At 38.6% G+C, this 130,926-nt stretch overlaps 8 protein-coding genes across 11 annotated transcripts in view; 3 read left to right on the forward strand and 5 right to left on the reverse strand.

Annotated features, from left to right (window-relative positions):
- Nucleotides 1-4,736: 4,736 nt before the first annotated feature.
- Nucleotides 4,737-6,885, forward strand: LOC149109957 (uncharacterized). Its single transcript, XM_089291512.1, has 5 exons — nucleotides 4,737-4,891; nucleotides 4,974-5,084; nucleotides 5,321-5,422; nucleotides 5,516-5,572; nucleotides 5,960-6,885. The coding sequence occupies exons 1-5, from the start codon at nucleotides 4,823-4,825 to the stop codon at nucleotides 6,503-6,505; spliced, it is 885 nt and encodes a 294-aa protein (XP_089147638.1). The 5' UTR covers nucleotides 4,737-4,822; the 3' UTR covers nucleotides 6,506-6,885.
- LOC110045818 (uncharacterized) lies at nucleotides 6,886-12,813 on the reverse strand. Its single transcript, XM_020751442.2, has 4 exons — nucleotides 12,606-12,813; nucleotides 11,425-11,744; nucleotides 9,043-9,388; nucleotides 6,886-8,107 (listed from the first exon to the last, which is right to left on the reverse strand). Exons 1-4 carry the CDS (start codon nucleotides 12,696-12,698, stop codon nucleotides 7,907-7,909), a joined length of 960 nt encoding a protein of 319 aa, XP_020607101.2. The 5' UTR covers nucleotides 12,699-12,813; the 3' UTR covers nucleotides 6,886-7,906.
- Nucleotides 12,814-14,278: 1,465 nt separating this feature from the next.
- Nucleotides 14,279-20,769, forward strand: LOC110045819 (synaptotagmin-16-like). Of its 3 annotated transcripts, XM_089290953.1 has the most exons (3): nucleotides 14,279-14,551; nucleotides 14,798-14,875; nucleotides 19,678-20,769. In XM_089290953.1, exon 3 carries the CDS (start codon nucleotides 19,782-19,784, stop codon nucleotides 20,424-20,426), a length of 645 nt encoding a protein of 214 aa, XP_089147079.1. In that variant the 5' UTR covers nucleotides 14,279-14,551; nucleotides 14,798-14,875; nucleotides 19,678-19,781; the 3' UTR covers nucleotides 20,427-20,769. The 3 variants fall into 3 exon arrangements, with proteins under 3 accessions (XP_089147079.1, XP_020607103.1, XP_020607102.1); XM_020751444.2 differs by lacking the exon at nucleotides 14,798-14,875; XM_020751443.2 differs by lacking the exons at nucleotides 14,279-14,551; nucleotides 14,798-14,875 and adding an exon at nucleotides 14,885-18,066.
- Nucleotides 20,770-23,532: 2,763 nt separating this feature from the next.
- Nucleotides 23,533-25,567, forward strand: LOC110045816 (uncharacterized). Its single transcript, XM_020751440.2, has one exon. It carries the CDS (start codon nucleotides 23,605-23,607, stop codon nucleotides 24,790-24,792), a length of 1,188 nt encoding a protein of 395 aa, XP_020607099.2. The 5' UTR covers nucleotides 23,533-23,604; the 3' UTR covers nucleotides 24,793-25,567.
- Nucleotides 25,568-25,762: 195 nt separating this feature from the next.
- Nucleotides 25,763-48,897, reverse strand: LOC110045815 (phosphofurin acidic cluster sorting protein 2-like). The gene is made up of 25 exons (XM_020751439.2): nucleotides 48,580-48,897; nucleotides 45,676-45,763; nucleotides 43,856-43,945; nucleotides 39,821-39,946; nucleotides 38,969-39,060; nucleotides 38,451-38,500; nucleotides 37,923-38,005; nucleotides 37,579-37,647; nucleotides 37,385-37,447; nucleotides 36,599-36,771; nucleotides 35,562-35,613; nucleotides 34,360-34,437; nucleotides 34,089-34,274; nucleotides 33,510-33,614; nucleotides 33,086-33,192; nucleotides 32,607-32,761; nucleotides 32,168-32,275; nucleotides 31,713-31,815; nucleotides 30,916-30,958; nucleotides 30,266-30,299; nucleotides 29,546-29,684; nucleotides 28,748-28,844; nucleotides 28,529-28,637; nucleotides 27,095-27,217; nucleotides 25,763-26,936 (listed from the first exon to the last, which is right to left on the reverse strand). The coding sequence occupies exons 1-25, from the start codon at nucleotides 48,699-48,701 to the stop codon at nucleotides 26,818-26,820; spliced, it is 2,514 nt and encodes an 837-aa protein (XP_020607098.2). The 5' UTR covers nucleotides 48,702-48,897; the 3' UTR covers nucleotides 25,763-26,817.
- Nucleotides 48,898-56,538: 7,641 nt separating this feature from the next.
- LOC110045824 (transmembrane protein 145-like) lies at nucleotides 56,539-58,946 on the reverse strand. Its single transcript, XM_020751449.2, has one exon. It carries the CDS (start codon nucleotides 57,970-57,972, stop codon nucleotides 56,539-56,541), a length of 1,434 nt encoding a protein of 477 aa, XP_020607108.1. The 5' UTR covers nucleotides 57,973-58,946.
- An 87-nt stretch (nucleotides 58,947-59,033) lies between these two features.
- LOC110045825 (sodium channel protein 1 brain-like) lies at nucleotides 59,034-78,863 on the reverse strand. The gene is made up of 23 exons (XM_089291940.1): nucleotides 78,679-78,863; nucleotides 75,759-75,886; nucleotides 75,199-75,279; nucleotides 74,555-74,683; nucleotides 73,066-73,157; nucleotides 72,383-72,577; nucleotides 72,036-72,096; nucleotides 71,575-71,719; nucleotides 70,875-71,009; nucleotides 70,209-70,706; nucleotides 69,400-69,588; nucleotides 68,834-69,175; nucleotides 68,399-68,597; nucleotides 67,358-67,641; nucleotides 65,953-66,126; nucleotides 65,412-65,522; nucleotides 64,515-64,778; nucleotides 64,096-64,149; nucleotides 63,105-63,242; nucleotides 62,798-62,911; nucleotides 62,522-62,660; nucleotides 61,738-61,869; nucleotides 59,034-60,645 (listed from the first exon to the last, which is right to left on the reverse strand). The coding sequence occupies exons 1-23, from the start codon at nucleotides 78,733-78,735 to the stop codon at nucleotides 59,327-59,329; spliced, it is 4,980 nt and encodes a 1,659-aa protein (XP_089148066.1). The 5' UTR covers nucleotides 78,736-78,863; the 3' UTR covers nucleotides 59,034-59,326.
- Nucleotides 78,864-88,955: 10,092 nt separating this feature from the next.
- LOC110045832 (sodium channel protein 1 brain-like) overlaps nucleotides 88,956-130,926 on the reverse strand; it is a 47,851-nt gene continuing 5,880 nt past the window's right edge. The window contains exons 4-25 of one of the 2 annotated variants that reach the window (XM_089291065.1): nucleotides 115,690-115,811; nucleotides 108,842-108,973; nucleotides 108,228-108,304; nucleotides 105,815-105,943; nucleotides 105,018-105,109; nucleotides 104,412-104,615; nucleotides 103,751-103,814; nucleotides 103,502-103,646; nucleotides 102,792-102,938; nucleotides 101,207-101,569; nucleotides 100,230-100,418; nucleotides 99,087-99,846; nucleotides 98,085-98,659; nucleotides 97,097-97,270; nucleotides 96,577-96,678; nucleotides 96,114-96,383; nucleotides 94,981-95,034; nucleotides 94,722-94,859; nucleotides 94,272-94,385; nucleotides 93,788-93,926; nucleotides 93,198-93,329; nucleotides 88,956-92,445 (exon numbers count right to left, since the gene is read on the reverse strand). In XM_089291065.1, the coding sequence (XP_089147191.1) occupies nucleotides 91,205-92,445; nucleotides 93,198-93,329; nucleotides 93,788-93,926; nucleotides 94,272-94,385; nucleotides 94,722-94,859; nucleotides 94,981-95,034; nucleotides 96,114-96,383; nucleotides 96,577-96,678; nucleotides 97,097-97,270; nucleotides 98,085-98,659; nucleotides 99,087-99,846; nucleotides 100,230-100,418; nucleotides 101,207-101,569; nucleotides 102,792-102,938; nucleotides 103,502-103,646; nucleotides 103,751-103,814; nucleotides 104,412-104,615; nucleotides 105,018-105,109; nucleotides 105,815-105,943; nucleotides 108,228-108,304; nucleotides 108,842-108,973; nucleotides 115,690-115,811 (5,363 nt within the window). In that variant the 3' untranslated portion in view covers nucleotides 88,956-91,204. Of the gene's footprint in view, nucleotides 92,446-93,197; nucleotides 93,330-93,787; nucleotides 93,927-94,271; nucleotides 94,386-94,721; nucleotides 94,860-94,980; nucleotides 95,035-96,113; nucleotides 96,384-96,576; nucleotides 96,679-97,096; nucleotides 97,271-98,084; nucleotides 98,660-99,086; nucleotides 99,847-100,229; nucleotides 100,419-101,206; nucleotides 101,570-102,791; nucleotides 102,939-103,501; nucleotides 103,647-103,750; nucleotides 103,815-104,411; nucleotides 104,616-105,017; nucleotides 105,110-105,814; nucleotides 105,944-108,227; nucleotides 108,305-108,841; nucleotides 108,974-113,597; nucleotides 114,664-115,689; nucleotides 115,812-130,926 lie in introns of those variants that run through there. The other variant, XM_089291064.1, reaches the window with a different exon arrangement.

The raw sequence follows: 130,926 nt of genomic DNA on the forward strand, positions 1-130,926 counted from the left end.
CGTCGGAGAACGACTAAATCATTGAGCCATTGAAAATTTTCCGAATGCTCTAGTACTGTGCTCTGTATTTTGAAATATAATCCTGTTTAGTTTCACTGAAGGGTCTGGCACGGAGGGAGAAGTAAATACATCCCAAACTTGAAGAAACAATCACAAACTTGCTGTGACACCAAACTTTGTAAATAGACCAATATGTCATCAACCCATATAAATTTTTATTTATCACAATTTAATGGCCAGTGATAACACAAAGACCAGATAAAATACTATGCAATTAAAAGAAAAAATGCCACAAGGATGGTCGGCAAGAAATGTTAATCCCCATGCAAAGCAGACCACGTGATGAAATAAAAGCATCCTACAACAGCTAAATCAAACATTTCTTGAAGTTAAGTAGTCCCTTACTCCGTTTTTAAAACCAGAAATACTTGACGCCTAACGAACTGATAGTGGCAACACACTCCACATGTCATCATCAATCCTATTACATGTAAAAAAAGTCATACTTAAAAGCATAAGTCCTAGCATAATTCTGCTTCAGTGTGAGTTGATCTCTTCCCCTCAAGGGCTATCCTTCAAAACGTGAATAAAATTTGATAAAAGAGGATATGTCTATATCAATATACCAGTTGAGGATTTTATGTGTCCAACCATGCATTGGGAGCGCTCATAGCAAATGCGTGGCGTTTTAATACTACTATTTTGAAAATATTTGGTTTGTAACCAGACGTGGTTAAACCCGGGGGTTAAACTCACCTCTGGCGCGTTATTGACTTCTCTTCCGACATACTCCTTGCACAATCGTCTCGTCAGTTTGTTAAAATTTAACTGGAAAAAAAAGGCGAAACCACACGCTGAACAATTATCTGCTTTTTTATCATTTTTTTGAGTTTCTAATCCTAGGAAAACAAATCCTCTCTTTTCTTTATGGTTACCTTATTCTCACTAAATTTCGCGAAAGGTCAAGCGCCATATTTCCGGGTACTAAATTTCGCGATTTTGAGAGGAAATTAGAATTGGAACGTATTAAATTTGGCGATTTTTTTCTATTCTTTAATATGTAGCTTTGACCTGAGAACTGTAACAACATAATTAACATGATCGTCACCGTAAACAATAGCAAACATAACAAAGCATAAGGTACACACGATATTCCACAATAGGTATACATCTATATTTACACTCTGATCCCGGTGTCACAGTGATATGTGTATCCCCGTGATATGTGTATCCCCGCACACATATCACTAGTGATATGTGTATCCCCTCCAAAATGGCGACCAGTGATATGTGTATCCCCCACCCCCCTCCCCTCTACTTTAAACATAGGCACGCAAGACGTGCAAGAGTTATTTTTTTCTGTGAAGTTTTGTAGATAGAAGCATTCATGGTACAGTAATGATTTGGTTAATTTGACAAGTTTTTTTGGTTGCGATGTTACATCGGTCATGGTAAGATAGCTAAATAGTAAGCCATAAAATGTTTGACTGAACAAACTACAGTAATCTGACATGTCTCCAGATCAATGTAGTTATCATCTTATTTTCTAACGGGCAATTTGATTCGCTCTTTGATACAACCCGCACTGTGATTGGTGTGACACCCGTACATGCATAACTCCCTCGCTCACCGATCACATAACCCTTCCAACCCCCAAGAGAAATTTTTGCTCAAAAATACTCAAGTTAATTTAGAGACTTTTTCGCATTTTACACAAGTCGTAAGTTTACCTTTTTACACAACACAACACAACACAACACAACACAACTTCACCGAAAATAGAAAGAAAGAGAAAAAAAAATCTCTGACACGTTGAAAGTCTGATTTAATTAAATGCACTTTAACTTGGTGCCACGCAGTCTTCAAAGAACATTTGAACAGTTTTCATACTTTTTCCCTTAAAAAATATCGGGCTGAAATGAATGTCATCAAATAAAACTATTAAACCGCTACTGCAGAGACGTAAAAACCGTCCAGAAACAAAACCTTCTTTTTTGTTTAATATCCTGGAAACAGTAGCCGATAACTTGTCAGCTCTAATTGAATTTACTCCCATATAAAAAACAAAAGTGTTAAGTTACCATTTGTTACTAAAGATAGCAAACATCTCGTGGGAAAGAGTGATGACGATTCGTCCGCTCTAATTGAATTTACTCCCTTGTGAAAAACAAGAGTGTCACATTACACTTTGCAACTAAAAACCAAAAATGTCTCGTTATATTTGCATGCAACAAGAACAAAACAATTGTTACCCGCACTTACTATTGTAAACGTTAGAACTGTTTCAAATCTAAAGTCTCGTCCCCTCTAAAGCAAGTCCTGAGAACTAGACGCGACGATTCGTGACCTCTAATTGAATTTACTCCTTGTGAAAAACAAAAGTATCAAGTTACCTTTGTAACTAAAAATAAAGATATCTCGTTGCATTTGCATACTACTAACTCACGAACTGTTTCAAACCTCAAGGCTCATCTCGTTCATTTAACTAAAATCCTCAGCCTAACCCACAGAAAATGTCGAAGTAAACCCAATATATGAATACTTCCTCCTCTTTTATAGAAGAATAAATATGGCCGTTCTGAACTCTATCGGGATCAAATCTTCTCACATACCATTTACCTTTACAACAAGAAATTTGATTGGCTGTTTATAGTAGATCCAATCTGATTGGTGTGACATACATACATCTCTCACTCACTCACTTACTCACTCACTCACTCACTCACTCACTCACCCATTGACCCGTCCATAACATACCCGACGCGCCGACTAAGAGGTATTTTTTTTACAAAAAAATAACTCAAAAAGCAATATCCTCCTTGAAAGCGCTCTCGTCGTCCGGTCGCTTACTGGACGAACGACTAACCCAAACAGGCTTCAGTAAAACACAAATCTCAATTTTTGTAGTTGAAAAGGTTTACGTATCTGCTGCTGGAATTGTGTTCTTGATCCTAACTGGTTTTCTGCGAGCAGGATATAATGATTTAAAGTTGAACACCAAATGGATCTAGATATATTTCAATTTGAGTTTCACGGCACCGGATTTCTAGGACGATATTAATTGCGCGGTGCATTCTCACCCCTCGAGTAACGCATATTCTCCACTGTTCATCGCCTTGTTTGCACCTGAATTATTGGTGGAGTGAAACACATATCACGGCTTCGACCCGATCGCCATAAAATGATTAGTGGCACTCGTGTATCCCCTGCACCCGCTTTTCAGTTCGACTTTTTGTAAGATATGTTAAGTCTCAAGCTGTATACATTGCTATACTGCGAATATTGCTAGCACGTTTCACAATATTCGACGTTTATTCTTCGGCAGTTAGCCTAGATTACGGCTGTCTTCAGGGGATACACATATCACTGCGCCATGTAATAATTAGTGATATGTGTATCCCCTGCATGCGGTAGGCGACGGTGTACAACCGAGGTCAGTGAAACTCCAGAAATCCCAAGCTATGAATAAATGCCTGGTGTGAATATTTCTAGCAAGCCAGTTTTGACAATGCAAATGTTATGGGCATTTTTCTTCTTGGGTAGAAAGCCAATATAACAGCTGTGTCCATGGGGATACACATATCACTAGTTCATGAAATAATCAGTGATATGTGTATCCCTTATTATCCCGTGCACGCGTGCACGCGTTTTTAGTGGAATTATCGAGTTTCAAACTTCAGTGAACCCAAGCCGTGTAAAAACGTCGGGTGCTAATATTGCCTGCAGTTTTGACAAGGTTGATGCGCTATATTATAACAGTTGTGTTTCTGGGGATACACATATCACTGCGCCATAAAATAATTAGTGATATGTGTATCCCCTGCACGCGATTTCAATTTAGATATTTAGACATTCGAGTTGCAAACTCCGCAAACCTCAACCTGGGTATAAACGTCGTAGCGAGTAAGCAGCCAGCACGTTTCGGCAATAATTGGCCATTTTCTTCGATCTGGTAGATAGCCAATCTAACGGCTGTGTTTAGGGGATACACACTGAGGTCACTGCGCCATAAATAATTAGTGATATGCGTATCCGCTGTTCGAAGTTTTAGTCAGGTATACAATCGAGTCGGTTGGAACTCAACCAAACTCAAGAAATCCTAATCTGCTCCGTTGGGCGCGAATTCATTTCTGGTTTCTTCTACTCTTTACAGCGCTCGTCGGAACCTCGCAACCGAGTCGCCATTTTGTTCGTTGAATGTCCAGGCGCGTATCAGTGTTTTGTGTATCCCCACGGGGGATACACATATCACTAGTGATATGTGTGCGGGGATACACATATCACGGGGATACACATATCACTGTGACACCGGCCCCGGGACTCTGATAAACTTTTTTCTTATCATGTTCTGTTTGACGACTGCACAAGCGAGCTTTTGAAGAACTTACCGCCAGAGGACAGTTCTGACAGCGAGAGTGATAGAGCGGAAGAAAACTGATGGACAAAATCAAAAAAAAACATGAAGCCGAGACATGTTGGAATAACAGTCATAAAACAACAGCTTGAATTTCATCATTGATATTATATGGGTATTAAATTTCGCGATTTTAATCTTCGCATGTCCTATATTTCGCGAGTATTAAATTTCACGAATCGCTAAATTTAGTGAGAATAAGTAAGTAGTTATTGCAATCAGGAACTCCGCTTTTAAGCTTGGATAAATCTATATCCAACCGAATCTGCGCGTAAGACAGGGCGGAAAAAGGCCGGGCTACATACAAGAGCCCTGCGTAAGACGTACATTCCCGCCAAAAATACTGCGGACAAACTCTGCGCACATTGAACTGGCGGGTCCGGCGAGAAACCTCTGAGAGAGTGTAAAATGTCTAATAACAAATCAGATCGTGACAAACAAAAACAATTGACTGAAACTGTAGAGCGGCAAGAAAAGGTAAGAACATGACCAGTAACAAAACGTTTCGTTGAAGTTTCAGATCAAGCTTATTTGAAGCATTTCGTTTATTACTTACCAGAAACACGGCTTGGTGAGAAAGGCAATTCCAAATATTGCAAGTGCCATTAAAACGGTGGTTAGTCTCAGCAACAACGAGAATTTTAAAGCAGAATGCCTTAAACTAGTCAAGGTAGGCTGACAGTTAACAAATCAGTAGAAATGAGAGAAAAACTTGAATATTATGCGTGACCATCATGACGATAAACTCACTGTTATTAGGCTGAAAAAGCTCTTTATAGCTAACGTTAGGTAAGATCAGAAGCATATCAGCGGTAGGTGATATGCTTCTGGTAAGGTATATTACTGAAATTCGTCGAAACACTTTCTACCTGCTTTCCAACAACTCCGTTCTTGCTACATTTGTAGGTGAAAGATGAGAATGAATTTTACAAAGCCCTAAAGAAGAGATTGTGGAATATTGCGACTTCCAAACTGAATGTAAAACAATGTGTTGATGGCGAAAGCCAAGTATGCTTCAGTTGTTTAATTCTTTGATTTTCAACATTTTTTCTTGTGGTTTCATTTTTTTCCTCGTGTGGTTTTATTTTATTACGACCACAGATCGCCCCTGGTGTAAATGTCTCGGTAGGTGAAGCAAAGGAAAAAACGATTATCGAGGTAAGATTAAGTTTAAGCATGATTAAACATTTATGTGAACGCTATTTTGTATTACAGTGAATGTATATGTATGGACAAATTGCACATAATTGCTAATCTTTCGACAATTGTTGATCCAAACCAAACACAAATATTTTCTTATTACCAGTCATACATTACAGAAATACTTTCCAACAAACGTCAGCTCGAATGATCTAAATAATGCTGTACGAATTAGTCCTTTAATAAATTGCTTATTTTATTTTATTTTATTTATAGATCTTGTTTGTGCAATCATTTATTGATCTATTTTCTCAGAGTAATACAGCCAAAGTTCAAAAGATGACTATGGCAACAGATAAGCTTAAATTTAGTAATGTCCTTTTTGGCTATCGTGTTTCTTGACAGGCATTTCAGAATGACGAGCCCAACAGTGGGGCAGGTGGAGCTGAGGACTATTTTGATGATCTGGCTGCAGGAGATATATCTTTTTATGAAGATTCATCCAGTCAAGAAAACTGTCGGTTTGATCATGAAGCAAAAGATGCAGTAGACCCAGGCACTTGTGCCAGATCACTTCTTCTGTCAGAGGTACAGGAAGTGAGAGAACAAAGATCTTCAGCTATTGTACAAGAACGACCATGCTTTATGGAACAGGTCGAGAAAGGCACACCACTCCCTACTACCGAAGTAATGCCAGATATTACAGGCCCAAAGGCCAAACTCAGGTGTTGTGAAAGTGCATTGATAACAAATAGAAAAGCCACAAGTTCAAAAGACTGGCCAGAAGATTTAACTCAGGATGTTTTTTGGATGGAAAATGACAAAACACCATTCCCACAGACACTGAAGGACATTCATACACTGGATTGTTATGCAGAAGAACAAGCAGATGACATAGTACCTGTCTGCAGACTGCAAAGTGCATTCCAGGTTTGTGTCAAACACTACTAGAAAGTACTGACAGGACTAGCACACAGTTTAATACTGTAGACATGATATAACATTACCATTGCAACATGACTATAAATTACATCAGTTCCTGACACTGGGTTTTTTTTTGTGTACTAGGGGGTAACAGATCAAGATGATGATACATTTCTTGGACGTGCAAAGAAGTCTCAATCACTATCAGTGAATGAGTCCACCATAAGTAAAGAATGAAATCAATGAAAAGAACAAGAACAATTCAACGTTAAATGCTGGACCTGGTACTCATCATTCAAAGCAGCAGGACAGAATGTCTGTTGACGCTCAATCACAGTGTGTGCCTTCACACAATTACTTTGCTGCTTGGCACAACTCTAAATACAAAATCACTATGAACAAAGATATTTCTGTTAGCTCTTTTATTCTACTTTTCAATAAAGTTTATTTCAGTATATCTATCTATGATAAGAAAAAAACTTAAATCAAACAGAAATAAAAGATTGAATATTAAATTTAACTTCATCCATGGGAATTTACCATTGATGATGAATAATGATGATGATGATGATGATGATGATGAATGAATTATTTTGCTGCCAAAAAATACCCTGAAATGCCATTTTCTATTTACTGTAAGCTGCTGTTAAAACTAGTGTTAATAGGGGACTTAAGATTTTAGTGCGAGTACGAGATCGAGTAAAAGGATGACTTTTCAATTCTAGTTTTCAGGCTTCACATTATCACAACACACACCCATCTCATCCCATGAGCTACCCTCTCTGCATAAAACCAGCATGAACAGCAAGGACTCTGGAAACGTCACTGATTTGAAAATTGAAAATCGTACTCGTACTCAGTCTCGTACTCATAGTCCAATCTAAAGCTCCCCAATATAAATGCCATCTTGACAGAGGTATTTTTTACACAAACCGTGGAGCCACATTAAAAGGAAGTTTAACTGTCTTGAAAGAGATAAGAACTTTTTTCATTGATGTCCTTTGAGTGACAACAATTTTGTATATCATAAAAACGTAGGACTACTGGAATGTCATGGCATGCATGTATTTTCAATGTTGAGGCTTATAAATTGACTTTTTAAATTGACATTACCATAACAAAACCACAAGCAAGGTGTTCGGCTTTCTGCCAATGGTTTGAAACTTTTAACTTTTAGCCAAGAGGATCAAAACAGGAATCATTTGTGAAATAAATAAGAGAAAAAAAGAAATAAATTTGACAGTTTATACAAGAAATCTCATGAGCAATATGAGCACCTTTTGCTTTCTTTATGAACCACACATACAATTTTGGTGACATAAGAAACAGTGCCACATGAAAAATATATTTAATTAAACTAACTGAAAATGCTAGAATTAGCAATAGTTCCATTTACTAATATGATAAAGTTAAAATTATATTAGAAATTTAAAGCACTTGACCTACTCCTGTTAGTTTTGATATTATGCCAAGGGATATGCCAACAGCACAACCTAGTAGAATCAAAAGATTTAAATGGCTATACATAATTTCTCTTATTAATAGCTCTACTCTTTCAGAGGACACTTCATCTTTTTTCCTTGTTGTGTATCTTTTAACTTCCTGTTGTAGTCTTTTTATGCCTTCACCCTGTAATTCAAAAGGAGACATTTTTCTTTACAATATGAAAGTTAAATATGTCCAAAAAATGTTGCCATGCATCTATCAGCCCCAAGTCTGTAAAAAAATTGTTTAAAATGAACAAAATACCCTGATAGTCATCTGGCCTGTCTTACTGATGATGAAATGGGGAACAGGGATGGCAGTGGTGTGATGGCTTGCCTTCCACCAATGTGGCCCAGGTTCTATTCTGGCCCGGTGCAATATGTGGCTTGCATTTGTTGTTGGTTCTCATCCTTACTGCAAAGGTTTTTCTCTGGATACTCTGGTTTTCCTTCCTCCCTCCCAAAAACCCGACACTCCAAATTTAAATTCAACCAGGAGAGAGGACCTGCATGAAAACCAGCTAAGGCTGATGTGGCTTCCTCTCTAAATATTGAAATTTCTTTCCTTTTTATTGTGCAGCTCCAGAAAGTATACAAACCTCCCCCATGAAAGGGATTTTTTCTAAGACCCCCCCCCCCCCCACCCCACTCTTCTGGAAATTCAAATTAAGTGTCATGCATTTCTTTACATTTTTTTTTTTTTTTTTGGTCATACAGAATCTTCCACCCCCAGGAAATTCCAATCCCTTCTGTGTTGGGCAGGGGGGGGGGGGGGGGGTGGGGAGTATGGATATTTTCTGGAACTGCATATTTATTTAACCACACATCAATAACCAACCACAATGCAAATTGATCATAATCAAAGTGCAATAATTAACATTTATTCTTGAAGAAAGTATTGCCAGGTGGAGAAGAAGATTCTGAGACTTTCAACTTCATATGTTTCAGCAAACAAAAACAAGATGACACAATTTGGCCAGACTTGATCTAAACAACCTAAGACTGGAGCCATATGATGAACCTAATGCCAACATATGCCATGATACAGCAGTACAAGTAATGTTATTCTAATTTGCCTACCTGAGCATAGGAGGACAATTGCTCCATAATAACAGGAACTACATCAGTCAATAGTTCAACTACATAGGGTTTAACCAATGGCCTAAGAGATGAAAGTTTAATGCCAGCACTAGACAGAAGCTGTCCTTCTGGGGACGTTGCCAAATTATGAAGCTCGGTACCAATAAGTTTATCAACTGCCTCTGACTGTAATATTCTCTGCAGATGGCCTTCAACATTCAGTTGCACTATTTGTTGGTTTAATCTCTTTGTGCTGTACAATTCTAAAAATGTCTCATCAAAGAGGGTATTGATAACTGAGGTCCTCACACTTTCACAAATATCTTGATAGCGATTGTAAACAATCCTGGAGAGAGAAAACATGACTGCTTTAACCATGAGAGCATAAATTATGCATCAATACTCAAGATGAGAGAATTTGATCACACAATAGAAGTGATCAAGAATGCTCTTTCACTACTTTGATCAGTCAATGCAGGATCTCAAAAATGTAATCAAAACATGTAGCAGTCACCAGAGAAGTTTCATAAAATGACAAAAATATTGCATTATAGTGTCATAAACAGTGTCAAAACACTACACGTGTGTAAGTTGGGTTTTCAATGCAAAAAAAATAAATTGCAAAACTAGCACTTTCTAGCTATGAGATTGTAAATATATCAATACTCTTCAGTTTTGACTGTCCATATTTTGTCATGAGTATGCTACTTTTTTCCTGTTTCCCATGCACAAACTACCAAATAATTTCAAATTTTACAACAGGACTTGCACATTAGTTAGAGCAGTTTAAGAGCGGTTTTATCATTAGTGTTGAAAGTAATCCTGTAATGCTTTTATTTTCCTAACTTAGTTTGATAATTGGTTTAAAACATTTATACCAACTGCTCCACAAAGCAGAGACCAAAACAGAATCATTCATGACTTGGTCACTCAGGTTTTGCTGTGATTGGAAGTGGTTCTCAGTTTCTACTTATAGAGATAGACACAGAAATAGACAGAGCCATAGCCACAGACATACAAATAGACAAAGCCATAGCTATAGACACTGACAGGGGCAGGGACAAGGACACAGACACGGACATAAACATATAAATAGATATCAACATAGACTACTTCAGGTTCTCATTGGATCATTGTGGTGTGTGTTTGTTGTGACTGTCTATTGAAATATTTTTGCTTTTGTGAAAGCAGGTTGATAAAATCCTTTAAAGCCATTGTAAATTGTTCAACTACGTTGATTACAAGGGATATATCATTTCTAGTTGTAAAAAATTGACATAACACGAGATAGAGAGAAAGAGTGAATGAGCAAACGTCAGAAGTGGTTGAATATCCTGATAACATTTAAACCATGGGAGTAGTTAGTGAATGACTCTTCTAACTTAGTGTTCTTCCTGCTACAAAGTCAGTTGGTATACAACATAATTTCCATGTTTTCCCCTTGTGGATTATCATAGAAAAAATCAACATAACTATCATGTAGACATTACACTGTACTTAGTCTCTGACTAACTTTCTATGCCTTTCAAAACATGCTATTTACTATGAAGTTGAAAACCTAACTAATGATTGCATTTTCATCAATCATAATAATTACCATAACAATCAACAGACTTTGAGAACACGAAACAAAATGAGCTAAATCTACCGATGACAACCAACAGACGTGACCTTTTGAATCCATTAAAGGGAATTTCTATCTTCTGTGTGGTCCATCGAGACCATTGACAGCAGTGAAAATTCATGTGTAATAGCCAGCCCTGTAATTTGCAGTTTCAAGAAACATCCATACCCACCCAAGGAAGGTTGTCGTAAAGTCTGAAATAAGAAATAATATCTACTGACCAGAAACTATCTGGAATGAGGACTTATGAAAAAGAGCATAACAATTTCCAGTTGATGAAGAGATTCTCCAAAGAAGGTAGAGATGGCTGGGTCACATGCTAGGGAAACCAGCAAGTAGCATTAGGGTTTACAGGGTTAATGGAAGAGAGGATCTTGGAAAGGGTTTAAAGATGATCAGGTATGCCTGGATGCTGCAGGAGAGGAAAGCTCAGGTCAAGTGAAGCTGGAAAAGCATCACTGGTGGCCTATTCTCATTTGTTAGCATATTTAGTTGTTTAGGTAGTTAGTTATTTCGTTTATTACATTGAAGTAACTTGTTTATTGTGATCAGTTATTAACGTAGTTAGCTTGAAGATATTAGCATCTGGGTGCTACTCCGTAAATTCAAGACTAAATAAAGTTCACATATGTAAGCTACACTGTAATTTCCAGAAGCATAGGTGGTTCAAACCAGCAAACCTTCTGTGGCAGAGATATGGATATTTTCTGAAGTAATCCAAAAATTAATCATTAAAATTAACCTGCTACATCTCATACCCGCTTCCACAAAGACCAGGAATTCTTTTAAAAAATAAGGTCACCGCTAAATGGTTCACACAGCCTCCAGTGAATCCAAATGTACCACAAGAGAAAAGATACTGAGCTATGGAATGCCAAGTTGCAGAGCCTTCATATGATGTCAGTGATAGTGTAAATAACCCAATTATACTTAAATGGAGACAGATCAAGATACAAGTTACTCCAAGGCTTGATTTCCAGTGTACAAATGTATGGCAGAGAAGAGGAAGTCTGTTTTGCATCATCACATCTTGCTTTGGGAACACTGGGTAAAAGGGCTGGGTAACACTGATGTTCATCTGTTGAGAAACATTGAAAAAGACATTCAACCTAGCCTCCTACATGAGACATTATTTTGGCTCATCACACTCTCCTTCCCAACAAACGGCAGTCATGTGCACTAAAGGCATCTGCAGTCGAGTGTCGATCGATACTCTCAATCGATAGCCTCGATTGACATCTCAATCAATACTCAATTAACATCTTGGCTGACACTCTATTGACACTTGATCAACAGTCAGTCGAAAGTCGGCCGAGTGTCGATTGACTCATATGAATCGATTGAAAATTAGTTGACTCTCAACTGACTGTTGACCGAGCCGTTGATGGAGTGTCGATTGAGTGTCAACCGAGGTGTTGATGGAGCGTTGTCCAAGAATCGATCGAGGGTCGATCGAGGGTCGATCAAGGGTATCGATCGACACTCAACCGTGGATGCCTTTAGTACACATGATCCCCAATGGCTTTAAAGAACAATAATATTATTACCAATGAACACCAACAGCTCAGTCAGGAATTGTAGTTGAAAATCTTAAGACATACATGGAATTCATCCAGGTCTACTTTAAAGTCATTCTATGCGAAAATATTCAAATCTAATAGCTATTTCTATCCTCAGCCCAACAGAGAACCTTTAAGAGTCATTTGTGGTCATCGCCCACAGGAATCATTTGCAGTCATCCTTATGGCGGATGACTGCAAATAAGCTGTTAAAGATGTTTAAAAAGCTAATAAGCCTATGTTCATGACTAATCACAACACGAAATAGTGAAATGGCAAATAAATAAAGCAGAATAGGAACAATGACAAAAACCGCAAACAAAAGGAATACGATTAGTTTAATTTCACCAAGTGTGGATCTCGTTTGAATATTTCGTTACCTGGTCTGCTCCAGTTGCCTCACCAATCGATCTGAGCTCTGTTTTGTCTGAGCTGAGACTATTCAAAAACGTTCCATAACTTTTTCTCGACATCACATACTAACAGAAACTTGAACTATCACAATTATCTTTCTCTTTCCGCGTTAGAAACTAAGAAACTCGACGCACTTCTTGTTGTTTTGGCCCAGTCCTAAACCGTGAGATTCCCAGTGCCCAGGACCAACTAATCGCTTGCGGCGTTGCTTGCGGCAAAATTATGTTGCTCCTCTCCCAGTTCATCCTTCAAAGACTTGATATAGGCTCACTCACTAACTAGTGATATCCCGCCTTTTATTTGCCCCCTTTTCCCGATTCTAGAACCTGATTCGTTGGACATTGTTGCATTTGAATGGTATCATTCACGTCAAATCTTCGTCGGGCTTATCCCGGTTTCTGCAGCATTAACTGAGCGACTAGGAGTATGTCTTTCTCCCCCCGCCCCCCCCCCCCCCCCCCCGCTTATGGCCTGCTAATCCATCGCGGGGTTTAATACCGATCAACATTAATTCTAACGTCTCATGGGCTGGAAAGAGACGTAATGAAAGTTAAGTTTCTTGGCCAGGAACATTGCGCAATGACGCCGGCCAGGACTAGAACCTAGACCGCTCGCTAAAATAATCTCTGGTTTACGGCTTGGTTACATGATGTTACTTTGTACCTCCCTTATAAAAAGTTTTCCTTTTTCTTCTTCTTCTTCTTCTTCTTCTTCTTCTTCTTCTTCTTCTTCTTCTTCTTCTTCTTCTTCTTCTTCTTCTTCTTCTTCTTCTTCTTCTTCTTCTTCTTATCGTTTTCTTCAAACTGTTACTGACTAACCGTCAGTTTCATTGTTCTAGGCTCCGTCCACGCTACGTGCGCCGGAGAAAATTGAAAACGCAGCTTTATTTCTACGGTTAGAACTACCCTCCACAGCTTTTTGGAAAAGCTCTTGAAACCGGAGAAATTTGAAAACGCCAGCTTTACGTTTTAGTGTCAGTGGACGGAAAACATTTTGAAAATAGAGCTTTTCGAAACGGATGTCATCACAATAATCCAAAAGGACCGGTTATTGTTGTCAGTATGTTCAAATTTCTTCGGCGTAGAGTGGTCGGAAAACATTTGATGTGCTTTCAGAGTGAAAACGCCATTTTCACATTTCGCCGCTGTAGTGTCGACGAGGCCTAAGCAGGAGCCTACGTTCCTGGCCTAAGTTATCAGTTGTTGAATCAATTTCAGCTGTTACATGTATAAAGGTCTGTAAACTGATGATCATCTTGATAGAAGTTGCCTTTTTAAAAATTCTATCCTTTTCTATCAGGAATTTAGAAGATATAATAAAAGGAAACTGGAAAAATGACGATAAAAGTAGTGGTTTGTGGGCATAATTACGCCGCTGCCGGCAGAGAGACCAGGTTAGAGAACAGATTAGGTCACGGAACTGTCTGTGGACATACCCGGATATGATGTGAGTTGTGTCTTTTTGATTTGATATGAATGAATACAGACGTATTCGCTTGCGATGTCCCCAGTGACGCTCAATACGTGCTTTGAGAGGTCTGTTCAGGGCGCCTTGTGTCTTATCTAAACCTCTCTTTGTTATGCAAAACACCTTAAGTCACCGATATAAAAGACGTTCTGTAATGAATGCAGAATTGACTTTCAAGTGTTTCTCACGCATAAAAGATACTCATTGAAATTCCATTCCAAAGTGATCAGTCGCTGTCATTTCACTTGGTCAATACATTCAGTTACCCTCGTTTCGTATCCTTTTTTCCATTTTATGCGGCTGCTGTTTGACCCACTTTTCTGGCTGCCACTAAAAAGTTTTCTGGAGTCAGAAAACTTCCTCGGGATGTGTTGGAATTATTTGCCTCTTGGAGCGTGAAACCTTTAGTTTATCAAAGAAGATTCTCGTCAACTCGACATGGATTGTAAGTAGTGCTGCAATTTTTAACTACTGAGTGCTGACCATTTATAACTTAAGTGTAATTAACTCGTTCATCATGTGAAACCATGCTAGCTTGAACACATACTAGAGAGAAGTCTGCTTGTTTCAGTGCGCGCTTTCTCGGTGTCGGTTGGATTAGTCGATACGTGCATTAACGAATTCCGAATCAACGAGTAGCCAACGAACTGTTACAGCCCTGGTTTGTATATGTTCTGAGATATCTTTCTAGCATTCAGTTCCTCAGGAATGAAAAATGATGAACCACCCGGCTGAGATATCATTGAAAGGACTGGTGGCCAAACTTAAAGTAAGAGTGATCCTGGCGTAAAATAGTTTATCAATTACTAGAAAACAAACAATTACGGTAGGAGTCTCAGAGTAAAGCTCCACCAGCTGTGGAGGGTTTAACCGATCAAGACAAACTGTTATTCTCTGAGGGGAAGAAGACTTCGTTGACTTCTACATGGAGAATACCCCAGTTAGCTTGCGTGCATTTTACGCCTGTTTGTTAATTGTTAATTAAGCAAAATAAGAACCTGTTGAATGTCAAGAATAGAGTTTGTAGCACAAAGAGCACAGCTCGCTTTTCCCGAAATAAATAATTTTTTTGGTGGTCAGGAAGGAAGAGCATAAGTCAAGAATATCTTCTGAAGTTCGATGCAGCTGAATGCATTTTACCTCAAATGACTAATAATCAGAAATTAACATTAGGGCTCAGTGCAATGGGTCTTTTCATCTCAAGTTCATGTCATTGCTCTGTAATACCTCAGACAAAGATAAACCATCGAGATAAAACTCGCAAACCACAATTGCAGTTACTGTAGTGACTGATAAATTTTCAAAACTTTGTTTGAATTCTTACATGCATTGGCCAGTTGCACTAATTATTCAGACTATTGTTTCGTTCAACTTATTTCTATTCATGATTTTAAGCCGGGAACGGAACAACAAAGGCATGCACCAAAGTTTAAAGTAAAACATTTGGTATCTCTAGCTTCCTCTTGTTTGTAAGCGCTCACGAGTAAACTAACATATAGGCCTATGCCTTTTTTACGGTTGTCCTCGATCCCAGGGCCTCGATCTGCTCGTGCATCAGGTAGTTTGACATAATTTAGTTCACAGTTAGCTCAGCGCGCGCGATTCATCCGCAACGCTCTGACAGTTAGCAAGTTGAATAAACACGGCGGCTTTACGTTTGACATCAAAGCGTGATTATATAATACTGCGGCGCTGTCTGAGATCTAATTACAAATATCCCAAAGCAGTACTAGTTAATTAAACTGAGATCGGTATATCTGCCGGTCGATTAATTAAAAACCCGCGCATTTCACCCAAAAGCAGAATACATTTACATGCAATGTTTAATAACTAGATAGATAGCCGTTTACTTTAAAACGATGGAATCAAAAGCTAAGAAGCTTGTGGGTTCGTTTGTACCGAAACTAAATATTTATAAAACAATAACATTTGGAAATATACAATAAGAATCTAAAATCATGTATATATCTAGTCTATCTTTTTTTTTTATTATTAAGGATTGTTCCTTGAGTCCTCGGGAGTGAGTCATTTGATAAACTATTCAGATTGTTCTTGAACACATCAGTATACCGATCGCGTGACCAGCAGTCAATGCACAGCCATCAGTCAAGTCGGTTATCATGATAAATATTGAACATAAACATCCAGCTACATCTTGTGTATGTTACGATATTCATATTTGCTCTCGAACTGGAATACATGAGTACATTTGGAATTCTGTTTTTGTGATCCTTTGATCAAAGATTTCACAACGGTATTCTACAATACAGTAAAGTTGTGAAAGTGACGACACTTGTTACTTCGGATTTGGCAGCCTTTCCAGTCACGTCTTTTGAGGGGAGGGGGAAAGAAGCGTTGCAAAAACGGGTACCACGTGTAAGCTGATCCATCTTGGTACACTTAAGTAATGTTTTCAGTTCTATTTACAACTATATTCGTTTCTCGATTTATAGTGTTCCCAATTAGCCCAGCAGTTTGGAGGGCTATATTCTTCACACAGGGTAGAGACATAACTAAGCCGGTCAGTTGGGAGGGTCATATTTTCCACAGAGGGAAAACACATAAGTAAGTCAGTTGGGAGGGCGATATTCTCCACAGAGGAAAAAGTGACGATACGGTAAGAGTTAGTTCGGAAGGCCGTATTCTCCACAGAGGGAAAAATTACAGGTAATTCAGTTGGGAGGGTCATATTCTCCACAAAAAGAAAAGTTACGAGTAAGTCAGTTGAGAGGGTCATATTCTCTGCAGAGGGAAAAGGTATGAGTAAATCAGCTGGGAGGGTCGTATTCTCCACAGAGGGAAAAGTTATGAGTAAATCAGTTGGGAGGGCCGTATTCTCCACAGAGGGAGAAGTTATAAGTAAGTCAGTGTCGAGGGTCATATTCTCAACAGAGGGAAAAGTTATGAGTAAGTCAGTTGGGAGGGTCTTATTCTCCACAGAGGGAAAAGTTATAAGTAAGTCAGTTGGGAGGGTCATATTCTCCACAGAGGGAGAAGTTATAAGTAAGTCAGTTGAGAGGGTCATACTTTCCACAAAGGGAAAAGACATAAGTAAGTCAGTTGAGAGGGTCATACTTTCCACAAAGGGAAAAGACATAAGTAAGTCAGTTGAGAGGGTCATATTCTCCACAGAGGGAGAAGTTATAAGTAAGTCAGTTGGGAGGGTCATATTCTCCGCAGAGGGAAAAGTTATAAGTAAGTCAATTGGGAGGGTCATATTCTCCACAAAGGGAAAAGACATAACTAAGTCAGTTGGGAGGGTCATATTCTCCGCAGAGGGAAAAGTTGTAAGTAAGTCAGTTGCGAGGGTCATATTCTCCACAAAGGGAAAAGACATAATTTAGTCATTTCGGAGGGTCGTTACATTTGGTAGAAGGAGCTGGAGGTGAGCTTGTACTCAAGGAATGGACTGTTGCGAGACTGAACTATTACATTTCCGCAACCTTTTAAATAGGTTTGTAAATTTTCTTACAAAACTTTTTGACAAAACTTTTAAAACTTCGGCTGTGTTGGCATGACAACGTTTTAGGGCGTTGTGAAAGGAGAAAACAGTTGTTAATCACTCTTAGAGATAAAAGTGTTGACATATGATAAACACACCACTTTACCCAAAGTGCGCCTCTTTTGTGACATGAAAGTCTAAATTTGAACTAAGTAAATACAATAAGCAAACTTTTGAATGTTCGACGACGGTAACCGCAGTAACAGAATGATCGCGTTAAACATCCATACATTAAAACGTCAAAAACTTGTGAACGCACTGTCCATCACGACTCAAGCCGAATTATAATGAAAAACACAGAATTTTCGCAGGCTTTCCAAGCGATGTACAGAGAACGTTTACTGGAGAGTAACAGAAGTGAACAGCCAGTGCTTTGAACTGGTATAAAAACCTAAAAACATTCTTGAAACTGAAGACACAGGCGGGAAGATAAATGGAGTGGAGTCTTATTCCATCCGGTAAGCGAAGCTGCTTTGATTCACGCAGGGCAAAGGCCCGCTATTTTCTTTCTGGATTTGTCATCTTCTGTTCTAAGGAATAGTGGAGATGATGGATCACAGATGAGACAGATGACAGTTTGAACAAAAGAGAAAATTTCGAAAAGGGGTCAACATTTCTCAGAACAGTTTTCTATACATTTCGCTAGTATAACTCGGCCCAAATTTCGGAGAGCGTATTTCGGTCTCATGTAGTTTGATGCTTTCTTCTTCTAAGAAAGTGAAAATTTAAGAAATTTAATACAATGCTATAAGTTTGAGATGTCTGAAGACAGGACAATAGCTCATTCCTGACCTTAACAAACAAGATGTTCAATACGAACTACAGAGAACTGAAGAAGAATGGGTAAGCTGTTTCAAGGGAAGTGACATGGAAATTAAAGGGGACATTCGTCTTAATTAAAAGCTTTTATAAGTGTTAAGTTGATGACTATACAACAGTTATTTCCGAAGCCTGGATGCATGTTTTTAATTCTTGGAGAAGTGAGGTTTCACTCAGTTATGCTGAATTCCGTGCAGGTTGATAGACTGAAATTCCGTTTTTTAGAGTTGAATTTAATTTAATTCAATGCCTTGTTTAATCTAAATAGCTTTTTACACACCATATATTGACGTCATTTAAGAGCAAACTTGTCAAAAACTGTCAATCATTTACATGTAAAACTTAAATAACAAGTCACTGTTTTTACTCCCTGTTAAAATCCCGCCGTTTTGGTTGAAGTCGTTGTATCGATATTTACTACGTCTTCTGTGGTTTGTTTTTTCAGTCGGGCGGAAACATCGCTAAATTAGAATAATCTGGGAGGGAGGGCGGCCAGATGACACTTGCAGATTATGTTCAGTGAAACACTTTTAATATGGTATCATGAGCAAATCTTTAACTTCAAACTTTTATGATAATTACTGTTTCTCTGAAGCTAAATCCATCGGTACTTAAATAAAGTTTTTACCTACCAACTAACCTACTTACTTGTTTACTAGATGAGCTATGTTCTAGTATGTGCTAGTATTTTTTCAGAAGATCATTCAGGGATGCAGCTTAATTATAAGCGGACTACTTTGCCCATTCCTCAGTGGATGCTGAGATCAATCAACCAAGCAACCAACCATGCATGCATTCATTCAGTCAGTCAGTCTCTAAGTCTCTAAGTCACTCAGTCACTCAGTCACTCAGTCACTCAGTCACTCAGTCACTCAGTCACTCAGTCACTCAGTCACTCAGTCACTCAGTCACTCGGTCACTCGGTCACTCGGTCACTCGGTCACTCGGTCACTCGGTCACTCGGTCACTCGGTCACTCAGTCAGTCAGTCAGTCAGTCTGTCAGTTAGTCAGTCAGTCAGATAGTGAGTGAGTGAGTCAGTCAGTCAGTCAGTCAGTCAGTCAATCAATCATTTCGTACACTTAGCTTGTCCCACATAATGCAAATCTGGTTTCCTAGTACACCACTAAAACGTAATAGTTGTTAACAGAAAGATATTTTTAAAAAGCTTTTGTACACAGCAGGTACCAAAGATAGTAAGTAGTGGAAATGATGATGTTTAATGATATGCCTTTACATTTTTTCCTTCAGGGTATGTTCCAGCTGTCATTTTCTTGGTGTTTATTGTATTTATTTTAATCGGTCTCCTGGCCACATATTACTGCCTAAAGAAAGAGCTATGCCCCTGTTCCAAGATGGAGCCTCCCCAGAAGAACAAGGGAGCCGGGTACGAAGAGCTTGGGGAGGAGCCCACAGACACTTCTGAAGAGGAAGAGAACCCTGAGGAAGAAAAAGGTGGAGCACCGCCTGGGGACGAATCCCCTGAGAAGTTGCCAATTTTTGAAGTGGATAAGGGAGACGATGTTCAAAAAATTGTGTCTGCATACGGGGACATTCAAGTAGATACAGGACTTAAAGAAGTCGATCACGTGCCAGTGTTTGGCAGTGTTCATTTTCAAGCCGAATATTCAGCTAAAGTAGGCCGTGTGGCTGTAACCATCTTGGAAGCCAGGGAGCTTCCTTCTAAAAGTCGAGGAGGCAGTTCACACTGTCGATTTCATCTTCTACTGCTTCCTTCAAGAAGGCAGCGCTTCAAAAGCAAGTCGCGGTCGACGTCACGTCCTAAATTCGACGAAAAGTTTGTGTTTGACCGCATTTTACAGCAGGACTTGTTTAGAATGGCAATTCGAATCAGGCTCTATGGACACGACAAACTCGGAAAAGAGAAAATAATCGGAGAACACATACTGCAGCTAGCAGATGTGGCTCAATCACGAGAGATGAAGATGGATGTCTGGAGAGATCTTAAAGCTAACCTCACTGGCACAGACACCCCTTGACTTGGCTCAAGCCTGATTTATTTTACAATTGTAACCACACAAAGCATTTCGAAGACTAACAAAAGAAGCGCAATCCGGCTTCAACCTTAAACAGCAAGCCAGGGTCGTTTCTCAGGCATTATCAGAAAAAAGTGTATTTCTTTCATGTCTGCTGATTTTTGATTAACGCATAGCCTGTTACAAGATCCTGAATTTAAAAGAGTAACGTCAAAAAATTTTGCTTCGGTTGGTCTGTTACCAGCTGCGGACCTGCAAGCTTGTTGATCGCGTGTTCGTGACTTTTCCTCACAGTTATTCTTGTCTGTAACATAATTCTGACGTAGTAAATGGTTTGAACCCAGGAGTATCAGTAATTCATTTTGAGTGATTGTCCGGATGATATTAGTTATGAAAAGAACTGCTCGTGAAATTAAGTCGGTATCATGGTAAATGCTTTGAACCCACGGGTATCAGTAGTTCATATAGTTTGATCGTCCGGGTGAGGGTAGTTCTGAAAAGAACTGTTGTTGGTGACTGATGTGTCAGCAACCTGAGCGGAAGTCATCTTCAGAGTCAAGTGAATCGCGTTTGTCAATCGATGGAATTATAAGGCGTGGCTGAATGATCAGTTTAGCCGTGATGGTATTGACTGAAAGACTCGTGTAAAGTTTGGCCGGTTCGTGGAGGCAGCCTGGCCGAGTGGTTAGAGCGCCGGATTTGAAATCCGTAGGTGTCGGGTTCAAGTCTCGTTCTGACCACTAGCTGATGTTGTTCTCGGTAGCCCCGAGTTCAACTTCTCGGCTGCGCTTGTAAATAGTCAACTGGTCTGTCGCCCGCCAGTTGGGATTCTTAACCTAGTTATGTTTATTTGAATATTCATTTATCATTGCTGGTTCGCATTGGTCCTGAAAAGCCCCAATAATGGGGAGTGGCCAATTAAGTATATATTTTTTTACATTTTGTTCTAGTAATTTTCGATCCGTTTATTGTTAGTCAAATTAAGTCGGTGTGTTTGAGGTTCGTTTGTCGGTTTTCTTTATGTCGTGGGTAAGTCGTTTGTACGAACTTTATTTCTCATAACACAATATCAAGAATAGTAGCCTGAAAGTCACTTCTCATTGGTCACATGCAGTCGCTGTTCACGAAACAGATGCTTAGTCTCGCAAAAAAGCAGACACTTCAATATTATGGTTTTGCCCGACTAGTTCTACAATCATCAATACAAGCAGCTAAAATTTTGCGAACGATAAACTTCCTCTATTTTTGTTACATCTTGACTATATCTATACAGTTTTGATTTTATTCGTTTGTTTCAGAGCGATATCCTTGATTTAGTTTCTTCAGTTGTTTTTCAACAAGAGACGAGATCATCTTTTGATCCCCATTTAATATTCTTCCCATAACCAACATCAAGGCCCCACCCACACAATATACCCCCGTGAAAACGCGTCCAATGTTCTCCGTTCACACTACGCTGGGAAATGTGAAAACCGTATTTTTACAATAACTTTCTACTTCCTCGCGCGCTGATTGGCTCATTTTTATCATCAATAAGAGTACAGATGGATAAAATTTTAATTGTTGCAAGCTTTCAAGTTCAACTTTCAGCTTTCAAACTGTCAACTTTTTAACCAATGAGATTTTATGGACTTTTTTAAGTAACCAACCAAAAAGCGAGAAAAGTTATTGACAATGTTCGCGTCATTTTGAATAAAATTCACTTATTTTTGTTTACGGCAAGTTTACGGCGTCTTTTACCCTCATTTATCGCTGGTTTTCAGTGTCACGCAATTCAAAATAGATCAAAATAAAAATCAAAACCGGTCAATAGATAAAGTCCAGAATCTGGGAAATGAAAGAAGGTAAATATGCAAAGACTCTCGCCAAAATTCTGGTCACAGCAATTTTTCTTATGCGAGATATGCGGAGAAATTTTTTACCCAAATTTATAGAGATTTGTATGGAGACGCCATGCTGGTGCCCATCCGTATGGGCACCAACATGGCGGCCGGAAACCAACAGAAACATCTGTCACTGAGTTTTGCTACAAAAGAGTGAATTTATCCCTCGAGGAACTCAAAACATTAAAACGATACTTTTAATTTTCCAAGACATGAACTGTTGAGATAGCCAAGTTACCCTAAATATGTCACTTTTTTAACCATCATGACAGCTCTCTAGGCCGTCATGTAAATGCCGCGTCACGCAATAGTTTAGAAATTTAAGCGTAGTGTATCACAAAACCAAGAACCCATTCGGAGCGACAATTTGTATGAATATTAGTTTTCAACAGCTCTTATACATCATTTAAGTAAAATCTCAGGAAGATCAATAGTTTTGTAGTTCGAATTTTAGTGACGTCATGTGAAAACCAGCTATTCCGGGCATTTGACCATTTTGGGGTCTCGTTTTTTTAAGTGCCTGTCCTCTTACTGATGATAAATTTCGTCGTAACATTGTCAAAGTTTACTGCGGAACCACTCGCCTGCGGCCCGTGGTTCCACAGCCACTTTGAAAATGTTATGATGCAATTTATCATCAATAAGAGGACAGACGCATAAAAAAACTAACGTCAATTTGCTAAATAGAAGTCGTAGAAATAAAGCTGCGTTCTCAAATTACAGTAATTTCTCTGGCGTAGAGTGGACGGGGCCTAAATCCTTCATCTTTGGGGAGCTAGTAGTCTCCTCCGCAGCCGTTTTTTGGCATGTCACGCAACGCTCTTTGGGGGGAGCGTTGCGTGACATCCCAAAAAACGGCTGCGGAGGAGACTAGGGAGCTAGCGGTGGGTGCAAATTTCAACATAATAAAGAGAGATTACTGCAAGCCTTATGGTACAAAAATTTAAAGACAAATAGCGACACGATATTTTAATATCGTGTCGCTATGTGTCAATAACGTTTTCTTTCACTGCGAACCTAAACCTCCGGGATGAATTGTGGCGTTTCGTGATTATTCTATTTTTAGTGTGTTATGATTGGAAGTTATTTTTGGTATGTGTCGGCTTATTAACTCATGACACATCCAATGCTTTCTGAGAAACCTGCAAACATTTCCTAGAATTCTCAGGAGCGATCTGATTGGCCTGTCAAATTAAAAATAGTCAATTGCATCGTTAATAGGCCCAGGCACGTCATCAAAACAAATTTTCCACCCGCTGGTTCTTCCGTGTTGCTCTCACTTTGAAAGTAAATTCGAAATGGCGACGAATCTAAGAGAAAGCTACGAACTTCTCGGCCTTCCAACTAACGCTACTGAAGAAGAAGTGAGAAAAGCGTACAAACAGAAGGCGCGCGAATGTCATCCCGACAAGAATCCTGATGATCCACGAGCGACGGAGAAATTTCAAGCGCTCAGACAGGGATACGAGAGAATTGTGTCGAGCGAAGAAACCGATGAGGATGTTGAATATTTCAGTGGATTTGATAACTTCTTTCATTTTGTAATGTTGCGGGAGATGATGAGGAGGAGGATGAGAGAAGAAATGATGGCCAGAATGTTTCAAGGTTTATTTGCGGACGACAGTGACCCTGACGAAGGCGATGACTTCCTGTTTGGAAGGCCTTTCTTTCACCAGCGTTCAAGGCATCAAGGATCTTCTACCAGGTCACATAATTTTCGGTTTCGAGATCAGGGAGATACTCAGAATGGAAGATCGTCATATGAATGTGGGTCTTCAGCAAAACCACCAAAGAAACAGAAAGGTCGGAAGAAAAACTTTCGAAACAGTGACGGGGCAAAACAAGCACAAAGACCGAGATCCAGTAAACAGGAAACCACGTTTGATTCAGATCGAGATGTAACTACAAATTACAAATATGGCTGGGACGATTTTAACGGAGAAAGAGAAACATGCGGTGAAGAGAGAGCAAAACCAAATATGTTTTCCAAGTCAAAGCAAAGAAACAAGAACAAAAGCCAAATGACAGCATCCGAGTGGCAAAAAGGACGAAAAACCAAGAAACATCACAAGAAGAAGCAAACTGCGAAATCCTCCAACTCGCCTCAAGCTTCTGAAGAAAAATCAGACTGGGATAACAGAAGTAAAGCACCCAGAAACAGCAATGGACGACAGGACGAGGAGGAGCATTGTTGTAGTTCAGCCCCATCGTCTCCAAACAGTAAATGCTGGGAAGTTGGAGACGCAAAGAATGCCGCTGAAGGTAAAAGCCAGCTCAACTCCGGCCAGTTTGGTAATGAAATGAATGCAATGGAATATGATGAGAAGATTAAAGATACATGTACTAGCGAAAGAGGAAATCCTGGTGATAGTAGCAGCGAGACGATCCCAGAAAGCCTGAAATGTGAAAAGGATGGAGCCAGGGGAGATACTGTTGATAAAGAGGAAGAGCTTAGAAGTAATCTAAACACGGAGAAACAAGACTAAACAGAAGGACAGAAAATTTCCTGATGACAACAAACTTGATCCGTATTACGCGTTGCTGGTCTCTGTTTCTGTTTTACTGATATATCTTGATTGTCTTACATACAGTTTATATGCTAAAACAAGCATTTTTTAAATGTTGTTCCCCCGAAAAAAAAAGCTTCTTATTACACCCCTACTTGCCCATACCGACCACCTCTCTACAACAGCCACTTTCCACTGTCCCCAAGGTGGCCGTTGTGAAGAGGTTCGACTACATTTTATTGTGTTACATCAGGCAATTCAAAGGGTTTCAAACATGTCGATCACGCGTATAGAAGGTACATCACGCGCACAACAGTTTTCTATCAGCAGAAACAAAACGGAAATAGGGCCAATCAACTTCACGGATTCAAAACAGACTACGATAAATTTACACTAGGTGGTGATAGTTGATGAGGAAGAAGGCCGAATCAACTCATCCGCTCGCTCTGTCCCTTTAAAACGGCGGGATTCGTGACCAGTCTATTGCAAAGTCCGCCCGGTAACCATTAGCTGGTGAACAGTTATATATTCCTGGTAGGTGTTTAATTAGGTTGCTTTGTATTAGTTCCCATTGGGATAATCAGACCAATATATACCACTCCTTGTGAATATGACACAACTTAACCGCCGACCAGTTAACTCGAGGCTGGGTTTTCCTTATTGTAAATTAACGTGTAACATTTTCTTTTATTCTCTAGCTTGAAACCCGTATTCAACATGCCTCAGATTCTTGATAATAAACTCGATTACTGCTGGCGGCTCCCTCCACTATTTTTTGTATTATTTGCCTCCTTTACTTACAATAGAAATGTTTTCTATTCGGCTGAGCGAAGCGAAAGAGAATAGAATGATATGTTAACTCAATTAGCGTGACAGCGTAACATGGCGTGACACAGCACCTACTGTCTCCAATTTCAAGGCGGACACAAGTAACACAAGTGCAACTGTCTGGTGTTTCGTAAATCGAGGAACATAAATTTATTATTTTTTCACTATCCGCATCAGAAACCAACTTAAAAGTCAGTCTTGAAATAATAAAAAAATACAGGTCGAATGCAAAAGCAAAATTATGTAAACAAACGTCGTCAACAGCTTGAAAAGCAAGCACGAGAATTCGCCGAGTACAAAACTAACTTCATTACATGTTATCGAGCCAGATATTTGAATCATTCAAGAACTTGAAATATACATGATTAACACGTCTTTGGAAAGATATTTGATAATCAGTATTTTAACTTTAATACTTTTGAAAGGAAAGAGTTCATTCTTTTTTAACAATAAATTTTCTATAATAAATTATAAACCTCTTAAATCGCTTTGCACATCTCAAAATACAACTTAAAAAATAAATTCGCACTTTGACTTGTTTTCATTACTGTCGAAATAAAGCTGGATAAGTTTTCAATCTTTGTACATTCAAGTAAATAAAATTTTGAAATCGATGTAGCTTTACCCCATACTTAGTTCTGGGAAAAAAAATTATGCACCTTTATGCGCCCTTGGCGCTTCTCAATGGCTATATCTCCAAATATCATAATTTTCTATTAACAATTTACACGAATTTAAGCTACTTGTTGATATATTTCATAAAGAATAGACCAATTTCGATGTATTAAAATTCAGCCTAACACAATAGACCTCAGCACGAGGCTCTGGGGAATAAACCCCACAAACTCTGTAGTAATTCCCCAGAGCCTCGTGCTGAGGTCTATTGCTTTAGGCTGAATTTTAATATATCGAAATTAGTCTATTCTGTGACTCTAACAGAGTATTTATGTCACACCACGTGACAATAGGTCATTTCCATGTTACCTGTTTTAAAATGACATCTGATTAGAAACGTTCAACATGAAATGACCTTCATTCGCGCATGAAGAAATCTTGAAAATTTGGAACAGGGTCTAATGGGTAACTCAGAAATTGTCCACTTGGTAACCAAAATAATCTCAACTTATAAACAGTGCTCGCGGGCAGGAAAAACAAAAGGTAAACTGGAAAGGAGAGTTAACACGTGGTCTCTACTCGCCCAAAAAGGCCAATGGGAAAGTATTTGATATGAGTGGGCCACTGTGACGATAATGAGAAGAACTTGACTCCGCTCCATGTCACGCCATCAATAACAACTGAAAGTGACAAGAAAAGAAAACATGAGTACATGTAAAATCTACTCAACACTTGCTTGGGATAATCCCTTGTTACAAAACACTCTGAAGATTGTAGCTGATTAACTAGGGATTTATGATAAGTCACTGAGTGATGAGCACATGTACTATTCACTAACCATTAAGTGTACTGCTTTGCCCTTTAGTAGTACAAATCAGCTTTGACACCACCATGGCCTGGTTTCTAGACTCCGTGTCTTTCTCTTTGGATTTCTTCATGGACCGCATCATCGCCTCAAGTCCTGTGCAAACAATAAACATAGATCTATAAACCACGATTGACCGTCGAAGTTGGGTTTTGCATCATTCATTTTATCTGAGTAAGAGTGGAAGTCCTAGTTCGAAATACAGCGATGTTTTTCGTGACGTCACGAGCTCTGTCACGATCACCGTAGTTTGCAAAAAGCAAAGAATAAGACTGAGAATTATAAATGCCAGTGTTCTTTAATCAACGCTCCCTTCGTGCTACAACTTGGCCACATCACTAATTTTGAGGTGCTCTTTTCATTCGCATCGATTACTTTTCGATAAAGTAAAAATAAAAAGTCAAACGACTGTATCGTAGATTCAGTGACTACAACTTCCCGGCAGCTGTGAACAATGATAACAGATTTTCGACGGAAAGCGTTATTTAGACCTCTCGAGAGTAGTCTGTTTCTTTGCAAATGCCACGCGATCCCTTGAGTCATTTTGGCTGTCTGGCTGACGAATTACCGGAGCTTGAGCTTACTATAAAATGGCCGACTTCGAAAATTTATGGCCAGATTGAAACTCGGAAAATGTTACAGAAGTTCGTCGGAAAGACTTGTTCAAATGTCCTGAGAGTACTTTGAACGATTCCGAATACTGTTTGGGCTTCGATGTGAACGAATCATCTCGGTTTGGCCACACTAACAGAACACTCAGCATGATCTACTGTACCCTGCCAGGTGAAGCTATGATCTCAACTGACTAAATTCCAGGCAGTGAGAAATTGCTTCAGAATTTCAACGATAACCAACCTCAATCCGTTAAGACGTTTTTCATGCTTAAAGATGTCAAGGACTATTTTAGTTTAGGGTTTACAAATTTTTCGTCCAGGTTTAAGCAGGCCACGACACTTCTTCGTCAAAATCGCGATTTTTATAGTATGCTTAGTCCCTGTATCTCGCTGGAGGCTTAAGCTCTCCGGGAAATTCGCCGACTAGAAAAGCAAACTGATTTTTGGAATCGGTTAGCATTTTCAGAGAAGTATAAAATACTGTCAAAAGGTTTGAAAAAGACTTTTGGTGGAAAATCTGTGAAACTTTTAGACTGCGGGGGCATTGAAGTTATGTTAACTTTAAAGTGAGAAGATTAGTGCTGCTTCTTAGAACTGTTTTCAATTGATTCGAGCCAATTTGCTCTTAATTTCACCGCGCAGTTTTAACCTTCCTTATAAGCTTCTTGTAAAAAAATATTGAACCCTTGGACTGTAAGTCATTTAGAAACGGATCTCTCACAACCCTTGTGCAAGCAAGGTCAAATTAAGAGTTCAAAAAAGGAAATTCAAAGAAGAAATAAGGAGCCCACACCTCTTTTATTGCGTTCTTTGGTCACAGCCGTCACTGACAGCGCAGACGGTTCCTCTGGAGTTGGGAGTCTGGTGACTACCAGGGTCTTAAAAGTTGTTTTTAATGACGACTGAAAGTCAAGAAAAATGATTTAGATAAAGCTACTAACTATGAACATGTACGACGTATGAGGAGATATGAATCTTGAGCTTTTTTCATAATTGCCTGAAGACTCTGTACCTTATTGATATCTCTTTTGTTTCCACCTACAAGCCAGTAGTCGACTTGAAGATCCATCTGCTCGCTCGACCATAGGCTTCCTCCGCTATCATGGGGACTAGGAATAACAAGCTTTAACAATAAATACTTAGAATTCTTAGCGAGTGAGCAAATACAGGAATGAAATGCACAACAAGGTGGGAGAACCCTACTTAATCCTAAACCGGCTAACTTGAAGACAGAAGTTCCTATTACGTTTCCAAACCGAAATATCATTTCGTCATGAGAGAAACGTCACCTTAGTACGCAGCAACCCTTCTTCAAAACACAGGCCCAATCAACTCAAGGAAATATCACTGTATGAACCTAACCATAACCTAAATCTTATTTTTGGCCGTGATGAGCTCTCCTCTACCATCTCAATAGTTTTTTGCGGGTTTCTATGTACAGAATGCAATCAACACTGCAGAGGCAAAAAGGGGCAAGAACAGAGAGACTTCTCGATATACATATATAAGCAAGAACGTGACGGATTTTAAGTTTTATTAATGCGAATGAATACGTATATGGTTATCTTTATTACTGTACACATTTCTGAATTTCTCAAACTTTTAGCTAGATACACGACCCACAAGCAAATCTGTTGCTTTAAACCAAATCGGGCTGGTTTAAATAGAACATTGTTGTTGTTGTCAGCTGTATCTGTGATCACGGTGGGTACTTGAGGTCTGATTGCACTAATAAACCAGCAACAGAAATTTCCACCAGCAAATGAGCAGGAATTACGTCCTGCTTGTTTAAAGTAAAAACCTTGCGCACCTTGTCAAAGGAGAGCCTGAAGATGGGGGCGTTTGTGAAGTTCCTAGAGAAGGCGGGTGAGTTTCACTCCTAAGAACGGTCCCTGTGCTTTTAGACCCAACACTGGTTGGAGTGCCACTAGTTGCTACAGGTTCTTCGTCTGTTTGAACGCAAAGAAAAACGAAAAGTTTAATAAACGCTAAATAATTAAGTACATAAAATGAAGTAAAATGGTGTATCATACGTGACACATACTAATGAATCATTAAATAATAACAAAATAATAATAATAATGATAACAATGATAATATTGATAATAATAATCATGATCATAATGATAATAATAATAATGATAATACTGATAATAATAATGATAATAATAATAATGATAATGACTATGATAATGATAATAGTAATAATGATAATAATGATAATAATGATAATGATAATAATAATGATAATACCGATAATAATGATAATAATGATAATAATGATAATAATAATAATAGCGATAATGACTATGATAATGATAATAATAATAATGATAATAATAATGATAATAATGATAATAACAATGATAACGATAATAATAATGATAATGATAATAATAATAATAATAATAGATTTATATAGCGCTAAAATTATAAAATATTCTAAAGCGCTTTAGAATGTAAGATTAAGATTATAGTAAAAATATCAATGAGCTTAATAAAAAAAATGAAATGAACTGAGTTGCATCACCTTGGAATTGGTCTGTTGAGCCAATCCTGACATCCTGCAATGAATACAAACATGCAACATGATCAATTAGCAGTAAAACCCGCGTAACTTCGATTTCCGATTCATATGGCCCCAAGATCCTCCCAGACAACTGGCCAGAGTCTCAGAAGTCGTAAAACATTCTTATGAAACCAACAACAACAACAACAGCTTTATTTATCCCTTTTTTATAGATTAAATTACATAGTAGTATAGTAATTAAATTAAAATAAGGGTAACTGACAACCTGAAATAACCTGAAATAGTTAAGATGCAGCGGCGGAAGAGAGAGAACAGACAGATGGAGAGGAGAGGGAGGAAAATGGAATAGAAGCAAGCTTGATGAAAGAAGCTGAGAAAAAAACAAGCTCTGGACAAAGCCAGGTCAAGGTAACCTGGCCAGGAACTACGCAGGAATGAGGCACGCTCAAACAAATACTTTTAAAACTCGGGCCAAGAGCGTCAGAATCCAAAACCGTAAAAACCTTGTAAAGAGTAAACACACTTTAAAGATTACAGATAATCAGTGAAATATAATCGCAAACTTCAACATATGTTTAAGTAGAAAGAATAACACCCCGAATTTTGAACAGCCAATATTTTAAATATTGTAAAACTAAAATATTACTTACGCAAACAAATGGTAAGAAGACTTGTGAGGATCCTTCTTCAGATCTATAAACATAAAGACAATGCACTCACTACTATCAAGTGTACGTATCACCACCGGAAATGAATCAAGGAAGTCACGGAGCACAAAACTTTCGTTTGAAACTGCTGGTTTGAAACTGGACGGAAGCTGCTGCTTCAGTTAGAGACACATTAACTCCCTTGGGTCAGACGAAAGTCAGACTATATAAATAAAGTAGTAGCAGTAGCAGTAGCAATGGCAGTGGCAGCGGCAGCGGCAGCAGTAGTAGTAGTAGTAGTAGTAGTAGTAGTAGTAGTAATAGTAGCAGTAGCAGTAGCAGTAGCAGTAGTAGCAGTAGTAGTAGTACTATCATTATTACTATTCTTCTTATTATTATTATTGTTGTTGTTGTTGTTGTTGTTGTTGTTGTTGTTATTATTATTATTATTATTATTATTATTGTTAAAACCACAGACACCTTCTTTAAGAGCTACAGCCGGCCCGGCTTAAACTGCAGGACGTTTAAAGTTATTAGATCATATGGGGTCAGTTATACGATCTATCTTTGTGCGAGTCTTCATACAGTTGGGAGAATTTGACGATGCGCTAACGCCAAGGAGTTAGACAGTCTCGTCATTGGTCTCGTTAAGTCTTTCACAGTACTGTTTACTTTTATTTGCATCTATTTATTTCACCGCACAAAGCATGAAAAAATTGAGAGAAGAAATTAACAGTACAGTAGGGCCCATGTAAGTCAGTTTACCTAGTGTTGCATGGCTTATACAGGAATTCACTCACCCCTTTGGTTTAGTGTTGACAAGTGCCTCGGCTATTGGCAAATTGTGAATTATCGTAGCCGCTGACAAGAAAGTTTTGACTCGGCTGCTCACTTCCTCAAAATCTATGGAAAACAAAATATTGAGAGGTGTTCAGACGCTACCTGTACTTTCAGACCTGCTCAACTTTTTTTGACATAACTTGACAACTGAATGATAAACTAGTGCCTTGGTCTGGTCCCGGAGGACAGCCCTCCCATATAAAAAGGACCCCCCAGGGTTCTCGTCTGGTCTTAACGATCAGCTTCTACAGCATAAGGAAATGAGTTCAGTTCCCACCGAGATCTCAGGGCAAGACTGTTTCTTTTAAATGAAATGTACAGTACAGAATGACTGGTCACATGTTAAACATTTACTTTGATAACAGCAGACTGTTAATCTTGTTCTTTGACAGATAGAGAAGCCAAAGCTACATACCGACGGCAGTGTCGGAGTGTTCAAACGCTTCTTTCCAAACGTTGTCCATAAAGAGCGAGTTGTATCTTGGGTCTAAGGCTGCAATGTATTTGGCTAAGGGTTGGACATCTTGAAACAAAAAAAATAAGACAATTTACAGACAGGATTGAAGAACATGCCACCTTGTGTACCTGTTCAATAAGGACGGCTTATCATCAACATCATCATTATTACTGTTTAAACTCTCAGTTGATAAAACTAAACACAAAGATCAGCACATAGGGACTGAATGCAAAATTGCCCAGTCACTGCGTTAACAAATAATCTGTTTGTTAAGGATTTTTCGCTATGTCGTTACATAAAAGTGAAAAATCTTCTCTTGTTTGGAAGAGAATTGTGCGTTACTGACTGTCTTAGGAGTGACGCGATATGCCACTGAATATAGATAGTCTTAACTTACCAAGAGGTATGAGGAGAAAGCGAAGAAATGTCTGCCAGTCTGATGGCTTGGAAGAGAACTGTTCCACGTATGGTTGAAGAACAGCACTGATGTATGACTCTGTGCCAGCAATTGCCACAGCAAGCTGAGGAGGTGAAGCTGAGTGCGTATTACAACTATGGGAAAGGAAACAGAGAAACCAAGTGATACATTAAACCACAATTTGATTAGGATTTAAGACATTTAACAGTGTATGGCCCTCAGCCTGCGGCCGCGAACCGTACTCAAGACTTCGGGCACAGCATTTCCCAGTACCAGAGTGTTCCAATACGGACCTCCCGGCCGGCAAATAACATTTATTTACTGAAGACTGAAATATTGAACTTGTTAAATTGATAAGTGAATATAAACGTTACGCTCTTCGCTCACCCTATAATCTACGAACAATATACAAAAACGAGAGAACGGTTAGCACTTAGGAGTTCTTAATGAATACTTACAATTTCTGGTATTTATTTACAATGGCCAGAAAAACAGCATGCACATCTGAGCTGGATCTTGTACAAATCATCTTCACAGCTTTGTCACAAAGCTTCAGTGCTAAAAGCTACGGAAAAGAGAAACGCATGTAAACTTTTCAACACAGTAAGATACAATAATACACAATTTTTAGTTCATTTCACGGTTCAGCTGCATCTTTATGCGAACGTGTAAAGTGCCGCCTCAGAAGTGGAGTCTCACGCTTACGTCGACTCCATAGGTTTGCGTCGACTCATAGGTTTTTAGGACAAAAATTAAACTACGCTTTTGGGATGATGCAGGTGCGGGAAGGGGAGAAGAAACAAGCTCTAATTAAAATCACGAATCAAATGGTGGTATTCATGTAGGAGTGTATCATTAACTTAGTTTTAGATGATACCTTACCTGGCCTTGCCACTCAGAAGTATTGATCAACAAGATACTCTCAGGAATTTCACTATCTCCTGTCAACACATTGCTAAGTTGTTCGTTTAAGGTAACTTCTGGCAGCTGAAACCAATTAAATCAAAATATTTTCACTTGCTAACAGACGAAAGACAACTAAATATTCAGATATAAGCACAACGCCTCAACAGAGCGGCCATTCTTATTGCGTGAAGGCAAAAAATGATATCAAGCTTCGCCGTTTGGTTTCTCTGCTCTGACGATAATTTCTGCCATTAAGACTAAAATTGCCAGCTAAAAAGGCCAGGAATGCACAATTAAATAAGCTTGCTTGTGGAAACAGACTACTTTGGGGAATTGACCAGAAACTGTGATACATTTTCTTATGAAAAATCTGAACGTTTTACGGTCCATTATGAGGTCTGCACCTAAAACGTAACCTCAAACCTCACACCTCTCCTTTACGATTCAAGTCAAGACTTTCCCTAAAATAGAACGCGATTTACATGTAGTCTCCCATTCTGAAATCTGAGCTACCAATACTACAATAAACAAAGGTATAGCATTGTTTTAACCTACCTGAAGGTCTATATCACTGTTTCTCCTTTTTGTTACAGTTTCCGACTCCGCCGCTTTTCTTCTTTCCTTAAATGACACACTGCGCCGCACAGAAGGCACTTCATCTAACCCTCCCCCTGACAAGGCGTCAGAAGTGTTTGTAGAGTCTGACAGGTTTTCTCCGTCAGAAGGTGGACTCAGAGCATCCTGGAAACCAAAAAAACCCCGGCGTTTAACAATCAATTCTTAACATCCTTTTAGAGACTATGGTCGACATTACATATGTGCTCACCATGTCGCGATCTGGTTGCATGTCTTCCTGTTCCACTTGAACAGATACTTGCGGGCTTCGAATGTCCTCCTCGTCAATCTATGAATTGTTTGAATATGAAAGCTTCAATTGAGATCTGTCAATAGGTGCCAGCTCAATGGAGAGAGAGGCTCATTGACTCACTCAAATTCCTCTTTAAGGAGTGACGTAAAGATTTAGTTTAATTCTTAGAGAAATTCTGGAAGACCAGCCACGGCTCCAAATTTCTTTTTCATGCCCCCCCTCCCCACCTCCCCCCAAATTGACCGTTAGGTTTCAGACAGACTATTATTTTTCATATTCTTGATATTGGACTGAAACTAGCTTGCAACTGAGGCTATTGCTGGAAGTCTGGTGTTCTAATTTGAACAAAAACTTAACTCTTGCATTACCTCTCTTCGCCTAGGAGTAAAATCAATTCTGGTGAATCGTTGCAAAACACACTAACCTCTTTTTAATGATATCCCCCCTCCCCTCGCTGCAAGGGCCTCCATTACAAGCTAGTTTCAGTCCATTGCCAAGAATAGGAATATGGCCTATTCTTCAGGATGATGTGGGTAAAAAATTAAAAGGCATATTTAATTGAAACAACAACTACAACACATAAAAATAATTTACTATGGGCGATAAGAAATATATCTGGTTATGAAGATGTCAGTGTACATAATACAGATTCGTCAACAAGATTTTAAAAAACTGGATTATTTGATAATGTAATTCAATCATGGTATAAGGGCAATAGACCTTGTTAGCTTAGGTGGTTTGTTTTCCCATTTCAGACCAAGCGATATTCTCTAGAGAATTTTTCTTTTATACATTTAAAAGTTATTCATTCATATACACATGAGTATTTGAAAATTTGAAAGCAAAAACTCCCAAGAGTATCATCACATGGTCTGAAATTGGGTAACAAACTGCCCAAGCTAGAGAGGTCCATTATACCATGCCCTAAAAGCATGATAAGCATATACATAATTTTGAGGGGCATTTTTATTTTAATTAGTTTTCTATGTTTTGAGGGTATTTTTAATGAAACAATTATTCTTCTTGTTGGATTTGAGATAGTTATGGTCAACTTGGCACTGTGCACTGTGTTGGCTTTCTATAAACTCATATCCAATGTGTGCTAGTGGAATAATTGTTGAATATTACTGAAATCTCTGGGCAGTCATTGTTTCACTCACCACAGTGTGACTTGGCACATTTTCAGTTGAGCTTCTGGGATCAAAGAAAGGTCTGAAAATAGATTATATTGATTAATGCAAATCAGATTTGCTTGTAAGTCATATTTGTTTGTCTATGAACAAGGCAACATGTTGACCAAGCCAAAACACTCAGCTGCAGTTAAGGTTAAGTCTGTATCAGGTTAAGTGGGCCATATCACTAGAGCTTATCCTGGATTTCAGCTTCACAACACAACAGACAGAAAACAATAATGAACTATTAAGTTTATTGTGCATATTTTGGCCAAGCACCAGAGTACAGCAAATAAGTAATCCAATACATCTTCTAAATTCCTCCAATAATCACCACCATGGTGTAATAAAGCTACATAAATAACGAGAGCTGGGCAACCACTAACAAGGCATTGTGGTTAGAACTGGGGCCAGAAAAAACCTACTGAAAAAAACCCATAGGGAAAAAATACAACAGGAAATCTGGGTCCAAGCTCCTACAGCCCATCCTACAAGGCCAAATACATTCAGAAAGAAACAAATTACAAATTGTAGTGAGTGGTGTCAGCCTACAGCCTACTGTAGAATGATTGCCCATGTGCAATCCCAAGCTTAAATACTCACACACCATTACCAACGATGCAACAACACTAAGGGAATCAGGCCCACAACCTTTTGCTCCCATGCAACAGAACTATTTAACTTCTGGCTATTTTGCAGCCACTCAATCACCAGAAATTCCATTTTCTGCAGCATCAAACAACTAGGTGTGTTTCTACTCCACACCCAGTGCGATGCTAAAACATTGCAGGGTTCCCCTTTAAGCACTACATTTGACGGTACCTATTATACACATGGGTGGAGAGAGGCAAGTTGTGAGGGTAGTGTCTTATCCCAAAACACAACACAATGTCCTCATTCAGCCAGGGCTCAAACCCAGGCCGCCTGATTCGGAGTCCAGTGCTCTAATCATTAGGTCACTGAGACTCTCACTTCATCAGCAGTACATTGCAGAATATCACTTGCTATAAAATGAGTGCAGTCACCTGAGAGAAGGTTTGGGTGTGGACACAATGCTGATGGTATCTTCAAGGAAGTCATTTTCAGCATCACTATCCAAGTCGTCCAGATCATCAGGGAAAAGGAAATCATCTGCTGCTTCATTCTCTGGAGGACTGATATCAATATCTCGATATGTTCCCATTTCATTTTCTAACTCCTGAGGAAAAAAATCACATCATTCATAGATCATCTGATTTCTTTGTAAGTCAAACAACAAGCTCAGCTATTACTGCTCTTACAACTTACGGGGCTCTCATTGGTGCAGGCTCTAGAGATACATGTAGATTCTAAAGAGGATGGGGGGATATTACGAACTCACAAAGTGACCAGCTCCCAGTTGGCTTGATAGCTCAGTTGGTAGAGCACTGCACTGGTATCACAGAGGGTCATGGGTTCAAACCCTGTTCAGGCCTGGATTTTTTTAGGGCTTAAATTTCACAACTGCAATGATCAATCATGTCTTCATATTTGTATTTTGTTAATATTATGTCAGTCAATTTTTGCTACTAGCATCACAGACAAATTCTAGAAAAGAGCCCCCTGAGAAAAATGAGTACGAAAGAGCTAGGACACATCAGAGGAAAAGCTTGGATAGGAAAACCTGGTACAGAAAAATATGAAAAGAACTTATTTGCAAGGACTCAACAGGTGACCAAGAGTTTATAAGTGAATCAATTAATATTCAACGAAGTTTTTGCTGTCTGTTAAATTTACTTATGAAGTTTTTGTTGAGTTTATATTTACTTATGAATGTCTATGTTTATACTCACCTCTTCTGGTACTTTGAACTTCTTTAGGAGTGCTATAAACTTTTGTTTAAAATTCTTTTGGTGCTAAATGAGAAAAAGAATAAACATCTCCACAAAATATTCACTAAAATCTAATGTTAAAAGATATAGTGTCAAGACCAGCATTGTTTAACACTAGACATTAACAATAACATGACTTGTTTACAAGTAGAAACCTTTGCAGGAATTGTTATTTTTCCATGTCTTATTTTCCCCCCTTGTCTCTGTTCTACATCAAGAATATCCTACAAAAGATACAGAAGAAACGAATGTTAATATTCCAGTAGTTTTTGTCACAGTACTGTGCAAGAACTGGCCTGTAGTATTAAAATGCGTCTGTCTTGATGCATACCAGGAGATCCCAAAGAGATGCATAGCACCACTAACCAGGAGGTCCAGACCCTGAGCAACAGCATGTAATGAAATGCAATTTAATCACCATGTGCAGTTGCTGACTTCCAAAGTGATTACTATTTAATGTTAGAAGATTTCCGCAATTATTGAACTAAATGGTACTTACCGCATCTCCACCACTATCACTTCCTTCCTGGTCAGACAGAGAAAAGTCATCATCATCATCACTGGAATTGTCATCACCATCGCCTGACGAAAAAGAGAGCAGTTATTAACTATTTGAAACTCAGAAATAAGATCAAGAGGAGGAAGGGGGGGGAGGGGGGGGGGGAGGAGAGGAGCAAGACAAACTGGTACCAACTTCATTTTCATCTAAAGTTATTGGCTGATCAATGGTTTATACTCTGGTTTATCATCTTCAAAAAATACAAAATATGCTGTGACAACCCATCACGCTGTGACAATCACCAAAGACAACTTTGAAAATTGGACCATCTATCCAGAAATCAAACTGCTGCACATGGGTGGAAGTATGCAACTGAGTCCCTTTAAGGAAAAACATTTCAACATAATTTTACAGCCCGGTATTGTGTATACTGTGCCTAAAGTACAACAATAAACACTTTCTATACCAGAGATACCCTAGAGAACTCTAATTTTAAGGGACATGCTTAGGTAAGATCACTCAAAATACCCCTAGCTGATGATCCAGTAAGCCTGTCTCCATCTGTTTCAACTGGCTGGCTATAAAAAAAAGAATATGCAAGTGTCAAAATATCAAATCTGTCACTAACATAATTTGTTTGGAATACTTTTAACACTCAAAAGGGGCAATTATTTGATGGGAAGAACAAAGTGAATAAAAAGAAAAATTATGAAATTGAAGAAGTACAATATTGTTGTTCATAGATTCAGGGCAAAAAGCTTTAAAATTTTTCATTTCACTCTTTCACCGGATGGGGAATTTCCAGCTTTGGGTCATCATTGTTCACATGTTTGCCTGAAAGTGTTTCTTCTAAAAACTTTTGTTTTCTCTGCAACCAAAAACTATCATGAACTGACTTATATGAATTTTCTTAAATAAATATTGAAGTCTTATGTAAATATTCACGCTACATGTAAGTCACTGGAACATGACAGGCACTGTATTTACGTTATTATAACTGATAACACACTAAGCAAAAGAAAATGTTGCATTGTAGTTTACTGAACCTGGTAAGGGAGTTAACAGTAACTTGGGCAACTGGAACAGGACTTCCCTTCATGTACAATTTAAGCTGGTTGTCTATGGAGTGCTGAAGAACCTGGGTTGAAATCATTGGAAAAATATCAATGCTGTCAAGTCATTAATAATAAAATTAATAAACAGAAGTCTTGCAAAGCCATGCATAAACATGTGTTTAGTTAGTGGAATCATGAACAAAAATTTCAACAAAAATTAAATTAAACAAAGAAAACAACTATCACAGGGTAGACAGATGCATGCACTCTATACGTCTAATTACATGTACAACCAAAAAATCTTTTCTCTCTCAGTGACCAAGAGAGATTTGTAAGCAAATGCTGGAAATAACAGTCACATATCAAACATTTTCCAGCCAAATTTGTGAAATTTTGCAATCAATTTTACTTTATGATCAGACATTGTGTCCAAGCACCAAAACGACTTAACTTTCCTTAGTTTTGTTTCATTAAGATCATGTTGTTAGACCATGTTTGCTCTGAAACATATTTAAAATCACAAATCAAACAAATCTGCAGTTTATTTTGCTCAAACGCACTTGCATAAAATGTGAAATGAATGCCTGCTTAAATATCACCTCATAATGCATTGCTAAGTATTCTTATTACTTTAAGTAGACCAATGGATTGAGTCATGAGATTTTTATGTGTTTAGCCAAACAAATTTATTGTATGTCTAACTGATGTAGAGATTTAAAGGACACATGTCCTGGTACTCAATGAAAATTATCTAGAACTAGTAAACAGTGTAGTCATAGAGAATATTCACACTGTCACTATGCACTTGACTGTCACTTTATGACAGTAATGTTTTCATCTCACCTGACCCATGTTCACAAGTCCTACTGCCAGTGTTTTAAAACCAAGAATGGTGCGATTCTTGTACTTCTTGCGCCTTTGAAGCATAATTTGAAGATTGTTTCCTGCTCTCTTCAAAAAGTGTGGGTACTGAACAAAAACAAAATTATTATCACTGAAGAAACATGAAAATGCATGTATACTTGTTACAACATGAAAGAAATTAAGGCAATAAAATTAATACTGCTAGTCCTGTAGAACATTATGTGGAATGTTGATGCCATGTACACTGAATATGTTTGGCAAGTTCTAAAAAACAAAATTAATATCTAATGGCTCCATAGTTAACAAGTATATCTGAGTCATCAGTAAGTTTGGAAGTCCATGGATGTTCAGATCCAAGATGAAGTAATGTGAAGTGTGGAAACCTCACCCACATAATGTAATGCAGCTGTATCCATACATGTACATGGATATTGAATTCAAAAGGTTTCATTAAATGAAGAAGCTAGTCATAAAAGGGGATAAGTGACGACTTTGGTTGCGTTTCTTTTTTTTTGCTCCAAATTAGCTGAATTTTTGCATGTGGTCTTCAATGTAATAGAAAAACGTGGTTCTGCATTTTTGTCGCTGGTTTTTGCTTTGTTTTCGAGTTAAAACGTATGCAAAAAACTTGGCTTTTCCTAGCCATGTCTTTAGCAGTTTATTTGTTGAACAGCAAACAGGCAGACTGTTTATAGTGTATGAAGTCAAAATCAAATCCCACAGCATATAGAGCAGAAATCTGGGAACAGATTGTTTACATTGGTTATTGTGACGTGAACACAACACATGAATCGATCGAGCGTCAAACGAAATGCCATCGAACAAAAAAGAGATGTGCCGGATTAGAGTTCTGTCAACTAATATCTTAGGCATTGTTTTAAAGTACCTTGTATGCCTGCCTGGTGGTTGAGAGGCATCATAAAGCCTCGATAAACCCGTAAGTCATCAGCAAGTTTTAAAGAATCAAAATGTGTTCTGAAACTTCGAAGGCAGCTGATATACCGTAACCGTGTTATCAGCGTTCAAAGTCAGATCGAGCCAGGTAGCAAAGTCCAAGAGCAGTTCTTGCCCAAGAAAAATACCCTCTGGTGAGTTGTGGCCCATTTGCCAGGCGTTGCTAGCGTCAAAGTTTGGAAAGCGAGAACTGGTTTTAGACTTATAAAATTTGTCTTGTATCCACCGCCATGTTTTCCCGCGAACGAGGTGTAAAGACCCTTCCCAGCATGCATTGCGATTATGTTCTGTGAATGTTTCTCGAACTGGTAACTAGATTTAAACATAATAATGGCCAACGAGTAGCGATCGATTGTAACAGATCTGTGATCCAGTTTGCGTTGATTTTATTTCAAATCGGCATGATTTGTAGTGTTTTGAGCTTCTGGGATCAGGGGACATGCAGATGTATGGAGACCCGTACGTTGCGTAGAAGGGTTAATCTGTTAATCTGTCAGCCCTATTTATAGAGCGTTTTCATGTGGAGTCATCAAATTCTTAAATCCAAAACTAAACAGCCACCAAAGTTGTTATCCTCATCAGGCGTAAGAGGTACCAGAACATTTTGAACTTGGAAGTTATGGCGGTGCGTGACATAAAGCTACAATCGCGTTTGTCGAAAACTATGTATTTATCTCGTGATTTTTTAGCCATTTAAGACGTAGCTGTATTTGGAAAAGTGCTCATTGAAATGTTTATTTGTTTTATTTTATTTTTATTTACACCTTTTTTGACTTGAAATCAACATCATTGAGCTTATACGTTGCGTGAAATTACCATTTTGCTGTTTTCTAAGTGAAATTAACATCCTTGCCGTCAAGCGTTAATGTGAAATCAACATTTTAACCTATTTAGACCTGAAATCAACATCATTGAGCTTATGCACTGCGTGAAATTGACATTTTGCTGGTTTCTAAGTGAAATCAACATCCTTGCTGTCATGCATTAACGTGAAATCAACATTTAAACCTTTTTTGACCTAAAATCAACATTTTTGAGCTTATATGTTGCGTGAAATTGACATTTTGCTGCTTTCTACGTGAAATCAAAGTCCTTGTGGTTGCGGCGGGCCGATCCTTTGTTATGATAAACCGAGGCGAGACTTCGACTTATAACAAAGGCTTGGCTTGGCTATTATAACAAAAGATCGGCTCTGTTTATCATAACAAAGGCCCGGCTTCATTTATTTGAAGGCCTTGGTGGGAAAAGGGCATCAGGTATTTTAATCAAAAGTGAACTTTGTCGAAAACGCTCCAAATTTCGCATGCAGTTTTGTTTAGGTATGTTTAGCAAGATTGTTGATTTAAGATAAATATGTCATCGAAGAAACGTAAAAGTTTGTACCCATTTGCAAGTACGAAGGTTTCAAAAACACTCGATCAGAATTGGGCTGATGCATTGGCTGCTAGCAACAAAGGTTCCTGCTTTGAGCAGGAGAAGTTGGTTGCACTGAACAAGGAAGACACTTGAAATTTTCTAAGCATTACTTCCTTAGTGCTTTCTCCATTCAAAGTGGTATAAACAGTAACATCTCAACCCAATGAGTATCTTGTGGGTTTCCTTCACGTTGTTTACAAGTGGGCTCTTTCATTGTCTACATCTAAGCTAAAGTGTCATAAAAATCGAAAGGAAGAAACAGGAGCAAAAATTATTTTGTTACTAACCTGGGTGCACAAGTGGTTGAATTCAGATCTTGCAAAGGATATTTCTCACTGGAGGCAATATTTGAGACTCCTTTGTAATTAATAGGAGCTCTATTGTTAATGTAAAATGAGCGTTCCCTTGGTCAATCAACACATCATTATTTTCACATATTTTGTGTAATTATATCATTACACCAGAAGAATGCCCCAAATTATATTTTTCTTCATATCTCGAAACGAAAATTTCAGTGAGTGAGGTGCACATTTTGAGTTTGTTTCTGGTGAGTTTTTCATGTTTTTCACTGAAATTTGGAGAGAATGCTGCCCAATAATCAGGCAAAAAAACAGACTTGGAGAATTCTTCTTAGTAGTGAAGAGAATGCATGTTTTATCAAAACTCAAAGTTTAACTAGATTGTATTTAAAAAAAAACCAGACAAGTAATCAAAATTTCCGGACACGGTTTTTTAGAGAAAGGTGTCAAGAAGACAGAGGGATGTTGATCGCATCCTATTGCTCAAATCAGACCAGAAACAAACTTGATTAGTAAACTTTAGTACTTTGGGAAATAGGGTGCTATAATCGGAAAATCTTAAATTTTTTTATTTTAGTAAATATACCTTCGAAATCTACAATTCTTAAGCTTTCAGAAAATGTACATGTATACTTTACTGGGGTTTGCGTGAAACATCCCACCGTAAAGTGACTGATACCTTACCTGTATGGAACACTCAATAGACCAGGTTTTAGATGCTGCCAATCTCATGCCTGCTCCCTCTGCAAGTTTTCCCTCCCTCCTACCCTCTACATTTATCAAATCCAAGATGGCGGCCTACTATGAAAATGTGCACTCACACACCAAATACACCTGTACTGTAGGCTAACATAAGACATAAGTTTTGACTCTTTTAATACTGGTACAAGATATGTTTGTTTTTGGCCAGATGTTTGATTTCACTTACTCGTTTGTTTTGGTCTCTGGGACATGAGCAGCATTTTAATAAACTAATTGAACCCTTTTGGTACACTTTGGTGGCATATCAGGCAAGTTTGGTTGAGCCATGGTTCATATTTTTGCTCAACTACCTCTCACCAAAATACTCATGGCTAAACAAAAGCAAGCCTGATATGTTGCAGAAACCAAAAAAAGTAAAATTAGGTATTTAGTGTAGCCACATCGGCAAAGTGACCATGATATCATAGCCTTGTCAGGTCAGTGACTTGATATCACAGCATCAGGATATCAGGACAGTAGACAAGGCTTCTTATTGGCTAATTGCAAATTTGCCTGCAGTAAGAGCTTATTATTTATCTCTCTTGTGTGATTTTCATGATAATTATGATCACAGGAAAAATCATTAAATCACTAAGATACCAACCTGAAGAGAAAAAGACAAATCTAATTCAGTGTCAATCAGTCCAGTGGATGGAAGAACTATTTCATTAGATCTGAGTATCCGACGGGAACTCTGTAATAAAACAGAATTTATTGCTAGGTATCAATAATCTATATTTGCCATTGATTAATACTGATTGTCAGTAATTATTATTGACTATCATTGATTATTATTGATTGCTGTCACATGGCGTTGAAGTGCCTTATTTCAACATGCCATGTGACAGGGTGTGAAAAAAAAACAAATTATGCTGAAATTTGCGGAGAGGAGGGGGGGAGAGGGGGTGGGGTTGGAAATGCAGAAAAATCCATCTATTATGCAGAAAACACAGGGGATTATGTGGAAATTTCAACAGTTAACAAAATTTCAGATAATAAAGCCTTTCCAATGCACCCACCAACAGTGAAACAAAAAGCACTTCAAACTCTTACCTACAGTTTTTAAAGCTCTTTAATAGAATAAATTTATTAAATATCATGCCTGCCAATTTTGATGTATGCTTGATCTGTTTCAAGTATTTGTTGACAGGTAATTCTTCATTTGACACTGGTTTTCTGTAGAACTTTGTTTGAAAACTTGTTCTTGGAACATTCATAACTTAGTAACCAGGCATTACATTGGATGATGAAAAAAACTAGTTTCCAGGCTCTTTGCCTAAAGTAGGTTGGAATGCCTGGAGGTTAAAAATTTGTCACTAATGAATCAAACAGTGTGTTTTTGTCGCTGTTTTAGGAGAAAAACCACTTCAAAACAATCAATCTCTTTGGAATTTTCACTTGTGGGGATGGTAAGCAGCTGCTTTATCACTAATAAGAAACACTTTTTTCTGTTTAAGGCAAAGAAAAGCTGATTATGCAGAGGATGCGGATCTTAGAAAATTATGCGGATTCGCCCCAGCACATCCTGTCAGATGTCCTGTTTTAACAGTTTTTGGCATGATAGACATTACTCTCCTAGAAAGTTGTATGATTCTGATACTTTTTGCCCCTGAAATGAAGGTTCAATATTTGGAGTGGAGCCATACCCAACCAAGTTGACGGAACACCTTATAATAGGGAGAACACACCAAGAAGGCATCCACTTAAAATAGAAAAAAGAAAATGTAAGACTTTGATGGGCCAAGCAGTTGCCTGGCAGAACAATCACATTGAAGAGGTGTTTTGTGAGCCTTTACGTATAAAATGGGAAACACTGACCAAAAATGCATATACCAAGTTGAACTCTTACACATCAAGGACAAAAGATTCAAAGAGGCTATATTAAGTCACTGAATTTGGAAAATGAGGAATAGGCCGCTTGGCTGAGAGTGTTAGGGTGGTGGTCTCGTAATCCAGAGGTCTCAGATTCAAGCCCCTCCCTTTCTATTGGTTGTATTTATTTGTGGTGCTCCTGAGTTTAACTCCTGGGGTACACTTTGTAAATATCCGCAACTGGTCTGCCTCCTGCCAGCTGGGATTGTTATCTATATTGTTATGCTTATAAGTTATGCTTATTTGTATAGTGTATAATTTGTATCAGAATTTGTTGATATTGGCCCTGATACTCCCATTAGGGAGCGGCCAATGAGGATATATTTTCATTTAATTACGAAAGAGTATTGAGGCCCACAAAACTCACTTTTAGTTCTTCCTTGTCCAGAGTGGCAATAACATTATTGTTTGGTGCACTAAATCAGTGATTCTTTAACATTAGGGCCAAAAGATCAGTTGAAAAACAATCCACTCTCTGATTTCAGGGCAATATTTCACCATAAATATTGTGTGTTCAGCTATAAGAAATATGTCAGTGATGTCTTTATTTACCTGCATAGAGACTGAAATAATAACTTCTGTTAAGCCTGGCTCCAGCGGCTTTAGTAGTTCCAATCGTGTCAGTGTCATAGTACAGAGCCTAAAGTAGAAGCACAATCAAGTCAATACATAGCTCTTGACTTTTGCAGGGGTAAACCACATAAAAAGTGTAGTTATTCCATGTAAAAAGATCATACTGTCAAGTTCCTATGATAACCCTTCATCTCAAGTTTGTTCATAAGGCTTTTTGGTGGGAAAAACTAACTATTGGACAAACTAACAAATAATTATACATTATATCTGGGTTTATGCTTGTGAGAAGTGATGTCACTCAAAAAAATTCTCAGCAACAAGCCAGGGCATTGCATACTACCTTGTCATTGTCACTTTGTACCTATGCTCCTCTTGAAACTGTCAAAGGTCAGGCAAGAATTTTTTTTGTTCAAGATTTCTGGTCCTGAGGGTGTGCATGTTTTAACAGAAAGTTAAGCTGCGAGAAGGATCATAATCTTTATCATATGGCTTGTGTTTGTAGTCGATATCATGGGTGCTCTAATTGGCTACTTTTAGGGTGTTATTCTCCTGTAATGCCCAAAGGTCGATTACAGGCCTACAAAACCAAAGCAAAAAGTTGTATAAATAACAACTTATTAACCTCAAATGTTCCATCTTTACAGGGAAAATCTAAAACCTCGACCTTGCTGTAATGACAGAGCGATTGGTTTAAGATTTACTTGTAAAGGTCTCACCCTTAGTTTATAAGTAGTTAGTAAATTTATGGCTTGCATTTACTTCCAATCCTATATTACCTCTTGCAGGAACAAACACATTTCAAATATACTATGTAGTTCAAATACCAAGCCATTGTCTTAATGTAAAGTAAAGCCAGCCAAGCACACAGAGGTCAGAGAATAACAAAACATGTCAAAATAGTTCACAGGTCCATTAACAGACAATGCTCATGTCCATCATATCCTGTTTCCTCTGCACAGAATGTGGCTCTGTTATATTTTCTATAGTTAAAGAGGACACAGTGATTATTTAAATAATTTCATAAGCAAGTATTTGGTGACATCAAGGAATTAATGTTACTTGAGCTTTCCACAAGACAAAAAAGTTCTTAATATATGCATTGGTTTATTTTTAAATTAATATCCATATATCAAAGTAACCCTTGGCATGTAAAGCGCTAAATTATACATGAGGAAAACTGATAAAATAATGAAAGCCTTCTTATTGTAAAGCTCAATTTCCTTACACAATAATTATTATTGATGTCAACTGTACTGAACATCTGCTTGTTAATTTCAATATTTATAACAATAACATTTGTTGTGTTTTTAAATCACACAAACCATACAATCTAGCTATTTTAGGCAGTAGTCAGATCACATCATTATCATATAAAATCATGTTCCTTTTTTAAAACTGGAAATTTTGAAGGTTTGACATTTTCAACTTTAAAACGCAAAAGGACTTTATATTTAAAAGCTTGAACGTGAAAAGATTATTATAAATAATTTCAAGCAAGAAAGGTTTCAAATCACTGTATTTGAAAACAAACCCTAATAGTTTTTAGTGATATTAAAATAAGCTTTATAAAAAGCCAGATCTTTCGGTTTCCTTCAAAGACCCAAAATATAATTCAATCACCTATGGTGCTAAATCCCGAAAGAGGATTAAGGAAATCAAAAACTCCTTTCTTAAAACTCTGCCAGATGTCTAACCTCAACAAAACCATTATTAGCTGGAGACGTAATTTGCATACAAACAGATCCGCTCTCAGGTTTGTGTAATTTTTTCCAACAATTTGAGTACTTTAAAATCAACAAATCTTATGGATAGAACCAGAGCCCTGTGTCTAAAACGTAAATTAAAAAAAAAAAACTTAAACGCTTTTGTGCAATGGCTACATTTGATGATATTTACAGCAGCATGCAAAGCAAGAATTAATAAATCCTAATCGGCCATTTTCTCCACTTTGTCCAAAACAAATGTGAAATTTTATTATTTCAAAAAACTTTATCGTTTTCGTTTGAACCTTTCTTCGCTTGACTCGTATGTCAGAAAACGACCTCGCTTTAATAGTCACGCTCCAAGTTTTAAAAGCGTGCCATACCTTTGAATGTGTCAACAACATAAATTTGCATTTTTGCTCTTGAACCACATCTTACGTTTAGCGAAATTCTGAACCACAGCAGAAAGATTCTCTGTTTGCTCAAGGTCGAACACAAAGCGAAAAGCTATAACGCTTATCTGATTTTAATTTGAAGGCGATGAAGGCGAAAATTAACGCTTGATCTTTCTTATTCGCTTTGTCGTGATCTTTGTTCCTTGATGAACTTCGATCCAAATCAAATTTCGCATGAGCTGTTGCGTGGAAAGACATAGCAAAAATAATTTCATAACTGTGGATAACTCCAATGCAAATAAATTTGTTAATCAAAGGATTAAAGATAAGATGTGCAAGTTTCACGACCGCATAGTTTACTTTAAAAATGTCACTACCTCCTTTGAAAAACCTCCAAACGCAAAGTGAAAAAAATTGTCATATTGGAGACGTAAGATTGCAAACTTCCAGAATGCCTTCACAACGGCACGTGCTCCGATATAACTATGTGCACTATAAACGCGAATGTTTTCACTGACAAATAAAGATTAAAGATTGAAGCATACACTCATTTCTTTGACTCCACTCTGTGGTATTAAAAAAAACTTCGCATTTTAATTTGTGTGGAGACTTAGAAAAATCTAATGATTAGAGGATTACAGTGCATGCTATATGAGAAGCATTTCAACAGAATACTACAAACTAACCTTCGGGAAACAACCATGCATTACTGTCAACTGAACATGCTGTCTTAACAATATTTGCAAGTGCTTTGAAACCCACCAATACGTTTAAAACTCACTCACCGCGGTACACAATTGGGCGATGTTCTTTCTACTTCCCAAGTGGCAAATAATTTCATTGGAACTGGTCTTTGGGGTGTAGATGCTATCGAAACATCTCGACGAATTCCCCCGACGTCCGCCATCTTGAGCAGATCTCATATTGTTTTGGTAAACTACGCGTGCGCATTGGTCGGTAACTTCCGGTAAAGTTATTTTCATCACTGACAATCACTGACAATCACTGACAATCACTGACAATCACTGACAGTGCAATTTAAATTTTTACCAAATTGAAGTCAGCTGTCCTGTTATTGACAATGAATTGTCAAAGTAGTTTGCGGATCCACTTCCCCATCGCCTGGTGGATCCACAGCTTCTTTGACAATGTTATGACGAAATTCATGACGTCGATTTGTTGCAGTGCGACTACTCAAAGCGGCCCACTTAGACAAGAGTTAACCAATCAGAACGTTACTTGAGAACAAAGGATAGCGATCCTTTACTCAAAGTAAACCAATAACATTGAAGAATACGAACAATAGATCTTAACAAAAACTTAAAACGCAACAAAGTGGGAATTGTTGCGAACCGCTCAGGAAACTTTGCTTTTTTTCGATTGGTTAATTTCGATTCTAAATTTTGTACGTTTTTCAACGGTTTCGGTTTAGTTGCCGCAATATAAGGGTGCGTTCCTTTGGGGTTATCCGGATCCAGATCAGTGATCCAAGATCACTCGGATCATGGTGCATCAAAGGAACCGACGAATCCACTCTGGTCACGGATTCATCGGTTCCTTTGATGCGTCATGATCCGGGTTATCTTGGATCACTGATCCTGATCCAGATCATCCCAAAGGAACGCACCCTAAGTTTTCAAGCCAGGCTAAATTTCTCGAGCGGAGATTTATAATTATGCTAATTCGCTGTCAAGGACTGAATCTCGAAGAGTTTCCATAACGCAGAGGAGTCGATGGTGTTTCTGTTTTTACGCTAGCTAAAACAACGGTCCGCTCCAGTGCTGGTATGTTAACTGACATCAGATATCAAAATCCAGACTAGCAAAAGACACGGATCAAGAGATCGCACCATGGTGGTTTTAAAATACTATAAGTACATCATAATAAGGTATATTACAGCACGGAACCGTGTTTTTAAATAAAGATGATGATGACGATGATTATTCACCGCCTTGGAGGGGGGGTCCAGAGGATTTTCGGTTAAAGAGAGTGACATTTGGCTGATCCCTCTTTAAATGTCATTTCATTGAAGTGACCCCCCCTCATAACTATTGATAAATTCGTGATCCCCCCCCCACTTCTTCGTACGCACATTCACCTTTCGACGTGAATAGTTAGTGCTTTTAACGTTCATATGCAAATAATATATCCTGAATATATCTAATGTACTTATAGTATATTAAAGCCGCCATGGTGCGATCTCTTGATCCGTGTCTTTTGCTAGTCTGGATGCCGATATCTGATGTCGGTTAACATACCAGCACTGGGGCGGATACAGGATTTTAGAGAAGGGCATTCGAGATATGGATAGCGCTTCCTGTAGGGGGGTCCTCGGAAATGGGATTTCCGGCATTCTGAGGCGAGGTCAGTGTGCTATAATGTCTCAATTCAGGGGACTCGACCCCCACTGGATCCGCCCCAGCAGCAATCTAACCATTCCAAGTGCGTGGAAACTGCAAAGTTACTTGTTTGAGTGCCAAATAACGTTAAACGTCCACCTAGTCCGTATGGACATGTGACATTTAACAGTAATTCGGCTATTTGATGCCCCCCTCTTTTGACCTCTCAGTTATGACTGATCCCCCCTTCTGTTATCCTAAAAATGAAATGATCCCCGCCCCAAATCCTCCGGATCCCCTTACCCCCGGCAATTAAACAATGACCGGTCCCTAATTATTTTCCAGTCACACCTGCATAGCGCTTCCAGCGAATATTTTCTTGTAGGTTTTCTAGCGGAGAGAGCTCTTTCACAAATGATTTAATCGGCATAGTTAAATGAGACAAAATTTCTTACTTTCACATCCCCCGGCTCCAGGTCTTGCTTCTTCGCTCAGACCACGTGACCCGAAATGGATTGACCGCTGCGAAATACCGAGGCCCAGGGACTAGGCAAGTTGGAAACTACTGATAACAGCTGACAGAGTCAATCATAGTAGTCATGTCAAAGCGACTGAAAAATCACGCAAGTTTCTGGAGAATTGTATTTTGTGGCTGAAAAGTCCAGAGTGGGGGTTGTAATAAACGTATGTACGTGTGTATGTGTGCGAGAGCTAATTTGAATAGACCCGTTTTTCGTTCTAGAAAACAATGAAATATACTCATCTACCTCTATAAACCTGACATGGAAGATAATTTTACAGCCAGGGGTACCTCCTCAAAGTTTTTGGTGGAGTGTGAGGCCCGAACCTTGAAACCTGTATCCTATTTCAGACCAAAATGTACGATTTTCCATTCCCTATTTCAGACCTGAGCGAAAAATCGAGTTAAGACCTCTAAAATTAGCTCACTGCTCTTATATGTGACCGCAGCTAACCAGACATGGCTACCCTTGTGTGAACATTTGCCAATGTTGATGCGAAATAAACACCCAATGCCAAGCCAGAGTGAAAAACAAACCCTATTACAGATCAAAATGGTCAAAACCTATACCTTTTTAACTTGTAAAATCCAAGTTGTAGGTATTGTTGGGAGATTAAATCGATCCTCTCTTCGCTCTTTCGCTTCTTGTTATACTTTTAGTAAATTCGCATAATCAATGTATAAGGCTTTCAGCAGAGTTCAAGTAATATTCGACCTATTGGTGAAACGATTTCGTCACCGAGTGATTAGCTTAAATTTTATTGGCGATGTTTCTCATTTGTTCTTTGCATTTCTGGCGCAAGTACTAAATATCTCACAGCAGAAAAAATCTACATTGAGAAGATTTTCGCTCGAACGTCTCTATATGTGGAATAAAGCTGCATCATAAAAATTCTTGTTTTTCGGCCATTTCAATTTCAGGAGAAATAGAAAACAACAAACATAACAAATAGATTACGCATGGTATATTCAACTTGACGTTTCGTATGTTACAACACACATGTTCAGAAGTGACGGTTACGAAATATGACAAAATTTAAAAAGACTAAAACCAAAGCGAGGTATTGGTAACATTTAGAATTGAACGCTGTCGTTACATATTTAGCCTGAGCGAGGTTTCAGAGCCATAGGCATCCTGGACAAATTCAATTTTACAAGGCGTTGTCCACGGCGTCGCCGTCGTCATTGTTAAGATCCCTATATTTGCATCTCGGATGCTGGGAGGTCGATACACTTGTTTAACGTGGGGTCTTTCATCCTAAGCGGCTGCTTTGTGCTTTGCTCATGCTTTATCATGTTTTATCCCAAGACAAATCGAACGTAGATGAGAGTATCGTGTAAAAACCGTAAAAAATCACATGAATTGCGGCTCTTTTTGCCAAGGTTCTTTTTAATTGAGCGATTAAGTTGTCGAGCGTTTCGGTAGGAAGTTTTTCCCTCCTGCTGAAACAATCTCGTTTACATTACTTCGCCGATGCAATACCTTTTTATCTTCCCCATTACTACACGGCAATCGTTTGCATCTTCTTCTTCAGTATAGCTTAAGGTAGTTAACCCACCGCAATACACACATCGTTCCTACACAGCCTACATCTCAGTAATCCCCCACATATACCTACACGAACGTATTAATTCCAACATATGCCTACACAGCCCACATCTCACGAATCCCTCACATTTACCCTCACACTTCCACACACTACCCTCAAACGATTTCATTTCATGAAATCGTTTCTAGAGTCATTACACATTTATTGAGTGGTTATCAACCAAGTAGTCTTAAGATATCTTGGAACAAGTAAATTGACTATCGTTATTCAAATTATCCGTTCACTTACCGTGCGTTCAGCCGGTCGAACGGATACCGTAAGGAACGTTTTCGTGTGAGAGGTCACATATTTGCGGATGCATTTTTGTGGTTTAATCCGGAAAGTTCTTCTTTTAACGACGCTTTTAGGGTCGAGATGGTAGGTGCAGAGTTTGTAGGGTTTATTCCCCAGAGCCTCGTTCTGAGGTCTGTTGGTCAATTGGCGATGTACTTACCTCTTTTTATGTGACGCGTGATTGGTGAAAAAAATTCTCCGTGATGCGTGATTTAATAGAAAAATTCAGCGTGATGCGTGATTAGTACCCCACCTTAGCCACCCTCTACTCTCCCCTGGGGTTCATAGTTTGAGAGAGTTCGTGTTTACTTTTTCCTGAATAGTCTCTTTTGTCCGTGGGATCACACAATGGCAATCAAAGCGTCATTTGGGACCTTCCCTAATCTTTCTCACTGCGATTTTGCTGCCTATAATAATCTAATAGCATTAGATAGGTAATCAGCATTTTATGGCAACAAAATTATTTCTCGAGTGTCTGTGGACTGAGCGTGAAGGTCAAAACGTTCTCGTGTAAAGATCACGCGCAAAAAGGTCAGAGAGCAATTTCCTTCGTTGTTTGCGCGTGTCATGTTAGATGTCGTGACACAGGGTGGATAATTTATGCAAGGAACGCGATTATCAACGAGATTACACACGGGCCGCGTCTGTACACAAGCTACAAGGCAGAGACACAACAAGAGAGCGTGGGCCGCGTCTGTACACAGGCTATAAGGCACAAACACCACAAGAGAGTACACGGGCCGCGTTTGTACACAGGCTACAAGTCCTTCAAGCTAGTTTCACATCCACAGTTTCATCAGAAAATGATTGAGTCTGTTTATCAGCAAAGAAAATGAAAACGGTTTCTGGAGTTCCGCGCCTTACTGATCTTTGTATTCAGCAAGCTAAGACAAGGTTGCTCACAACAGAATTACTGCTGTCTCTCCCACAAGAGGTTCTTGGAGAGTTATGCGGCACACCTGCTTCACAACGTGGCAGCTGTATTGTTCTCATTAACGACACTCCGTTACGAGTAGATGCAAACATGGTTTCTGGTGCAATCTGCGGTTTCCACGTTTTTAGGAGAGAATTTTTATTCGGCGAATATCAAACAAATGTGTTTCAGGATTCACTTGAGAGTGCACGATGGAAAAGCTCAGTTCCTCTCAAAGATATTGTGTCCGTCATTGGAGATTTCTATAAAACCGCACTGGAGGATCTGAATAAAACAAATTGCAATTCGAATCCAAAACATTTGACAGTGCAAAACGGAGAAGAGATTGAAGCATTGTTATATCAACAAGTTACCCGCTGGGTTTTGAAGCATAACTGTTACTTTTCTCTCGAAATATCAGACGAATTCCTCAAACTCGCCCAAAAAGAAACGATGAAAGTGAGGATGGCAATACATTAAAGGAAAATTATTTCGGAACGATACAACTTCAAAAATTTAGGCTTATTTTCACATGTGTGATTTCTTCTGCTTACGGAGGTACGTTTTGTTTTGTTGAGAACTTTCAATTGACTAATTATAACGCTGCAATCGCACGCGTGAAAAGATGTCTATTGTAGACTGCGACTGAACTAATAGCAAGTTTGATCAAACTCTAGGCGACAGTTTTATCAGTGAACTATAAAATAACTCAGATATGACCCAGCAGGGTTATACGTGGCAGACCTTCTATTTTGCCGCTTGCTATTGCGATGAACCCTTGGGTCAGGTCAATTTCAAGCCAATATTAGTATTTAATTACCCATCTTGTGACACGTCGATAAATTTAACTTGCTTGTTTTTAAGACCAGTTGGTCGGTTCGCAAATATGGCGAGCGTGCTTTGTTTCCATGGAATTCATTAGCTTGTTTTTAGTAATAAAAATGAAAGAGCTTTGCTACGTTTGTAAGAAAATAATACCGTTAACTTAGAGCCCAGTACCATGATTTAACTGAGTGAGATTTTGAGATGAAACATCGTAAAACTGTAATACAGAAAGTAAACTTATTACTAGAGTGTACTGAGTTCAAACAAGTAATTTTTGTTGACTTCAATATAAGAGACGATGTTCTGCCCAAGCTGATTTTAAATCTAAACTTGTTCTCATGCTATTTTTATCCTCGTCGTTAACTGCCAAACTGTATTGATTATTCTAAACAATCAAAGTCCATTAGTACTGCCGTACCATCTTGATACACCACAAACTGTTCTCTCAGCTTTCTTCAATTCATCACTGAAATCTTTGATTATCTATTCTGGCTACTCGGTTGGATTACTGACCATCGTTGAAACGATACCTGTGGGTTCCGGCCAAGTCACTGAGACTTTATGCACATGGTAGATAAGTTCTTTAAACCATCATATTCAATGCCGAAGAGCTGGAATGGATGGCCTTTGCGTCGACTGTACGTAATGAAAAAATCGTATGTAAAGAACAAAGGTACCAAATATTGAACCGAGCAAATTTGGGTTGGTATCCGCTCTATCTAAAACATTAAGAATTAAGCCACATGCATACCTTTGGAAGTAATTTCACTGTGCCAATGTATTAAAGTCCGAGGGTCTTGACAGACACAGTCTTCAAACATACCCAGTAAAAATGATTTTCTGGATACGTGAGATCCTCAACTAACTGCTCGCTGAACTGAATTGCCTTCTATGATCGTGCAACGCGTATGTATGAATATAACAGGAAAAGCATGGACTTCACAAATGTAAATCTCTCTTGCGATATATAATGGATCGACAGTCAAAGCGTAATCTGCACTAATTTCGGAGTTTTTCAGGTAATCAATGCACACATTCTGCAGTAAATCCGACCATATTGTGTTGTGTTGGAACATCTTTAGCGTCTTCTATCTGAAGACTAATCATGAAGATTCAAGTACTGTGGTTCCTATTGCTCTGCTCGTTTTTATAGGCAGAGGTAACTTTTGAGGTGATTTTCAATGCTAATAAAAATACGAATGAAAGAATGAGTTCTACATTCATTCCACGACTGGACTAAGTAATTGTCAATATAAATATTTTTCTTCAACGCTGTTAACCCCATACAAGTGATATTCAAAGTTAAACGCGAGGAGGCCTTATGCAAACTGGGTCTTTAACAGCAAACTTCAAACGCGATCTAGCTCTGTCCAGAAAGCTCTCTTATTTCGATTATTCATGCGTGAAATTAGTTTTTACGTGGAGTGGAATTTTGAATCATATTAACAACTACAGCTGTGTGTAATATATTCAGCATCGAATCTATGAACAGCTGATTTCAAACTTTAAATATTTTATAAGATATAATCATTCCTTTCTCTAGGGTAGCGCTTCTTTTATTGATTGGAACAAGGAGAAGAGAACGATTTATAGATAAATAACAAAACCTGCCTGTCACTAATACCCCACAAACAAAATACAGCATCCAGTTTCAGTTTATTAACGGTTAGTCCCTGCTTGAAGCCAAGTTCAAAGGCTTGCCAGTGTAATTTATTATAAAGGACAAATTACTTTAATTTATTCGAAGCAGGTGACAGTATCGTTACAAAGTCAATTAAGATATAATTAACACCGTAACATTATCGTCACAAACCGGAGTTAATTAAAAATCCGTCTATAATTAATGAATAGAAAAAAGGGGAGACCCTTGTGAGTCTTGTGAAACCACAGACTCAGCTGCAGAAACAAAGCATTCTTCGGTTCAGTAAAATCTAAAAGATGTTCCCGTTAACGACATTGATTGTGAAATTTGTACAAGTTTTTGAGTACAAGCCCCTTTAGACAAGGAAAACAAGTGATGCAAGGTTTCAAATGTGTTTTCTGGTTATAAGGACAATTCTGATTTTGCTTTGAAGTTTTGTGCGTTCTTTCTTTACAATTCTCTTAGTTGATCAAGTCTTGATGATAAAGAATTACATCACTATATATAGGAAAGAAAAATACCTCAGCCGGTTGGACTCCTTAATTAAAAACGTACAATTCAATTGCTTCAAGTTTTTAAGCAAAACGGAAAAAGAGGAAGCATGCGTTTGCAATTAATTTAATTAGAAACGAAAGCCAAGACCAGCTTTATCAGCCCTTTCTCGAGTTTGCACTTTAGTTTGATCGCTGTCCAGAGTAGCATACTGGTTGCCTAGATCCATGAAAGCATCTGCATGTTGAAAAGTGGACGGCTCTTGAGTTTCCACTACGTCCACTTCGTTCCCGCGTATATGAAAGGGAAAGTTGGTATTGACTTTGCTTGGTCGCATGATAAAAAGAAGCCCAACGAATCCCAGGAAACATATCAAAGGATTCAGCAGGCGAACGAGTCGTAAATATTTTAGTTGGTGCAATTCGTCAAACAACGTGGAGAACGTTAGGGCAGAAAGTGGTGGAAAAAGGAACCACACAGAATAAAACTGCTGGAAGTAATTGTAGAACTTTCTCTTCTCGGGATGCCTTTTGATTGAAAACGAAGTTCCATAAATAAAACAAGCCCAAGCTAATGTTCTCAAACTACGAACAGCAATATCTAGATAGCTTTCATACGGGATGTGTGATACTTCCGAATCAAAGAACGTTTTGAAAACGAATAGAATTTCGTAGGTTAAGATGTAGAGCCAAAGGAAAACCTTGAGTCTTACTTGCTTCTCGCGGTCGAAATGACCTGTGGTTATTATCCAGCCGTTTGCTAACAGAATGAGTAGAACAACAAAGATAACTTCGCTTATGGAATGAAACAGTTCAGCACCGGTCTGTAAAGGATGACGTGGCATTCCATTGCCAACGTAATGTGTGTAGTAAATATAGTCAAACACCTGAGCGGCTATTTCGCAGCTTAGAGTCATCATAAAAAGCTTGTACGCCCGATGGAGCTTACCTTGGTCAAGAAGCTGGCGTGCGAAAATTAAACCGACTACAAATAGCAAAATATTGCCTGCCAGGGGCACTGCTTTATATTCGAGACTATGCATTTCTTCAGCCGGTAAGTGTCTCTCCCACGAGTCTCCGTTCGTGAAAGTTAACTCGTAGGAAATGTCTAAACCGTTCGTACTACTGCAATGGCTTAACACGAAGAACCACCATCGATCGCGTGTCGATTGGAGCCGAAGTTTTCCTGAGCATTTCCGAAGATTAGTGTCGTTGCTTGAAGAACACTGCATGGAAAAGTTTCCAGTGTTGCTTGAAACGTTAAGCAGTACATTTTGGAATGTAAGCACATCTTCAGCATAAGACAGCTTGGAAGAACAATCCATGTCGTCATTAGAGGAAGCAGATTCATAAGAGTTGTGCGAGTAATAAGCGAGGCTTGGACAACATTCATTCGTTACTGAATATTCCACATCATATTTTAACTGGCCTATATCTTCGATGAAGGAAAAGTCAGAAACCAGCACCCACTTCTGGCCGTTGCTGATACCTCCGGATACATATTTTCCAGAAACGAGGCAAAAGATCAGTAACAAAAGAATGAAAGCCAAGTAAACTCTTCGCATTCTTTGATGAAACCTGTCTGCCAAGGATTTCGAACACTATGACACGCCCAAAATGAGTTCATTATTTACACGTCACAGTAAGAACTTAATTTCTTTATCAAGCAAACTTACTAAGAGATATAGCTCGTTTTATCTCCTAAAAAGTCGTGTAATGGCGAAACTATATGGCAATACTGAGAGATAACCGTCTCCGTGGACCTTAACTGGGAAATCAGGTCATGGCTGGAGGACATAAGCCGGCTGCGCGCGCATCTCGAGGAGGTGATAGTTGATCCTCATCAACTATCAGCTCATAGAAATCTCGAGTTCGTAATCTAATTGTTAATAGGAACATGATTTTAAACCAATCCGCGAGCATATTTTCTTTGGGCTATTTTGTAAAAGAACTTTCCGTTTCATCGAGCACAGATATATTGACACTTCTTAGCTGAGGGCAGCGAGAAAAATATTTGTGAACTTTGCGACCCCTACGCAACAACAACAACAACAACAACAACAACAACAAAAAACACTGGAAAAGATAACATGTATATGCGGTTACTCGGAGGGACGACAACGTAGACTGTGGCCATCTTTCGAAGATGGACATCTCATCTATTGCAAATGCTTTGAATCTTTCAATGTCTAGCCCTCTTAGGGCGTGATCAGAGAGGAGTGCTCAGATCAGTGAGGAGTGCTCAGATCAGAGAGGAGTGCTCAGATCAGTGAGGAGTGCTCAGATCAGTGAGGAGTGCTCAGATCAGTGAAATCCAGGCTAGTTAGAAAATAAAAATCTTAGATCGCAAACAAGGCGATTCACGCAGGGAGGCATATCGCTCGAAATAATATGTGAATCTGATTTCAGCCGGAGGGTTCAGCAAACTGAAGAACGAGTGTAAACTTACGAAGAGGACACTTCAAATTAAATAAGAAAAAAACAAGAAGTTAAATTAGAAGAAACGCCATCGCAGTTACATCCACAACCAAATAAAATCCACTGTTTTTCGGGCTTTATCGCAACTGCGTATGGGATGATTTTTCTACTACTTAAATGTTTATCCCGCAGTTCAAATATCAGAGAATTTCATCTATTCAGTGTCTATTCTATTTCAAAATATATTTCTTAGAATTTGTACTCCAACAAGAAAAACAATCAGTTACAAACAACATAAACAACTTAAATCTGAACATATCATATTTGCAAAATAGCTCTCACTGGAAGGCCAACGCTTAAAAAAATAAATAGAAAGAAAATTCAGAAAACATTGCATGTTTTGTTGCCGCAGGAACTTCTTTCGAAGATTTTTTGCAGTTGTTACATTGTACTCAGCTGTAACTAGGTTTGCTTGTAGAGTCAATCGGCTCACTGCTTATTTTAGTTTTTTTTAGTGTGATCGATTGTAGGCTGTTTCATCACGTCTATTTTCTTGAGTGGCGCAGACCTTGGTGTTCCTTGTCTCACTGTGTCCACCCTAGTGAAAACTGTTTTTTCCAGTGAAGGTGTCCATGCAGTTGTTGCCTTTGTTTTACCTTTCAGCGGCTGTAAGTGATTAGTTTTGTATAGATTAGGAAGAGAATCACTCAGCCTGTCCCCAGAGAGTACTAAGTCAGCTATGCGGCTTCTGTTTAACCCTCCGTGTACTAGTGTGTTCATATCATGCTCATTCAATCCATGATTGATGTTTCCTGTGTCTGGTTTACTCCCAGCATCAGCAACACTCAATGACGAGGCTTCTCTACGTTTCCTTTCCCGGTATCTCCTGACCGCGCGTGTTATAACCCTTGCGGCGACAATCTCGCGGTTTTTATCCATTGTGGTGGTGGTTTGACGGTAATGTGTTACTGCGGGAAAAACAGCTCGAAATCTTTCCTCCATTCGCTTCATTAGTAAGTTAAATTCCTCGGAATCAAACTCCTCGTAGCCAGTTAAAACTCTCTTTACCAAAACCTGCAGCAAGTGCAGACAGTAAATCTTGTCGTCTTCGTACAGCGGTATATTCAGGAGCGCGCATGCGGCCTTGTTTGGTTGTTTAATTCTCAGGTTTCCCTTTAAGGTGTGCAGAAACTCCGACAGATCTTTATAATAAATGTATTGAGTGCTGTCTGGGTCATACAGCATCCAGTGTTGATAGAACAAATCTATGTCCTCTCCGGTAATTCCAATCTTTTCTTGCTCCATGACGTTGTTATAATTCTCCAGTATTACAGCAACGTACATGTTGATAAGGACTAGAAAAATAATTACAATGAAGCTTGAAAAGTAACAAACTGCGATCCAGCCATTTCCGCAATTGCCATTCGACAGCCCTTTATAATTCGGGTCACAATCTGGCGGCTGGATCATCAATGGTTCTAAAACATCGTTCCAGCCCGCCGCAGTCATAAGGCGAAAAATTAACACCATCGAGTTCAAAAACGTTTCAAAATTGACCACGTCATTCAAAGCGCCTGTCTTCTTGACATGGGCAAAGAAGGACATTCCTATGATGGCGTAGATGAACATAATGAGAAAAAGTATGCCTCCCACATTGAACAGCGCTGGCAAGGAGATTATAAGTGAGAACATGAGCCGTTGAATGCCTTTAGCTTTCTCGAAGAAGCGGAGAAGTCTGCCAACTCGGAATACGCGAACAACACGTAAGAGATTAGGTGTTATGATGATGCCTGTCTTGTTAAGGTTCTCCACAAGTATACCTGCAAAGCAATTAAAAAAAAACGACTTTTATTAAAGAGGCTTGGGAGGTCGTGCTACTTTAGGTCAAGTTTGCGTCAAACCAGTGGCCCATAAAGCCAGTTTCTGTAGCATGAAGCGACTAGGAGTATGTATACTACCCCCCTGGATGGGATGCTGGTCCATCGTAGGGTTACCCCCCAGCATTAGATTCGCCGGTACCCATTTATACACCCGGGTGAAGAGAGGCACTGTGAGAATAAAGTGTCTTTGTCCAAGAACACAACGCATCGTCCCAGGCCAGGGCTCCAACCCGGACTACTCAAGTCCAGCGAGCTAGCCATCATGCCAGCGCCTCTCGCTATATTTAGACCACCTTAAAAATAAAATGACACTTGTAAAAAAGCCATCGGAACGACAGACTGTGATCCATAGATAAACTGTAAAACATAAGGAAAAGAAAGATAGTACAATACCTCGGCAAAATGAAATCACGAGCATTTAGATTTAGTTGTTACGAGCGTGGATACGAATTCTGTTGATGAATATTCTCTTTTAATTTGAACCTTAGAAAATGTTCAGTTTGACATTTGGAATTCATAATCTTCCGCAAATTTCAAATCTAGGTAAAGAACAACAACTCAAATAGTAGCGTACAAGATGGTGCGAGTTTCCAGTAACTAGTCCGTAGTCATTGGCAACCAGACACATCTCAGTGCGATAAAGCACTCGAAAGACGGGTTCCCGGCATAAAACACTTCAATATCCACAGTTTGAATAAAAAGTAACTTATATACTAGTTATGCAACGTTCTCTCGTGGTATACCATGGATTATCCCACGAGTCACTTGTATTTTCTCGGTATACGACGGGTGTGTACTGATACCAAGAAAATACATGTGACAAGTTTGATATTCCGTGGTATACCACAAGAGAGCGTCACATAACTACGCCGTAGAAAATACAGTGATCAACACAATCAATGCGACATACGCGTGGCGCGCGATGGGAAGGTTGAGTGTTATACTGTCAAATATAAAACGGCTTTCCTGTATTTTGATTGGCTGTATTCTCTATGGCATGGCATAAATTTCGATATCCTGACAATTTCTTACCTACTATCGACAATACGACAATGACGAAGTCAAACACATTCCAGCGCTGTTGAAAATATCCCCATCTCAGGGCGATAATTCTTAGTATCGCCTCAATGATAAATATACAGGTGAATACGATGTTGAAGTATTGTGATGGACACATAGGGCGATCTCTTGTTAAGGACAAACACGATGTAATGTCTTAATAAGCTACCAGAAAGGTTATTATAGGTGAAATTTCTACATTATTTTTGTAGTTGTTTTTTTTCGAGCATTTTTATCTTGAGTCCCTGGCTCGGTAGAACGGGCAACCACTTCCTGTGTCACGTCTTTAAATAAATTATAACTACTACCATTACTAGAAAACTGGCTTGTTACCAAGTTCTCAGTTGCCCAGGGAAAGGTTAAGTCTTTTCCTGTCTCAGGAGACTGGAAAAGACAGATGCCTTATCGGTACCAGTGCATGTGGCTTTTGTTTGCGACTATAACGCTGCTCCCCTCCCGGGAGGATGGAATGTCTGATAGGGTTTTCAAACCATGGGTGAAAAGAGACACTGCATCAGTAAAGTGTTTGGCCCAAGGACACAAAATCATGGCCCCAGCCAGAAGTTGAACCTGGACGGCTAGATACAGTATCGAGTGGACTAACCACTAGAACAACAAGTGTAAACCAGAAACTTATTTCACCATTTTTAAGTGACTAGTGTACTCTCTCAAGGCGTCTCGTCTTTTAAGGCTAATATTGGAGGGATGTCTTGCTAAAAACGTAAAAATACTCCAAAATAGTTGAATTAAAGGATATCTAACACCAATGTAACCTGAGGTGTCTGATCATAATGCTGTACCATCATCACTATCATGTTCACTGTGATCACCAAGATAATAAAGATCTCAAACTTGCGATTTTCCACCATGTCAAACACCACAGCTTGATAGCGGTTCTGTATTGAGGGAAAATTGTCAAAGAGATGAGTACTAGCAATATATTTTTTAAATTTATTTTCCAGTGAGCGATGTTCAGTACAGACTGTGTGGGATCTGTTTTACGAAGAATCTTTGATCGGAATCCCGTCATTACCTCTGGTCTTGCTATTTTCTTTTTCGGCTTCTTAGCTGCTGCGTTTTTTATCGCATTCATCCAACTCCTCTGGTTTGGAGTCAAAAAAATATGTACGGAACCCAACACCTCCATCTGTTGGCAAGAATACATTAAAACAACAGAGTCAATATTGTAAACTTTGTTTTGTATTCACATAATCAACGTTAAAGAAAAGCACAGCTGGAGGGGAACAATAATATTGTTTTAAATTTCACTAGCTAAGAGTCGAGCACGTTTTAATTCGGTTTAATTGACGTACAAACAAAAAATGTGTATGGTTGCTGACCTGTTGCTTGAGTTGATTGAAGTTGTCGATGATGACGCCGATGAAAAGATTTAAGACAAAGAAAGATCCAGAAATAATGAACACAATGAAGAACATGTAAGCAGCCATATTGTTCTCCCTCACGGGCTGTTGATCCACCTGTAAGTGATAAGTAAACAAGCAATAAACAAACAACATGCGAGTTAATACAGAGTGATAGTAAACAGCAACTCTTGCTTTGAAAGTTGCATTGCATGAAGTTTCAGTCCAGCACCTTTCTCAAATGAATCAATGTACGTCTTTTTGTTTCTTTTTGAAAAGCCTCAATTTCAAAAAAAATGACACTATTATTATCTGGCATTTGTACAGCGACTTTCAAAACTTTCCAAAACATACCTAACAATGTCTTCTTATGCTGCTTTAAACATATCTACCACGACAATGACAGGAGTAACGAAAAAAGAAAGAGACAACATGGCTCAAGATCCGTCACTTACAGAGCATAGACTATTACTAACACTTTCAAGTCATTGAAGAAAAAAACTTTGTTTCGTGAGACTTCCGCTAAGATTATTGACAGCAGCGTAAAATGAAATCGTTAGGTACGGAAGTTTTAAACTTCAGAGGTCTCGTGTTATTGAAAGCGATAGTAACTAAAAGCTTCATTAGTTTTCTAACGCGGAAATTAAAGTCGCTACGTCAAGGATGGCGAATCTTGTGAAATTCAGTCCTAATTTTTCTTGTTAGTTTTTTTGTATTCCCTCGTAATCACATCAAGCGTTGTTCCTCTTTTCTTCATTATTACCTCCACCAGTGGTATTTGTTTTTATTTAAGACAACTTTAATTTTAAGGAAATGAGACTTCCTTCGATTTGAAGGTAACTTAGCATATCACACAAAACTCCTTTACAATATAGTATGACTTTTGAATGTTAAATCGTGTTGGTTCGAGGATGGGTGTTAGTTGAACACGGAGACCAGAAAAGACGAAGCAAAGATAAATGTTACCAACCTTAGTAGCATCAATAGCGTCCTCCATAACCTCCATCCATCCCTCAAAAGTAGCCTGAAAGGCAACAGGTTATAATTATCTGCCTTCCTTTTTCCCTCAGGACCATCCACATCAGCTACTATTGAATCTGTTTTTTTTTTTTTTTTAGAATCCCATTGTATTATTTTTATTCAGATTTTAACAGTTGGTGTGATATCTCACGATTTTTACCAACTTAACTGAGTGGAGATGCCCCTCTTCTGCGCTATCAAATATTTTTTCCATTGACACCTGAATTATATATAACTATATTATTAAGTTGACCTGTCGCTCTATGATGTTGTTAGTACTGCTATTGTGCCAACTCTTTAGAAAAGTACATCATGATTTCCTTCAAAATATTCGAAATACAGAATCTTTAACTTCTTAATTAAACATACCACTTGAAGAAGTGCCAAAAATCCGTTGCCAGAATTATCAAAGTTAACGTTTGAGTTAATCCATCGGTCTCCTCTTGCAAGGCATGCGGACTTGTTAGCCACTACAGAAGCGTCATACTTAACGCCGCGCGCGTCGACACACTTGTAGAATTTCCCGCCAAAAAGATTGACGCCCATGATACTAAAAATAAGCCAGAATACCAGGCACACGAGAAGAACATTGGCGATTCCGGGTATGGCGTGAAACAGAGAGCTGATCACCACCTGAAAAATAAAGCCAAGAGGCTTAAAAATGTCACAGTCCGCATTAATCGACGACCATATTAGCATAATTTGTCACAGACCATTTTCTTCTCGGAACAGACAAGGTCCGTGGACAAATATCCTAGCATATTTTCGTGCCAAATGGTGGCTATCGTTTATATAACACGATGTATGTTGTTCCCAGTAACGTTCAAAGGATAGCAAGCCGACATAAAGTGTAGGCGTTATTTCATCCTATATACTAGTGTGCTGAGTTGTCACCGATTGGAATTTTTTCCTTGTGTATCTAAATCGGATCCCAGAGGGGTCACGTTTTGGAGTTTTCTTTTATGGCCAATTCCCTGCACGAGGCGCACCTGCAAGGAATCATGGTAGTTGCAAAAATAATATATATCCAGTCCAAGATGATGGAAACAACTACCGTGATTCCCTGCGGGCGTGCCTTATGGAGGAAATTGGCCATTTGCCTTATATGTACCAAAAGCTATCTGGTTGAAAAGTGCACTGGTTGAAGAAGGTGGCGTGCTTCGAGACACTGCAAGATCATAGAGCAATAATGAAAATAAAAATATTGAAATAGGGACATCGGAAACTGGGAAATAACGGCGCTTAAAGCATTTTAAAATAACTCACCCTCATGCGTTCAAATCTGGAGATTGCCCTCAGTGGCCGCAAAGCTCTCAGTGTTCGCAGAGAGCGAATAGACATGACTTCTTCATTGCCAAACAAAGCGATGAGCGAAACCTTTTGAAAGAATGAAAATACATTTTCAGACACAATAACTGGTACCACCAGAGCTGTTATTTTTTTCTGAATAAATTTTGAAATGTTGTGCTATCCCCAGGCTAGTAATTCATTTGAGGAATCAAAAATAGGGACATCGATAACGTTCACTAAAACAAACTGAACATAAAACTATTGGATAATAATCGTAACTAATGGAAAGGTAATCAACTTCTGAAGGAGCTATTGAAACAAAGCTTGACTGTGGAGCTGTTAAACTCAGAGCCACCGTGTTCAAGTAAATCCAGTAACAACTTAAACGGCGATTTTAACCCGAGACTTCTAAATTTAAAGTCAAACAACTAGATTACTTGGCTACAGCAACTCTCATTTTATAGCTAGGGAGAAATTCGGAAACACCTCAAGAGGAAGATTTAACAAGATTACTTACCACTATGATAACGACATCAAGCCAGTTCCACGCGCTCGAGAAATAGGACGTGAAACCGAGACCGATGATTTTGAGTAAGAACTCGAGCACGAACACAGCGGCAAAGAAAATGTTGAGCACCCTTAAAACCTCCTTCAAGGTTGGTCTGCTGTCCAAGTAGACGTCTTCGAAGGCCTTAGAAGAAGTGAAACTTGTATATTTAAAAACTTTTGCAAATCAAATGGGTTTGGCATAGTCAAGTTATTTCAAGTCATTGAGTAAAATTGAAGAAAACTTTCAAGCACGTTAGAAAATGAGCAATTATCTTCAAGTTTTTCATAGGCAGAGAAAAACTCTTTTTTTTTTTTTGCAAAAACAAAAAATCTTTTTATTGGTTACAACAAAATAAAATTACAATGAACACACTTAATATAAAATTACAAGTCGAGCACCATCTTGCTTACATAGTCACTATAGTCGAGCATAAAGTATGGATAGAATGCATCAGGGTTAGAGGCATCTCATACAAGAATCTTTCTCTTCAGACGACTATCAATGATCAGCTTTTGTTCCACCTTAATAACAAACTCGTCTATGTTGCAATGCTTAGGGTACATTTTCTGATAGTATAAGTAATATTTTGCAAATAATAAACAGTAATTAAATTGTAGAACGCTGTTTTCAGAAATATTTATCACTATTCCAAATAATATCTCATGAGACTTTGGGGAGAAAGTACAATTGAATTTTGCATTGAACCAATCGACAAGTTTGGTATAAAAGTCTTGAGTAAAATGGCATTCAACAAAGGTATGAAGGATCGAGTCCGGCTCTTTACAGTATAAACATTTGTTTTCGTCTTCTAAACCGTAGGTACATAATTTCTTCTTGGTAACAGTTAGTCTATGAATCAACTTAAAGCTAAATTCTCTCAATTTATTTTCACAACATGTTTGTCCAATAAGAGTAAATTTGACCTCCAATCGATGTTATCTAATTTTAATTCTTTTTTCCCATTTTTTCAGTCCAGTGGCAGTACAAGTACTGCCATTAATGTAGAGCCAGTAGTAGTCCCTACACTTCATTTTACATGGGTCAATGGCAGAGATTAACTTGATAATCACCGATTTGGAGCGGTGGTGGTTTTTTCATGCCTTGATTCGCTATGCTTACTTTTGCAGACATTCGACATTCATTCAGTTTTTTCGTTGACATGTTAAATCGATCAGTCATGATCAGAGATCGCGTACGTTCTTAGCAACGTATCATTGTGAAATAGACGGCACATTCCTGCCTGGCAAATCTGATTCCGAGTTTGCCGTCGACATTCGACGGTTTGGCATATAGTGAGTCATGAAATATAACAGAGTGATATCAGTGTAACTGTGATAATATCATGGACATGCTCAAAGAAAAATCCACTCACCAAAGCAATGCTACTTGCTGCAATTAGAAACACGATGAACCATTCAAAATACTTGTGCTCCACAAAGCATTTAACTTTGTGACGTACGCACATCCAAATCACGTGACATGTGGTATCTTCAAACCTACTACAGCAGCTACGCTGAGTCGGAAAGCAGTTGTCAACTTCATATTCCCGGGTGTTCAAGGAACAGCAACATACTGTTTTTGGTGAGTCAGGCGGGCAGTCCACTTGCGAGGCTCTCCTAGATATTGATCCCACTGTGTCTGTATGGCCATTGCTGACTAAAAAAGAGAAATTCAACTGCAATATGATTATTTCATTCTGTGAGAAAGCATTTGCTTACTTAACTACTGAAGTCGATTTCAGTTAAATAGTCGAGGAGGTTTCTTTCGTCTTCTCCATCTTTCGCAATTGCGTTCTACGTAAGACCCTCACTAAATCGGCTACCTTGTTGGCAATTTAAACCAAGTCTGAATTAATTGAAAACTTGTCCAATGCTGATCCTTCAAATAACTGGTTACATTTTTGCAAGTAGCCGCGTCTTGCAATACGTCTTGCATTGATAATTCTTGTCATCTTAATTTTCCTAATCTTAGCAATCTATGGTGCTATTTGGCTAGTAATTACTTCATTGCTCTTTTTATTTTACAATTCAAGAAAAATCAGCTGCAATCTGTTCAAGAAGGGAAGAATTCGTTTTCAAACGAAAGCAAGTTAGTGTGGACAGGGCTTAATCTATACAACTGCAGCATGTGAAGTACAGCGTTGTGAGACAGGGAACTAAAGTTTGCAGTCCACAAATCCAGTAGTGTCTGTAATCACAACAGTTCCTTAGAACTCAGTTAAACTGCGAAGTAAGAGTTCCAGGGACGTCTGGGCTCGAATTGGCCTTATTAGTCATCACAGAAACAATTCTATGAAACTTTACGATGGTCAACTTCTTCACAGCAGAAGGACGAAAAACACTGCCTATATGTCTGGTATTGGGGGAGACTATCCATAAGTAAATACTCAAACCCTAGTTTTGTGCGTACTTACTTTCCACGACCTCTTCTGTCGGGGATACACTGTTTTGAGGCCACCTGACTTTGAATTTGATTCTCCTGATGAAACGCGACGCAATCACGACCTTTCTTAGGCGCGTGAAGATTCGATTCTTTTTATTTCCTTGCGCGGATGAGGGCGAGGCTTGACCAGCGAATGAGCTTAACAGAAGCGCCAGGAAAAGGTTCAAGATCTGAAACGTGACAGAATCGTGAGTATTGTTGCCAACCTACTGGTAAATAACTTCGATGTATTGGAGTTTGTATGGAAATAAATAATTCATTTTGTTTCATTTCGCCTCCGATCCAAGTTACACTGGCATATCGAAATTGGTGCATGAACAAATATTGGAATGAATTTCATTTTTACTTATGTATACGTCAGTATGAAAAATCAAAATGACAACGAAAAATATATTTGTTTACTTACAATAAAGTGTCCTAAAATAAATGCTGGTATGAAGAGTATAATGGAAGCTGGCCCTGCAGCCCTCATGCAGTCCCACAGAGGTTCAATCCACTCTCCGCAAATAATCCGAAATATTAGCAAAAATGAATGCCAGAAATCTGTGAATCGCCACCGAGGAATTTCGCCGTCGAATTTCTCAGGCGTGTAGGAAGAACCAAACAGTTGCATGCCCACCACAGCGAAGATATAGATGATGATGGCTAATATGACGGACAGGTTGGCAAGCGCTCCCAGACTGTGACCTATTGTTGCCAGAAGGCTTGACATTGTGCCCCAGGACTTGGCGAGCTTTAGAATACGAACCTGGAAAGAACGCCAAGAAAACTAATTGTTATTTTTATGAATCAAAATTTGCCAAAAAAGCTGTAAACTTAAAGAAAAGTTACAAAACTGAAAACAAAATTCCCGCTAATCCTGGGATAACCTAATCGGAGTTTGAACTAGCCGGCCCTGAGGTAGCTGACTACAGCAAAAACAAAAACTGGAATATTTTGAACCATCTTAAAGGATTTAATTAAAATGCTCACCAGTCTAAATGATCTCAATACACTTGTGCCCGTGTTGTCGATGAGGTTTGACAGAGTCAAGACAGTGTCTATGAGACTGATTACCACAACTACGCCATCAAAAATGTTCCAGTGGCTTTTGATGTAACCACGAAACTTGAAAGCGATCAGCTTGAGAATCATTTCCCCCAGAAAGATAAATGTACAGACCTGCAAAACAGAGCCAAGAATCAGTTGCAATCCTGATACTAAATGTGAGACTAAACTTTGAAAATAGCTGGAACTTTTGGAACTTGACGGATTGTAAATCATGCGCACCTGGCAAAACATATTACCGAACAAAGGGATGTGGTTTTGTTTGGAAGAGAGCAGGGGTTGTTTTCGTTCTTTATTTTGTCAAACATGTATACCTGTCTTCAAAACCGACTTAAAGCACAGCCTGGTAAACCAAAGAATTTCATTACCTCTTCAACGCCATTGTGTTGTGAACTAAAACAAATTTGGGATATTTTTATCCATCGAATTTATCAGGTAGCTCATTATGCTGCGTTGCCGGGCAGGTACTCAACAACCAATTAGCAATTAACTGATAACTAAAATGTAACTGATAATTAATAATAATAATAGTAATAATAATAATATTAAAATACAATATACTTTCCATGAAATGATCAGGTGCTTTTTACACAATAACGATGTAAATTTACAATGGTTGCTAAAAATACAAAACATGTTAAAACATATAGCATTTCAGTAAAAAGCTAACCTAAAATAATGTCCTTAAAAGCAACTTAAACCGATTAATTGAAGGTTTGGGTGTCTTTACTTACCAGATTAACAATATCAATCGCTAAGCCCAAATCCTCGTCCATTCCGTGATATTGTATAGACATGAACAGAGTGTTAATCAGAATAATCATGATAATACCAACTTCAAACACTTTGCTCTCTACGACTCGCTTCACTCGTTTTCTAAATGATCTCCAAAATCCGCACTTCACAGATAGCCCAGCGCAGCAAGAACAACACTTTTTGACGGATTTCTCTGGATTCCCGCTTTGATTATTGTTTGTGAGGGTTTTTCTTGTAATTGTGTTGTCCTTAATGTCTTGAGGGCTTTGTTTTATTTGAAAAACAGAAATTGACTCGGCTTGTGAGGGTGTTAAAGGGTTTTCAGTGTTTGCTGCTTGATCGAACATGGCTTTGTGAATCGTCTCGTCCAAAACCACATCTTGTTCACCGTATACGAGGCTCAAGATACTTCTGCGGCTGCGCAGAGAGAAGGTGGAGCCCTGTTGTTTCTGTTTGAAGCGTAAGTTGTCATTTTCCTGAAAAGAAAACAAGGGTTCTGAATATGTTCTCGTACACTGTATATACTCGAGTTTTAAATAAAAGCTTAAAGATCTCACAGTGGTACCAGCATCACTTTTGTAGGGATTTCTCTACGTGAGTTATTTCACTTGATGGTTATTTGTTTTTCGTAGCTACATGTTTACCTGCTTAGCATTTTGCACTTCATTTTCATACGATGCTGCTACTACAGCGAGAACGAGATTGATCAGGTAAAATCGGCCAAACAACACGATGCACAGGAAATAGATCACTGTCCACGGACCCAGGGCGTAAAGGATCTTAAGAAAAAAAATAAAATAATCAGGGATAAGTAATCATATTAAAAACTGAATCTTTGGATAATGCAATTCGAGTGTTTGATACGATTGTAGCCTATTATAGTCACATTCAACGCGCGCTCGTGGAATAATTGTTAATTGAGAGGCCAGTTCAACAGCTGATGGTTTCACCATTTTCTCTGCAGTGGAAAACAGTTCAGGGAATGATGTTAAGCTATAGAAATTGTATAAGTTATATTCGTCTAGTTCCAAAAAGATGACTATGTTACAAAGCGATTAAAATTGTTTCCCACTTGGAGGCAAATAGCAAATGAAATAACAGGCGTACATCCAGGCCAGTGCTCCTATCGCGATCTGTTATCTCTTTAAAGTCGAAGGAAAAAATCGAACTCGATTTGCTCTTCTTGCCAGGTGATCACCAATATACTAACTATGTACCGTTCGAGCAAGAATACAGTCGTTTTTTTTTTCTTTAAAGTTGCCTTTCGGTAGGAGTCGCTGGCGAGCAATAGAGGGGGACAAAAACGCCTCCTTTTGCAAGCAAATAAGAATTTAAATAACTCACATTATTGTACACATTCTCCCAAAAGTCCAAGGTAACAAGCTGGAATGACGTCATAATGGCCCAGCCGAAATGATCAAAACTCGTATATCCATAATTAGGATTAGCCCCTGCGTCTGGAAGACAGCTGTGATTGGCTGAACAGTGCCTGTAGAGTAAAAATACGAGTACTAATCAGATGCAACTCAAAAAAAGATGTTATGGTGGGCGTGATTTGCTTTGCTCTTTAGCTTTGTAGGAAGATCATCTGATGCACTTAAAGCTTTTAATACTTGTTTCTACGCATACACTACACCTTAATATTTCGCAAAGGTATCCTAAAGTACATCCAGAGAGAATTATCTTAAAGGTTCACGACATTGTACAAGCGACTCTACTTCCCACCTTCTCGTCTGTACAGTTTTCAGTCTAATATCCTACTGTAGCTCAAATCTAATATGGTGATTCTGACAACATCTACTCACACAGCTCCAGAATTATTTCCACAGACGATGGGTCTGTCCTCAGAGTCAAGTATCCAAACATCTAAAATAAACAGGTTGAAAAGAATCAAGAACACGGAAGATCGATCATCGATTAAATCGATCCAGGTATGTATGCAAGTCAATATCAGGAATATTTGCAAGAGCTATTAAGGATCATTAAGTAAACTAAAAGATATTATGACAAGGTAAACTGTACTTTTCTTTTCTCAATGCGGAGACAATGTAAAGGGAACATAGCGGGTCAGTTTTAAAATTATTTAAAATGTGCTCTAAACTAGAACTAAACTTTAAAGGGAATCATCATATCGTAAACATGAAGTACTCACTTGGATTGGATGCGTAATCCTTGTAAGAAATTTGAAGATTCTCGGGCCCAGGCTCCGTGCATTTATTTCTCAATACACCCACAAATACTTGCATGCCGACAAGTGCGAAGATACAAATAAAGAACATTGTGAGAATGAGTACATCCCATAACATCTTCATGGATGCAAGGAGAGTGTTCACCATCATCTTTAGACCTATAAAACAGCAAACTTAACTTTACTGTACCTCCGGGACATAATGACTTTAATTGATGAGCGGTTAATCCCAACATCTGTTTCGATCTGTTTTCATATCGTAACTGAATCTTCCTAGATCACACAACGAGGAAGCTTAGTAATCGTTTATAATACTTGATAAATTATAAGAGTCCTTTAGAATGAGTGTACGAGAAACGATGGTGGGGACGAAAGTAGAGCTAAGAGTAGACAAACATGATATATTCAGGCTCGCGTTTTTAAATGTATCTCGGATGTTCTGGTGATGCATTCTTTTACAAACGATCCCTCTACTATTAAGTTGAGGTTCATATAGTTGAAATTGATATTAATTTGGGAAATAAAAGAGAAAGGTTTGATGAGCGCTAAAAAGCCAAAAAGAGTAGAGCCAATAGCGACCAAACGGCATAATGAAAATGCATTATAGTTTCATTTTGCTTTCTGTTTCTAAACTGACAATCACAAACCTTTTACGGCTGATATGGTTCTGAGAGCTCGAAACACTCGGAATGTCCTGATTCCAGAGAGATTTGCCACCCCAGGAGCAAAAGTTATATAGCTTGAGAAAGAAAAGAAATATAAAAACGCTGTTTATATCGGCTGTTTATGCGTGATCTGTGATTTGCAATAAAAAGTAAGACTGTATGCTTCAATTCAAAGAGATTGGAAACGCCCAGTTTCTTCCATTACCGTAAATACTCTTTTCCTTTGGCCATCCTAGCTTAATAAGAAATAACACACAAACTGCTGTGACAAACATGACACTGAAACGCATTTTGGAAAACGAAATTCATTAACTTGACGTTTCGTATGTTTCGACATACATCTTCAGAAGTGACTGTTTGGAATAGAAGAAACAACTAAATTTAAATTAAAGATAAGTAACTAATTAACAATAACAATGACAGAAGCTGAGAAAAATTTGCATATTAAAAGATGCAAACTAATAAAGATAAAGCTTTTTGCTGCTAACATTATCGTTTAGGGTAGGTTTCAATTCCCTAATTAGTAGAGTCTCCTTTATCTTGCCATGAGTATCTGACCGACCTTTTGCCAATATATCAAAGTGGTCCCATTTTAAGTTGTGACCAGTTGACGTGATGTGGCCTGCGATAGCAGACGCATGACAGCTACTCGTGATCGCTTTAACAGGCAGCAAAACAGACCGAAGAATCCAACCACCACAGTCCTCAAAAAGGAAATAATCTTACTTCTACCTTATTTAGAGTTACAAAGCAAAATTGTTACCAAACAGCTGAGGACCTGCATTAATAAATTTTATCATAGTAAATGGTTTGAACCCAGGAGTATCAGTAGTTCGTATAGTGCGATCGTCCGGGTGAGGGTAGTTCTGAAAAGAACTGTTCTGGGTGACTGACGTTTCGACAACCTGAGCGGAAGTCATCTTCAGAGTCAAGTGAATAGTGTTTGTCAGTCGATGATGTTATAAGTCTGGTCCGTTGAACGTTATTGGTCAGTTTAGCCAAGATGGTATTGGCTGAAAGACTCGTGTAGAGTTTGTCATCAGTCATTGGTCGGTTTCGATCCGTCTATTGTTAGTCAAAGTGGTCTGTTTTTGGTCCATGTATTGTTAAGTCGGTCTCTTAGAAGTCCGTTTGTCGGTTTCGTTTCCTCGTGGATAAGTCGTTTGTAAGGCGCCGGTAGTTGTTGACGTCTGTTAAGAGGCGTTTGTTCTAGGTCAGTGTACCAGCTTTTAATATGCAAATTTTTCTTAGCTTCAGCACATGGTCCACCCCTTAGTTGTTTGGGTTTGATTTTCTTTAGTAAAGAGACCTTGTTAACCTCCAAAGGTTCATGAGAATGTTTAAAGAAAAAAAAAAGAAAGAAATTTATCGAATATCGTAAAAAGAAGCACTTGTCTTGTGCCGGATATCCGGCGATACTTGACTCGATATAGGGATTAACAGTAAAATTCAACAAAATAAGAGATCCTACCCAAATATTACTACCACGAAATCCAGCCAATTCCACGGGTCTCGTAAATACGCATATTTGTGAAGAGCAAATCCTTTGGCAATTATTTTGAGAATCATTTCAACAGTATAAATAGCTGCAAACACATATCTGTTAAATGAGAAGAGTTAAACAGGAAACCTGTTAACACCAGCAACTAGGGTACTATTTCCTTATCTCGGGATATTATCAGTTTTATCAGACGTCAATTAACACCAGATAGGATGTATGTTATAGACTTCTGGTTCTGTTGGTCTCCTTTTGCTGTATTTGACAACGTTTCCCCTGGTCATTCATGGGTTCGGTCCAATAAACAAAAATAATAGACATTTTGCAGTTCGCGTTTTACTGACATTTGTAAAAAGTACGAACGCGACGTGACTGTTCTGCATGTTTGCCCCCGCCCCCCTCCCGTTTTTTGACTGGCGAAAAGATTCGCCTCACGTTTGCCCTTCTCGATAGATGGCGGGAACTGCTTGTCTATCCTTTTCACTTATTAAATGAAGCTAAAGAAATAACCAAGGGAAATCGTTTGGATGTTTGTAATGTTCACTAGTAAACGGAAGAAAATTATCACTTCTTTGATTAGTAATCATTACATAGTGAAATCAGTTGGAAATACTCACTCAGGCTCCTCTGGAGGATTTGTCAATGCAAGAAAAACACAGTTTACTAAAATAGTTAGGATAACAAAAATTTCAAAATATCTGAACAGCGTTAAAGAATTTAGCATCAAGAATGAATCAACACGGCATAGAAGTGACCAAACATAAAGTTCTCAAAATAAATAGCCTAGAATTTCCTTCTGAGCTCAAAGCTATTGGATGAAAATTGAGGAAAAGAAAGGATATTTAGCCCTCGGAGGTACTGAAACCTATCATGACCTTCGATTTCAATATGGAATCAGATCGCTGTTGCTCTTCTGACGGCACTGGTCAACAAGGTAAAAGGGGGGAGGTTATTAATCATTAAGGAGATATTAAAGTTGAGGAACGGTGGATGTCAAGTTCAAGTCTGTGACATGTTGTTATTTAAAGAGTTGAAAATTTGACACGACTTCTGAGCGTTAGTCCCAAATCAGGGTTCGAACTCAGGTCTCTCGCGCCAAAGTTTAACGAGCTTACTGAAAGGCAACTGAACCTACATATCACAATGAAATTTTAATAATAATTTGCCCAAAGGATACTGATTTGTAGTTATATACAATGAAAACTTCCTAAAAGGGTGATTTTGACCAAATATATAAACAGATTTGGCTTTATTTAGTCTGTGCACGTGCGGCGTTCCAAAGCGGCTGGTGATGACAATAAAGGTCTGCAACAGAAAACAGATCAACTGAACATCACTCTACTTGACAAATAGATTCCATGTTGTCGTGCGTCTGTTCAGTAATAGATCACAGATGACGTTAAAAAGTGACACATGAGCCGTTAGGCGAATGTGTCACTGATGTTCTTACCACCTTTTGACGCCATCTATGATCTATTACTGAACAGACGCACGGCAACATGGAATCTATTTGTTTTACATGATAAAGAAACAAAAAAAAAAAAGCTGTATATTTTATCCAACTATTTTCATAAGAGGACAATAAAAAACCTACATGTGCTACTACAGCGAGCTAATCGTGTTTCTCGCGTTGTAAAAATAACTGTAAAAAATAAAAATCTTATTTGTAGTGGTCAGGCACTTAGCCATACAAGCACTAAGCTTAGCTAGTTTACAGGCATGCCACTGAAACAAAGGAAACAAGTATTTCAAATGAACGTAACTTAGTTAAAAATCCCAACTGGCACGAGGCAGACCAGTTGGCTATTTACAAAGCGTGACCGAGGATTTGAACTCCTCGGGACTACCGAGAAACAATTCCCGCTAGTGGAAAAAAAAAATCCAAACAAACAAATCCCGCTAGTGGCAGGGTGAAGGCCTTGAAGCCGGATTACAACACCAGCGCCCTAAGCCACTCGGCCACGCTGCCTCCGTAAGAGTTGAAAAATAAAGACCAACTCCACCATGAGTAGAGTTGAATAATAAAGACAAAGACAAGGCATGATCGCATTCGCACATCAAATTTATGAGCGCTGGATTATGTTTGCAAAACCCGTGTAAAATTCTTCCGTTCTTCGCATGCTAAATTGTGTTTCCAGTAAAAGGATGCCTGGTGCTCAAGACGCTGAATTCGAAATATTCAATTATCTGCTGACTGATACACCACTACAGAAATGTGTGTATATATGTTGTCCACTAATTTTCACCTGTGTGTGAAAATTCAAAACAGAAGACCACAGAGCATTGAAACCAATCCACGACACGGAGCCGCGACTGAGGAGAGAGTTCTGTTTATTTAGGCTACATAACGTGAAATGCTTGATAGTGTTGATAACCAAGGGCATCTTATTATGTCTAGTACTACCTAACCACAAACCACTTAGCTCACCGGGTTTGATTATTTAGATCTTATCAGTGCTAAACGCACAAGCGGGCTCAATGCCATGGGCACACGCGGTGCTATTTACTCAGATCACTCCACTGGACTTGGTAAGTTTTCTTTTTCAGTTAGTCATGGAAAAACAAACAGAAGAATATTCTGGACGTTTTTAGTACAAGCTATGTTATTCAACTAAATACAACTACGATAGTAATTACAAAGGAAACGCAAAATTTAACGCAGGTGTTTTTGTTTGGAATATCATTCTCCCGGGGAGAATTCTACTTGCTCGCTTGCTAAAAAGCAGAAAATTGATGGCAAAATAAAATGATAATCGTGGACGAAAAATGTTTTGATTTTTTAGATAAATATCAGGCTTAAGTCAGCTATTGATCTGTCTACCCTAATTTCCATTTTTTATTCCCTTTTAAACAAAGCTTTAAAACTTCTAAGGAAGGTATAGAAATAAGATGAAATTATTCCCTGATACTTAGTAGATAAATATCCAAATTCTCCTAACAAAATCATCACATTTTCAAGCAGTCAGCTAATGGGAATAACCGAACAAATCATCAAAGAGTGGCTTTATTTCTGTACATTGTCTTGATATACAACCAAGTTTTCAGAATTGAGTTAGCTGGCTGTACAATGACCAACTCTTGTCCAAAATCGGCAAAAAAGTTTCCTTCCTTACCTTGATCTCCATTTAGAGTCATGATCAGAAAAATCAACAAATTATTTTACGAGATTGCTGGCCGTGTTCGAAGATAACACTTAGAATTTTTATGTACGCCATTAAAACTCGCAAACAATGATTCTGTGAGAGAGCGATAATTTATTTAACAAGATAAATCAAGGGAAACTCAGTTCAGTAGAGAAAAAAATTGCAAGTTGTTCCTATCTATTAAAGTACAGTATGGCAAGCTTTTTATGATGGAGAAAATAATTTTCCTTGTTCGAAGACATGTCGTTTACTACACATTTCTCGGTTTTAATTGCGTCGTTGAAAGCCAGCATAGTCGCGTCTTTCGTTATCTTTTAAGACAACAAACAAACTTAACGCCAAATACAGCCACTACAGCGATATTAACATGGTAAAATTAGTAGTTAACAGGGTTGCTATGCTTACAGGAATCGTTCACGAATTACATCGTTTTTCAATGAGGTTTGTGCCGTTGGATTGCAGAGAAGATCTCGGTAACCGCTTTTAAAGTATTAAATAGTTAATTTGTTTACCATTCGTGGCTGAAATTTTAGTGCTTCCGTAAAATATATTTTGTCAATTATACCACAGCCCAGAAGCCTATCTAATGTTCTCATCATAGCTTCAGTTTTAATTTACTGTTGATAAGCGCTACTTTGTAACGATCGACAGATTGTGCATTGATAGTTAACCGACTACATTTCGCGACCATAATTTCCCATTTTTTTTTAATTAGGCGTCTGAAATTCGACGAAATCCGGTTTTAAATATTTTGTTTACGACCAATTTTCAACGGTTTAAATTGTCTAAACTTACATCGAGGTAAAAAGGTTTGAAAGTCGTCATTGAAATCAACCTCGTCCAACGTGCGAAAACAAACTAAAATATCATTACCGATTCTGTATCGCTGTCCAGAATTATTTATGTTCAAGGAAATTGACACAAACTTGAAGTCTTTCCTAATCATAAACTTACCTCAGAAGAGTTCAGTTTCTCTAAGAAGCCTGATAAGGTACTATTAAGGGCATCCATATGAGGAACGATTACATGTATGAAGCGACAGCAGTAGATAAATACATTTCCGCAATTCTCAACTCGAAGCAGAACGTCTGCAAATCCAGAAAGATCAAAGGTTTCATGTCGCGACCAGCTGTCCAGTCGTTTTATAGTTTATACCAAGACAAAGCTCGAGGTTTTTACGTGTGAGAGCTGAATAATTAAATATTCTTCAATTCAGCCAATTAGAAAGGTGCACAAGACCTGGTAGAAGACATAATGTCTCTCAGAAATCGCCGTGTTGATATTGATCATGAGTGTTGAACAGAACAGGGCTGTTGAGATATCGACACTTTCCTGAAGCACCGTACGTATCAACTTCTATATCGTACTCTTAATCTACAAACATTGATTTCATTCATCCGACTACGACGACTACGTCTTCGAGCTGGTGTTGCCATGGAAACGCGGTTCTCCTCAAGCGACAATGAAATCGTTATTTTCAATTCACAAATTTTATCCTCATTAAAATGCATTAACGTGGATAAACCTAGTTTTGTTTGAAGAATGGGCAGTTGTTTGGTGGTTTCTGCTGACCGCAGACTAAAATCATTTTAGTCATAACAAAAAATCATACAGAATAACCGAGAACTACAATTTAGTTTGTTGATGTGGTAACAAAATGGTGTGGATAGGCCCTTCAGATGGAGCCATTTTCCTTTATCCCGTGAAAGGATATTATGAACATGTTTTATGCAGATGGATTAATTTGCGACACAAGTGAGGGGAAAACGGAACTTATTGACGTACATTCCCATTGTGAATTTCCATGGTATATTATCATAAAAAGGACAAGACAGTGTTTCAAAGATCTCTCAAATACTTTTCGCTGCGGTCTGGATCGTTAACCTGTCGCCGTTCGAGGACAAGACTGTGCATGGTCTCGTTAACTTAGCGACACATGTTAGTGACTTCAGAGACGTAAAACCAGTCCAGCCGAATTGTGGCACGAACTATATTTGAGACTCGCTAAGTCCTAGATTCGTCGTTCCTCGTGACGTTTCATCTACCTTACTTTGTTTTAGCTATTTATTTGATCTTGTTCCCGTATTTTTTGTTTTGTGTGATGCCCATGTTTAGACAAGGATTATCCTAACTCGCAGCCGAGTCCGTCTCTTAATCCCTGGCGAAATGGCGCATGATATTTGTAGCACCAACCATGATGTACTATCATTCACTATCATTCATTCATTATCATTCACTTTGAGCTTGGTCAAATGTTTCACAATAGCCGATGATAGTTTTTCCCGTTTGACCACGCTTATGATAGTCGATTATATTTGAGGAGATTCAACTATCATGTACTCTCTTTTTCAGCTAAAGGTGAAATGCTTCGTCTTGACGTATATTCTGTCTTGTGCCCGTCTTCAAAGAGAGAAACATAACCGTAATTCTAAACATCTATGATCTAGTATTTCTAATCTGCCTCGGACAGGTTGTTCAAAGAGTTGATAAATCGCTCAATTTTCATGTATCGTGTGAAAATTAGAAGTCAAAATTAAGCACTCCAAGGACCTGTGTGGCGTAGAGCATTACAAATGAAACTTTCTGTGACCAAGAATATTTAGTATTCGCTCTGATAACGTCACCTTATGATTCAATACAACTGAGGCAGTGTAGAGAGACAGACAATTTTTGAGGTTTCTGCTGTTCTCTTTTCATTTCTTGTCGTGGGAATTTTACTGAGTAAACTTTTGATTAAGGCGGAAAAATATTAATTTCGTCAGCAAAAGGCTGAATCACTTTGCAACACAAAAAGTTATCTTAGTAATCGAAATGCAGTGTAGTTGAGACTTAAGATGAACACAGTATTCCACCCTTGTTTAAAATAAGAAACAAGATGGAAGAAAACCTTGAATCATGGCTGTGCTCAGCCAGACGAGTGCTTTTGGTGCCTTTGACCGCAAAAATACTGCAAACAGTTGAAAAGTACCATAGAACAGTGCTTGCTGACGAAGTGAAACAATTAACAGAGTTTTCACATTCACTCAGCCTTGTACTAATTATGCTAATTGTTAATTATAAATGATTTCATGTCGTTTACATGTAGCTACATGTATGTATCTGTTTTTCAAGAATGTCTAAGTTTTTTGGGGGGGGCTGCTTGTGAATCAATAAGCATAAATCTGATAGAAGTTCAATCTCATGTACTATCTGTGCACGAAACAAATATTAGTAACGGAATTTGATTTTCTTATTTGCTTTTCTCATTGACATACAAGAGACAATATTGGGCGTCAGCAATTATATTCTGAACTATTGTTTGTACATTCCATTAACTAACATTATTTAGTGAACTGAACCATCAGTACAAAATATATAATTTTATGTCTCACATATATGACATTAAACCTCATTTTATTATTTGTCTAATTTGCTTCTGTTTGGTCTGTTTGGGTCTGTTTTGCCACCATAAGCTTAATCAGTCATGATGAATGATGTAAACAAATGTTCCTCTGTGTAAACAAAGATAATTGCTAGAGTGATAATGCTTTTCTCTTAGGCCAAAGAAAACACTTTTTGCGCTCTGAACAACCGAACTCAAAGTGTCCTTGTCATTTTTTCCAGTGAAGAAATCCATAAAGACAGAGCCACTAATTTGTCGGAGAATAGTGACTAGCGGTTACTTGCTGAATCAGGACATCACTTAGTTTGCTTGTTAATCTTGATGTACAGACTGTTAACTAGGTATTCATAATTTGGCTATATGAACTTACAGGTCGCCTCCAGCTAAAACGAACTTGTAACCATTTGGAATTCATCATTCAGGAAACTGTTAGCCGTGAAATTTGTCGCATGATCCGAGTGAGTTCGTTAAATTTTGACGAAGCAACACGCGCGGAAGCGGAATACAACTGATTTGCGCGTAAAAGGCAATCGGTTATATCGTGGGTTATAACTTAATTATTATCTTCAGCCGCTTCATAACTCATTGCTTTTGATACAAGATGACTAGATGCAAAGAATATTACACTGAACTGAACTCACCTCATCATTACAGCCATGTTTGTCCTCCAACGGTCGATTGAAATACCTTGGTCGATCAGGGCAAAATTTCCGCATCATATTTTTAAAGAAGTCTTTGATTGTTTTACCATCGACACTGCTAGTCTCGCTGTTCCTACGGGTTGCCGACCGGCTAAAGTGGCTGGCATAACTAATTACGCTAGCTTGGGATAATCTTGTGGTTGCCCTTGTTGGGTTGGGCGAGAAGTTTTCGTTCTGTTCCTGAAATAAGAGAAAAAAACTCGATTTACTTGAAGTGATATGGCTCCTAGATGTGCCGCTCTGTTTACACGCTTACATGCTGATGTGTTAATATGTTTGCACAGTGAGATGGTTATGCTATACAGTCAGTTTGACCTCAGTCTACACAGAGTGAAAACGGGAAAAATTTGACGTTTTGCCAACCTGTTTAGAGTCTGTGTTACACATGACGGAAGAACTGCCGCAATGCGCTTGAGAATGAACAAATTTATTCAATTTTTATAATTGCCGTTTCGAGTAACTAGAATGAAGTTGATACTTTCCCCAAGGCCAGATTCTTTGTATTGTAAATCAACATAAAGGTCATACGTCACTTTGAAACAAAGAACTATTTATTAGGAGCAATAATGGATGTGTTGTTAACTAAATAATATTTGCAGAGAAGGTTAAAAGCGTTCCGGTTGGTTAAAAAACATTTCAAATCTCAACCCTGCGGCTACCAGTTTAAAAGTTTCAAAAACGACTTAAAAATAGTACAAATACAGGCTGATACATACAAAAATGAACAATAATAACATTTGATCTTTTAAGGAGTAAAATTACCAATTGAAGAGATATTTTGTGATTGCATTGTTTAATCCATTTTAACAATATCTATTTTTTCCTAGTTATGTTGTGAAAATTTTTATTTAAACGTTTCATAGAGTATATTTCCAATATAGACTGGCAGAGGAAAGCTTATTTTAACCAAAGAACGCTTAAATTTTTTCAGCAAATGCAAAAATATTTTAACGCGCTAGAAATTCTTCCCTCTAAGGCAATGACGCGCTCGGTTTCTGGTGAATGTTACAAACTGGTCTTTTTATTGAATCGGAACATACAAATACCAAGTTGAAAGACAGGAAAAAACACTAAAGAAATACAAGAAAGAAGGTGCGAGAAATGGGTTGTGAAACGGTGCATGGGAAATCAAATTGCAACTGAAATTATGGTTTGACTCGATTTTCATCATCGGGAAGACACAATGGGACCAGATTGAAGTCAATAGCTGAGAAACCTACAGACTTTGTCATTGAAAGGAGTTTTATTTGAGCCTTCATCTTTTCATAACCTTAGTTAATCGATTTGTTAATTAACCTGTTATTAAAAGAGGGTCTAGGCTGATTTTAAGTGATGGTATGTGATAGCTCAGAGAATTGGTCAAAATTTTAACAGTCAGCTTACAAACGACGCGTGTTCAAACTGATTGTTGAGATTTGAGATCTGCAAAATTTACTGGCAGCTGAGGAATGGGCAGAAATTTAAACTGATAGCTGAGAAATCACCGAAAAGTCCACTGATTACTGAGATAACAACAAAATGAACCTCATTCAGACCTTCCGATAACAGTCGTTATCTTTCACTATTACGTTATATGACATTTTGTCTCTTTCGATTTGTTTCAATTAAGTGCTGAATTATTATCATTCGCGACCAAAAACAAGGACAAAAAAGAGTAACATAGTTTACAATGTACGTTGATTTGTATTTACACATCAGGGGCAATATTATACGGCCAACACAACTTTGCGGCCCGCGATAAGTTCTAATAAGTCCACGACACGAATTCTTCTGGTCTAAACTTACTGGCGATTGTCCCGTTCGACATGAACAGGCGATGCTGTCTGATGAAAGCTGTTGGTGAGTTTTTGCAGTACACGAGTGGTCTACACTACTAAAGCACGTACGACAACGCTGTACCGTGCAAATTGGTCCTGAGAGTTGCTAACAGCCCCTCACAGCTTACGATATTGGCTTGTTTCGCGCTTTTCGATCATATATGGCTGGAAACCTAGAACTACAAATATAACAATTCAAAACAAGCCAATAGTAATCACCGAACCGGCAATCAGATTGGCAGATGTACAGTAGAGTACTGTACAATGACTTATAGCCCCAGTCGAAATTTTTCTTGCCATGTGATTACAGATTACAGGACGGCGCAAACATCCCGTTACTAGTTAATAAACGAGAACAACAGTCGAGGAAAAACACTAACCATTTGTCACCTTTTTCGAGAAAGAACGGTTAGGAGGCGAGTTTTCGTTTGGATGAATGAGAAAAGAAACCCACTCAGACTGCTCAATTAGACAAACGAAGTTTGATCATTAGCAACCAAATGAGGCCTGCTAATGACCAATCACCTTCGAGAATTTTGCCATAGTTTTGATTAATACCATAATCATATTCCCGAATAATCCTACCAGTAATTACGCCCATCCCTGCTAAACCTACCGGATCACGAACCTTTAAGGCTGATTGCTGTTCAGTTGAAAAGTTCGTTTGAGCAATGAACTGTTATTTTTTAATTGGTCAAAGAGTGTATAATTACGCAGCACTTAAATGATGCACCACTCCCTCATACAGCAGTTGCGCTAATTAGTATACATTGAGGATCCATATTCTGCAAGCGGCGGATACTTCTAGATACTTCGTCATCTGTAGAGTGCGGCCATAGCTACAGGGGTTATTTGCCACCTGTTCAGCGCGGTTCTGTACAAAGACTTATGTCATCTCGATCACATTTCAAATTACGAACTGACACAGAAAAAAGTGAATAATCTTGAGACAAAAATAGGAAAAATCCATGGAAGTAGACAAGGAAGAACTGAAAAATATTTGAAGACGAAACTGATTCAAAAAAGTGATGGGAAATTCAAGTCTCCTTTCAGTGTTCAGACTCAATAGGTTTCACGCCAAAGTAGATGTGAATTAAGTTCTTTGCTACAATGTATTCGAGTTTTATGGTATTCAGAATTGTCAAGGTCTTGGTAAATGCTACCAGCCTCAACCTGTCAACCTTCGGCCATGGTTACTCTGGTTATAAAGAACTTAACATGCAATAATTGTTTATTATTGACTGGATCAATAGATATTTAAAGAGTAACTTGTGCATGAATTTTCTAGGTTTCTTTATTCAAACATATATACACACTGCGTGGAGGGCTCTCATTGAACGCATATTACTTTCAGGGTATTGTTTGATACTTGTTCGTACTAAAGTGAGGGCAATTGGAAACAAAAAAATAAAAAAACCAGAAGCCATGCATTATACTGTCAAACAACACGGAAATCTGAGAACAAGAGAGAACTAACACGAGCTGCAGGCGAGTGTTTGCTAAGTTTCTGAAATTTTCTCAAAAAACCGAGTTAGCGTTTCAAGAGCAGTTTAAGACAACATTATAGCATCATGTCTGTTTAACTTCAGACTGAGGATATGAATTTTAAAAATGAACAACATTTTTTTTTGTTTCATACAATTATAACGCCGAGCTTCCTATCGAATCAGAGAGAACTGTATTATTTAAGTGGCCTTGTATTTGTTATTCTATCTTAAAATTGTCTGCTTTCTTTTTAATTTTCCAGGACACGAAGCTTCCGCAGACAAGAAAACGACGCTCAACTGTCTACTTTGGTCTAGTTGTTATGGTTATGGAGATTTTGACATTAACATGGTAAACGAAAATGTGAAATTTATTTTCACTGATTACATTTCAGTGTAAGCATGTGAAATAAGCGTGCATTTATAGTCAGGCTTCGCTAAACTAGCAACATTGTTGCGTAGGCAAATATTTTGAATGCTTTTTTTTTTGCTTGCACTGCCGGCTTTTCTTCCTTCTGCGATTTGTTTTTCCACCCAAAATAATGGGGGGTGGGGGGGAGGGGGGGCTGCTCCCCTAGATCCACCACTGCAGTGGTTAACCGCGAAGTTGAAGTAGAACCGAACTTTAAGTAGGTCATAGAAAAGAAAAGAGAAGGGAAATAAGGAAAGGATTTGGAAGGACGAGGGGAGAGAGAGTGTTACTCATTGCCTTGTATGATTGTTTGTGGGATGTAGCTCATGAAGACTGCATGAATACGGACAAAAAGGAGGTGGCTTACTACCGATACACAGATGTTAGAGAATGACATAGTGGTATCACAACGGACAATTACGAAAGCTTTATGTCTAGCTTGTGTTGCTGACTGCTCTTTCACCTTGAGAAATTGGTTTGTTAAACAGAATATTATGAGATCAACTGTATTGAGAAAATATCCCTTCTCCCTATATTCCAGGATGGCACTTAGCTTGAGTAAATTTGTCTGAGAACTGAAAACATTAAGGTAATCCTTTGGTTTGTATGAATATTCTTCATGGATTTTCAATTGTATAAGTTGCATACATTGGTGTTATTATAAATATTCAATAGCTAGAGAATGTGACCACTGATTCAGTGGTAAACGATCATAGCTCTATCAGGAAAGAATATACTTTATTTTCCGCCAAACTTTTGATTTATTGATTTATTGATTTATTGATTTATTGATTTAAAAATGAAGCTAAAATCGTTGTTTCTGAAACCATTTGAAACCTGGCTTTGCGTTTCTAAGTATAAATTCATTGTAATAGTATGTACTACAGTGTAAGTAGTGATTTGAAGTAAAAAAAACAAACAAACTTGTCGTAGCGATATCTAACAGGCTAAGAATGCAACCACTAGAACTGAGTGTGAATAATTTACTTTTGGTTAATACTATTTTTCTCAGATAGCACTTCCTTTCAGGTGTTGCACTTATGTAAACAAACTTCAGTGCGTCAAATATGGGCCATTATCAACGAATAATTGACGATAATCCATTGAAATGAAGTAGATATGGGCAAAGAAGTAAATAATTTTACCGTTAACAGAGTATTTTTGAAAATGTATTATCAGCGTTTAACTTGTGCTCGTACAACGTGACTTTTCTAATGAGCTATTTTGTTGTCATTAAGTCGCTTTTTCGTCTGCAACACGCAATTAGTGGCCGGCTAAGACAACGAAGCATGAAACCTGGTTAACTTCGAATATCGTGAACTATATACGTCATTGAAATTTAAAGTTAAATGAAGCTCAGTCGTAAAGTGGCTACAAACTGGTGATCAAATGCGATTACTACTGAAAGTTTACTTCTGTCGGATTAGCCGCACGAAAGACAAAGATGAAAACCAAGGCTTCTGTTTGTTTAAATTTCACACAGTCCGGCGAAGAGTGATGTTTCTTTGACACTGGTAAGTATCCGCTGTTTAATCTATTTGACTTGAGCGCACTTGACCAGTTCAAATAAGATTTCGACTTCTAGCACTTTTGGTGGCCTTTGTTCAGAGCCATGAGCGCTCAGTCAACTTGGCGTCTGTAAAGTAAAACTGCTCTTTAAGGAAGCCCCGTTTAGAGAAAGAGACTTCACAGTTCAGTAGCCCTTAATTGCCCATAAAGGTCTAACTTACCTTAACGAAAACTTCATTCATGTTGAATGCTTATCTCGTCCGCATCCATCGGGTAAACGGAAGCGCAAAATCCTTTCCTTTAAGCGAAAACACAACCAACAGGCTTTTACCATTTGCCAGTAAATATCCAGAGCCATTCATTGGCATTATTTAGACATTAGTTGGCGTAATACTCGCGCGTCATGCCATTCCCGACAATCTCGCCTTTCTTTGATACGATACTGAATTGATTATCCCGAGCTTTGCATGTGGTTACCATGTACAGCTCATGGGAAACATTTATTCTGCTAAGATACCGAATCAACAAAGCGCCAAATTTGGGTCTTATTTGCATGACAGGAAAAAAAACCTTGTTCTTTAGTACCTCAAAACAAATTGAACACGCAAATAACTCCCGAGGGGATAGCAAACAATCGCTGGCCTTTCGAAACTCGAAAGCAATAGAAGAGGACTACATTTAAAATCAATTAAAATCAGAGGCGATATCTTTCAGCCAATATCGTGGTCCAGTTTTGGGACCTAATTACACAATACAAATCATCAAATCTTGACACCTGATAAGCCAGCTGCCAAATACTAGGCAACAGACAAGGGTCAGGAACATGATTACCCCGTGAAAACATTATTTTCGTTCCTTTGTTGAAAACAAAGTTGTATGAAGAGAGTTCTAAGAGGAGTGGGGGTGGTAAATAAATCCCATTTCCAGGCCTATTTTCTCCCAACTCCCACGGGCAGTCCCAGGGTTGAAATTAGAGAAAAATCCCAGTGCAGGAGAAATCAGAGCACAAACGCTCTATATGTACAGTTAATGTCTTGTTAAAATGGTTCTGTATCATGTATTTATTGCTGGATGCTATCATTATTAACAACAAGAGTTAATCGATGAATGCCGCCATATTTCATTGAGCACCGCTGATTGTATTGTAAAATCACCGACAAGGAAGACTGGAAAAACACTGAGCGACACCCTGTGTGTCGTACATACGTACATAGGGTGCGTTGCTATCGTTTTTAGCCATGTTTTAGCTGCTCCATGACTTAAGGGATGTTGTTAGGTTACCGTTTTTTAGAGATGTTAGAAGGGATAGTCATTTCCATATATTAGCCTCCTCCAGTTAGTTGGGGTGAAGAGCGAAAACATGGCGCACGAAAAAATAGGGGAGAAGCGCGGCGGAAGAAGGCGAAAGAAATCGTTCGCTCCTCGCGTCAAGCCCTTTTCTCCTTTTTCCGCTCGCCGTTTTTCGCGCTGCGTCCCAACTTACTGAACGGCTGGAGGAGTCTACTTTATATCATTTACCATGCAACCTTTTTCGCTTTCCTAAGGGCAGTGAGGCTGGGACAGAAAGGAAAATGTCGTTCCTTTGTTACACTGAGATCTCGCTAATAAGTAAGGGGATTCACCCACCATTCCACAGGTCATTAAGTGATTAAGTCTAATTGTTTGAGTGTAACTCACTAACTTGTCTTTGAGGTAAAGAAAATCCATCAAAATTATGGATCCTATATTGACAAGAAAAAAACCTGTGCGCATTCCCTGCGTGCGTACATTCTATCGAGGGACAGTTGTAGATGGCATAACACTTCCCTATCAAACAGACTATCTCTGATAAAATGAAGTCGCCTTATATGCCCGGCTATAAAACATGTATCCCTCAAACTATAACATAGCACATAAAATGATTATCAACATTCAACTGGGAGCTGGTTTTTGTGTTCGCAGAATTTAATGGTTTTTGACGTATAAAATTTGTACTTACAAAAATCTTGGTGAAAACGAACTAAAAATCCCACCAGTGCTTCCTCATAAGGGAATAGGTTTCTGGAAGTATTTGCGAATCAGCAAATTTTGACTTACATAACTAGCCAAATTATTAGCCTTTTCCAAACTCGAAAGAAAGCTAGGCACGAGTTTATAAATTTAATCAAATTTGGAAATGAACCCCAACGCAAGAGCGGTGACATTACAATGAACAGATTGATTAAGTTGGCCAAAATCCTTTACTTCAATCATCCAATGAAACATCACCAAACTTGTTCTGGTGTAGTGATTTCGTTATCAGATAAAATTTACACACTCGAGCTTGCTGCTTTTTTCGAATTAAAGAAACCTACTAAGTCAACATACAGGGAAGAAAGCGGCACCGCCAAGCAAGGTCCTTAACATTCACTTGAAAAAAGAACAGAACGCTCATCTTTAATACAAAAACAAATATCTCCTTCCGGGATAAACTTTGTGATAAATATTTCTCAATTACGTGGAGATATCAAGCTGCAAAATGAAAACAAAGTATAAAAGCTATCATAATTAAATTTTTGTGAAAAGTAACTTCCACTAGCGTACAATAAATATATTGTATTGTCAAGAACGGCCTTTAGGCCCTTATACAAAGACCGCTGATCCGAGTTCGCTTTCTGACCCTGTCAACCCAGTGAATAACTAACCGTATTACCGGTCAATAATTTACTGTAACACCTAGTACAATCTTATATTTACACTACTACGATTTGGCACTCAAGTGCCATCACAGAACAAAAATATGAACATTATATTAAATAATCAATTATTAATTCAAAATAGAGGAAAATGGAAATATTATTATCGGGCACCAAAAACAAACGCGTTTTTTTACGGTCCCATTCTATTTACGTTAAACTTGTGCCAGAGATTGGTTTTTGTTGAGGTCACCCAACAAATTAATTTATAATTAGTTTATAACGTTCCTGAAGAAAATTATTTTAGATTTGTCTTCGTTGCCCACAGCTCAAAAAAAGGCTAACGGCACGGCAGTGGGCAAATCAACATCTCTTCAATTTCAGTTTTTTTGCCAGACATTAACACACAGAAGGTTCACTGACACAGCTATTGCAGATATCTACGGCAGCCTTGCACAGGTTATCAAAAAACACCTTGTTTGAACCCAAGCTAACGGTAAAACAGCGGTTGCAACAGGAATCAATCTGTTAGCGATATTTACTTCTGATTGTCCGGCCAAAGAACTACTCAAACTGCTGTAACTATTATTGTACTGACTTGACATAACTATTTCCACTTGACTTAAGGGCAGCCTGTCAAACTTTCCTCTTTATTACGAAGAAATCATCGAATTGCCTTCCACTGCTAAGATAAGATGCAGCTATTTGTGCCAAAAACGTTACGCTACCTTTGACTTCAGTAATTATCAATTGCAGCATTGCTTTTATCCTACTTATACAAATGTTAATTTAAACTGTAACAATTTGTTGCCTTTTAATTGCGAAATATGCCGCCTTATTCACGGAAGGCGTTGTGCAATAAGGAAAACACAATTGAATTATTAGATAATCTGAAAGTCGGTTCACTAAATTAACCATAATAGCTATTATACCAGATGCTTCTGAAGTAACTTTTAGGAATTTCAATCTGAAGCCACCTTCAAATAGCATAGAGGCAAACCGCAAAAATGCAATACCTTTCTAAATGCACTGCTTCGCGCCAGCTACGGTCAAACAATAACAAAAATATTTCTAAGTAATATTTACAAATAGGCATTGGCCTTTTGTTATTTTTAATGTATAAAATATACGACATGCAGCCGCGGGACAACTGCGATGCCGCACAGCGGATTCACACTTTTGAAGCTTCTGTCATAGGGGCATAACAAGCCATCTTCAGAGGGATCCTCAAGGGTAAGGTCCTCGATCTTCCTCAAGTCTCGCGGGCTCCAAGTGGCATCATCTGGCATTCATTAGTACTGCATTTGCGCGACATTCAACTGTGCCGAACTTGCTCCCGATGTCCTTTTCGCAGAAAACAGTTTAGCAAACGACCCAATGAGCTTAACGGTTTGGTTCTCATTAATTTTGAGTTTCAACGCTTTGCATTTTTAAATGTGACGCTCCATGTCACCAAGCCTAGAAGTTACTGTGATACAAAACGATGGCGGTGACCAGTGAAGTGTTGCAGGCGCCTGCTCGCTAACAATTCACACTCAGAGTGTTTGGCGAAGGTTTAGTTTTCTCGTCCACCACAGTCAAGGTAGCGGGCACATCATTCTCGGTGTTTCCATTATCCTTGGTATTTTCCTCGTCGTTGTTTTCCTCCACTGCTGGCTCAATGTTGTGTCGCTTGGCCTGATTCAACCATAACATCCCGATCACACGGGTGTTATCTTCCACTTGTCTTTCTCTCCATCCGTGACCTTTGTCCTTTTCCGAGGTCAACTCATCATACGGGTGAAACGCTCCGCCTTTACAAATTCTTAACCTTCTCTTCAACAAGAAAATCCTTATTGCCTTTTGAATCGTCACCGCTGCCTTTATTTCAAATTTATGCTGCTCGGGAAGCGAGCCGATTGTCGCTTCTTTCTTTCGCATGTTTTGGAAGCGTTCTTCCAAGCGCTCCACTAACATCACCATTTCTTCTTCCTCGTGTCCTTCTACGCCTCCCATTGCACGCCTGACAAGAGCTTGCATAACATCCAACAAATAAATTTTATAGTCCGTCTTAATTGGCACCTCCAACTCGCCAAAGAGGTGCCTATTTGGTTTTGGAATCTGTAGCGGTGGCTCTAAGGCGTCCAGGAAATCACTGAGTTGATTTAGAGAAATATAGTGCGTGGCTTTGGGATCAAATTCTTCCCACACTTGAATAAAAGTTTCTAGATCGTCATCGGTCACGCCGATCTCTTCCTGTTGCTGTGCCTCGTTGAAATTCTCTAAGATAACTGCTATGTACATGTTGATGATAATCAAGAAAATAATAAGAATGTAACTAACAAAGAAAAAGACAGCGAGAAAACGATTCCCGCAGTTGCCATTTAGTCCGCCATTGTCTAAATCTGGGTTACAGTCCGGCGGTGATACCATGAGCGGGTCAAGAATTGTATTCCAGCCCGCGGCCGTCCCGACGCGAAATAACAAAAGCATAGAGTTCCCGAAAGTCTCAAAATTCACCACGTCCGTAATGCCGTTGGTCTTTTTGACGTATCCGAACGAAGACATTCCAATTATGGCGTAAATGAATATAATCAGGCATAACAACATGGCGATGTTGACCAGGCCGGGCAGTGATTTGACAAGAGCAAACAGCAGGCGGCGAACGCCTTTTGCGCCTTCGAAGAAACGTAGCAGTCTTCCAAGTCGAAATACCCTCACAACTCGCAGCAAGCCTGGTGAGAGAATCATGTCCTTCTGTAGCACATCTTCAACAATAATACCTGACAGAAACAGGACAAAAAAAGGCGAGTAAATCAACCTTGAAGTCTGAACTCTGGAGCGTCGCACAAGGGTGACCGATGCGATATAACCCACAATAAACCCCTACGACACATACTCCGCATTTAACACTAACTCTCCACACTTACTGACTCCACACTTCACGCTTCACACTCCACATTTCACACTTAAGACACACTCCACACGCAACGTTTCACGTTTAACACTCTACATTCTACATTCTAAATGATGATCCTCGCCCCATATTCCACCCATCCACTTTCTTAAAGAAGAAATAAACTACGACTCTCACGGCTCCTATTTAAAACTGTTTGAAAACGGTCATCAAAAGACCACAGGCAGAAAGTGCCGCATTAACAGGGCTGTCAGCATTAATCGGCAGCTAATATCAGAGAAAGAGTGAACAGCTTGGTTTTAAAAATAGCGCTGTAACCAGGATAAGACATTCAAAACGTTCTCTAGGTGAAAAGATTAACAACATAAGCTTTCGGCTATCAGTTTATAGCCTTTAAAGAAGGCCTTAACGCACTTTAACTTAACTGGGAAAAAAATACGGTTCGTCATCAACGAGTATCCCTAAAGTGGGGTTCAAATTGTTTAAACGGTAAAACACACAAAAAAAAACAGGGATGAATGCTTGAAGTGGCGACCTCTTTTCCCACAAGGCTAGAATAACTCCAAATAAAAATAAATTAATAATAAAAAATTCACGCGCCACTCACGATCAACTCACCGACAATGGAGAAAACCACTATGATGAAGTCAAACACATTCCAGCCGAGTTTAAAGTAGTCCAAGCGCATGGCAATCAGACGAATGATTGCCTCTACAATGAAGATGCCAGTGAAGATATAGTTCAGATACCGTGATGGCCCCGAAACAAAAATCGAGCTCTGGTTAAGGAAAAAACACTTCAGTTAACAGCTTAACCACATTCTTCACAACGTCTGATGGAAATCGCTGGCAATCTGAAAAAGAGCCCTTTCAGGCTGGCCTAAATCTATATATTAGTGGTCCTGCACTTAGCTATACCAGCACTAAGTTTAGCTAGTTTACAGGCATGCCACTGAAACAAAGGAAACAAATATTTCAAATAAACGTAACTTAGTTAAAAATCCCAACTGGCAGGAGGCTGACCAGTTGGCTATTTACAAAGCGTGACCGAGGATTTGAACTCGGGACTACCGAAAAACGAATCCCGCAAGTGGCAGGGTGGAGGCCTTGAACTCGGGACCTCCGGGTTACGACACCAGCGTCCTAAACCACTGGGTCACGCTGCCTCCGATGAATGTTCAAGCCAGTGTTAATTGGTTAAAAGGATATTGAGCGCAGCGGTAAAGTTCTCCGTTTGATTGTTGTGTTCCATCATCATGGTAACCATGTTAATAAGAATCACCGACATGATGAACACTTCGAACTTCTTTTGTAGGATCAAGTCAAACAGCCAGGCACGAAACTTGTTCTGAAACAAGAAAAAGAAAAGTCAAGCTAAGTGTCACGAAAACTATACATGTACTACAACTGACAATAGACCGGTTTCATCTGAGTATTGTTAAATTAAAACAAGTACAATTGCAGAACACAAGCATTGTACACAACACTCTGAACCAATGGGAACCCGAGGTCAGTATACGTTTTTTCGTTTGCGGGAAAAAGATTAAGTCACTAGGTCACGATTGGTCGTTTCTGTTTGTATCTGACTGGTCGAATAGGAGGCGAGAGTTTTTTTTAAACCAATCACAAAGCAACAATATTGTGACTTCATATCGGTTCCCACCCATTGTGCGTGGGTTGTTTAACAACAGACCTGAGGTCTCTTGAACTGCTTCCGCGGTTTCCTGTAATAAGTTTTCTTGAGGGTGTTCACCCAGCTTCTCTGGCCTGGTGTTAAAAACATTCCAAGTGCACCGCTGTCTTCATACTAAGAAAGAAGGATAAACGAGTTAAGCATGAGCGCAGGCAAACACTGAGAAACGCACGTGATACTTGAGTCGTTAGTGGAAACCAAGCTTAAGTCTATCCCTTAGCAATCATCAATCAGCCAACCAACCAACTTATCAATCAATCAATCAAGCAAGCACAAAATTAGTTAGTCAGTCGGTCAAGCAAGCGAATGAGCAGTCAGCTAGCCAGCCAGCCAGCCAGCCAGCCAGTCAGTCAGTCAGTCAGTCAGTCAATCAGTTTCATTTTAAGTTTGAAAGTCTTATAAATAAAACAGGAGCATTTAAAGATACAATGCCATTAACTGAAAGCTTACCTGTTGTTTTAGGCGATTGAAGTTTTCGATGATGACTCCAATGAAGAGATTTAAAATAAAGAACGAACCCAGAATGATGAAAACAACATAGTAGAAGTAGGCGTAGAAACTGTTCTCGTACCTTGGCTGCTTGTAATGCTTAAGACAAATAAAACAATCAGTTATGCCATCATACAATCCAACGATATCAATACGAAACATAAAAGAAACGTGAGTTGACAGCAGCATCGGAAAGGACACGTGATTAAAGTATACTTACTCCTACGCCATCCACAGAATCTTGCATGACTTCAAAAACGCCTTCTAATGTAGCCTGAAATAAAACAAAAATTTCCAGGTAATTGTTTTTCTATCGCGAAATTGCTGAATATGTCTTTACCTATAATCCATCAAACATTTTCCCTGGCACGCGATTGGTCTAAACGCGTTACGTGCCTGGATATTCCCCGGCTAAAACTGGGCAACATCTGAGTGGTATTCCCCAATAGATCAGGCGTGTTGCGAAAAGTATTTGAAGGATAATAAATAAAATAGCCTTCATTTTACTTTAGGACATGCTCGGATACTTGTCTTTGGACATGATCTGTTCCTTAAAGCTCAAAGTTTTCGCCGAGCTTTGCTCTCAGACAAATGTTCGCTACTCGAAACAGATAATGCATGCGGAAAAATATCCGGGAATATTTTCGCGCCACATGGAGGCTACTGTTTATATAGCTCAGTCATTATAATCATAATGTTCCGCTGCGTTACAGATGCAAGCAGGCCTTACAGGTCTTATGGTGCTAGCTGATTGAATAAGTAAGACATTTTCCAGCTAGATTATTAGTTCATTTAATTCTCCAAAACTATACACTTGACCTAGTTAGATATTTAAACAACAACGTTTACATTTTTACATCAGTTACTCTGACTATCCCCTTCCCTAAGGAAGGTGTAAAATACACGTAGTGTACTTTAGTGTCAGTTACTTTAGGCTAGTTTTCCATTTATATCTTAATGAACTTTATGATTTCGATTGAGCGAAAAGGCAGCGTTGTAGGTGAGGGTATTTTTTTTTTAACATTTTTTTCTCAAATGATCTTAACCATCCTCCTAAACATTCGCTGATTTGCTTAATTCTCACTGGAAATAGATGTTTGTCACCCTGTTGATCAGGTCTGATAACTTGAGATTAAGTTAGTCACGTGGGCGCCTTTAAGGTTGCACATCATCATCACCTTTGATTGTAAAGACTCACTTCGGCTGAGTCTGACGTTTTTCAATGAGAAATAAAGACTTCATTAATTCATTACAGGTGTAAACAAGGCAAGGCTAGTGGAAGCGAAAGCCACTTCTCTTCCAATTTTCCTATCCGTTTACGCCTGCTTTGAAGGTTATGAAGTTTATACGTACAACTTGAAACAAAGCCAAGAATCCTTGCAAGGAGCTGTCGAAGTTGATTTTTGCATTCATCCAGCGCATGCCCAGGGACTCGTTACACTGATCCTTATTCTCGACTATCTGCCAATCAATTATCTCCAAGGTTTTGTTATCAACGCATCTGTAGAATTTCCCGTTAAACAGCTGATAACCAACAATACTGAAGATGAGCCAGAAGATCAGGCACACCAGCATCACGTTCACGATCGCGGGAACAGCGTGCACCAACGAATTCACGACAATCTGCAACGGCAGCACAAAAAACTGTAAGCGCTTCCTGCTACACAAGGAATGGTGATTTCCGTCTGTCATCTTATATTATAAAATGCAAATACCCCAAAATAGCAACACCAAATAACCCAAATTTTCCAATTTCAGGCGATCGCAAGTAAGAGAAAATGAAACAATGAATAGACATTTACTTGCGCTAACCTACCTTCATTCCCTCAAACCGCGAGATCGCTCTGAGAGGTCTTAAAGCTCTGAGAGATCTGAACGACTGCAGATTTTTGCTACCAGTAAGACTTGCGAGAGAGATCTACAAAGCAAGACAATGAAACAAAGAATGTAAAAGAGTAGAACGCAGGTAATATATATGGGTTAGTGATTTCAGTTATGCCCTTGAAGTTGCCTGCTACTTGACTCTTTGATTTCGTGGCCTTCATATTCTGGGCGCCCGTGGAAGTCAATGTTTTAAGTAATTTAATTTACACCAGGCAACAAAATGAGACGAAGCCTGCAAATACAGGCGTCTCTCTCCCGACAAACTATTCAGAAGCTGTAAGTGCGGCTGTAACCGCATACTTGCCAAGACATAAAATAAGGACAAACAGGAAAGACCCAGATCACCAAGACAGACAACGAGAAACAGATGGCGATCAAAACAGACAGGAAACATGGAGAAAAAGCATGGGATAGGCACCATAAAGAATGCTGTGTAGTCTGCAGCAACTTACCGCTACAATGAAACTGTCCAAACAGTTCCACAAGTTGGTAAAATAACCCACGAAACCCATGCCGAGGATTTTAAGAAGCATTTCCACTGTAAAGATGATCGCAAATGAGAAGTTCATCACACCTAGCGCACTCTTCAGCAAAGGATTATTTTTCAAATGGATGTCTTCAAACACCTGTAATAAGGAATTCGATTCAAATGAGGGCGAGTGCTCTCTCTAACTAGACGGAGATGCTGTTACTTCAGCCCCGAGTCACACATGTAATCTCAGTCACTCAAATCAGAGAGTGTTGTCTTACTATGAAAAAATGAATAAACTTTGCAAGTGTCAGAGGTATTTGACTTGTGCAGCTATTTGTGGACACACCTTACATTAGAAAAAATGACAATAACTTTACTATGTTAAAAGAATAAGCTGTCAAGATGTCGTTTCCTATGCTGGTCAGAGCAAATATATACAGGATTTCACATGACCGCTTTTTCTTCTCGTGTTGAAAAATATTTAAACTCATTCGCAGCGCTCACTCGTGAAATATTTTTCAATACGAGAAGAGAAACTTCGAACCTTCGAGTAGCCATTTATAATGTAACCATAGCAACGGTGATCTTTTAATGTGTGAAGACACTGTAACATGTTATTTTCGCGTGTGAAGACACTGTAATGTGTTATTTTCGCGTGTGAAGATATCACGTTTTTGCACGAAAGCTCGCCTAGTATTTCATTGGTGTTTATATAATAAATTACTTTCTCAGCCAATCATGTGTAGAATAGGAAATGTGATTTGCCTTGTGCCCGGCATTGGCTGCTACCGATAGGTTCATAGGTTCGAAGTCAATGGTGCATATTAAAGAAAATGTCTGGAAATATCTAAAATGATACATGGGTTACAATAGTGAAATACTCAGAGCAATGTCGAGAACGGCTGTGGTAAATGTACTTTGATCCATACAACTCTCAGGTCAATTGTGAACAAACTGTTAGAACTTACCAAAGTTAAACTGCTTATGACAATCATGAATAGAATGAACCACTCGAAGTATTTATGCTCCACAAAAGTACACACATAGTAACGCAATCCATGCCAGCTTCTTCGAATACAGGACTCCTTATAATTGTCACAACAATTACTCTCACAGTAGCAGAACGCTGGGCAACAAGGCCTCACTCCACCCGGGGGAGTAGTATCGTCAGTATCTACCGTGACAATCGTGTCACGCTTTGACTCACGACCCGGGCTGTTTGGTGGAATGCGTGACTCTATGTCACCAAGACTGACGTCTTTGTGTGACGATCCGGTTGACATGCGCGAGTTTCCGTTGATCACCACAGGGGCTGAGCCATTGGCGACCAGATCTCCGTTACTCAAGTTGTTGTCACTAGGCTCCAGTCTGTCGTCACTCTTGACGCGGTTGACGCATGGCAATCTCTTGTTTGAATCTGGAAGGTCCCGGATTCTTAATGCTGCTTCGTCCAGATCAAGGGCGGTAGTCAGTGAATGGCGGTTTTCAATGGGAAGAGAATTCACTTTGGTGTTACGTCCTACAGGTTTACCTGGAGTTTCGTCTGAGTTAAAAGGAAATCAATTCGTCAAAGTTGTTAACTCACTACCGATCTCAATACGGGAAAGCCCTCGCTAGGAATTAAAATAAATAAGTTACAATATTTAGAGAGCCGTAGATGGTTTTCACGAGGGTCCTCTTCCCAGGTCGAATCAGTTGCAATTTGTAATACTGGTTTTTCAGGAGGAGGAAACCTGGAGTATCCGGATAAAAACCCTTGGAGCAGGTACGGGAACCAACAACTCAGATATGACACCAGGCCGGAATCGAACCTGGGCCACATTGATGGAAGGCGGGCTCCCCAAATATAAAGACTCTAGACATAGAAACCTGAGCGGATATTCTACAGAGTATTTGCCTCGGGTATGCCTACGTGCTGCAGATTTGTTCAAAATGGACTTGCTGAAGTTAAAGAGGCGGGCATGACTTACCAAAGTTGTACTTGAAGCCATTAGAATTATCCTGCTGTGTTTGACCGTTCGGCAGTCGGTTGACAAGTGTCATCTCGTAGCCGTTCTCTTGTTCTCCATTTTTGAGATTGTCCGACAAAGTGATTGCCGCTTCTTTCTTGGTTCCATCGTCAACTGGGCTTATCGTCCTCGAATGAGCTTCCTCGTCCGTTCCATCGCCGTCTTCATCTGGTCCCACTTTACTTCGACTCCCAGAAAGATTTTTGTTTTGTCTTCCAAGCATACGAAGAATGTCTAACCGCCTCTTCCTCTCTTTTTCTTTTTTCTTCCTTTTCTTTTCTTCTTCTTTCCTTTTCTTTTCCTCTTCGTCTTCCGGCTCCTCGTCGCTGTCTGCACTGAACGAGTTCAACAACAGTGCAAGGAAAAGATTGAGAATCACAAAATTGCCGATGACGAATGCGGGCAAGATGAGGCAGATGGCAGCGGGAGATGTTGCCTGCATTGTCCACCACAGAGGCTCGATCCATTTACCGCATAATATCCTAAAAATCACCATAAATGAGTGACCGAAATCATTGAAATTCCACCGTGGTAGTTCGTAATTCTTAAACTTGTCCGCAGTGTAGTCTCTTTGGAAAAGCTGCATGCCGACCACAGCAAACATGTAAACAATGATAGCGAGTATAACAGTGATGTTACCCACAGGGCCTACACTGCTCCCGATTGTGTTCAAAAGGTCACCCATTGTTTTCCACGATTGAGCGAGCTTCAGCACACGAAGCTGTGGAACAGAAAAACAAACTACAGTTTTAGTTTTTCCTCATTCTGTGTATTAGTTATTCGCGAAAACTTCGTCCTTCAAGATCCTATTCAGACACCGTGTTGCATCTCCTGTACAGTAAAAAGGATAATGTGCTTAAACGTCGTTACTACAAGCTAGTTACTGTTTTGGATGTGTTCTCAGCCTGTCAGAGAGCAACATTTCTCACGTGCATTCGAAACGATTTGGACTTTTTTGATTTCCAGGTGGAAAACGAACAAAACCAATGCAAAGAGGACTTACAGACCAGGTACCTAACACATGCATGTAAACGTCCGAGCTAAATATCAGCCAATAAACACCCGAGAAGATCAAGTAGATAATAAATGTTATCATCAACATACCAGTCTGAAGGTTCGCAACACGCTTAATCCAGCACCACTGATGGCACCAGAGTAGGTCAGAACCATGTCTAAAACACTAAGAATTACAATTGTCCCGTCAAACAGGTTCCACTTGTTTTTGCAGTACTCTTTGACGCCAAATGCGATCAGCTTCAGAATCATTTCCATAATGAATACCACGGTAAATACCTAAGAAACACATCGAGACAAAGAGTAGGCAACTCAATAAATACAACAACACTCAAGAAATGTAACCAGACAAGCACCTTGCTACCTTTTTACAGCAGCTACTATTGCCAAATCTTAATTTCAAGGTCGACTTTCTTATTCTACCTTGATCTTTTCCAATTTATGATCACCGGTTCCCTTTTGTCTTATTGTATTCTCGTAAGTGTTTTTCTACCTGTGTAAACCATTTCTTTTTTAATTTTTCAAATTCGATTTCAGGGTGATTTTGCTCATCGCTAAAGATGTGACAACAACAACAATAACTACATCCTCTATTTATAAAAGTAGATGGTACAGGAAAAGCGTTGATTGTGCCTTAGCGTTTCTAAGACAAACTAACACAATTCGTTAAACATTATTGTTCGCTGTCGAGGAAAAGGTTGTTGTTATTCATCGTGGTAGATGCAATAATAAAGTGTATTATCGTTTGTCTCACAATGTAGTCACTTGAGATGTAGATCGCGACGTTTCGACTGCTCACTGCTAGTCTTCTTCAGGCGATAAGGTCGACTGATTGCACGGTATCATCAATAGGAGGATCGAAATGCACCAATCACAGCCGACCTTTGTGATATAAATGACACCGTGCAATCAGTCGACCTTATTGCCTGAAGAAGACTAGCAGTAAGCAGTCGAAACGTCGCGATCTACATCTCAAGTGACTACATCGTGAGACAAACGATAATACACTTTTATTATTATTGTTCGCGTTTATGGTTAATTGCAGGAGTTTGATAAATATCACTTACCAGATTACAGTACTCGAGCACCTTAGAAAAAGTCCCGTCCATTTCAAAGTGCTCCAGGGCCATTGCCAACGTATTGAACAGGATACACAAAGTAATGAGGGTCTCAAACACCGAGGAATTCACGACTCTTGACACGAAGTTTCGTGTACGCCTCCAGCAACTCGGGTTTCCTGGGACCTCGACAGTCACCTCCGTTGGTTCCTCGGGTTCTACGGGATGTTCAGATTCTTCCGGGTGAGCTGCTATGTAAGCCTCGCGCTCCTCAATTCGTTGTGTATCTTCTTGGTACAATGGTTCTGGGTCCATTTGTCCGTCAAACGAATAAGTGGAGGCGGATCGTTTGAGTTTGGCAAACGTTTGCGCCTAAAGGAACAAAGACAACAGTGCACGAGATCAGCCAGCAAGTCAGAGGCATGATATTTGATGAGACTTCGTCAAAGGTCAGAATCTGTCGACAGTTAGAAATGTAGTCGATTATCTGTTATCAGTAATGATGTTTGATACGTAAGACTTTCCGACCATTTGGTTCGTGGTGGTGTATCTAATCCCATCTGAAAACTCGTTGAACCTCATTCAAACCTTCACTCGCAAATATGGCTGAGTTAATAATTGCAAAACTAACAGTACAACATGAAAGTACTGCTGAATTACTTCCAAAATAATGGCCACAAACTAAGGTATCACCACAGACTTGAGAGTGTGTACGTCTGTAAATGAAACCCTGATGCGGTGTGAGCAGTACTTTCATGTGGACTCTTAATTATGCTGTACAAGGTGATTCTAACTTTTAAGTCGGTAGATGAAACCCTAGTGTGTGACGATTTAAATGAAAGCTATTGAGCAGTACTTTCATGTGGACTCTTAATTATGCTGTACAAGGTGGTTCTAACTTTTGAGTCTGTGGATGAAACCCTACTGTGAGACCATTCAAATGAAAGCTATTGAGCAGTACTTTCATGTGGTACTGTTTATTATGCTGTACAAGGTGGTTCTAACTTTTGAGTCTGTGGATGAAACTCTACTGTGTGACGATTTAAATGAAAGCTATTGAGCAGTACTTTCATGTGGAACTGTTTATTATGCTGTACAAGGTGGTTCTAACTTTTAAGTCTGTGGATGAAACCCTACTGTGTGACCATTCAAATGAAAGCTATGGAGCAGTACTTTCATGTGGAACTGTTTATTATGCTGTACAAGGTGGTTCTAACTTTTAAGTCTGCAGATGAAACCCTACTGTGAGACGATTTGACTGGAAGATATTGAGCAGCACTTTCAAGTGGTAGTGGAAGTGCTGTTAGTAACGCTACCTAAAACTAAGGTTTCATCCACAAAATTAACAGTAAGAATAAACTTGCACAGCATAGTAAACAGTACTACGTGAAAATACTGTTGAAAAGCGTTGGTTTTAATGAATACACCCCAGAGTTTCAAAACCCAACTTAAAGTTAGAACCTCTAAACACGCATTTGCTACGGCCTACATTCGCGTACGGCATTGATTTCTTTAGATAAAGATTTTCTGTACTCAAATCTGGAGCTTTCAGTGATATAAACAAAATGTCCATGGAGCGAAGAATCTCACTCACCCGAAGAACTTGATCCTGCAATGCTGCAGTTTCTTGTTCGTACGAAAGCGACACGACAGCCAAGACAAGATTGATCAAGTAGAAAGGACCCAGGAAGATCACAAACAGGAAATAAAATACGTACCACGGTCCTTTGGTAGCAATCACCTGCATGGAAAGAATCCACATCAACTGAGAAAACTTGGCCGGAAAGTGAACAAATGAATGTCACTTCGAGAAAGCAAGACAGCCTTAGAACTTAGTTGATGGCATGGCCTCATATTCAGATACGTATCGCTCGTCACACAGTTCACTAAATCTATACATATCTAAAGTGCGTACCAATTCTGGTAAACAAACAATTGCTTATACAGTGACTATTATCTGGGACAATATCCCTACTCATCTTTAAGATCTCAATACCTTCAACTTCTCGAAACATCTGAAACTTTATTTACTGTCTGAACAACTTTCTGAAAACAAGTAATATTCCTATATGCTCCTTTTTTCCAATTTTATGTACATATCTCATTCTCTTAATAGCTTTTTTTCTCTTAAATCTCCATAGAAATATAATAACTGGAGGCTGACTAGAAAACCCTTGGTTACTTCAGTCTCCAGACTCATATAGTACACATTTTTCTTTGTCTTTACATTTCACTGATATAAAAAAAAACTGTAAATGTTCGACTAAATAAAGTTATTGTTGTTGTTGTTAAAACTCTACTCACGCTGTTGTAAATGCTTTCCCAGTAATCCATTGTGACTAGTTGTAGAGAGGTTAAAAGCGACCAACCAAAGTTATCGTAGCTAATGTACTCAGATATAGGATTTGGTCCCGTATTCGGCATACACGTGTAGTTAATGGGACATTCACTTTAAAAAAACACACAGGAAGAACGTTAGGAGCTGGAAAATCGTGAAAACATGAACTGGCCGACTTAGCAAGAAGTTTAATCAACACATGGATCGAAACTTACAAGGCGACGGAAGAGTTTCCACACAAAACAGCCATGTTATCGCCCGCGAAAATATAGTGATTACCTGAATAATAAACACACGCATTGTCATATTGTCAATAATCATACTGAACATACAGCGAGCGAGATGCGCTTTCGACACCTCAAGGTGGGAAAACCAGAAATATCAGTATAAATTTCTTAACTACTCAGTCTGAGTAAAGGAAAATCTTTATTCGCGGGCCCAATTCTTTGCCCGCTCGAGAGATGTCAGAGACTGGACCCAAAAACTTCCATACTAATGAGGAGGATGTTCAGATTCGTATCTCTGATTGGTTGTTTCTCGCGCGTCAAAATTCAAAACCGAGCAACAACCAATCAGAACAATACACAGAACTTATAGTGACGTTATCAGTATGGAATTTTTCAGGTCAAATCTTATCTCTCGAAAGATACGTCTGTTTACCGACTCAGGCAACGAGTAATTCGTAAGAGTAATTAGACTGAGTAGAGTACATAAAATTCGGGGAATAATCCTGCGAGTAATTTAAAAATGGGACGAGCGCGCAGCGCAAGACCGAATTAAAATTACGAGCACGAAAAATAGGCGCGGAGAGAACCAATCACGATGGAGATTGGTTAAGGATTAAGGATACGATTTAAGAGATAATCGTTTACTTACTTTCATTCTGCAAGTACGCACTGAAAGCTTCTTGATCTTGTGGCCATCCATTGGGATGATTACGAACACATTTATGCTGCATTACGCCAACGAAAAGTTGAAGGCCAATAAGTGCAAATACACATAAAAAGAAAGTTGTAAGTATAAGAACATCAGAGAGCATTCTGATAGATTTCAACAGCGTATTAACCATGGCTTTTAAACCTGCAATACCAAAAAGAAATACTGATTTTAATCTCAGTACAAAAACATACTAACCAAGTCAATTTTATCAAGGGCTCAAAAGCTATTAAGGGCGCTTTCCATTCAAACAAAAAGTCCGGAACTTTCGAAACGGGAGCAAATGAAACCAAAATATCCTTGGAAAACCTCCAAAAAATCAGATAATTTTCACATTTCCAAAATGCGAACCATTCAAACAAAAATTTCGGAGACTCTGAGAGGAAAATAAATTGGAACGAAATTAAGAACCGGTAAGACATTTTAGGACATTTGGATTTATCTTGCCAGGTTATCCTAATGGAAATTTCCAGAAATGCAAACCGGCAGTTTTGGTCGAATGGAAAGCACCCCAACTGAAACAGGTGGTGCGCTAAATCTGTTTACCTTTAACTGCTGATATGGTCCTCAAAGCTCTAAGAACTCTGAAAGTTCGAATTCCCGATAAATTTTCTACGCCAGGAAGCATTGTTATATAACTGCAAGAAAAGGAAAGTGACATTTAGCTATGCTTCCATCACCTTCGCGTGCTATTGGAGACGGGAAATTAAACATTTTCCTTTCATTGATTTATCACACATTTTCCACCACTTCTTAATTTTGATTGACTAAATACACCAGCAACCGCCTGAAATAAGAGACTCCTTCCACCATATGTAAAGTTAAATAATTGGGATGGGCAGTTTGGAGAAATCAAGCGAGAGTACCCCACGCCGTCCTTGTCAAGGCAGTATAACAGACATTTAAGTCACCAAGCGATCATAAGTATCCGTGCCGTTGGAATCTTCTCATGTACTAACATCACGGCAATCTGATTCCTTTTTCGTAGCTGAGGCAGCTTTGCACGTAAATCTTAACCCCATAAATAATACACAAAACTCAAAATTGCTTTGCTTTTAATACTATTACGACCGAAATAAACCAAAGGTTAAAATTCCAAAAATAGAATGCTTTGACAGCAGGACCTTCAAGACAAGGAGTGGTCAATTAAGATAATTTTAACTCACCTACTAACGAAAGATTTTGAAGATACCAAATCAAAATTTATTGGTGATGTAATTATCAATCCCACACTAATACCATTAAGCTCTGTTTTGATGACACAGCTCAACGACGGTTTGTAATCCGGCCAGTACATTGCGAAATCGTGCAATAACAGTAGCAGATAACCGCACTTAACTCACCCTAAAACTACTACTAAAAAGTCTAACCAATTCCAAGCATTTCTAAGATAAGCATATTTGTGGAGCGCAAATCCACGACCTATGATCTTGAGGAACATTTCAAGTGTATAAATGGCTGCGAACACAAATCTGTGGGATAGAATAGATACAATGCACGGTATTAGTCACGTATAGACTCTTGAGTTAATAATTTAATAAGTGGATGAGGTGAATCTTAGAAAGGGAAAATCAATATCAGTTGGTGTAAAGAGACAAGATAGAGAAGATTCTGAGTTTGATTATATTTAACTCTTCCGACTTTAGACGGACAACTTATAGACCCAGGAAGATATATCAGTCTGGTCAGGATAACCTTTAACGGTTAGATGGAAATGAAATAATGATGCTTTGTAGGAGTTATCGGAAATGGGTGCGATAATGATCCACATCGAACGAAATCCGAGTATTACAAGATTATGTAAGAGTTAATAAACGATCTATTGACACAAAAGTCACCAAAGTTGACTAAAATGTCTTTAAAACCCGATGATAGCCTTCACTACTGCAGAAAGAATGATAACTATAAATGACCAAAGATGACTAAAGAACAAAGATGGGGAAGAATGCCTCGGTTTAAGAACAAAGCAACTCATGTTCTCGGACAATTGAAGCCCTTAATATTTCAAGATGTACCATCATTTCCAGCAAGGCATTAAACGATTAACATCACAGGTTACAAGTGGCGAGCAACGACCGTTCCAGTTTCGAGATCCAACTAGTAATTCTCATTACTGATCGTCACATATTTCTTTAGTTTTTAGTTCTGAGAATTGGGGGTTACACCAAGACAATATCCGCAGTAAAGACTGGACCACCTGTCAGCTAGAGAATGCATTCATATTTTGAGGAAAAATTAGATGTTCATGACTTTTTGCAGTTAATAAGTTCAATACAATCAATTCGTTTTGACTAGACGTCTATCAAATTGGTGTTAAAAAAGACAAACACAACGTCGTGTCCATGGAAACAACCGCCTACGTAATCTCAAAAAGATTAACATTATGCGTCAGTCGTGATAACATAGCAATTTATGACACGAACAAAGCCAATTCTGCTAAAACTGTCGGTTAGCGACAATCAGTACACACATAAACAAATATTTCTCTGGAAATTGAAACAAAATTAAACAAAAAAGTCGGCAATGCAGTACCACAACCACATTGGTGAATTGGTTGATTGGTGAGTGGCATGGCCAAAATTTCACTTTACATCTGGATCGCGGTACACAACGGTCAAATTCGAAAACTCATCAGGGAGATAATTCAGTCTTACGATTCAAAAGAAAAAAAATGACAAAAATACCAAGATAACCTTGACAGTTTAAGTAAGTTGTTAAGAAATCCAGATTTTTCGATTAATTTCACATGGTGTTCATAGCACGAGAACAATATCGATTTGACCATCAAAAGTTGCCGAATTTATTTCAAGTGCTGCACTTATTGCTAATGACCACGAAAAGATAATTAAATAACTCTGGTTTACTGGCAGATAAAATGAGAACGCAAGGAGAACTCGTCTGCTTCATAACTTAAATATTTGAACATGCCATACAGGCTCAAAATTTATCATTTGTTCAGCGGTAACGTCGAGAGAGGTCTAAAGTTTTATTTGTAACTGAAGAAGATTCTTTACAAGTTGATCCACAATTAATTCTGGCCGGCGCCTGGTTGTCTCTTTTACAAGTTATTCGCTTCACAAAACAAAAGCTGGATTCTACGAAAAACCACTATATTTGTCTTGCTACGTCAGTGTCCACTGCCAGTAAGGAACTCTAGATAAAATCACGGAACTCGTCAACCAATAGACTGACATTCAGAGCGATAAGAGTGAAGCCAAAACAGCTTACACACATAAAATAGGGCCACTATTAACAATCTGCCAGACAAGCTGACTCGCTTGCTCCACTGCCCAGCCAAGCGAGTCATCATTACATCAACCGAAGACATAATCATGTTATTTACTCCTCGTTCAATAAATCCCCTGCCAAAACAAACGAACTGCCATATACTTCTCTTCTCTTTATTTTTAAAAGCGACCCTGCCTGTGTATTTGCTCTACCAAAACTTATGACGAAGTCGTGGAAAAACAGATATAATCTCAAAAGAAAAGTGGTTTTTTAGTCTTTTTTTCTAATTGAATATACAAAATTAGGGGTTGTTTGCAGAGCATCTAAACCTTTTATTTGCTCTACACGTTTCTTACAGCGTTCGCGGGTCGGATTCTAGGGGACTGAGGAAAGAGACCCTCCCCCCCCCCCCCTTCGAGAAAGTGCACCCGCCATGCAAAAGATAACCGAAAAAGAGAGGAAGGGAGGGAGGGAGGGAGGGGGGGAGGGGGGGAGGGGGTAGAGAGAGGGAAAGGAAAAAATACTCACTCTGCCTCTTCTGGTGGATTGCTCATAGCCAGGAATACACAGTTTGTTAAAATTGTCAGTAGAATAATAAGTTCAAAATATGTGCGCTATGGTCAAGGAATCAAACAGCACAAGGTGACCAGCAAATAACTCACAAAAATACACAAAAAACGTTCAAACTAGAGTGACCTTAGGTGTATTAAGTTTGACCCATTTCCCCACATTTTACAACCAACCAACCTGGCAAATGTTGCGCCATGGTAAAGGTTTTGGTCACTCTCTTGTCACGCCGTCTTATAAACGGAAGGTCACGCGAGTTTTTCTTTTTCAGTGGACAGTTTCTTTTTTCAGAACAAGATTGTCTGTACATGTGGTACTGATCTTTCAAGTATTTGAGGTTGACACTGTAATACACAAAACAAGACGGGTTTGCAAAAAACAAAACAACAAAAAGAAAAACAGGTGTATGAGAAATTTAGTCACATGAACACGACAAACGCACAAAAACAAAAAAACGAACAAACAAACAACTAAAATAGAGCAGGACGGACCCAAACGCGCTAAACACCAGCAGTTTTTTCTGCGTATAACGTAATTAATGTAATAACTGTCTATAAACTAGTCTGTAATAAAGGATATTGATGTGTTATTAGAAAAAGTACAAATCTTCGAATCCTGTTCCTAGGACTGAAGAGATAAAGGGAATCGGAGGCGTGGAAGCGGTACACATACTGTTTACCAAACTTGTTCGCAACGATGAGAAAAGTCTGAAAACAGAAACAAGAAAAAACATCACATAAATAAAATCAATTACCTACACAAGCGATATTTATATTTAGCTCGATAAAAATAATACATATTCACCGAATCAGAAACAGTTTTACGAGGTAATGACAATTTATCTCGCCGAAAACACAATAATTTACGCCTTCAGGGAAGTAATAAAATCTACCTTCCGTTTTCAATGCGGTCAAAAGTTTGAATATATATCCGGCAAAATCAATCTTATTTTGGAACACGCAAGTCCTGGTAAGGATAGGTTTTCAAGGCGATATTTTTACACTGAATGAAAATAGTCTAGACGAACAAATTTGGTGGAAGACAACCAAATGAGTTGATATCACTGCCATGGGCGCAACATGGGCACAAGCGAATATCGGAAAGGACTTATTCAACAAAAGAATAAATACATCACGGTTATTGCTTTGTTAGACGATAAGTCTTTATTTTAATCCTTCTCAAAAGCCTGTAAATTGCTTAAAGGAAAAGTACGCTTTTCTTTGCCGTAATGAACACAAATATACTGTCATGGCGTACAAACAGAAGCACGAAAATTTAATCAACCTGAAATGCTTGTAAGCTGGCGAGAAAGTGCTTCCGTATTCAACAACATTCGATGTCAATTTGCAAGTTCATGACAAATTCGGAAGCTATCTTGCCATTAATCGGAAATAGAATCGGATCTGATCGAGCGGGAATAAATAAAGGCTAGTGCATCACATTCTGTTTACGAAGGGGAATGTAATTTCATTGCAGAGCGCCACTCAAGCCATTCAGAGTACCTGGGATTGGTCGATAAGAATCTCATCTCCAAATTAGGCGCAGAATTATGTGGGAAATATCCTGACAACAGCGTAGATATTCTCTATTAAATTAAAAAGTGAATTTACTTATTAAGCGGCGGGTTCGTGTCTCCTCGGCGAAAATCAAGAAGGTAATTGATAAATTCTTGACAAATAGCGCAAGCGCTACTTTTAATTTCTAATAAATACGAGAATAGTTGAACAAAAGGCTAAATAATTTTGTACAACTAATAAGAGATTAGGCCACAGTTTCGTAGTGTAACTAAATTTGAATATCTTATAGCAATATGGTAATTTCAATCTTTCGTCGTTTTCGATGTTTTGCACACCAACAGTCGAAAAATGCGAATTATTAAAAATTACATTTTCTCAACCATCTCGTGTCGTGCAGTGACAAAATCGTCAACGAAACTATGTTGATCAACTTCACACAAACACTTTAAAATATTTTTTCTTTCCCGCAGAGGACCTATGCTTCATTTAATTTCATCTTACTGATTAGGTCTATGTCTCGTCAAAATAAATTGCGGAAAAACCGCGCGCATTTCGGCGAGCAAAGGTTCTGGAGATGCCTGTGTGAGACGGAAGAGTTTCGAAAAAGATTTCTTAGCAGTCCCTTTACGACGAGAACGTGTTTATTCCCCTAGGTAACATAACAAGGCTATTCTTAGCTGTATTGAATTCTACATGGAGTTAGTCATATAACATCTCCCTCAGTTTGAGAAGATTAAGAGCCTAGCGTGAGTATAGGAACATCTGTCCTACACAGTATTGTCGTTCTGTACGCAGCAGGGGCGCTAAATATTACCCGATTTCTTATTCAGCCTCTAGATTTGCAACCGACAGGGGGTCGCGTACAGTGAAAGAGACTCTTTTGTCATAGACATCTTTGTTTTGGTCAAAGTCGCGGACAAAGCTTTTTCTAGTACGGGTAACAACCCAACGCAAACAGTTGCAGATGCCCGCTGTTTGAAGAATATTCCTGTTAACGACATTGAAACGCGCCTGATGCGAGCTTGTAATAAGGGAGGTTCTGGCAAAGGCGCGCTTCTCTTTTCCAACAATGCTAACCACATTGTGTAGCCTCAAAAATGACTTTTGGGCGAAAATCACAACTGTCTACCCCGTCGCAATATGATGTTTTGAAACTCCTGTGGATACAAATAACAAGCTTCAAATCGACTTAAGATTTCAACAAAAGTTAAGGCAACGTGAGTCAAACGCAAGGTTTTGAAGTCGCGTCTAGAATCCCACTGTTAGTGTCAAAGGAACTGTACACAAGCGAACAATGTCCCTGCAAACTAAATCTCGAAACCAAAGCAAAACTTATTGCCCGATCGCTTCGGCGAAATTGAATTATCGGCGATCTGTTTTAATGTTCACGCACTTCAGCGTTAAACTGACGAGGCTTTCGGCCGATGTGGTTCAATCAGTTCGTGCTAATTGGACAGACAAGGCCTCCAAAACCGTGCAATAAAAAAGCGATACTCGATCAAATTTCACAAAACAACGAAAAACCAACGAATTGGCGTTTAATGTTTCCATAGTTCTCATTAAACGAGTGAAGGTTTGAAAATCCTCAAGACATCTTCAATTTTCAGTTAGGTAAACAAAGCATTAGGCTGTCACTCGCCGAGGCAACGAAATTTAAATATTTTATCAACTTAACAAATGGGGAAAAGGGCCCAAACAAAAGCTTTTGATGAATTATTAAAAGTATGTAAATCAATTCTTTGAAGGGCAAAATTTACACTATTAATATTTCATTTACTGTGGCATCGAGAGCTGTGGAGGACCTATCTCCTCACCGCCCCGAATTTAAATAGAGCATCTTTACAACAGAAATATTTGCGATTTGCCAACACAGGCAACCTCTTCTCGAGAAATCCAAAATCGATTAAAGTCAACTGGTACCTGTATAATTATCGAGTCCGTGACAGGTTTATTTACCAAAAAAATTGAGCCCTGTTTAAAGGAATGTATGTCAGGCCACTTTAGCGGGGTGAGGAGATGTCACAGTTTACATGTTGCAAATTTTCGGCTGTTCTCCTGTACAAACAATTTCAGTGCCTAGTCACATGCATTATCGAGTCGTTTTCCAACCCCTCCCAATTTTGCGGTCTTCCGTAAATTCTTGTTTTATTTATAGCTGAGCAGGTTGCTGGATGTAACATGCCGAAATCAAGTTGAAAACGAACGTTAAAATCTCTGCTAAAATCGCCACTTTCAATTTTCTCACAAGTTAGGAGTAAAAAGTGCGTTAATGTTTTTCGTTTAAATAGACACAATGTCGTGTTTTTGTTCAACTACTCGTTAAAATCAAGACAAGAAGCTTAGTTTGCGATAGATTAAAAGAACTGTCATTTTCTTGATAAAAAAACTATTAATATTCATCGAAACTGCGGTTCAGAATCTCGCCTAAAAGTATTTACAGCGTAGCCAACAAATTCTACGCATATTCAACTATAATTTTCCCAAGTGTGCGAAATTTTAACAAAAAAATTATTATTCGCAATTTTGAAAATTAAAGTCAAAACGCAAGGATGCCGTTTCCTGGACTAACAAAAACACCAATGACTTTTGATTAAAAAATAACACTAGTGAAAAAGTACAGTTTCTATCATCTTTTCGTCTGGCAATTTTCGATTACTGTACACACTGTTTATAGTAAATTCACAATATTCTTCCAACGCGCGAATTATGCCTAACTTGATGCAAGGGAAAGCTCCCAAAATGAAAACTAAGAAGCAGCTATCGAGATTCGACAACAAAGAAGCCGTGTTTGACTTTTCTATTGCTGTATGACATTTCAAGAAAAGAAAACTTGTAATTTTCGATGTTGTTTGCATGCAAAAAAGCAACGGAACACAATCAGAAGAGATTTATTTACAACAGACATGATTCTCTCAGCGTAGAATACGCTCTAGCTTGAACATAATCACTACAAAATAAAATTTACCGTCGAAATTTACTTGACACTCTCGTTCACTCTCACAGCAGTGTTTAAATTGGAAAACGAATTAATCGCTATCGGACATAATTCATTTTTGTAAAAGGACTCAACATTAGTTGTCTAAGCGAAAGCGATTCCTGAATCGACGATATTCAGTTACTCAATTATAATAAGAATAAAAGAGCGACCTAAAAGTAGTGGCTGATTTTTAACGTCACGAATTTAAAAGCGAAGATTTGTCTCGGTCTCGATACAACTTAATAAGAGAAACGTCTTCATTATTCGCAAGCGACCTTCGGTTTTTCGGTGGTGAATCGCGACGAGGAAGTCATAATTAATTCGTATATTTTTACTATCAAATTCCAGTAAAGAAGATTGATTTTTGTCGCCGATCTGCACGTTTCCGCCGAGTCTAAAAGATCCGGAATTAATTCGCCACTGTTGTTTTCGGCAAGAAGAGGATCGATCGGCGAATTGTGAGGAAAATACATACTCCACAGCAACTCGGCTCGCATAATATTTAAATATTTACACATGCTTAAGGTGTATGTATAAAGTTTCCTTGCCGATTTTCACAGATAAAAACATGACTCATCGACTGAAAATTCGCGTGAGATCCGTCCCAATTCTTGGTCCGGAATAAACGTCAAAACCTCCCAAAAGTAAGGCAGGGATCGTGCTAGCCGACAGCTCCTAGTGGTGGCGAATAACTATGAACGCTAGCAGCAAGATGGCTCAAAATCTAACCGCCCCGGCACAAGTTTACAATATTTGCGAGCCAGATTGATTTTATAATCAAGCGCTTGAGGCACAAGGTCTAGATTGCCAAGACAAGTGAGTTTCATCGCTACTTACTTGCCCATCTTGTGGTTCGTAGTCGCAATCCTTAAACGGTACTAGTAAGTAATGTTCGGCGAGTGGTGTATAGGGTTCTTGGGCGGCTTGTAAAGCTTCGCCATCTCCGTCTTGAAGAATCAATTGCGAGCGTCTAAGCGCTTCTTCTCGAGAGTGCTTTTCGGCTTCTCGAGTATGGTGAGCCCTAACGGCAGCCGAAGCAGCTATCATGTTTCTCGAGATGCTACTGCAAGTGAATTTCTGGTTCTCAGTCCACCTGCCGCTCTATGGCACTGGCATAACATTTGAACTCCACTTTACAAACGACGCAAGGACAGCACAAAGTCGCTGAGCACCCGCCGGTAAAAGTCGCCAAAGTTACACGTTAACAATCAGTAGACTAGCAGCGAGTGTCTGCTCGCATTCTGTTCGCTTAGCGCCTTCAGGAAACCCAAAAACTGGTGGAAAAACAACAATTCGCCATGACGATGGTTCTGGTAAACACGGCTTCATTAGAAATAATCCACCACCTGGTCTGCCGCTTGCCCGTGCCTTGAGCATGCTGGGATACACTGGCTTGCACGTCACTTCAGACATAAGGCACTTGATTGGATGGATCATAACAACGCCGGTTTTCCCCGCACGAAGTGGCTGCTGTAAATTTTGCCTCGCCAAACACCACATACTTGCGGCTTGTCCTTGGTTTGAGTCTAATGCCAATGTGTTAGGCAATGTGAGGAAAATATTCAATTGTACCGAAACCTTCGATGATCGGGGTTGACATGGAAAGTGATTGCAAAATCTGCCGAGGTTTTAATAGCTGATTTAAAACGGCATTTTCACGTGTTAAAGTCGTTCCATGAAAAGTCGAGAAGTTGATTTTTTGTGTCTGTGTCTTCCTTGAAACAGAAAAAAATCGGAAAAAAAAAGGGAAAAAATGAGACTGCTCGGACTATTTTGGACATCACGGTGGTAACTGTTAATCACTTCAATGGAAACAATGCACACTAACACAGCCCTACAGATACTACACAATCATCTTAAACTTTAGAAAATCAGCTTTACGATTGTTAGTCTATTCTAACAAAGCGGAAGACAGCGTTGTTTAAAAATTCCACGGCTTAAATTTCATCTTTTGGTTATTCTTCATAGTGATATTAATTCATGACTTGCTTTCTGCTTTCATCTTATTACTCAACAAATTATTCGCCTCCAATACACCAATACAACACAGCGAACTACCCACCGCTAAGAGAACTCAAAACAAGCGCTGACTCGTCATCATTACCAAACATTTCACTTAAAAATATTAATAAATCTAGCAAAGCAAAAACCCTGGCCAGTCTGTAAAAAGCAGCCAGTTTACTTTTGCTGATTAAAAGTGGCTGCGAGAATACAGGGTTTGAAGGTCAGTGAACAGACGAAGTCAATTACAGCTAACAAAAACAGGTGGCAACAACAGTACACTTATCGAAAGGTGCAAAATTACAGCATGAATATGCAAAACGTTACCCAAAAAAGTCAAATTTTCTGCGCCGCATTTTCATAATTTACATCAGCACAGACTCCAAGGTTATTACTCGCGACAATAAACCCTAAAAAACTAACTTTGTCGACGTTTTTCTTTTTTGGAGCGCTTAGGTGACTTTTAAACTTTGTGTGAAATAATTAAAGTTGAACAGTGTTTCATCGACTTAGCGAAGTCCGGCACACGAGCAACGACATAAGTTAATTGCAACTGGCCAAAACAAAACTTGACCGTGTGATACTTTCCTTTTAAAAGAAATGTTACAGTTTTTCAAACATTTTCTCGTTTCCGAAAAGTCTTAAACTATGTACAGAGGAAAATACAAAGCATTGTCAATGGCAACAATGAATCGCCGAAACTCAACAGCACAGTATAACAAGCGCAACGACAACAACCCCCGACTTCTGCTTAAAATTAATCCTCTACGAACGGAAATGGGGTTCTTTGGATGTTGAATAATTCCCAGCGATTAAGTGTTGCCATGCAAAGTTCGAACACTTAGGAGGTGGTTTATTTTGCGATTAGGTGTTCGGAGATACTTAAGATATTTACGATCCTTAGTAAGATCTGCGCGCTTGCACGTACCTCAGCTCTTGGGCAGCCCTCTGGAACTTCTTCGCGTCTAGTTTCCTTTCCTCTAGAGGACAGAAACGTAATTGTTTCGGACATGGTACATTGGTGGCCGTCATCCCGTCGAATTTCGCATCCTATAGGTATCAATACAGAGCCCGATGTTAATACTTAATGCTTGCGATCGCATTGAAGGGACGTAATTTTTTTTCCACGGTAAATTTTTACATAAAAACCTGCTGTTCTCTTTGTTCTCCCCTCCAATGATAACTCCCTTACCAATTACGGGAGGACCTCTACGTTTGCCGCGAAACAATGAGTTTTAATCAGGAGCAATCTGCTTCTAGTTGTCAGTTCAGCACGCGCTCTAAGCTGAGCATGGTTTAACAACTTTGAAAAAAGAAACACTTGCCAGTGAATTACAGGAATGCCTTTACACGCTCAGTTTAAAAAACAGACGTGACCGGTCAGTGTCGCTAAAGAGGAAGAAAAAGTAGTTTTCTGTTTAACATGATAATTGGTTCAATAGACAAAACGCCAGGGGAAGTGTCAGCAATGAGGAAAACCAACAGGACGACATAACAAACAAGATGGCTGAGAAAAAAGTCAGTGAAAGGAGTTGAAAGTGTTTGACAGTAGAGATTGTCCTAGAGAAGGATAAAGCGAGGAAGATATTTTTGTCAACAGGATCTGTTACGAAAGGAAAAAAAGAACTGAGGAGAATTCTTCATGGTTTACGATTTCAGCAACAGAAGCGCTCTTTCAGATGTTTGCTTTCTTCCTTCATTCTTTAAACCGCAGCAACACTCCAATAAGTAAATAAGCTTGTTGGTCAAAATAGTGACGAAAGATTACAATCAACTCCGCTTTGTAGGATTTGAGCACAGCGGATTATTCATCAGAAGCAGCCTTTCTCTAACGTAAAAAAGTGTACAATGCTAATATTGCACATTACTGTAAATCCGCGCGTGTATGATGAACTTTCTCTTAAGCTAATAATTTTAACACCTTCAAAACAATGTCCGCTATATAGTAATTTTGTTTATCCTGTTTAAAACCAGTGTGGTTGCGCGCACATCGCAACCTGCTAACTCTCTAATTAGCACTAACACTATAAAGCGGCATAGCATTTTTATTCCTATTAATAGTCACTTCTTCAAACAATCATCTCTCATCGTATCACGCTATATCTAGATAAAGTATTTACTGCAAACGTCAAACTAGCTTTTAATAACTGCATGTGTGATCACGATAACGATCTCGCCTGAATCGCCAAGGGGTTAGGAACCGCCGGTGAAATACCATAAATGTTATTTTCAGTTTTCAAATAAGTGATAAGCGATCTTAGATTTACACAACAACACAAAACACGACAAGTGAATATTCTCTTACGTCAGCTGTTCTTGGCTTTAAAAGCACTTTAATATTTAAATCTATGAAAAGGCTTTTCCTTGAACAAAAGCTAAGAAAGTTTGAAGAAAAGCTCAGTGATAATATTACAATATATCACCGGCTTAAAAATCAATATGGTTTACTTTGAATCATTTCTGTCCCACGCGAATTAAAGAAGCCATTTCAGCGTTCAAAGACAGCCGCCAAGCGAAGACCATGAAAAAGATTGGTTGGTTTTATGATTGATTGACTCATAGATTGACTGATTGACACAATCAGCAAGAGGCGGGCCACATGGACAAAAGGATAGTAGAGATCAGCAAGAAAACGTCACTGTGAACAAAAGCGCGCATAAGTTAATGTTACTGTGTGAATAATTTCCCTTCAAAAACATGCATTCAAGACAGGATACTTGATTTATGAAAACAATAAGAGTTAGAAACGCCCTGAGACAAAGCTTAAAACCACAGTGAGATGCCTGTATGGTAGCTTACTGAAAGAGCAATAACTCTTGTCAAATGACAAAATAAAACCCGCCAGTTTGGCTTGTTCGCCTCAGCTGGAGTTTCTAATCAACTGGGTAACATCCCTGAAAGTTTAATTATCCTGCTAGAAAAACGCTGTTAAGCAAGAGACGAGCCTACGCAGGAAACTTTAGCTCGCAGGTTGATCAGGAATGACTCAGTAGATAGCTGCATAGATTGCAATGAAAACCCCGTCAACAAATTAGCAACCAAAAAACAACAACAAATCATAATGGAAACTAAAAGAGAAAGACAACACCGAGCGAGATAACACAGAAGAAAAGGCGTCATGTCCAAATGAGACGTTTAATACTCAGTGTACTTCGGCGACAAAAAGGTATTAAAAAAGCGATAATTCAACAACAATATGGAGGCTCAAAGAACAGCCTTATTGGTAATACAATATTGACCACGAATTTGCTCAACCTGTGGCGTGCTGAAAGACAATTTTACAATCAGAATTGTCATTTTCGCTCGTTAACTTAAGATCCTTGCTAACTGGCAGGACAAAAAGACAGTTTTTCAGTTTTCCGACCGTCAAAAGCGTTTTTATTAAAAAAAAACCTAGCACACTGGGAAACGCACACAAGTACATGAAAAGTCCTTGAATCAACAGCATAAATAATTTACAACAACTTCCGCTCAAAAGGAGCCGGCGCCAAGCAATATTAGGCACATATTATTCAAAACTTGAAATAGCAATCCAGACGTACACACCTAAAATCCGGCGAAAGTTTATTTTATCATATTACTATCAAACAAAACCGATAGTTTTTGGTGATTGTTTCTCTTTTTTATAAGCGGCTGAAATGTGAACTCAATTGATATCTTTTTATCAGTGCGCACTTGGCCTTAAAGAATTTATACTTTTCTCTATTGAGTATTTTCTGTATTTTTTATATACTATTAGAAAATTATGTCTTATTCAAACAATGCAAAAATAAAAACTCAAATAGTTTTCCCTTGTCAGTCAAAACATTCACGCATTTTACCAAACAAGAGATATAGAGAATAGCTCCGAATGTACGCCTTCCAGGCCTCAAATGGAGCTCAGAAACAAATGAAAGGTTCTTGCAAGCGACATGTCAGTGTCTAATAAATTCGGCACCGAGCGCAGCCTAATAAAACGATTTATGACAAAATATCAGATATCGGCTAATTCGATATCTTGGTCACAGACCAGTCAAATCAAATAACAGGCGCCAACCCGAGTGAGAAAATATCAAAATGCAAATTACAAACCACACAAACTCCTTCAATGCGAATGTACACATACGTTCTTTAGCCCCAGCAATATTTGTACAATATTCCTTCTGATTAGAGTTGGTGTAATATTTCCTAGCAAACAAAGCTTGGCGGAGTGGAAAAGTCAACGAATGTTCAAAATGACTTTCTGTTTACTATTACCTCGCCAAACCTAAGTAAACTCGTTTCTTCTGAAGATTCACTTTCCTAAAAGTCGATGCTAAAGTCAAATTGACGAATGTAGATTCGAAAGCGTTCGACAAGTTGATAGACCCAAGAAAATATCGTGTTTCAGTTTGAAGGCCGAGAACAAAGGTGTAGGATCGTATAATCTTATAAATTTTACAACGAATAATTCATGATTAAAGAACGCTGTCATGATGGTTTTCACGAGTTTCATATGACCCTAAAAAAAAACCTGGCCGAAATGAAAGGAACATCAATTATCAATTCACACTTTTTACATTTGTAATTAAAATGTCACGAAATAATAATAAAAAAACCTTTATGACAAGTTTTCACCTGAACGAAAATGCCCAAGTTCAATTTCATTACGGAAGTAGCAACCTGATATGTCTACATTTATGGTTTCCTCTGAAAATATTACACACGAGTAAACATCTTGGCCTTCTTTGCCTAATTTGGACAAAAAAAAAACCGAAAGTGGAACGCCAGGATAATGTAAAATCGATGACGCTATTTTAAAAATTCAAAACAAATATTCATGGCACCAACTTTGGACGTTTACAACTAATTTATGAATTATGCTTAGCTTTATTAGAAACTGGGCCGAGATAGCATCTTCCTCCATGTTACTATTCAATCTGCGGTATTCCATTAATTGTTATCACGTGGTTATTGATCGTTGACCTTTGTCCAAAACAACTTGTTTCCCTACTTGACTGTAGATTGGAAATAAAAGGTAGGGAGAAAATTCGTCTTCACCAGCAACAAAATTATAAAATTAAATTTCTATAACAAGTGAAACTTTCCTGTTCTTGGACGCAGAGCTGTTAACAGTATTAACCTTTCACCGCAGATTTTATGATCGTTTTTCCGAATAAAACATGACAAAAGGCTATTAGGTAAGCCTTGAATCTACTGAACCACACACAAGTAAATTAGCAACAACAATTTCTAAATTGAGCGTGATTTCTTCTAAATATTTGGCTGTTAAAAAGTATTGAATGCTTGCTACAAAACCATTTACAAGTTTTACTAAAACAGTTTATTATTGATATACAGCAAAAAAACATTTTCCAAGAAAAAAGAAATTATTCACTTAAGAAAGTCCCAGTTGTTTGTGCAATAAACAAACTGAATGCAAACTTAATTTCATCTCACAAATTTTGAGGCTACAAAAACAAGCAAAACTTATCCGTTTTGCTGTAAAATGTTGATTGTTTACCATAAGCAGTAAACCAAGGGCTAATGTAGTTACACATAACCACAAAACTAGACGTTACAAACCAGTGTTTGCGTCAACTTGCAATCAAGCACGTTTGAGAAAACTAATTTGATAAATTATCACGGAGAGTGAAAGAGCTTTATAACACAGAACATCGTAAGTATTACTTCAAATCAACAGTAACGAAACACCTATACACTGAGTATTTGCTGCAACATGTGGGCATCAAAACACGCGCGTGCCAACACCCCAAAACAAATACATGATTCCTCTCTTATGCGGCAGCGTCAGACTAACAGTGAATGGCTTGGGTACGAGACTGGTATTGACATCAAACTGTATAACGTCACAAAAATGGAAAAATCTAAATCATTTCGGCTTCCTTCCTTTAGAGATAAGGGACAGCTTATCACAGAACGCTCTTTATAAATACATAATCCGTTATTTCCACTCTATCAACCGATGTTTAAGCACAGAACGTCCTCAAATGTGAAATTAAAGTGAATGGGATGATGGCTTATGATGCAGTCTTATTTCTTGCGAAACGTTCGTTCGCTAATAACTTCGTTACGAACATTCCATTCCAAGTTCCACTCTCGAATCATCGCCAGCTTATGATGAACTGCAACACAGGTCGGAACATAAAAAAATCGAACAGTTCACGGGCACTTCTGTTCGCAAGACCATTTCCATACTTTTTCTTAACCATTATTTTCTTTTTCCAGATCCAAAAAAAGAAACTTTCCACCTTTTCACAATCTGATAAGGTTGATGCTTGATCGTTGCAAAGCCTGGCAGTCTTTGGAACCAAAATCTAGCCATGAAGCACAAGAAAGAATAGTAACTGCGATGAAATAGTAAAAATTCAATTTGGACAAAAAATTGAAGTACTTTTCGAGGTCATTCCAGAACATAATTCTAATTTTTCAAGGACTCAATCCACCAAAAAAATACCATTAGAATGTGACACTAGATGCTCAGACACAAAGCCGCCATCTTGAATTTGAAGTACGTCAGTGGCCGCCATCTTACCGCATTCCATAGCACTGTAGAGAGATGTCTTATGTCTGAAACTACTGAGAACTTTTACACACCGAGATGATCAAATACTCAGAAGAGTTTCCTACACACTCAACGAACTTAAGGTCTTAAATAACTTCGAAACGATGTAAAAACTGTAGATTAAACACTTTTAATATGGCAGACGATTGAAGAGGCTCGAAGAAAGAAATATACATCGAATAACCGCGATTTAACAGTTTCATTTCGAAGTTATTCGAAGTGTGTCGAGTGTGTATAAAAGACGACATGTCTTATTCTTCTCGTCAACGCTACAATGCTCCTGCTGGCTGTTTTGCATCTAATCTCACATTACAGTCATTTAAAATCGTTTTAAAACTGCCCGTTTTCCACTCGTGACTCAAAGAATCTGGGTAGGACACTAAGGTACCGTAAATATTTAAGTCGAAATTGCTATAATTAGCTTTCAAGTCATGATATGAAATTAAATCCAACATTTAACAGCAGGTGAGAGAACTGAGGATAAAAAGAGCTCAGCAGCTGTAAGGGCAAGAAGTAAAATTCTCAGACGTCAATGGAAATCGAAGTCATCTTTGCTACAAAGCTGCAAACGCTCTGTAGCTACTACTGAGATGCGAGGCCACTGGGAACTGGTTAAGTGATGCCGGAATACAACACACGATAGTGCATAAAAAGCTTAAAACAAGGAGAATTCGTAAAGACAACGCGATAACTAAAAAAATGTTTTCTAAAACACTTCGAAGAAATACAAATCGTGTTATAGAGGTCTGGTATCGGGTCTGACATGAGAGGCGATTGAACGTGTTTACAAACCTGCTTCATAAGGTCAGGTTATGAAACATGTAGGCTGACCCCAAAACAGCTAAAAAATATTACTTCTACATTTGGTACACAAATAGTCGCATATTGAAGGGGTAGTGAAGATTTTTCAAAAACTCTTAAAAGCAGGTTGGAACAAATTTTTAATACAAAAACATGCAATTTTTTATTACTACTTCACCTACTCTCACTTGTTTCAATATGTAATCCCTATGATTCAGCCATCTGCTAAACAGGCTTCAAAAGGCACGTTTCACGCAAAAACTATCCTTTTTATATTTTTCTTTTCTCTTATGCCAATGAAATAATAATTAACTGGGGAAAATTCATTGTCAAAACATCATAAATTGTACGGGAAATGTAAAACCGATATTGCACGAATGACGAATCAATTTACGCAATAACAGTTTTTAAGTGTCAGGAAACAAATGCTCTTCAACGAATCACATGGTATTTAAATTTATGCATTATCAACTAGTACATTAGCATGCACAACACGAACCATAAGAACTCTCAAGACATGAAACCAAGCTTTAACGCCTCTTTGGATCATTAACAAATTATCAACAATGCTCCCTGCATAACTTGAACACGTTCGCGTTGGTCATCCAAACAGACGTGGCACGAAAACCTACACCTGTTTAAGTCGTTCCCGCATACAGCGCACTTTGTCAAAACTATAACTTAACAATTTCACAAGGGGTAAAAAAACTTTAAGTTAACAGCTTTGATAATTAACAGCAAAAGCGGAACATTGAAGATTTATTGTCGGTTTTCAGTTTAATTCTCTAGGTTAACCACAGGTTTTCTGGAAAAAAAAAAAACAATAACTAAATGAAAATAAAAAAAATGTTCCCACTTGAAAACGGATGCAGAAATATCTGCAAACTCGAATTTTCAATTCCGCGCTAAGAGTGTTCAACTTCCTATTTCTCCTACACTTGACCATACTTCGTTAAAGAAACCGTGTATGAGAATATTACATAGCCAACTATGAGACATTGTTCTGATGTAAGAACAAGTTCTCCAACCTCGTTACGAGGTTCTCGCTCATTGGCAAACGTCGAAAGCCACGGAGAAAACATTTAAATTTTCAACTAGAACATTCTCTGCAATATGTCGGCTAAATTACACGCTTTTCACTGTCACATATATCACTGAGGTCGAAAATTTCCAATTACTTTCGAGAAATTAAAGCCGTGAGAAAAAACGCATACAATCCAGCAAAATTTACAACTTTTCAAAGCGACCTGTTTTAAGTTCTTGCTTGTACTAACTCCAAAGGTCGGAGATAATTTGCAAAACAATAAAAGAAAAACAACTTAGAATAAAAATGGGGTCTGACAAAAACAAAATCTGCAAAATCATGCTTTAACTTTAGAACCAGGAATAACACGGACTCCTACGCAACCGAAAAATACAAAATGCTTTGAGAGATGTACCTTTAACGTGCTTTGAAAAATGACAGACGGATATAAATTCTCATCAGTCGAAGTTGTACTGCGACAATTGTTCTGAATACTGAATCATCTTTCAAACTTCTCCGCACTATAACGAGGAATAAAGCGCTGGTTTCTCGGAGGACCACGTGATACTTTGCTAATATTATACGCAAAAAAAAAAAAAAAACGCGTGGCGCTGTGAGCTGAAATGAAAATGTTCTAAACACAGGATATTTTTAGCGACACCCTCAGGCTGATGACATCAGCAATTAAGTCCTCGGCCAATATAACCTGCAAACAATACCGTTATTGACGGATCTGCGGTAGATACGTTAGAAATAAACACCAGTCAAAAAAAAAAATAAATATTAGAACAAAAGTATCTAAGATCTGTTTTAGTTCATTTGTTCTACAACGAATTAAGGTAAAGAACAGTAAATATATTACCTTTAATAACACAAAAGTTCTTATCAGAAAAAATCTAATTACTTATCAACAGCCTTCAAATGGCTTAAAGTGGAAATATCAACTAAACTGTCCACTGAAGATGGAAGATACTTTTTTGTTTATAACGACGCCCAAAGAAAGCGAGGTCCAAGAAAACAGCTATTTTCAAGGTCAAGGTAGCTGATTTGGTAACGTGCTAATAAAAGAAAGCTTTATTAATTATTAATTTCACAAGAGCTGGCTTTAATCATGAAAGCCTTAAAAAGGCTCAATGTAGTTGAGTACAGCACGAGTAAAGTAAACAATAGGATTACATAAAAGCGAATCTAACCAACAGTTATACAACTGTGCAACTCCGAGAACAACTGTACTGTATTGGAAAGAGATTCTACATGTACTGGATGTATATTCACAAAGATGGAAAAAGGCGCTTTTCCAAATTGTAAACGAACAGAACGAACAATCTTGAGTCTAGCAAACAGAAGCACAGTGATTAATGAAACAGCGATATGAAACCTCCCTTTTAGAAAATCAACTCAGTGACAACTGTCTTCGCATACGACAAAATTATCAGGGTGGAAAGAACTGACTTTTCAGCTTGAAACTAAGAAGTAAGATATACACGTGACATTACCAGTCAAAACTGACCAAGCAATATAACGAAGTGGTGAATTCATTAAATGCAAATGCAAATGACATTAATCTCTTTTTAATGATATTCGACGCATGCGTCTCCATTACAAGCTAGTGCCAGTCCAATACCGAGAACACGAATATGGCCTATTTAATATTTCATTCTTTTTCCAGTTCAGCTTAAAACCTCCCTCTCATTCCAACTGGTCTATGTTTGGTTTTTCACGCGATAGCACATGAAAATTTGAAAGTATCCCTAAACTGCATCAAATGAAAACCCTAACTCAGTCAGCGACAATTTTACGCGTTTCATTTCCTCACTGGCCTTTTTAATACTGTAATGATAATGATAATGATACTGATAATGATAATGATGATAATAATAATAATAATTTCGAAATTACTCGCGTGATTACTCCCTGAATGGAACTCCACTCAGTCTGGTATTACATTACTAATAAAGCTTATATGGGGGATTAACTGTGTTACCCGTCATCCTCTCTTGGTATTATAGAGAGCAAGGTAAGAAAGACGGCGGCTCGACACGAGGTTCCAGCGTTAGAAAATTGCTCGAATTTTAAACGGCTTTCGCTACCATCCTACTTCGACGTCCTCATAGGAAAAGAGTTTAACAACATTTCTGCAACATTCCTGTGAAATGAAATTGCACATGCCTTGTTCCTGTGCGGAATTAGCAGCTCCATAAATATCAAAATACCATTTTAAAATTACCGTCAAGAATGCGTGAAACACAAGACAGACCACATGAGCACGGTCAGTATTGGAAACCAGGTCAAATGCATACCAAGGGAAAGGCGCGTCATTTTTGTTACCACACAAAATGAGGATTATATTCATATATTGAGGAATACATTTTTCCATTTTTTTTGTCCTATTCTTCCTTTGGATTTATTTATAGCCAGTCTGAAGACTTAGCGCATACCTCTAAACAGCATGAGAGGAGCTTCTTCAAATGTTGTTGGTTTGCTTTCTTCTCCAACTACATGCATGTGTCTTGAATTCGTCGTGACTTGTAAAGCAGTTTGTTTCGCTTCGTATTTAGCAAACGGCCGGAAAATACTCGATGTAGCCATTTTCTGTTTCTGACAATCTTTTATTCCATATTCTTGACTGAGGTGCTGACCAGTTCAAAAAGACAAGTGATTAGTAAAAGATCAAACAGACAGCTTCAAAAGAAACTTGGTAAAGGAAATATTGCGCGGTCAAGTCAACTTTATCTGTAGAATCGAGAGGTCCAAACCTCTGCCCAATACCTTGTTTCTTTACGCACTTAACATTACGTCAGTCAAATGAATGTTAATATACTCTAGACTGATAGAAACTCCAATCCTATTAATTAAAGTCACACTTGTAGTAATCTTGTATCACTTACCTGACTTACCACGCTCGCATAAAGTAGAAGAAAGAGGGTGAGGGTGGATTGGGGGTTTTGTTTTTAGATCCTTTTTTTTCGTTTAAATTTACGGTTTGCCGGCCTTGATATCTGTTGCGGTTTTCGTCTTTTTTTTCCTTTTTCAACATTTCGGTTTTCGGTTCTTAGTGATAGGAAAGGTGGGTTTTCGGTTTTGCTTATTTTGTTATTTCGCCTCGTGGCGAGTCTTTCACTGCAGCCAGATTTGGCGGTTCATGTGGTTGATTAGCCCCAAGCCGGTTAGCCCCCAACCAGAAGTCGAAAACACTGACTATTTCTCGTTCTTTAAGCATGAAATCGAGCGTGTATACAGGGAACGACCTCGATTGGGCTCGAAACCTCCACAATTCGCTCTCTCAATGATGCACAGTCAAGCATGAAAGTTTTAATCGACTTGTGATTGAGCTACAGAACTCGACGGGTCATACATTCTTTTACCACAAATCATGAGCATTTCGTTTTCAAACGCGACCAAGTTAACCTGCAGTGACCTCCACGTCAAACCCACAACTTGAGCACTCCTTCCGCGCTTCCAGTGCGATTACTGGCTAAGAAAAATCCTCTTTCAGCGAACCGGAAATCAAGTTTTCTTTCTTTATTTTCAAGTTGTTTTGACACTTCTTGTCCACAACTCATACGTTTATGTCTGTAGCAATTTTGCTTAAATATTTTCGTCGAAACGTAACTTTGAGTGCGACCCAATAGTGTTCCCGGGTTTCCCTTGCGAAAGCTCCAAATCATTCCAGGTTAAATTTTACATTTGTTCAAGATGAATTATTGTTTTAAACATAACTGAAAGAATAGCTGGATATATTTGAATATAACTTTCATTAATTCTAATTTCTAACAATAGGTAGGTCGGAGAAATAAGCAGCAATGCTACTGTGTAAATTCGAGGGTAAGTAAAGTTTATGATGGTGGTGATGATGATGATGACGATGACAGCGTTAAACAACTTCAGAGTTTCCCTCCTGTTGCCACACGCTTGCGGGGATTTCGCCATAGAGTCCATCGCGACCGAAAAATATAACTTTTTGCGAGTTTGAGTTTCACCTGAATTGCAAGCAACACTTGATATTTCATCAAGGCACATTGGGTTTACGCCTGTAAATACTGCTCAGCGTTGTTTGTGTAAAAATCCAATAAATTGTTGTTGAATGAGACTGCACTTCGGCGATACGTGTTTTGAAGTTATACATACACGACCAATTGGACTTCTGCACTTTCGTGTAAAAAAAGTACATTGATCATGAACTCGTACAACATCTCTAGTTTATGAATGATAGATGTTTGGGAACATATTAAAAGGTTAACTGGAAATACGTGAAGACAGCAGCGACAATCAGTAACGTTACGATGACGCTTTCTTTAATCAACCTGAATAACGTTTTCGCTCTTGTTGTTTGAGCTCTCGAAACTCCTTGTCTTTTTCACTTCCGCAGTCTAAAATTTCGCTATGTTGAAGAAACACACATGATGTTAGTAGTTTTTTAGCGATGATGACAATTGTTGCAGCATCTCAGCACAAAAGATAGCGAAAGAAATCTTTGTATTTGTCGACAATTAAGAACACCGAAATTCAGCAGAAAGTGTGCGCGCTGCATCACGCAAATAAGCTACATTGTCAGTACGCGTCAGATTTTCTCTTCGGAACTTCTTTCTGCAAACTCGTCAAACAAACAGAAACCATAAAAAAACTATTGAAAAAAAGATTTTTCTAATGAAGCATTCTTCTGAGAAACTCACAAATTAACTCGATGTCAGAGTATAGAGTAAACTTAAATAAGTCAGAAGAAGTGAACAAACAGAACAAATAGCGCGAGCAGATCTTATTCATTCACAGCGCGGCGAAAGTCTTGCTTTCAACCCTGAAAAACTCACCTTTTTCCATAAGCTAGGAACAAAAAGAAATAGACCAGAAAAGCTGCTGATTCATATAAAGGTGGATGCCATGAAACTTCTTTAGAACTCTAAGCTCCAGCGTGGAAGTGTCCTAGTTTGATATGAAACGCAAGCGCTCCTTGCGTCACAAGAAAAGCACGGTTGTTGAAGACGTCATTCGCCACGAACAAATAGTCAGGGGCGGGGGGCAAAATGTGAACCAGTTCCTAACAAAAAATCTCGATTGTTGTCGTTCGGGTTACACACAGGGAGACCAAGACGAAATTAGAATGCGTTCTCGTAACGCTCGAACGCAATAACGTCGTACCGATAGATGTTATGGGCCGTCTATATAAAGCGTTTATTTTACCACATCTAGAGTATTGTGGGCTCTTATTACTTGTGTGGGTAACACTCAGGCTAATAAACTAGAGGACACGAACTATTATATTCTTACATCGATTTTAGGCTTTGGTAGGCAAACCCCTTATGAATTCCTTTTGAAGACTGTAGGCATTAGCTCGTTAGAACAGCGGAAGAAATTTCAGACCTTAGTCCTTGTGTATAAATGCTTACATAATAAAGCTCCAAGCTATATTCAAGATCTCTTTAATTTTAAAGTAAGCTCATATAACCTACGGGGGTCCGGTACAATTTTGGAGTTGCCTAGATGCAATTTGGAATGGCGGCGTAAGTCCTTTTCCTTTATAGCCGCCAGGATTTGGAACTCAATACCTCCATCTGTAAGGGACGCTAACGATCTTTTAACTTTTAAACGATTACTAGGTAATTATTTTAGGTTTAAATAACTCAAATCTTATTATATTTGTACATAACTATTTTTAGGCATCTGTTGTATATTACATATTTACATAGATTATATAGTCCTTTTTTTTTCTTTTTCTTCTTTTATACAATTTTGAGTTCACGCACACGATTTAACGAGCGCTTGCGCTCCTAGGTGTCACGTGGTTAAATGAAGTATTTTATTATATGGAGAAGAGTGTTTTACTGGGAACTAAACCACTCGTAGATTCCATACGCCACTTCATCCGGGACCCGAGTGGCGTATTTTCCGTATGTCACCTTTGTGAGTGTCGTATCGTTCAATGAAGTCACGATTCCCGCCTTTTGCTTTTGTTGAATTGGTTTCTCCATATAATAAAAAGAACATTACACGTTGGCTTGAAGACATGAATTTTATGTTCTCGTGGCAAGAGCAATATCTCACTCGTTCGCTTCGCTCACTCGTGAGATATTGTTCTTGCCACTCGAACATAAAATTCATATCTTCTCGCCACCGTGTAATATCCTCTCTGTATTGTATTGTAGTGTTGTACAACATTTATCAACTTTTAAAAGGCTAATTCTAACGTTTACTAAAATTACGAAAGTGTATCGGAAGACGAAGGGTAAATATTCAGAACCGTAAAGAGCAAGTTGCTTGAAAGTACCATAAAGAAAATATGTTTTATAAAAAAATTATAACTGACTGGTCATTTACACCGTCGAATAACGAGGGAAAGTTGATACCGATAACCTGTTCAAGAATTCGCGTGTAGCATTGACTAGTTCGCGTGCGGACGTTAGACAATGGAGGAATATTTTTGTCCTCTCTGGGTGGTAGGTGTAACAAATTAAGTGGTAACATAAATAACGCGCCCTTCCCCTTTTAGGCATTTTTTAACCTAGTACCCAATGCTGACCGAGCCCATGTTATTACTTGCATAAAATTTCCGACGAAATGTTGTTGAAGTCTTACCCTGTGAGGACGACGAAGACTGAGATTGGCAGCAGAAGCAATTTCCCGACACTGGAACCTCGTATCAACTCGCTGTCTTTCCTTGCTTGTATCTGATACATATATTGACTAAACGTTGCTCAGGTTACCGAGAAGCTCAATGGAGCGATACAAAGCAACACCAAAGACAGTCTCGTAGACCTTAACTCATGATTTTGACATCATTTATCGGCAGAAATTCTCAGTTCTAAATTCCATACAATCTCTTATAGACTTACATTTTCAAAATATAATCACAATATGCAAAAAAAAAAAAAAAAAAAAAATATATATATATATATATATATAGGCAATTGTGGAAAACGAGGACGGACAACTTCGAGCGAAAAAATATATATATACAGTAAAAAATCTAAGAAATCTAAAAAAAGTTTAAAAATTTAATAAAAATAAACGTTTCGGTCAAAGACCTTCATCAGTTGCAGTGCAAGTGAATAATAAATTACAATAACCTTAAATAAGTTTACAGTATAAAAAATGACATAATATTACAAAGATGATTACATAACAGGGCGTGGTAACACATGAAAACGAAAAAATTAACCAATGATAAACAATCGGTGATTACTAAGCGAGATACTATGACAATGCGGTACAAAACTCAAAAGACACAAACCAAATAAGAATAAATAATCAAATATAATACAAATAAGATTAATATCAAAAAAGTAACGCGATTCGTCGAGTCAGCCGAAAGTGTGAAGGGACCCGCGTGTATAATATTCAATGTTCAAAAAAGGCGGTCCCAAAATCCCCAAACAAAGCCCTTGAAACTATGCCGCGGCAAGGCACAACAGGCGCCCTAAACAGGGCCCTTAAACAACAAGAATGTAATAAATTCCCCGATGGGGGCCCCTGAGAAAACCTAGCGCTAACAAAGCTAACAAGATCCAAGGTCAGGGCCTTTGAACACCTGAACTAAGATAACCGCCAAATTTGCAAGTTATTTTTGCGCTAATTGTAGTTTATTCTTTTTTTCGAGTGGAATTCCTGACGTTTATTCAAGCCAAAAGGTGCCCGAGAGAACAACTGTGCACTCCAATATGCCTCTTTAGTGATTAAAAGCATAAAAAAAGAATAAACTACAATTAGCGCAAAAATAACTTGCAAATTTGGCGGTTATCTTAGTTCAGGTGTTCAAAGGCCCTGACCTTGGATCTTGTTAGCTTTGTTAGCGCTAGGTTTTC

Source organism: Orbicella faveolata, unplaced genomic scaffold (assembly GCF_042242905.1).
Source record: "Orbicella faveolata isolate gen_17 unplaced genomic scaffold, um_ofav_v1 contig_24, whole genome shotgun sequence".
Taxonomy (NCBI): Eukaryota; Metazoa; Cnidaria; class Anthozoa; order Scleractinia; family Merulinidae; genus Orbicella; species Orbicella faveolata.

Bases quoted from the DNA above. Each gene is read 5' to 3' on its own strand.
- LOC110045825 (XM_089291940.1), bottom strand. From the start codon at position 78,735: ATGGATGCCCTTAATAGTACCTTATCAGGCTTCTTAGAGAAACTGAAC. The intron at 71,720-72,035 runs GTGAGTAGATGT...TTTACTCTACAG, and splicing joins GGAAATAATTCTGGAGCTGT to GCACTGTTCAGCCAATCACA. The intron at 67,642-68,398 runs GTAAGTACGCAC...TCTCTTTTTTAG, and splicing joins GACAGAAGAGGTCGTGGAAA to TCAGCAATGGCCATACAGAC.
- LOC110045816 (XM_020751440.2), top strand. From the start codon at position 23,605: ATGGCGACGAATCTAAGAGAAAGCTACGAACTTCTCGGCCTTCCAACT.
- LOC110045818 (XM_020751442.2), bottom strand. From the start codon at position 12,698: ATGTCGAGAAAAAGTTATGGAACGTTTTTGAATAGTCTCAGCTCAGAC. The intron at 9,389-11,424 runs GTATGAGATGTA...TTCTCTCTCCAG, and splicing joins CCTGGTCTTTGTGGAAGCGG to GATTGTTTACAATCGCTATC. The intron at 8,108-9,042 runs GTAGGCAAATTA...TTTGAATTACAG, and splicing joins AATTGTCCTCCTATGCTCAG to GGTGAAGGCATAAAAAGACT.
- LOC149109957 (XM_089291512.1), top strand. From the start codon at position 4,823: ATGTCTAATAACAAATCAGATCGTGACAAACAAAAACAATTGACTGAA. The intron at 4,892-4,973 runs GTAAGAACATGA...ATTACTTACCAG, and splicing joins CTGTAGAGCGGCAAGAAAAG to AAACACGGCTTGGTGAGAAA. The intron at 5,573-5,959 runs GTAAGATTAAGT...GTTTCTTGACAG, and splicing joins AGGAAAAAACGATTATCGAG to GCATTTCAGAATGACGAGCC.
- LOC110045824 (XM_020751449.2), bottom strand. From the start codon at position 57,972: ATGCGAAGAGTTTACTTGGCTTTCATTCTTTTGTTACTGATCTTTTGC.
- LOC110045819 (XM_020751443.2), top strand. From the start codon at position 18,042: ATGGAGTGGAGTCTTATTCCATCCG. The intron at 18,067-19,677 runs GTAAGCGAAGCT...TTTTTCCTTCAG, and splicing joins GTGGAGTCTTATTCCATCCG to GGTATGTTCCAGCTGTCATT.
- LOC110045815 (XM_020751439.2), bottom strand. From the start codon at position 48,701: ATGGCGGACGTCGGGGGAATTCGTCGAGATGTTTCGATAGCATCTACA. The intron at 39,061-39,820 runs GTGAGATGAAAA...ATTTCAACCCAG, and splicing joins GACTTGTGAACATGGGTCAG to GTTCTTCAGCACTCCATAGA. The intron at 31,816-32,167 runs GTATGTAGCTTT...TGTTTTCCATAG, and splicing joins ACACTCCGACACTGCCGTCG to ATTTTGAGGAAGTGAGCAGC.